Source organism: Chiloscyllium plagiosum, unplaced genomic scaffold (assembly GCF_037043375.1).
Source record: "Chiloscyllium plagiosum isolate Xiang-an unplaced genomic scaffold, Cpla_swu_hap1 HiC_scaffold_2, whole genome shotgun sequence".
Classification (NCBI taxonomy): domain Eukaryota; kingdom Metazoa; phylum Chordata; class Chondrichthyes; order Orectolobiformes; family Hemiscylliidae; genus Chiloscyllium; species Chiloscyllium plagiosum.
In genome coordinates this window covers 78,263,998-78,408,176 of record NW_028270140.1, presented here as the reverse complement: position 1 = coordinate 78,408,176, position 144,179 = coordinate 78,263,998, and the positions used below count along the sequence as shown (strand labels likewise).

At 40.0% G+C, this 144,179-nt stretch overlaps 1 protein-coding gene across 1 annotated transcript; it reads right to left on the bottom strand.

Moving 5' to 3' along the window:
• Nucleotides 1–48,326: 48,326 nt before the first annotated feature.
• On the bottom strand, nucleotides 48,327–132,099 carry kifl (kinesin family-like). Its single transcript, XM_087993963.1, has 24 exons — nucleotides 131,997–132,099; nucleotides 125,431–125,556; nucleotides 116,157–116,357; nucleotides 114,200–114,319; nucleotides 110,887–110,987; nucleotides 110,597–110,718; nucleotides 109,414–109,534; nucleotides 108,111–108,203; nucleotides 106,916–106,976; nucleotides 100,727–100,914; nucleotides 97,810–97,923; nucleotides 94,603–94,857; nucleotides 79,308–79,474; nucleotides 78,348–78,481; nucleotides 75,051–75,148; nucleotides 71,701–71,802; nucleotides 67,597–67,798; nucleotides 66,428–66,620; nucleotides 62,941–63,121; nucleotides 60,118–60,328; nucleotides 56,841–57,001; nucleotides 54,001–54,203; nucleotides 51,220–51,298; nucleotides 48,327–48,779 (listed from the first exon to the last, which is right to left on the bottom strand). The coding sequence occupies exons 1-23, from the start codon at nucleotides 132,097–132,099 to the stop codon at nucleotides 51,241–51,243; spliced, it is 3,315 nt and encodes a 1,104-aa protein (XP_087850089.1). The 3' UTR covers nucleotides 48,327–48,779; nucleotides 51,220–51,240.
• Between the last annotated feature and the right edge of the window lie 12,080 nt (nucleotides 132,100–144,179).

Sequence of the window (144,179 nt, the reverse complement as noted above, 5' to 3'; positions counted from 1 at the left end):
TTCTCTCTATTTTTTACACAAAGATTTCAAAAAAAATTTTCATTATTAGCAAGATAAAGGACAGCCATTAGATGATCATTAAAGGTTCTTCTTGATATGATCGTGTCCTAAATGTTACCAACCTCACTTCTGCTCCTTGAAACTTGTTTGCATTTGTTTCCCAATTATTAATTATCACCTTTCCTTTCTGCACTATAATAGCATCAAAAGTTCGAGATATTTGCTCTCTTAAACGTTAATATAATGTTCACTTTAACCACGTGTTTGTCTTTTGCACATATCTACACAGTTGCATGCACATTAATATATTTCTATAGATAGTTGTGACCTATGGGGGGGGTGTGTGTGGTAAGATTAGCTCATGTTATTTTACTTTTGGAAATTCTTACCATTGTGCTAAAATTATGAGTTGTGTATAGTTCTGATATTGCCTATCGTGTGTATTTCTATAGTGAACACCCTTGTTAGATGTAAAACTCCAGTATTCTTTCTTATACGCAAATTTTCCTGCATTTATACATTTATCTATGCATTTCTCACTGTCATTTTTATTGCTGTTACTGTTACAGTTGAGGTGCCGCTAAAACATTAAGTAATTTAGCTACAACGTCTTTTCAAATTCAGCTCCAAAACCAACCAGACAGAAAAGTGTACATATATCTTGTACGAATACCATCGGAATTGTGTGGATGATCTTTATTGAAGTATTTAGTTGTGAGCAAGTAAAAGTGAACAAAGCAGGCTGCAACTATAGAGCGCTTAGACTTCACGCCGATTTAACAAAACTATTGAAACTGTAGCCTAACAACAAACACATATCTTCCCGAGGAAATCGGCATTACCTCTCCAGGACCGAGTAAGCCTAATGTTAATTAATGTGCATTAGGCGCGGATATTTTCGCTGATTTATATCAACCTGTTCTGATATATTGCATTGACTTAGAGACTAGGACGAAACAAATAGACTAAACCTTTCACTTCTATCTGTTGCAAATTATTCATAAAACAAAGTTGAGTTTTACGAGTCGCCTTCTTACGTCGGCTATGGGAAAAAGACAGAATTTTGCCTGTTAGTGATTATTAACGGCAGAAGCACATTATCAGGTAGCTTTGATCGTCCTTTCTGATCTCTACATCTCTAACATTGTGTTCTATTCATAGACTTAATACAAAACAATGCTACTTGAGTTCCTAGTATAGTTCATTAACCTGAATAGCTAAAGCTCCTAAGTGGATGAAAAAGAAGCAAAAATGACTAAATCTGTTGTGAATCCGCTGTAGGGTTCAGTAGAATTTGCTGGTAATGCCGCTGGCACCTCTCCCTTTCTGTCACTGAGATAAAAAAAGGGAGTAACCACGGAGTGTTTGACTTCACGTTCTGTGTCAATTGTACAAAACTTTAAGAAAATCGGTTCGATCCAGCGGAACATCGCCAGTGACTGCAGCGTCCAGATTGTAGACACAGAAACAACTACTTCACTCGCACATAAATACACCTGCATACTTCACAGATAATTTCCTATATTTATGCTTTATCACGTAGAAACGAAAATGTACCTCTTTGAAATGTGCATGGCTTTTTAAAAATAGAACTGATTGATAACCCAACGCTTACTTAGCTATGAATATCTTAAGCTTAATTAATCTGTTCTCCAACTGACTGGAGTTCAACAACTCACCAGTATCACCCGTACTCGAGTTTGTCCGACCACTTTCTGCCCCTCTGCAGAAATATTTCTCGGGTAGATTTTGACTTGAGAAATGTAAGCTAAAAAAGGTAGTCCCTTACTGACAAGGCTGTCATCCAGTTAGAAATATCGACCGTTTGTTGCGGGACGAGATTAATTTGCTCTTCCGTACTTTTCATTTAATAATAACAAATATTGAATAAGCACATCTAACCAATAAGGAATGTCATTGCTCTCCTAACAATGTTCAGTGTTTAGAAACAAAAAAAAAGCAGCACTAAACTTAGATTGACCCTTGAGTGCTGTTGGTGATGGGGAAGTTTATAACATGAATTCTTGGCTGGATATCTGAAAACGAGAAGTTGCGGAAGAAATTCCGTGAAGTCCAAACCGCCTACCGCAATGAAAAGCGGGGAAGTGTTGAAATTACAATACGTCAGGGTGGTCAATTTCTCGAGTAACATCACGTCCAATGATGTGGAGGTTGCCGGTGTTGGACTGGGGTGGACAATGTCAAAAATCACGTACAATAAATCGTGATGTACCTTCTGGTCTGTAGTGATGCCAAATAAGTCAGCCAGCAGGGGAGTACATTAGCACTTTATATTTTAGTTTCAAGTCATGTTTTTTATTTTAAAAGTCCAGTTGCTTTAAAGGACGGCAATAATAAAGACTTTATGCATTTATATATGAAAACCCATCAGTAAAATTTAAATCTTCAGATAATCCTTTGCAAATATAAAAGCACATATTTAAATTATGTTGGTAGACTAGCACCATAATGGCCCGTGAGGAATTTGGCTAGAGAAACGCGCAGACGCAACTGAAAACATTATTCTGTCTTTAAAACCTTTCAGATCGCTGAAAACAAGAGTAGACTGTTGTGTATAGAACCCCACACAGGCGGCGTTAAATTGTTCATTTGATCGAACACTTCCAGATCGTAGTTAAACATTTAAAGCAGCAAATGCGACTCCAATTTGCTAAAAAAAATGCAGATGTTTGATTAATGTTAACCTCTACTAAGGCAAATTTCATCTGCAAAGACAGAGGAAAAAGTCTTCTGATCGCATTTCTAGAAAATCTCGTGTGACTTATGTTTTGAGACAAGTAACATACACAGAAGGGAATAACTTATTGCACGAAAAAATAAATCAAGAACCGGATTTCTTTACCGCTGCAAACAGGCATGACATTTCCAGATCCGTTCGTTTCAACCTCTATAGCTGACATTGGATTCCCTTTCTGTCTGAAGCTTTATATATATATACTTATATATATATATATATATATATGTTGCTCTCCTTGTAGACCAATGCACAAACCGTATTGCGCAAGCAACGAGATGCTTCGAGCCAATTCATTGGAGTCAATTCTCGAGATTGGTTTTAAAAAAATGCGTTCTAGATAGCCATTGAAATCACCCGCAGCCATCGCACGTATCAGTTAATCTTTAAACCATGTAATATGCTTTGTCATTTTGACATGCTTACCATTTCATTTCTGATAGCACCTCCACATTACTCCAACTCACTCATCTTTGCCCTGCGGTAATTGCAGAGACGAGAGGTTGGCGGTAAGATCAATGTTTGACTTCCCAGTGAAGCTGGCGCAAGTTGTAATTGTAAAGATGTTGTCTTTGATAAGGAGACCCCACTGGCTCCCAGTCTCTCCCTCAGAAAAACAATGCAATTTAGCCACGTCTGGGACTTAGCTTGTCTCTAATTGTTAAACGTTTTTTTCCATAAGTCATGACAAAATTGTTATTTTTTCCAATTTCGCTTTCCATTAATGGGTTCTGTAATACATCTTGGCAAAGCCCTTTGTGGTTAATGAAGTTGACATAATTTTTTTCCAATTCATTATGTGCATGTCTTTGAAGAAGGACTTTCTTCAAAGCTGCAGTTAAAAGAACCAGATAAAAAAAGTGCACGTTTTTTTTAAGCAGCTAATCGAAGATCGTTTTTAAATGTTCACCTCCTTCCATTATTTGGCACGTTCTATCATGGGCATTCAGATCAATAAACGATTTAGCTGCAAGAAAAATAAATATGCAATGCGAATGTAATGGCATTTACTCCGGTCCCCTTCAACAGTCGCCAGCTCCCACAAACTAAACCAAGATAGTGCCTGACGAATGTGTCAGTGCTCCACAAGTTACTAGGACAGAAACCAGTGTTGTATTCTGAAGTGGTGTCATGGAACACTTTCGTAAAATCAAACACATATTTGTGGCTTGAATCCGTGTGAAGGCGATCCAAAAGTGCAAAAGGAGCAAACAGCTGGAATGAAGAGCCTTTGGGGGATTTGTATTAGAAATTAACCACATCGCCTGCTCAGTATTTGGTTCAAATGCGCCTCTACTTCCAACAAGCAGGAAGGTTTCAGGACAGAGGACAGCTCTTGTACATTACAAATCGTCCTCGGCGAGAGAGTTTCAGTTTACACATTCTTTCAAGAACATCCTTTATTTTTGGAAATTATGATGCATCGAATCCTCAACAAAATGATCGAAACCAGTTAACACGATCTTTATATTTGTTCCATTGGGATCATGAATTTTACTCTGTGTAAATTACGAGTCTCTTTATGGGGAAAAATATCTGGAATTTATGCTAAAATTAGAAATTAGTAATGTATCCGGATTCTGAAAGTTTAAAGCGTCCTGAGTTGTGATTGTAAACATTGATACCTTGGAATCTTCTTTGGCAACTAACTTTTCATAACACAATAAAGTTGCAACAAGGCGGAAATTATGTTTTTTTTCAAGTAAATAGAGTTTTTTTTGCAATAAACAATAATATTGTCCACCAGCAGGTAAATTCCACAGCTTTCTGTTTAGTGAACTAATAGTGGTGTGACAATAACTTCTTATTTTCCTGTCCATTTTGCTACACTTAATTTGTGAAAAAAAGTTTATTAACAAAAATGTAAACTTCAAGTTTATTTAATTTGACCAGTTTTAGCTGATTACTTTTGATAGTTATACGAATTTGACAACTTATAACTCGAATGAAAGGGAGACTTTGGTTGTCATCCCAGCCAATTTTGCATTCAGCCTGAAACATTGTTTGGAATGTTGAGCTAGATGGACACTTGATTTCCTTGTACTTTGCTTTCTAGGAGTGAAGTAAATTCCACTTGCTATTTTGCCCAGTGTACCTGGAGCCCATGTATCTATCTGCTGCAAACAAAACTGGGTTCTAATGAAACACTGGTTGGTACTTTGGTATGGATCACTTCTCTCTGATCTCTACCAATTCCTGAAATTGTTTGATGAATTTTCCACTGACCATTGCGATAGATGCTGGAATCTCCCATTTTAAATAGTTAGAGAATGAAGAAACTCACCCATTGAAAAGAGGAGTCTTCCTGGAGCTTTATATAATTTCAGCTTGGACTTTCAAGGTTGCAGATGACATCTACAAACCTTTTGCATTTACACAGGAAAGTATCAAGCAGGAGATATTGGAACAGTCTGCAGCTCCTACCAGATATTTTCTAAGATGGGAGAGGATAAGTTTCTTGATTTTATGATCCAAAACTTACTTTCTAAAATGTTGATATTCTGCTGTGAAAATTTTAAAAAGTTTTTAAACCCTTTGCATATGATCTCACTTTTGGAATTCAATTTTATTTGGCAGGATCGAACAAAAATGATGCAGAGAAGCAGATAAATGTACTGCACATGATAGGAGAGCAGTTTCTGGTCATCTACCAATCACTAGAGCTATCCATTAGGAGTTACTAAATTAGTTCTTTTACATGATGGTACCCTTTTATTAATGTTACTCCTAAATATATTTAGCATGTCATAGTGTTCTCCCCACAATAATGAACCATCAACCAGACAATGTAGAACAACTTCAGTTTCTAGGAGAAAGTGAGGACTGCAGATGCTGAAGATCAGAGCTGAAAATGTGTTGCTGGAAAAGCGCAGCATGTCAGGCAGCATCCAAGGAGCAGGAAAATCGATGTTTCGGGCATGAGCCCTTCTTCAGGAAAATCAGCCCTTTCCTGAAGAAGGGCTCATGCCCGAAACATCGATTCTCCTGCTCCTTGGATGCTGCCTGACGTGCTGCGCTTTTCCAGCAACACATTTTCAGCACCTTCAGTTTCTATCCATGTTTACTGGAAATAAGGAGAATCAAGTGCCACAATTTTAAAAAAATGTCATTATATTTCAACTTGACCACAAATAGCTTCCATCATTTGCTGCAATGAAGCCGTCTCCAGTGATTGCACATGTGGGTGGTTAGCTATTATGTTTCAGTTAATGGTTCCTGAGATGATAGCTGTTATTGACTTCTGTAAGTTGAGCTGTTTGCTCTGTTTCCCTGAACACTGCAGAGACAACTTGACCTTTCAGGCATCTTGATACCAACGCCATTGCTCAAATGAGGAGTAACACGAGGCTACAGAAGTATTACTATCCAGGAAGCAGGAACATCATTTATATCCAATCTATGTTTACCCTTGTTTACACAATTCCATGATCTGTATGAGAAAAAATTCAGTCAACATCAAGATTACTGAAGATCCTGTTAATATAAACTCCAGCAAGTATAAAGATGGGAAAATAAAAGATCTGACATAATAACACTTTAAGCTCGCTCATCGGGATCTCTCGTCAAAACAGCTCTACAGAGATCATATGTTTCATTTATGCATTGCAGTTCCCTGTTGGTACTAGCCTGAGTTGCAGAATTTTCCATGAGAACCATTATGCAAGGTATAATGTCCGGTGACTGAACAAACTATTTCCACAGTTCATCTCCTATCCATGCCTTTGTTATCAGTAGGTACAAATATTCCATTATTCTTTTGGATGGTCTTCCAACTTCAGCCTTTCATGACTTTGAGCTCATACAAAATTCTGCTGGATGGATCTTAGATTGCACTAAGTCTTATGTATGTAGTTTCTTGCTAATATCAAGATTATGCAGTGTGAAATCTGGTCTTTTAAACTCAGAGATATTTAAGTGTGCTTGATCCTTCATGACAATCTGCAGTGCCCCTCACTGAAAAGCAGCAGACTTGCCCCTGCTTCATTGCAACTTTGGGAAGCCCTATGTAAGATCAGACATGGAACTGGAAAATGATAGTTATGAAGTGGGAGATGGCACAGGGGCAGGGTGACACTAGGCACATGAACAAACAAGATGACTGCTGACCCATAAGTTTGCCACTTGACACACAAGATGGCTACTGGACCACAATATGGAGAGAGACAGCAGAGGAAACAGATCCTGCCTGGGGCCACCAGGGTGCCACACAATGCACTCACAACCTGGTTGATTAGTTTAAGGCAGGCAGGGGAGAGAATGCATCTGAGTAGTATATACTGCCCGCCGAAGTGTCTGGTTCCAGCCAACAACTTTGATAGAAATGCTAACTGCTTGATATGGACTCAATACAAAGTATTAATAGCCAGGCTGCAGTAAGCGTCCTTCTCAGGAAGCGCGATTAGCACCCATTACTATAATAATGCAGATGCTGAAATTGACAGTGTCTGTGCTGAAACTGACAACGACTGCACTGAAATTAATAAAGGCTGCACTGGAACTGACAATGACTGCACCGAAACTATTAATGATTTTGGAATGTTTACAATAAACAAACTATGTCACAAAGACAAAACCTTATCACTGACCGATTATACCACAAAATGTATACAAGTATCTTGACATGGGCTCTGGGGTAAAAGAGGACTCGCAACTGACCACTGTGCTGTTGGTGTCTTTATCTCCCCGGAGCTCCGATATTTCCTTGTACAATAAACTCTGTTGTTGAACCTCGATTTTGACTCTGAGACTGGTGATTTTCCCCTCAGTGGTGAGTTGAGTTTTGTTTGCTTTTTTAGATGTTGAGTTGAATAAAGATGATATAAAATGGGGTTGCTTTATCATGACTTTGGTTTAAGGACTGTGGCCAAAAGGATGTAATGATAGCTAGTAACAAGGGATGATAAAATACCATACTGTTTGCCATCGAAGATTAGGTGTTGTATTCATGGAAACTCAAGTCAAATGAGTTGCTTACAAACATTTTATCCAGAACATTAAATTCCAACAGGAAGGCACCTTGAATAGAAGTTAGGCTACCTGATTGGAATAGCAGTTCTCCAACTCACGCAACCTTCAGATGTTGCTACCCTCTGAGTATTGACCATGATGGCAAAGTTAATCATATCTTCATGTAAATTCATAGATTTCTTTTACATACTTATACATTTTTATAATAATTTATCTGATATTATAAAAGGCACCCTTCTCTGATGTATCAACAACTATAGCTCTGTGCATTTTTATTTCAGACAGACAAGCCACTGAGGGAGTAAAACAATAACTTTAAACATTACAAAATATTTCAATCCATGACATGTTGGTGTAAATGAAGCAATTATTTTATTCCATATGAATAACACTGCCAAATGGTACATTAAAGCTGGTACATTATGATGCAGGTGAAAGTGTCAAGCTCTGTAACTGAGTTTCAGTACTGACTGATGGGCAACATGTCATATTTTGACAGTAGTTCAGAGATGCTCGGATGTCCTGTGTTTTCTATCTAACATGATCATGGCCAAGGCTAGTTTGCCGGATGAATGAAGAAACATACTCTGGTGGGATTTTCAAAAGAAGTATTCAGAATGCAGAAACTATACCATGTGTCAAAATGTATGGTTGCTTCTCACTTAAGAATGATGAGAGACTAGTGATGGTTAGTTTGGCTTTGCACCAGGAAGAAGCATCACTGACCCAATTTTCATCAGACCAATTTCACCAATTGATTGAGAGATATGAGGAAGAAAAGGATTTACATCTGGCCTTCCTTGACCTGGAAGAATTGCAAAAACATGCAAACAGGTTATTGAGGAGAAAGATCTGGAAATATGAGACAGAAGGGAAACCAGAGAAGCATGTCAGGATCACTGAAGACATGTAAAAGAACAACAAGGTATCAGTAAGGAGCAGCACCGGTGATTCAAGAAAATCAAAGGTAAAATTAAAGTCCAGCAAGGTTCATTCCTCAGCCCACTCTTGTTCATCTTCATCCCCAAATCAGTGTTGAACAGTAGATCCACACTGGAACATGCTATATGAGATGATGTGGCAATTATGATCGCAAGTATGAAAGAACTACAGGAGAGTGCAAGAAGATACTAAAAAACCCTCAAAAATACAATACCGAAGATGTGTGGCAAAAAGTCTATAGATCTGTACTTTTGTGAACCAGCTTGGAGGCAGTGGCATTGTATCAATTGTTGGAATAGAAGAGTGACTAAACTTAAGTACCTGTACTTAATTGTCCACAAAGAAAGTGGGCTGGAGATGGATGTCACACACTGATAGGCATTGCACAGAGCTAGTAGAGTCTAGCATCCATTCCAATCAAAAATTGTGACCCCAGCTAAAGGAGTAAGTCCTTAAGACCTGTATTTAGTAAACACTGTTGGATAGGTTTGATATCTGGCCCTTGAAAAGTGGGAAGTTAGATATAGCAAAGTTAAGAATGTTGAAGTAAGTCTGACACAGCTAAAGAAGAAACCAGGTCCATAACCACAGTATCTGGACCAAAATCAAAGTTACTGCAGTGTCTAAAAAGGCTCAAAAGAGGAGCCTGGGATGGTATGGGCAAAGAAAGCCAGAAGACCAAGTCATGAAAAAGATGTTGGATTGGAGTGTATCAGGGATGAGGAAAAGAGCAAGTCCAAGATGACGATGGATGGACACAATCCAAGACAATATGGAGGAGAAAGATGCCTGGAGTTGGGATATCTAGAAAGGAAAGTGGATTAAGGCTATTATGCGCTGTGATTTCACCTAATGGGAAAAGTGAGAACAAAAGAAAGAATGAAGAATCCAGATTTGCTAAAGGAAACAATAACATTCAAGTGTGTTTTTACAGGAATTTTCAGGAATTTGTTTGGTTTGATTCCAAATTACTTGCCACCTTCCACCATTTCTATCAAAATATTAAAACTGATCCCTTTTTCTTCCAGTAAAGGAGCCTTATTCCTGGCAGAGATGTTGATGTTGCCCTGATTCAGTAAGATGATGAGTTATTCTTCACATTTGACAAGCATTGACATAGTTTTCATTCACACAAAGATACTATCCTGCCCCCTCATCTCTCACAGAAACATTGTTGCAATTCATCCCTTAGCAGAGACATCTACTGTTCCTTTCTCACAAAACACAAAGATTTTCCCTTGCTTTTTCTCTGTCACACGCACACACATCAAACATTCTTTCCCTCTTGCACGCAGGGAAACTAAAGTAATTACCTTTCCCACAGACTGTCTTCCTTTTGTCACAGAAGAAAATTGGTTTCAAACATTGTCTATGGAAGTTGATATTTATAATTGTTTGTATATAGTGTTTGGAAAAACTAAATATGGTGTAAAGTGAGCAAAAAATCTACAGTAATTGTTTATAATTTTAATATTATATATAATGATTATACAACTATATCTACATACCTGTTTATACTCATAAATATACACAATTGTATGTACAGAGAAAGAAATTGAGAAAGTCTACTTGTTTCCAAAGTTAACATCACTTCAATGGACCAGCAATGCTGAAAAAAAGACAACTAAACAAGATATATGTTATTAATGCACAAATTGACCAGTAACTTGTAGAAGGAAGAGAAGGATAACTATGAATCACTGCACGTTATTGACCAACTTGAATTTCTGTTGTTAGTTTCCTGATTCAGCATCTTAACTTCCATTAGCAACAATTTGCTGCTTTTGTACATTTTGTCCAATAAACTAGGAAATTAAGTCTAGTAATTGATAGCACCTCTTAATGATGAAATTATTATCAATGACTGCTAATGAACTTTATTTTTCCAAAGGTGAACTCTAAGTGCAGGGTTGAATTGATTTAACAAATTATTAAACTGTAGAATATTTTGTTTACTGGTTCTTTCTTAGTTTTCAGTTCTTCACTTCTCTCTCTTAATCCATTCTTTATTTTTTTCTCTATTGTTGTTTCCATTTTGGACTTTGTATTTAATTCACTCACTCTAATTCATAATTTTCTTTGCTATGCATATTACAATATAAAAGGAAACTGTTAGACATGGTGAAATCTAAAACAAAATAAATTATAGTAAACCAGTCAGACCACATTTGTGGGGAGATTAACAGAGTGAATGAGTTATTTCAAGCCCCACCTGAGTTTGGGAATGGAGGCAGCTGGATCCAAAAGTAGTGGCATCAGCAGGCACACTGGTCTCCCAATTCCATTACCAAGTTGTTCGTTTTGGCTGACGCGGTTTTGAGATCCAGTGGGGCTACCAATTAGGCTCATGAAAAGCCTTTTTAGGAGCATTAAAGGAGGGTGATTGGGATTTTCAAGTTGGTCTCTGGATTCCAAATGTGATTGGAAGATTTGCATCTCAACTGCATTCTTATGAACATCAGCAACAGACCAAGGTGCCAACAGTCCAGGAAGGCTTTTAAGCTCTATTTCCCTGTCGAGCTGTGGTTGCAGCAAACACAGAACAAGGAATAAGTATTGCAATGTGCATTAAGGTGAGTGTGTGGATGATGGGTGGGAGGAATAACATGCACCACGGAACCCAGTCAGTGGTATACGTCTTTGGTCAATGTGTGACAGTTCCTCCTGCAATTATTTCATTACTCCTTAGAAACAGGCTTTGATTATTTCAATGTTAAAATAAATTCCATTCTGTAAAATAAAAAACTCCTCTAAATCTTTATAATTTATTCTGAACTTGAAATTAACTTCCTATACTCTTCTGATTGAGCCAGTGTTGGAATGGGGATGCAATTAAGTCTAAAACAAAATATAAAATGAGAAAAGGCCTGTTATTTTGATTACATTATTTATTGAATGATGGCAATTATTTTATACTTTCCATTACAACACATATACAATACAAACATTACATGTTTGCGGATGTATGTGCAACTTGTTTTAATTCATATGTGATTTTTGAAAACACTCAGATCTTTTTGGAACTATTATCTGCTTGAATTAGGACATCTTAGTACAATTCTATTTTAATAGCAGATATGATTCATTAACAAAGTTGTGCTATCTCTATGTTTTATCAAAGCAATCTTCTTTTAGGAATGTATAATTAGAAAAGCCTTTTGTTCTCATTGTGATATTGAACACAATGTTTCACAACATTGTTACAGGAGTTTTGTATTGGGCTATGATAGCTCAAGGCGTATTCATATAATTTAGCCCTATCAAAAAATCCTGGAACCCCCTACACACACACACACACACACACACACACACACACACACACACACACACACACACACACACACACACACACACCTCAAGGGCAGTTAGGGTTGGGCAGCAAATGGTAGCCTTATGGTAGCCTTAGCAATAAGTTCATTAGATATAGGAGCAGAATTACACCATTCAGCCCTTGGAGTCTGCTCCGCCGTTCGGTCATGGCTGATATGCCTTTCACCCCCATTTTCCTGCCTTCTCTCCATTTCCCTTCAACCTACTACCAATTAAAAATCTGTCTTACTTCTCCCTACATTTATTGGTTATCCACATTAAACTTCATCTGCCACATTTTGGTCTACTCTCCTAACCTATCCATATCCATTGGTAAGGTTCTTATTTCCTCATTGCAACTTACTATCCTGCAAATTTGGCTATAGAGCCTTCAATCCTAGCACCCAAGCCATTAATGTAGTTGGCAAATTGCTGGGGTCCAAGAACTGAACCCTGTGGCACTCCACTAGCTACATTTTGCCACCTGCCACTCTCTGTCTTCTGTCCATTAGCCAGTCATCTATCCAGGCTAATAAATTACCCTAATCCCATATGATCCAACTTTGTGAATTAACCTTTTGTGTGGCATCTTATCAAACACCTTCCAGAAGTCCAGATAAATTACATCTACAGCATTCCCATTATCCACTTTTCTTGTTACATATTTGAAGAACCCTAACAGATTAGTCAAACATGATTTTCCCCTCATAAAACCATGCTGACTCTGATGGATAGCGTTTTGATTTTCCAAATGTCCCTATATTGCTACCTTGATAATTGATTCTAAAATTTTCCCAACAACAGATGTTAAACTAACTGGTCTGTAATTTCCCAGAATTTGCCGCCCTCCCTTTTTGAATAAGGGTGTTATATTGTCCATCTTCCAATTCATGTCACTCACCTTTCATAACTTCACGTTTTCTGTTAATTTGGAGGGAAAATCAAAATTTCACAAAATTTGAATACCTCAATGCAATGTTTCTTACTGACGAAACATATGCTGCCATATAGATGTCATTGCACACCTCAACTGTCACTTCTGCAAAACATTCAGTCATTCATAAGAAGAATGTTCAGTAAGAATTGTTCACAAGCTATATTTAAATGCACTCCCAGATTAAAGAAGAAGCCCACATTGACTATCCTAAAAGCATCCCACACATACAGACTCACCTCTCCATTTTATATGCTGGATGTCCCATGGCTAATCCATCTAACCTACATATCCCTGGACACTATGGGCGATTTAGCATGGTCAATCCAGCTAACCTGCACATCTCTGGACTGTGGGAGGAAACCAGAGCACGTGAGGAAACCCATGCAGACACAGGGAGAATGTGTAAACTCTATACAGTCACTCAAGGCTGGAATTGACCCTGGGCCCTGGCACTGTGAGACAGCAGTGCTAACCACTGAGCTACAAGGAAGAGCCATGCTTAATCATCATTCAAACATAGAAACAGGAGTAAGCAATTCAGGCCTTTGATCATATTCTGTGATTCAAATGCATCAAAGCTACGGGCCAAGTGCTAGAAAATGGCCTTAGAATAATTAGGTGGTTATTTCATAGAACATAGAACACTACAGCACAGTACAGGCCCTTCAGCACTCCATGTTGAACCAATTTGAAGCCCATCTGTCCTACACTATTCTGTTTTCATCCATATGTCTATCCAATGACCATTTAAATGCCCTTAAAGTTGGTGAATCTACTACTGTTGCAGGCAGTGAGCTGCATGCCCCTACTCCTCTCTGAGTAAAGAAACTACCTCTGACATCTGTCCTATCTCGCACTCTGATTACCTTGTATATCTCAATTAAGTCAGCTCTCAACCTTCTTTTCTCTAACAAAAACAGCTTCAAGTCCCTCAGCCTTTCCTCATAAGAGCTTTCAACCCTACCAGGCAACATCCTAGTAAATCTCCTGTGAACCCTTTCCAAAGCTTTCACATCCTTCTTATAATGCGGTGACCAGAACTGTATGCAATACTCCAAGTGTGGCCGCACCAAGATTTGTACAGCTGCAGCATGACCTTGTGGCTCCGAAACTCAATCCCTCTACCAATAAAAGCTAACACACCATATGCCTTCTTAACAATCCTATCAACCTGGGTGGCAACTTTCAGGGATCTATGTACATGGACACCAAGATCTCTCTACTCATCTACACTACCAAGAATCTTACCATTAGCCCAGTACTCCTTATTCCTGTTGCTTCTTCCAAAATGAATCACCTCACTCTTTTCCACATTAATCTCCATTTACCACCTCTCAGCCAAGCTCTGCAGCTTCTCTATGTCGCTCTGTAACCTACAATATCCTTCTGCACTATTCACAACTCCACCGACCTTAGTGTCATTCGGAAATTTACTAACCCATCCTTCTACACCCACACCTAGGTAATTTATAAAAATGACCAACAACAGTGGACCCAAAACAAATCCTTGTGGCACACCATTAGTAACTGAACTCCAGGATGAACATTTCCCATCAACCACCACTCTTTGTCTTCTGTCAGCTCGCCAACTTCTGAAACAAACTGCTAAATCACTCCCAATCCCATGCCGCCATATTTTGTGCAATAGCTTACCATGGAGAACTTTATCAAACACCTTACTGTAATCTATACAAACCACATCAACTGCTTTACCCTCATCCACCTGTTTGGTCACCATCTTCAAAAAACTCAATAAGGCTGGGAGGCATGACCTACCCTTCACAAAACCTTGTTGACTAATCAACTTATTCCTCTCTCGGTAATTATAAATTCTATCTCTTCTGACCTTTTCTAATACTTTACTCACAACTGAACTAAGGCTTACTGGTCTATAATTACCAGGGTTGTCTCTACTCCTTTTCTTCAACAAGGGGACAACATTTGCTATCCTCCAGTCTTCTGGCACTATTCCTGTAAACAATGACGACATAAAGATCAAAGCCAAAGACTCTGCAATCTTTTCCCTGGTCTCCACAAGAATCCTAGGATAAATCCCATCTGGCGCAGTAGACTTATCTATTTTCACACTTTCCAGAATTGCTAACACCTCCTCCTTGCGAACGTCAATCCTCTCTAGTCTAATAGCCTGTATCTCAGTATTCTTCTAGAAAATATTGTCTTTTTCCAGTTTGAATATTGATGACAAATATTCATTTAGTGCTTCCCCTATCTCCTCGGACTCCACTACTATTCTTGATGGCCCTATTTTTTCTCTAGTCATTCTTTTATTCCTGATATAGCTATAGAAAGCTTTAGGGTTTTCCTTGATCCTACCTGCCAATGACTTCTCATGTCCTCTCCTGGCTCTTCTTAACTCTCTCTTTAGGTCTTTCCTGGATAACTTGTAACTCTCAAGCCCCTAAACTGAGCTTCATGTCTCACCCTAACATAAGCCTTCTTCTTCCTCTTGACAAAAGATTCAATTTCTTTAGTAAACCACAGCTCCCTCCTTTGACCACTGCCTCCCTGCCTGACAGGTACATACCTATCAAGGACACACAGTAGCTCTTACTTGAATAAGCTCTACATTTCAATTGTGCCCATCTCCTGCAGTTTCCTTTCCCATCCTATACATCATAAATCTTCCCTAATTGCATCTTAAATGCCTTTCCCCCCAGCAATAACTCTTGCCCTGCGCTATGCATCTATCCCTTTCCATCGCTAAAATGAACATAACCAAATTGTGGTCACTATCACCTACCTTACCCACCTCCAAATCTAAAATCTGCCAGGTTCATTACCCAGTACCAAATCCAATGTGGCCTCGCCTTGTTGGCTTGTCTACATACTGTGTCAAGACACCATCCCACACACATTGGACAAAAACTGACCCATCTAAAGTAATCAAAATATAGCATTTCCAGTCTATTTTTGGAAAGTTAAAGCCCCCCATAACAACTACCCTGTTACTCTCACTCCTGTCCAGAATTGTCTTTGCTATCCTTTCCTCTACGTCTCTGGAACTATTTGGAGACCTGTAAAAAACTCCCAACAGGGTGACCTCTCCTTTCCTGTTTCTAACCTCAGCCTATACTACCTCAGTAGACAAGACCTCAAACGTCCTTTCTGCTACCGTAATACTGTCCTTGACAAACAATGCCACACCTCCCCCTCTTTTACCATCTTCTCTGTTCTTACTGAAACATCTAAATCCCAGAACCTGCAACAACCATTCTTGTCCCTGCTGTATCCATGTTTCCAAAATGGCCACAACCTCAAAGTCCCAGGTACCGACCCATGCTGCAAGTTCATCCACCTAATTCCTAAACCTCCTGATATTGAAGTAGACACATTTCAAACCACCTTCCTGCTTGCCGGTGATCTCTTGCGACCTTGAAACCATATTTCTGACCTACTACTCTCAACCTCCTGGACTCCTTTACTGTGTTTGCTGTGTTTATTTGGTCATCAAGTTCTGGAGTGGGACTTGAACCCATTGCTTCTGGCTTAGAAGTAGGGACATTACCAATACCCTACACATTCTCCTGATTGAGCTATGCTTCCATAAATATGGCACTAAATAGGATTTCAAGATTACTTTCTCAACTGTGGAAGAGTCATTTAAACATCTGCATCCCTTAAGCATTGTTTAAAACTATTAGCAATTAGTTTATATTTAACTATTCAGTCTTCATGGATTTATTCAGCACTAATTCACCCATGTGAAAAAGTTGGTTTTGCAATAAACTTAAAACTGCATAACAACCTAATCACCTTTATGTTGCCACTCTAGTTAGTTTCTATTCAGGCTTATTGGATCCACATGAAGATTTCTGCTTTAGCTCGGTCTCAACCTTTGGACAAGCTAGACTGTTCTATGGCTAACAAGTCATTATTGAATCCATTCAAACTATAACCACTATTTAGAATTTTACATCCGGCATGCCTATTGCTAAAAGATCTCCATCATTTTAAATATGATAATTCTTTTGTCCTTACTGAGTATCACTGTAGAAAGACTAAATATGGTCACCTTGTAGAATGAAAATATTTCTGTTTGTCCTATATCATTAGATCTATGGCAACTACCTTTTAAAGCCACTTTTCAATGGAAGACTTGCAAAAGAGAATGGAGGCATTGTCCAATAGTTGTTACAGATCTTCTTGCTCTTTGCTCCTATTGGCTGCAAATCTTCCTTCTTTATCATACCTGTCACCTTAGTAGAATTTTTAACTTTCGACATTGAAGGAGAGCAAATTAACAATGTAGCTTTAAAACTTTTTTTGCTCTGATTTTTATAACTAAGTATAGTGAATGTATCAGTCTAATGCTCAGATTAGAGATACCGAACTAAGTTTAATGGCAGCAATACTGACTCCATCAGTGGGCTGAAGAGTCAGAGTGAACCCCATGTTGCCATTTCTGGGAGCCCTGGTGTGATTTGGAGTCAATAAGCAATTCACTGGCTGGAGGTGGAGTTTCTAGCTCTTGAATGATGGTAATCTGCCTATTAGAGTGAATCAGAGGGCTTGTAGCTCTTCAGTTTCAGTCAAGTAGGCTCAGTTAATGTGGTATGCTTTTGAGACAAATGATGTTTTTTTCTAAGATTTGTTCCTTGCCATGGGAACCACAAAGTGCCTGATCAGAAGAAAATCCCATCCCTGGGCGTATGGAGAGTTTTTACTGGATAATCTCCCTTCTTGGCATAGGCTTTCCACACCCTGCTGCTAATAGAATGCCAGCTATAGTGGGATGAAGGCATTGTCACACCAACTGAATTCCAGGGGGTTGGGAATATGACAGACACTCGATCCCTGGCCTTATTTCCCTACACTGATTGCCATAAACCCCACCAAACCTTGCCTCTTCCCACCTACACACCCCCATCCCCAACCTTCTGCACCTCTGCAACTTGCAGCCTGCTCCTGAGGATTGCTTTAAGGTTCACCCATCATGATTTGATTGGGAGTACCTGGCTGGGTAATCTGTAGGTCCACGAGTTCAAAATAATTGGCTTACCATACTCCATGTGAAGATTCAACTGTGCGCTTTTCTTTGAAGTTCACTCAATTGCATAGGTATGTCATTAGAGACTGTGGGTTGGATTGTGTCCTAGAATCCATTGGCTGCAGGAACGTTTGCAATTTGCAAGGGACCTCATGAAGGAGTGAAGAGGAAACTTGCTCGCTACCAATCAACAGTTTCTTAACCTCTATAAGGATGTTATCAAGGATTGATTTGGATAACAATGATATGAAGCAAAAACATCTGATACACTTCATGGCACAGCTGTTTGGATAACTGTGAGGCAAAATGAATTTTGTTTCCAGCTATGATTTTTAAGTGAAAGGTGGGTGTAGCTAACGAGCACTACCTCTATCCTCATGGCCCCGTCCTGTTCTTGGCAAGGCTAGGTTGCCTCCAAATTGGTTGCTTCCTACCTTTTCATTGGTACCAGACAGATTGCTCACACCTCTTGGGAGTGCTAAGCTTGTCACTTGTCTGATCAGTCCTGTCTGTTTACAAATAGTGCTGTGAGAGCATATTGTTCAGATACAAAATAGAGATTGAGATTTTATCTGATTGTCATGTTCCTGAATATACTTTGAAATCCACCTCTACATCTTGACTTATAACATAATTTATTACAGTTATTTTAGCTTTCTTTAGAGACCCAATGTTTTATGACAAAAGAAAAAGAAATTAGTACATCAATATTCCTTAACATTTTGGTAATGTTCATTAGATTGTGAATCAAGGTAATATTTTAACTAATCTTTTCATATTATCTCAAAGTGAATGTCTTTTCTAGAATTGCAGAGTCAAAGAAATCTGCAATGAATCTATGCACCACAGAACTTAAACTCCTTATAACCAATATAATTTGTTCTTCCTATATTCATCTCTTCATTCTCTTCCTCTGATTTATCTTTGATATCTAATATTTTGAGCACCTTACCTTTGTGTTTGGTGATCAATCATATAAATATACTTTGAAATCAAATCCAAAGAATCTATTAGCTTTTCCTTCCATGTTCCTGTGATTCATTGATTCACTATTGCTGAACAATCCTGGTTTCAATTGTATCGCTCGATCTACTAAAGATTTCTTTCATCTTCCTTCTCTCTGTTTTTAATTCTGCCGTTGTTTTGAAGCCCACATCCAGTATCTGGGTTATATCAAAATTTGGAAATCATTGGTCTCTGATTCATGTGTGGGACAAACGTATGTTCTACAAATGTTGGAAGAAATGACTGTTTCAATTAACATTTTTCAGACATCTGATCCAACAGAGTCTCCTTCTTTGGGAACAAAGTACCTGTCAGAATCAATAACCTGTCCACGTCAGATATGTTAGCATCATCTAGTAATTTAAGTGCCAGTATCATTGCAGAAATACCCAAATTGATCAAAGACAGAACCACAACAATATCCAAATTGAATTTCATCAATCTTTTGTGCAATCTGTTCAAAATAGTGATACCTGGTCACCTGCTTTTCAAATATCTGTCAAATTTTGATCAGGCAGCCTTCACAGATGTTTGAAGGATCATTGTTTTTGTAAGTTTAGTTAATATTTAGTTCTCATAGTAGTACATGTCAGTAAAGTTACTCTGAGATGAATTTTACCATAGTTTGGCAAAGTGGCACTTTCATCCAATTTCATGGATGGTTTCTCTCTACAAAGCCAAATGGGCTTTGTCCTACTAACATTGTAAACTCACTTCATTAACTACCCTCAACTCCCCTATGGTGCTCCTGTCATCCAACGCTAGCTGCATTCTTCCACTCACTATAGCCGGAAGTAATCACAACTGTCAGGATATTTAGGGATCACTGATGCCTGTGGCATCTTTAAAAGGCCATTGTGCATCTAGTTATATTGTTGATCCAGAGTTGTTCTGCTTGCTTTGTAACTTTGCCTTGGACGTGACTGAAAAGGGAAATGAAAACCTTGTTCTGCGAACAAGGACTTGGAGGTCCTGCTGGACTTGATGGTGCAATGGAGAGTTATCTTCTTCCCACAGGACTAGCAGAAGAAGCCACAACATCAGGTGTACCCTAGAACTCTGTGGAAAGCTAGTGAAGTGATTGCTGGGCCTCTTGCTGAGATATTTGTGTCATCAATAGTCACAGGTGAGGTGCCAGAAGACTGGAGGTTGGCTAATGTGGTGCCACTGTTTGAGAAAGGTGGTAAGGACAAGTCAGGAAATTATAAACCAGTGAGCCTGACATCGGTGGTGGGCAAGTTGTTGGACGGAATCCTGAGGGACAGGATGTACATGTATTTGGAAACACAAGGACTGATTAGGGATAGTCAACATGGCTTTGTGCATGGGAAATCATGTCTCACAAACCTGACTGAGTTTTTTGAAGAAGTAACAAAGAGGATTGATGAGGGCACAGCGGTGGATGTGATCTATATGGACTTCAGTAAGGCATTCAACACGGTTCCCCACTGGAGACCGGTTAACAAGGTTAGATCTCCTGGAATACAAGGGGGACTAGCCATTTGGATGCAGAACTGGCTCGAAGGTAGAAGACAGAGGGTGGTGGTAGAGGATCATTTTTCAGACTGGAGGCCTGTGACCAGTGGAGTGCCACAAGGATCGGTGCTGGGTTCACTACTTTTCATCATTGATATAAATGATTTGGATGTAAGCATCAGAGGTATAGTTAATAAGTTTGCAGGTGACACCACAATTGGAGGTGTAGAGGACAGTGAAGAAGGTTACCTTAGATTACAATGGGATCTTGACCAGATGGGCCAATGAGCTGAGAAGTGGCAGATAGAGTTTAATTTAGATAAATGCGAGGTGCTGAATTTTGGGAAGGCAAATCTTAGTAGGATTTATACACTTAAATTACTGGGGAGTGTCCCTGAACAAAGAAACCTTGGACTGCAGATTCATAGCTCCTTGAAAGTGGAGTCGCAGGTAGATAGGATAGTGAAGAATGCATTTGGTATGCTTTCCTTTATTGGTCAGAGTACTGAGTACAGGAGTTGGGAGGTCATGTTGTGGCTGTACAGGACATTGGTTATGTCACTGTTGGAACATTGTGTGCAATTCTGGTCTCCTTCCTGTCGGAAAGATGTTGTGAAACTTGAAAGGATTCAGAAAAGATTTACAAGGATGTTGCCAGAGTTGGAGGATTTGAGCTATAGGGAGAGGTTGAATAGGCTAGATCTGTTTTCTCTGGAGTGATGGAGACTGAGGGGTGACCTTATAGGGGTTTATAAAATCATGAGGGGCATGGATAGGATAAATAGACAAAGTCTTTTCCCTGGGGTGGGGAGTCCAGAAACAGAAGGTTTAGGGTGAGAGGGGAAAGATATAAAAGAGACCTAAGGGGCAACGCTTTCATACAGAGGGTGGTACGTGTATGGAATGAGCTGCCAGAGGAAGTGATGGAGGCTAGTACAATTGCAACATTTAAAAAGTATTTGGATGGCTATATGAACAGGAAGGGTTTGGATGGATATGGGCCAGGTACTGGCAAGTGGGACTAGATTGGGTTGGGATATCTGGTTGGCATGGACGAAGGGTCTGATTCCATGCTGTACATCTCAATGACTCTAAGACTCTATCAGATCGCACCAATCTGGTCTGAGGTTGTCACCCATGTCAGTATTATATCAGCCATTTGGAGGAATACACAGGACTGGAGGAAGAAAGTCAATGACCCTCTACATTCACTCAGGATATATGATCTCTACTAGCAGATGGAAAAAGCATGATGCTGTAATACACTATGTCCACCCCTTTGATGCATGAGTGCTGACAATCAAGACAAGCTTCCTTGCTTTGCCTTTGTGGTAAAGGGCAAGTCACGATATAAGTGCTGTTTGCCTGTTAGTTCTAACTGAGAGGACAAGGTTCTAAAAGGTAAATCTACGCAGGGATGCTGTGAGCAGCTGGGTAAATGGTAAATGTGTGAGAAATAAGAAAGCAAGTGAGCAGCCCTGAGATACAGCTTGGTCTAATTCATGAGCTGGATACCTACCTGTAGGTGCAATGTCCTTACAATAGCATTGCAAGTGCAGCATGAAAGAGCAGAGCATACAGGAAGTGCATCGGAGATGTGCTATGATGGTGCAGAGAGGCTGGCATATGTGGGATGCCAGTGCACATGGATATGGAATGCAAATATCCACAGCCCATTAAGTGTGCTCTGAGATGTTAGTGCCTGGACTCCAAGGTGGAGACCCAGTGAAGCAAGCAGTGAGCTGGAGTGGCCAGGAATCTGACATACTTTCATGTGGAGATATCTTGGTGCCTAGTTTCTATCAGGAGGTAGTAGAGTAGGAAAGTGGATTTAATGAAGTAAGAATGAGGCTAATAATGATTGATAATCCTTGTCAGTAGGTCTTTGCATTCACTAACGAGTACTTCATTTTGATTTCAGTTGAAAAATGCAACTAATTGCTCCCAACATTGAGACAGACTTCATTCGGGTTTTCAGGCAAATCTCCCAAATAATTCATTGGAGCTGACATCATTCAGAAGTTAGAATGGGAACCAAGGTATATCAACGAGCAGAGGATCAATAATTCATTGTCACGTGCTGACAATAAGGACGTGGGCATCAAGAGTTTGGATGACCACAAGGTTATGTAGAGTGGTAGATAGGCGACCAGCTGGGACAGCAGTAGATTAGTGAAGTCTAGAGGTAAAGACAAACATGGATGAGACTTGAGCAACAGAAGAGCTGAGATTCAGTTGATATTCTGAAGGTGGAAGTAAATGTTCATCATGATGAGTTGAAGATGCAGTCAGCAAAACAAATTGAGGCCTATTACAACATCAATGCTATGACCAATGTTTGTAGGTTGTTACCTAGCAGAGGGATGTAGCCAATGGCTATGGAACAGAATTTGTGACAGGTTAAGAAAACAAGGCTTCCATCTTCCCAATATTAAATTGGAGCAAATTTTTGTTCCTGCATTACTGAATTTGGTACATGCAAGCCAACAAATTGGAGTCTGTGAAGCAGTTCAGAGAGATGGTGTTGACATAGTGAAAGTATCATTAGGAAGCACATTTGGAAGCTGAATTTGTGCTTTCAGAGAGTATCATCCTGGGGTGGGTATGTGTATGAGAAATGGGAAGCAGCAAAGAATCCAACTCCAGTAGAAGCAAGAAGAGAAATCATTGAAGGTGATTCTCCAACAGTGAATGGATAGTTAAGAATGGAACCAGGCAAAGACACTTCTACTTAACCGGGAGAAAGGGCGCCGAAGGAGGATGACGTTGTCAAAGATGGTGCTCAGCTTGTGAGGATCTTAGGGGAGGGTCATTCCCCATGGTCACATGTGACTTGTGATTTGACTATGAGGATTATGAGCAAAGAACCTGATGAAATAGATTCAAACATGGAGTTCTAGGAAAATTGCTTATGCATTTGGATGGGACAGCATTTTCAAGTACTTTGAGAGATAAAGGATATTAGACATGGAATAGTGATTTGCAAAGACAGTGTAGCCCTGAAAGGTTTTTTTTAAGGATGAGTGATGATAGGGAGGGAAGAAATCAGGTTACTTACAGATGGAGGACAAGATTTAGACTAATTTAAAATGCTTATTTTTGGAATAAACCCATTTTTACTATATCAATAAAGCTGAAAATGTCACTACTCTTCAATATATCGATGAATATGCTTAATGCAAAGTGAAAGCAACAAAATAACTATTTATCATTATGCTGACCTATTTCTATGGTTCATAAAAAAAAATAATGTTTGCGATTATCTAAAACAATTTATGGAGAAAATTAAGCTAGAACTTCAATTTTAAGTGAAGCACATTTTTGTCATGGTTCCTAGGATGTGGGCAGTGTTGGTAGGCCAGCACTTGTTGCCTATCCTTAGCTGCCCTTCAGAAGGTGGTGGAGATCTGTGTTCTTGAGCTTCTGCAGTCCATGTGCAGTTGGTAGATACACAATGCTGTTAGGGAGGGAGATCCCAGGATTTGGACTCAGCAACAGTGAAGGGTTAGCACTCTAGTTACAAATTAGGATGGTGTGAGTGTGTGTTGGAGGAGAACTTGTGAGTGTTGGTGTTCCCAGCCATCTACTTTGCTTGGTTGATAGGTGTCATAGGATTGATTAGTAGGTCCTGGCAAAGGAGCCTTGGTGAGCTATGCACTCAATTTGCCAATTATTCCCAAATATATGGTTACTGTACTCAATAAATGGATAAAGATTGCTTGAGTCATGTCGTTGAGGACCTTTACTTATAATAAATGAATAAGTCTTCCCTTCTATCAGTCCGCCCTAGTATGCACCCAGCACTCTGAAATCAAGCACAAATATTCTAATCCATTGTCCTCAGTTAGATTTATTCCATTCAACCAAAAGTTGAAGACATCATGACTTGAATTTTTCATTCATAATCAATTATATAAAATTGCCATCTCAATTGCTTTAAAATTTTAGCTAATGGAAACAATTGTGTACGATGTGTGAAATCTAAATTGAAACAGATTAATGTTGCAAACTATTCACAAATCTGTGAGGCAGTACATTTTGTATCATGTGTGAAATATGATGATGAGCTCCAATTTCTCGAATTGGCTGTGGAATCTGTCTACAAAATGGGTATCAGTAAATACAGTATTGCCTGAGAGCGTGTCCATGGATCAACTGAGACTGCTTCCTTTCCTAAGGATTAGTGATATAGAATTATCAAATCATTGTTTGGTTACAGCACACAAGGAAGCCATTCAACCTGTCGTGCCTGTGGTGGCTGTCAAAAGCTGTCAATCATTTCCCAGCTGTCTCCTTGTAGGCCTAAACACCCCTCCTTCTCTAATAATAATCCTCATTTGAATCTGCAATGCATTCCAGATCCTAATCACTCAAGGTACACAAATATTTTTCCTTATGCTTCTTTTGCTTTTCTCTTAAACCTGTGTGCACTGGTTCTTATTTCTTCTATCACTGGGAATGACTTCTCCCCAACCACTCTTATCTAGATCGCTGTTATTTTTGAGTATGTCTGTCAATTCTCCTCTAAACTTCTTTTCTTGAAGGAAAACAGTCCCAACTTCTCCAGTCTTTCTGAATTTCTGAAGTTCCTGATCTCTGAAACCACTCTTGCAAATCTTTTCTGCATCTGCTTTAATGCCAAAACATCCTTCATCAAGTGTGGTGCCCAGTATTGGACTGTAGCTTTAAGCAGGTGTGGTTATGTTTTCTATATACACTAGCGCCTTGACTTACGAACTTAATCCGTTCCGGGACCCGGTTCGCGAACCGAAATGTTTGCGAACTGAATCAATTTTTCCCATTGTTCGGATAACGTAAGAATGCTTGGACGTAGCGATGAACGCTGTTCACAGTGCACGCGCCAAAGACGAACTGAATGAGATCACGCGGGGCCCGAGAGCTTTTGTGTTCAACAAGTGCATAGCAGAGCAGAACAATGAAGCCACGGGTCGCACACGGGCTTTTTGCGTTCCTACCTTCGTTGGTACCTTGAATTTCGTACATATGTTGAAGCAAAATTTTACATACAATCCTGTTCGTAAACCGATTTGTTCATGAACGGGGTCGTTCGTATGTCGAGGCGCTACTGTATATTACAAAAGAGGCAATGTATCATGAGATTTAGACAATTTTGTTCATAGGAAGCAACCAATTCTGACAAATGCTATAACTATGTAGTGATGTTAACACTGCTACCTACTTCTCAAATCTTTAATAACCTAATCTATGTATTTTTGTTTAAGAAATCCTGGATGCATTGTTTGTGCTTTAATGCTTGTCTACTAAATAAGCACATACAGAAGGAAAAAAACAGCACCCAGAACTGGATGAAATATTTCAGATAATGTGGAACCAATATTCTATACAGGTTTAACGTAACAATCTTACTTCTACATTCTATATATCGATTATTAATCCAGGATGCCAGGTACTTTATTAAACACTCTCTCAACCTGTCCTGGTATTTTCTCTGATTTATGCAGATATAAAACCATGCCCCTCTTTTCCTGCATCCCCTTAGAACTGTATACTCTATTTCATGGTGTCTCTCTGTCCTCATCCAACCAAAATGAATCACATAACATGCACTTTTCTGCATTAAATTTCATGTATCACTTATTTACTCATTCCTGTAACTTGTCTATGTCCTTATGAAGTTATACTATCCTCCTTATGGTATTCAAACATTGCAAGTTTCATATTATTCACAGATGGTGCCAAATATATCAAAGTTTAAGTCATTATATTTGTTCAGAATAACAATACCAAATCTGATGGAACTCCAGTCAATGTAGAAACATTAATCCAGTATAAAAGTAATCATTTGTCACTACACCTTCTTTCCTGTCACTCAGTGTCAAAGCATTGCTTTTACTTCATGAGCCCTAACTTTGCTCACGGGTCTGTGGAGCAGCCCTTAGTTAACTGCGTTTTGGGAGTTCGTATAGACCACATCAATGATAATACAATCATCAAACATCTGTTACCTCATCAAAAACATTTCAGTAAGTTAGTTAAACATGATTTGCCCTTAATAAAACCAGGGGAAGTGGCAGAACAGTGATGATGTATTTGGACTGGTACTCCATAACCCGAGGCCAAAGTTCTGGAGTCATGGGTTAAAATCCCACCATAGCAGGTGGTTAGATTTGAGTTCAATAAAATCTGGAATAGAGAACTGGTCTAATTGCAACCTTTTAGCCACTGCTGATTATCATACAAATGCTTCTGGTTTACTAACATTCTTTGGAGAAAGAAATCTGCCATCCTGACCTACATGTGACCCCAGACCACAGCAATGTAGTTGATTCTCTGAGCGATAAGGCCATAAATGTTGGCCTAATTAGAACAAATGAAAAAAATAAATTTTATTCTGACTTTTCTAAATTACATTTGTCAAAATGATTCCTAATTTTTTGAAAATTATTATTTCTAAGAGCTTCTTCCCTGCCAAGTTTAAACTGGCCTATCATTACTGCACTCACACCTATATTTTCAAAAAATAAATTGCACCACCTGTGAATTTAAGAAACAACTGGAAAATTATGACCACTGCCTTTCCAGTTTCACTTCCTTCAGTATCCTTGAGGGCTTCTCATACAGCGCTGACGCATTATTAAGTAATCCAATATGTCCTCCTTATCAATTTTAAATCATTCAAGTGCCTGAAATAGCTCTTCTTATATCATAACCTGAACAGCATGTTCTTCATTGGTAAAAGCAGATGCAAAATATTTAATACTTCAGCCAAGCACCCTGTCACAATATATCAATCCCCATTTTGGTCACTATTTGACACCACCCTTCCAATTATTACTCTTTTACTACTTGTACCACTGTAGAATTTTAGATTCCCTTTTATGATGACTGCCACGCTCCTCATGAACTCTCCATTTTTTTCTGTTATTTGTCTTTTAATTTTGCTTTGTACCTACAATATTCAGCCTGGTTCTCAATTGTATTATTCATCTGACATTTCATAAGCACATATATCTTTTGTCAACCAACTCTGGATTTGCTACCTTATTTTTGTCCTATATAGGAATATATCTTGTTTTTTTTTGTTCATTGGACATACGTATCTCTGAGTAGGCAGCATTCATTGCATATTCCTACCTGTCTTGGAGAAGGTGGTGATGAGCTGTCTTCTTGAACCACTGAGATCCTTGGTGTAGGAACACTCCAATGCAGTTAGGAATGAAGCTCCAGGATTTTGACCCATTATACTGAAATAGTAATGATATATTTCCAAGTCGAGATGGTGTTTGCCCTGAAGGTAAACTTTCTGATAGTTGTATTTTCATGCACCTGCTGCCCTTGTCTTTCTAGGAGATAGAGGTTGTGGGTTTGGAAGATGTTGATATAGGAACCTTGGTGAGTTACAGAAAAACATCTTGTACATAGTGCACACTACAGACAACTGTTCCTTGGTGCTGAAGCAAGTGAATGTTGAAAGAGCGGGTGGGGAGTTAATCAAGTGGCATACTTTGTCCTGGATGATGTTGATTGTCTTGGGGTATTGTTGGAATTACACCCATCCATCACTGCACTTGAATAATTTATGATTTAAAGATGGCCCATTGTTCAGTTACAGTTCGTCTGTAAATCTTTGATTCTGACTTAAGCTCCAGTCTTATTTCACAACCACCTGATGAAAGATCGGCGCTCCCAAAGCTAGTGCTCCCAAATAAACCTGTTGGACTATAACCTGGTGTTGGGTGATTTTTAACCTAAATTATTAAAGGTGGCTTTCTCCAGTAAAACTTTCTTACTCTTGACTGTTTCTTGTTATTTTCTAATGCTACCTTAAAACTTACAGTACAATGAGCACTGCCCTCCAAGTGCTCCTCCACTGACATTTCATCCATTTGTCAAAAGTGTGGTGCTGGAAAAGCACAGCAGGTCAGGCAGTATCCGAGGAGCAGGAGAATTGATGTTTTGGGCAAGATCCCTTCATCAGAAACAAGCCTCATTCCCATGTAGGGTTCTTGCCCGAAATGTTGATTCTCCTGCTCCTCGGATGCTGCCTAATCTGCTGCGCTTTTCCAGCACCACACTCTCAACTCTGATCTCCAGCACCTGCAGTCCTCACTTTCTCCTAGTTGATTTCATCCATTTGGTCCACCCCATCCCCCAAGACTAGATTTAGCAATGCCTCCTTTTCTCATTAGGCTTGAAATATACCATTGTTGAAAATTTTCCTGAACATATTCTACATCCTCGTTCTGATGATCTCCTCTACACTACGACTATTTGCGTCTATATTGGATATTTATATCTCAACTTCATTATACTTCTCCTTCTCTGAAATTCCTTTGCAAATTTGTTGTTCGACATCTTTCCTGCTGGTTAGTGGTCTTTTGATTGCACCACGTAATGTATGGCAATTTTTTGTTCTTTAGATCTGGTGAAATAGATTCTGTCCTTGATCTCTGCTGGACATTCTATCTCACCAGCAGTGCAATGTTCTTCTTCACCAGTATTGCCTTCCCTCCTCTTTTTCTAACTTCCCTCAACATCTTATTTCCATTTAAATACCTAGGGATATTTAAATTCAGTCTTGTCCTCCTTTGCGCCCTAACTCTATTATCAAAATGTTACATTTCCACAAGGCTACCTACATCTTCAATTCACCAATCTTAATTACCACACTGTATACATTTACATGCTATAACTGTAACTTGGGCTTTACTACTTCTCCTTTTACAATGAAACCAAATAATATTGCTATTATTATTTTCTATTGTCTGTACTATATGACCTTGATATCTGTCCCGAGAATAATTGTTCCTAGTTTTCACATCCCTGCCAAATTAAGTTAAATCTTTTCTAATTGCACAAGCAAATCACCTTTCAAGAAAGTTTTCTTGGATCTGTTTACTTGTTGCATTTGGCAGCTTTAGGACTCACCTCACCTTGAACTGACTGTTGTGATAAGTGAGGTGAAAGGGAAGTTGAGTCTCACATCAGCAGTAGGGAAGCTATTGGAGGAAGTTCTGAAGGAGAGAATTAATCGTCATTTAGAGAGGCAGGGTTTGTTGAGGGTAGGGGAGACCTGATAGAGGTGGGTAAGATTATAAAGAACATGGGCAGGGTGGATGGAAAGCAGCTGTGCTCTTAGTTGAAGGGTCAATATAAGAAGCATTATTCTCAAGTGAAAGGCAGAATATTTGGAGGGGATTTGAGGAAAAGAAAATTCACTCAGAAGCTGGTAGGACTCTGGATTGCTCTGTCTGTTGAAAATAGATGATATTCCATCCACAGTCTCAGGACAAAGAGCTGGCTATATAGGACCAAACAGGGGAAAATAGTTTTCACTCAGATGGTAGAATCTTTGGAATGCTCAAGTTGAGGTGGGAAACCTCACAAGTTTTAAAAAAGTACTTATGAGCCTCATACTGGAAGGTCAGATTAATCTAGATTTAGTCTAGTTTTGGCAGTACTGACTTAATGGGCTGAAGATCCTTTTCTGTGCTGCATGATGCTATAAAAGGATTACTGTCACAATTGTAAGATCACTCTCACCTTCCCTTATCATTTATTTCCAATGCTAAACATAATATTAACTTTACATCAAAAGTTGCATGTTAATATTCAAAGAAAAATTCCAAAACAATGTAACACAATGGCAAAGTTTACTGTTTTAACCTGATTACCATTTCTAAAGTGCACTTTACATCAAAGTTCAAGTAATTTTTGGCACAAAATTATAAATTATTCCGCAAAATGGATTTGCTTTGAAAACCGTCACTTTCAAGAGGTCGCTGTTCTCTGATTCAGTTGCTATTTAGTCTCACTCAGTTTCTTCGATGAGGTCAATTTTATTTCTGCATCTCAAATTTTACCCAGAAACCACGTTGAAAACAATGATTTCCTGCTTTGTAATCATAATCTCTTGCATTTTCTTAGAAAATTGTTTCATAAAGTCCTTATGAATGTGGCTAAATTCCCTTTTACAATATGTCTGCATTCAATGTTTTCACTGACTTCTGTACATTACACATCATATAACAATGGAAGGAATGAAATATGAGCTGGAGTATGAAATATGTGCTGATCTCTTGAATCTGTACTGCCATACAAAAAGATTGTGGCCAATCTTCAACTTCAACTCCATTTTTTTTCGTCAGGCTCCATATCCCTGGATCTTTTAAAACCAAAATATCTATCTATTCCAAACTTGAACATGACAAGATTCAACAATCTGAGTGAAGAGTATTCTCCTCTGCTCGGTCCTGTATAGCCAACTCTGTGGCCTGAGACTATGGATGGGATTTCATCCATTTTCAAATAGATATCTTCGGTACAATTTCAACCATGTTTGCCAAGCATGCAAACTTATGGAATACAGCCTGCTAATTGGCTGCCTCAATGTTCACCACTGAATTGAAGATAGTTATTGGGTTCCTGAGCTACAAAGCCAAGTAGGCTGGGTGCTGCCAATACAGGGTAGGAAGTTCTGAAGAGGTTTCAACTTTTGGTACATTTATTTTAATTATAATTGCCAGTCCATCCATGTAGAGGGGAAACTTTTTCACAGGCTGCTCTTTTGGCAGCATAGTGATTCACCAGAAGAAAAATCCAATAAAAATGGCAAATGTGACGTACACCTCCGACTCATCGTTTGTAGTTCAAAACCGGTACCATCAATGTGCATATTTCCAATTATTACTGATTATTAGCTGTGTTTTCCCCTCTGGGCCCAGAATTCCTGCAACTGTAGTGAAAGTGTAGCTACAGGGGGCCTCACAAACTTGTGGTTAGTTGTCAGCAAGCTATCTCCAGACACCTGCTGAACTTTGGCCTCAGTGGGATAGCTGTCCAGGGTTGCTGCACATGTACTAGTTTTGTAAACCTCATTAGCATGATTTGGAGAAGCTGCTGAAACTGCACAAGCAGCTCAAGTGGTCAAAAGTTAGGGCTTGAGACAGCAAACATTTTTGGGTGTGGTTAATGAAAAGTCCTCGGTCACAATAGTAGCAATGGTGAGGAATGGGCTCACTTGAAGTATTACACAGGTAGGAGGATTCTGGGAAATCCAAGATGGAGGACGGGAAAAATTGTGGCTGTAAGAGCTGTTCCTTTTTTGAGGTATTTTCAGTGTTGGTGCTGATTTCTCAAATTCTAGGAGCTGTACTTTGCAAGCTATTGCATTGTTTTTGAACTTTGGAAAAAGAAGATCAAACAATGATCCTTTAAAAAGGAGGAAGAGAGACAAAACAGTGACCACATGGGAAGTGACACAAATGGAGCAGTAAGCTTATATGGCTCTCTGACCTAGCAGTGAACCAGCACAGCTGACTGCCTCTGCTGTTTAGTTTCAAGTATTCTGGATATTGGAATTCATCTCAGAAAAATAAACAACCAGTGAAATTTAGGGCTGACCTTAGAGAAACCTGTGTAGGGGAGAACACAGCAGGGGAGCAGCTAAGTGGCTAGTTTTTAAAGTATAACTTTATTGTTCTATTTTGCAAATCTACAATGGTGAGTAGAGTGTTTTACTTTCGATTATATGTTTTTATTGAGATCTGTCTCTTGATTAAATGTTAAAAATATAAAACATTGGTACTAAGTTAGCCCGGAGCAGTGTTTTAGAGCAGTAAGACTGTGTTGTTTTCTGCATCTGTAGCAAAAATGGCCTTTAGTAGAGTGATGTCCTCTTCCTGTAGTATATGAGAGATTAGCAGGAGTTTCCATGTTTCTGATGATTATGTTCGCAAGAAGTATTTTTGATTGTGAATCCTATTGGATCACATGGATCGGTTAAAGCTGCAGTTAGAGGCAATAAGGAATTTGCAGGAGCTAGGAGTATGACAGATGGCAGTTGCAGGAAGGGAGATAAACCACAGATACAGTCAGGTAGATGGGTTACCTCCAGAAATGGCAGGAGATGGAGGCAGATAGTGCAGGACTCTCCTGTGGTTATCCCTATCTCAAACAATAATGTTGTTTCGGAAAATTTTGGGGGCGATGCACTCTGATTTATTTATTGTCACTTATACCAAAGTACATTGAAAATCTTTGTTTATGAGCAGTGCAGACAGATCGTAGTAAGCAAGGGTGTACAGATAAAAATGATTTAGACAGAAGCTTCCAAGTAACATTGCTTGGGTGTGCAAGAGAGATGAACGTTAGCTAGATCAGCATCATTTGAGGCTAGAGAGACCATTTTAGGAGTCAGGGGAATGTAGCACTGACAACTAGGTTTCTGGTACCAAGACTGGCTCTAATGTAATGAGGCATTGGTTAGGTTCCAAGCGATCGATTGTGATAGGGGACTCTCTAGTCAGAGGCACAGACAGATGTTTCTTTGGCCAACAAAGAGACATCAGAATTTTATGTTGCCTCCCTGATGCCAGGATCAGGAATATCTTAGCCAGGGTGCAGAATATTCTCAAAGTGGAGCGGGACCAGTAGGAGTCATTCTACATATTGGAACTAATGACATGGGAAAAAAAATATAGAGATGCTGAGGAGAAAATATAGGAAGTTAGGCAGGAATTTAGAAAGTAGTCCTTGAGAATACTCTTGATTACTCCTGGTGCCACAAGCTAGTGAGGGTAGAAAAAGAATGATAAAGCAGATGAGTGCATGGCTGAGGAGCTAGGACAGGGGAGAAGGATTGACATTTTTGGATCATTGGAATCTCTTCTGGGGTAGACGTGACCTGTATAAGAAGGATGAACTGCACCTGAATTGGAAAGGGACTAACATACTGGTGGGGAGATTTGCTAGAGCTGCTTGGAAAGATTTAAACTAGTTTGAGGGTTGGCGAGGTGGGGGTGGGGTGATTCCCAGGGAGGCAGTGAGAAAACAAGAAAGGAGATCAGTTTGAGAGTGGTACAGTGGGAAAAGGAGTGACTCAAACAATCAGGGCAAGCAGGAACAAAACAGAGAATGAAGTAGGACTGATGAACTAAAGTGCATTCATTTCAATATATGAGGCCTAACAGGTAAGGCAGATGAGCTCAGGACATGGTTAGGAAAATGAGACTGGGATATCATAGCGATTACAGAAATGTGGCTCAGGGCTGGACATGATTGGCAGCTTAATGTTCCAGTATACAAATTTTATACGAAGGATAGAAAGGGAGGCAAGAGAGGAGCATGAGTGACATTTTTGCTAAGGGATAGCATTATGGCTGTACTTAAGGAGGATATTGCTGGAAGTACATGTAGGGAAATTCTTTGGGTGAAAGTGAGAAATAAGAAAGGGATGATCATCTTATTGGGATTGTACTACAGGCCCCCCCCACCACCCCCATCACACCCCCAACAGTCAACGGGAAATTGAGAAGCAAACCTTTAAGGAGATCTTAGTCATCAAAGAAAAATAGGGTGGTTATGGTAGGGGATTTTAACTTTTCAAACATAGACTGGGCTTGGCTGGAGAGGATTTTACTAAGGATATACAAGGAAGTTTTCTAATTCACTATGTGGATATATCTACTAGAGAAGTTTGAAACTTGACCTACTCTTAGGAAATAAGGCAGGGCAGGTGACTGAGGTGTCAATGGGGGAGCACTTTGGGGCCAGTAACCATAATTCTATTAGTTTGAAAATAGTGATGGAAAAAGATAGACTGGATCTAAAAGTTGAAGTTCTAAATTGGAGGAAGGCCAAGTTAGATGATATTAGGCAAGAATTTTCAAAAGCTAACTGGAGGCAGATATCCACAGGTAAAGTGATGGTTGGAAAATGGGAAGCTTTTAAAAATGACATAACAAGTGTCTGGAGACAGCATGTTCCTGTTAGCATGAAGGGCAATGCTGGATGACTAGAGAAACTGAGGTTTTGGTCAAGAATAAAAAGGAAGCATATGTCAGGTATAGACAGCAGAGATCGAGAGAATCCCTAGAAGTGTAGGACTGTACTTTACAGGAAAATCAGGAGGGCAAAAAGGGACATAAGATAGCTTTGGCATATAAAATGAAGGAGAATCCAAAGGGATTCTATAAATACATTCAGGACAAAAGAGTAACAAGGGAGAGGATAAGGCCCTTTAAAGATCAGCAAGGCCACCTATGTATAGAACTGCAGGAGATGGGAGACATACTAAACAAATATTTTGCATCAGTAATTACTGTGGAGAAGACCATGGAAGATAGAGAAAGTGGGAAAAAAATCATGGCATCTTGAAAATTGTCCATATTGAAGAGGCTGAGGTGCTGGATATCCTAAAACGCATAAAGGTAGATAAATCCCTGGGATCTGATCAGGTGTACCCTAGAACTCTGTGAGGAAACCAGGGAAGTAATTACTAGGCTCCTTGCTGAGATGCCTTTATAATTGATAGTCGCAGGTGAGGTCCCAGAAGACTGGAGTTTGGCTAACATGGTGCCTGTATTTAAGAAAGGTGGTAAGGAAAAGCCAGAAAACTATAGACCGGTGAGCCTGACATCAACGGTAGGCAAGTTGTTGGAGGGAATCCTGACGGACAGGATTTACATGTATTTGGGGAGGCAAGGACTGATTAGGGATAGTCACATGATTTATGTGTGGAAAATCATGCTTCACTAACTTGACTGAGTTTTTTGAAAAAAGCAGGCAACATGGTGGCTCAGTAGTTAGCACAGTTACTTCACAGTGCCAGGGATGTCAATTCCAGCCTTGGGCGACTGTGTGGAGTTTGCACATTCTCCCCATGTCTGTGTGGGTTTCCTCCTGGTGCTCTGGTTTTCTCTGGGTACTCTGGTTTCCCCCCAGAATCCAAAGATGTGCAGCCTAGGTGATTAACATGGAAAATGCAGGATTACAGGGATAGGGTAGGGGGCTGACTCTGGGTGGGATGCTCTTCAGAGTCGGTGTAGACTTGTTGGGCCAAAAGGCCTGTTTCCACACTGTAGGGATTCTATCTAAAGTAACAAAGAAAATTGATGAAGACAGAGTGCTGGAGATGATCTATAAGGAATGCAGCAAGGCGTTTGACAAGGTTTCTCATGGTAGACTGCTTAGCAAAGTTAGATCACGGAGAACTAACCATCTGGATACAGAATTGGCTTGAAGATAGAATACAGAGGATGGTGGTGGAAGGTTGCTTTTCAGACTGGAGGCCTGTGACCAGTGATGTGCCACAATGATTGGTGCTGGGTCCACTGCTTTTTGTCATTTATATCAACGATTTAGATGCGAATATAGGTGATATGGTTAGGAAGATTGTGGATGACATCAAAATTGGATGTGTAGAGGAGAACGAAGAAGGTTACCTCTGAGTACAATGGGATCTTGATCAGATGGGCCAGTGGGCTGAGGATTGATAGATGGAGTTTAATTTAGATAAATGTGAGATGCTGCATTTTGGAAAGGCAAACCAGGGCATGACTTATACGTGTAATAGTAAGGTGCCAAACAAAGAGACCTCAGAATGCAGGTTCATAGTTTATTGACTAGGAGCACCAGGTAGTTAGAATAATGAAGAAGACATTTGGTATGCTTATCTTTATTGGTCAGTGTATTGAGTATAGGAATTGGGAGGTCATGTGTGGCTGTACAGGAGATTGGTTAGGTCACCTTTGGAATATTGCTTGCAATTCTTGTCTCCCTGTTATAGGAAAGATGTTGTGAAACTTGAAAGGGTTTAGGAATGATTTACAAGGATGTTGCCAGGGGTTGGAGAGTTTCAGCTATAGGGAGAGGCTGAATAGGCTAGAGCTATTTTCCCTGGAACATTGGAGGCTAAGGGGTGATATTATAGAAATTTATAACATTGTGAGAGGCATGGGTAGGGTGAATAGGGGTGGACAGTCCAAAACTAGACAGCAGAGGTTTAAGGTGAGAAGTTAGAGATTAAAAGAGATCTAAGGGGTAGCTTTTTCATGCAGAGGGTGGTGCTTGCATGAAATAAGCTGCCAGAAGAAATGGTGGAGGCTGGTACAATTACAACATTTAAAAGGCATCTGGATGGGTCTCTGAATAGGAAGGGTTTAGAGGCAAATGGGACGAGATTAATTTACGATGTCTAGTTGGCATGGATGAGTTGGACCAAAGGGTCTGTTTCTGTACTCAACAGCTCTATGACTCTCTAATCCTCTTGGATCCACAGAAACGTTTTTAAACAATGACTAGCATTTATCTTACATCCTTTGTTGTCCATGAAAAGTTGGTGATGAGCTATCTGTTGAACTGCGTGTGACATCGATGCATTAACAAGAGACTTTAACCCAGTGACAGGGGAGGAACAGTAATTTTGTACTGTCAGCATGGTGATTTTGAGGGGAAATTGTCGGTGTATCTATGGTCTTTCTCCTTCAACTTGTTAGGGGTTGCATATTTGGAAGGTATTGTCAAATGAAACTTGATAAGTTGTTGCAGTGCATATGGTAAGTGGTGCACTCGTGCTGCCACCATGCCTCAGTGATGAAAGGAGGTGCTAGATGGGGTTGTAATTTGGTGGGCTTCTTTCCCCTCTCTCAAGCTTCTTGCGTATTGTTGGAGTCACAGACGTTCTGACAACTGGAGAGGGTTCCACACAGTCCTGACTTGTAGATGGAGGACAGGCTTTGAGGAATCAGGATGTGAATTATTTGCTGCAGAATTCCCAGCCTCCCACCTGCGCTTGTAGCCACATCTATTTCAGTTTAGTTTCTTGTCACTGATGACTTCCAAAATGTTGTCAGTGGGGATTTCAACAGTAGTAATGCCATTGAATGTCAAGGAAGAATGGCTGAAGACTCTTTTATTAGAGATGGCCATTGTCTGGCACTTGTGTAACATGAATGTTACTTGCCGTTCAGCAGTATAATCCTAAATTTTGTTTGGATCTTGCTGCATTTGGACGTGAACTATTTTAATATATGAGGAATTATGAATGGTACTAATGCATTGTACAATTAGCAATGAACATTTCCACATTCTTCAAGCTAGTTAGGACTACAACCAGGCAAATGATTTGCCCCTGATTTCTATTGACTCCAATATTTCTAAGGTCCCATGATGCCACATTTGGTTAAATTGTGCCTTGACATCAAGATCAGTCGCCTTCACATTTTATGAGCTCAGCTGATTTTTTTTCCATGTTTCTACCGAAGCTGTAATGAGGTCAGCAGTTGAATGGATCAAGCAGAACCCAAACTGAGTGCCAGTAAGCAGATTATTCCTTTACAAGTTGTTCTTAATTTCAAGGAGGCTGATAAGGTGGCAACTGGATGTGCTGAATTTGTTCTGATTTTTGTGGTCTGGACCTACCTGGGCAAATTGTATATCATTGGATCGATGTCGGTTAAATGACCTTAATTGTGGACATTTTATGTCTGTACAATGTGTGCAAAAGTTCAATTTCCACTTCATGGTGTGACATACTCTGTATTTACTCAATTTTCTCTGGAATTATAAAGATTTTGAAGGAATATTTTAATGGTATGGTATAGGTTTGTTAATGGTATACCCATCTGAAACCTTGAAAAGCAGTTAAAATCAGTAGGCAAAGCTAATTAAAATACACTCAGTATAAAAAGAAAATTATGATAAGATTTGAAATTAGTTTATCTTTTGAATGTACAAATTTCCTCAACTAAAGAACGAAGGGCATTTGACTCCAAAGCAAAATTGATTGCCTTAACTAAATGGTAATAAGAGTACAAAATAACATATCAATAAACTACTCAGAACTAAAAATAAATTGAAAAGCTTGCTTAAATCCAGCTGGTTAAAATCTTATAAAGAAATAGTAATTCCAACAATGTTGCGTATTTTAAGAAATGCCTTATAAATGTGAAAGACAGGACAAAATTCACCATTCCACCTGAATTACTTTTGTTTATATGACTAAGCATTTAGTCTTACATCCTTTCTGACATTTATCAAGCAATTCTTTGCTGCCAACTGTTTTTGAAAAGAAATGAAGCGATCTGGCATAACAGGTCAAAGGAGGTGTTGTGTTCTGTCAGGGAAACGTGTTTTGTGATTGAATTTTAATATATCTGACATTTCTTTGAAAAATAAAACCCAGAGTAATCTGTTCAGTCTTGCTAAGTCTGTGTATGTAATGCACCAATTAAGGAGAAATCTTTATGCAAGCTCACTTATTTAAATATGAATTAATTCTGGTCAGAATCACATTTCTGTTCCTATTCTTCTCAATTTTCACTTGCAACAACTCAAGTACTTGTTCTACACAATTTCCTCTTTTCTTTTAAAATTGCCATTCTCTCTAATACTTATCATAAAGACAGTATTATCCTGGCTCCGATTTTTATGTTCACTACGCTTTCTTGTTAGCTCTTTCATCACAACTGCTGGCCACAAATACTACTTGTGCTGTTGGTGTAGATGAGGACAAACAGACAGAAACCTCTGATCTGGGAGGAAACTGTCATGGACAGTTAGACCTCAGCACAATGATAATGGCAAAGATCATGCAATGATAATCAGCTTTATATTCAAGCACAACCTGCTGTCTTTGAACCATCCATGCTCCACTTATCCAGCATCCAGATTATCTATTTATCTTTATTTATATGGTTGCACATAGTTATATAGATCTCTATCATTCATTTATTATGTTCTCAATTTCATTTTACTGTCTTAGTTTCATAACATTATTTTTTCCATAATCTGAGACTATTCCCATGATTCAGGATCTTAGGATGTGAAAAAAAAGATATTTTAGATAAATACCGTTGTTTTGTATTAGATGCCGATGTTGATTGACCTATTGTGCATTTCAATTATTTTCTGTTTTTATAAATCAATAATTCAAGCAGATGTCATGTCTATGTTTTCTTTTTGATTTGCTCACCCGCTGCAAAGAAAAATGACAGTGAGATCGTAACCATAAGAAATAGGAACAGGCTGTTCAGTCCCTCGAGCCATTCAATAGGATCATGCCTGGTACCACATTTCTCACATCCATGTTCCTGCATTTGCCCTGTAACCGTTGATTTCCCTACTGATCAAGAATATAACTATCTTAGCCTTAAATGTACACAAGGACTCTGCCACCACAGATCTCTGTGGTAAGGAGTTCCAAGACTCTCAAACCTCTCAGAGAAGAAATTCCTCCTCATCTCAGTCTTAAGATGGTGCCCCTTCATTCTGAGACTATGCCCTCTGGTCCTAGACACTACCATGAGGGGAAACGTCCTCTCAGCATTTACTCTGTCAAGCTCCTTATAGAATCCTATATCTTTCAATGAGATGACCTCTCATTCTTCTAGAATCCAGTAAATAGCCCAACCTATTTCAGCCTTTGCTCATAACACAATCCCTCAATACTTGGGATCATCCCAATGAACTTTTCTCAACTGCTTAGATTGAAATAACATTGATTTTTAAATAAAGGTACCAAAACTGCTCACAGTACTCTAGATGTGGCCTCATCAGCACCTTATGCAGTTGCAGTAACACTTCCCTACTCTTATACTCCAACCTCCTTGAAATGAGGGCCAACATTTCATTTGCCTTCCTGATTATCGACTGTACTGGGTGCTTGCTTTCTGTGTTGTGCAAAGGAGCACCCCCATGTTCCTCTGTAGCTCTCTGCAGTATTCCTCCATTTAAATAACATTCTGTTCTTTTGTTCTTCCTTCCAAAATGAAGAACTTTACATTTTCCCACAGTATACTTCACTTGCCAACTTCTTTGTCAATTACTTAACAAATCAATATCTCTGTAAACTGTTTGCATCCCTCTTGCAACTTGCCTTTCCACAACAATAGTTTTGACTTCATCACTATTACCAACTGATACGTTTTCTGGTATGGAAAAGATCATGAATGGATAATCAGTTTTATATTCGAGCACAGTTTGTTGCCTTTGAACTATCCATGCTCCAATTATCCAGGATCCATATTATCTGTTTGTCTTCATATGTTTGGATGTACATAGCTACATAGCTCAGCAGGGCCCTGAGCAGGAATTTTCTCTGCAGGAGACATCTAAATGTAAATGGGTAATTTTGAATCTGACCAGGGTCACTGATCCTGCTCAAACATCAGAGCTGAGAATATACATGTTGCCAAACATTAGAAAGTGGGTCTATGGAATCTCTTCTACTTGCCCACAGATACTGGTCTTTGTCTCTGCATTGCACTGAAGGGACTATTACATTGGACAGTTCCTGAAAATGGAAGTTAGACTCATGTTACCTCTTCCCATTGATTGAAATAGGCAGCATACTGACTTTGTTCCACTGGTGTATTGGAATGCAGTCTATGTGGACTGTACTGTTCATGGACTGCATCCACCAGCAGGGAGACCAAAATTAAAATTTCCCAATGCCAAATGAATGGAAGGAATTGAATTGAATTAGCTTTATTGTGAAAAGTTTATAAGTTGCCACTTACAGAGCCATCCTTCATTACAGAATAGAGAAATGAAGAAAAAAATAAGTTACATTACAGCTATACACAACTAACCACAATTCAGAAAAACAAGAGGCAAAGTTAAAAAGACAAACATTACAATATCTCTCCAAAGGCTTTCCACAGCAGGGGGCCTCCACGGAGTCGGACTGCTGGCTGCCACCACGCTCCACACTGGGACTACTGGCATCCCCACTCCGGCTAGTGTCTGCTGGCATTCCCGTTTCAGTCACTGTGTACTGGGATCCCCGCTCCAGCCACTGTCTATTGGTATCCCTGCTCCAGTTGCTTTTCACTGGCATCTGCACTCTGGCCGCTGTCTGTTGTTTATCATTTAAAGTGAGCTTACGTTCTCAAAGGGAATGTGTTGCTGTTGCAGGAAGTATTGGAAGTCAAATACAGGAGACATTGAGCTCCAAGGCTTTCAGATACTTTACCAGAAACGTTGTTAGAGGAGGTAGCAAGCAAGAAGGATGTTCTGTGCTCGACAGATCCAAAAGGTTCTTCTAGCACATAAACAACAAACACTAGGAGCAGCTGGTAATGGAGGTTAAAGCCATGATCCAAGCCCTGAGATTTGTAGAGCCACTAAAACTGCAATGATCTCACATGAGAGGGGTCAAAGTCAATGGATGCATCTTCGTATTCCATACCCTACAAACTGGATGACTATCCCTAGTTACAGCTCAATATTCCAGTCACTCACAACTCCTTCAATCAAGATCTATAAAGGAACAGAGAACCTCTGAGACTGCATTGCTGTTTTGACAATGGCTGGTCATCTGCTATATTCCTGTGGTCCCCTATGTCTTTTGATGTCATTATTAAATGAAAATCTATCAATCTCTATCTTGAAATTACTTAATGAATTCAACTTCCTTGACTGTCTGGGTAGAGAACTTCAAATATTCACCAAGCTCCAGATTGTTTGGCAGCAAACCAGAACAATCTGAAAAAATGAAACTATAAACTTTTTCTGCCCCTTCTTAGCACACAAAATGCAAACTATAATTTCACCTTAAAGCTATACATTGTTTGGAACATTCTATCTCATTCTCGGGAAGAGACTCTACCAAGGTGTTGAACCAATGAAGTCCTCTTTTTAACTTGCACACTTTGTTGAAATAGTTACAGACACTTTTCTCCCTTGAGTTGGAAATACCATTGTGAATTGATGAACACTTCCACACTTTAAGGGTTTGAAGGAATTTGACCACAATAGTGTACTTGTAGACGAGGCTGCTAACATCGCTATCTCCATAATCATATGAACTGGTTGGGCAAGTGGTGCCTGTGACTCGAATCTGAGGGAACATACTGACTAATGTGGTGGACTTGAATTGCTAATATCATAACTAATGTAATCAAAATGATAAGGACAAGATTTCCTTCTCACTGAACAGGGGGAACTAGATCTGTATCAATTTTGTTGGAATGAGCCAACATTCTTGCAGTGCAATAGTACCTTTGCATTTGAATTGTGAATTTATGCCTCTAATAAATTAATGTGATCCATCTATTTGTGGGTGAAGAGCATTAGTCTCTCTTTCGTTTTTGTGTTTGTTTGCTTTTCATTCTTAGCCCACATCAGTGGCTCACAGTAATACGAAGAGAAAGAGCCCTGTCTGCAAATCCTTCCCTATCAGCACACAGCCTCCCGATCATCACCTCCTTGACTGTGACTCCTTGTGGTAACTGGTTCTTCGAGGTCCCAGACTAAAGCTGCAGAGGAACGTCCGAGGAGCTTTGTCTCCCATACATGTGGTGTGCTGGTCCACAAGTGTGTGGTCATATCCTGGTACTCATGATCCACATGCAAGATTAGCTTCACTGCCCTTTGGTTACCTCAGGACAGTAGAAGGTCAATGGACCAAGGCCTGACAAAACAAAACTGGGGCTCAATTTTACGCTCCCATTCCAGTAGGAGTGGACCTCACTGGGGGGATGGTGGGGAGTGGGCTAGGACATATCTCTAATTGTGACCCTTAGGAAGCCAATGAACGACCCACCAAACTTCAATTTTATGGCTGGCCGTAGGAACAGGAGCAGGGAGATTATTTGCAAAATGGCCCCATTCAGGCTTCAGTTTGGAAGCCTTACTTTAATGTCCTTCTTCCAATATTGAGTGTCCCCTCAACCCCTCAAGGTCTACCTCCTACAGGAACCCCCTTTCTCCACACATACCCTTACACCCCTCTCCACCCAGTATCTCACCTCTGCCAAATAGACATCACCTCCCTAACTCAACCTGAAACCTCTGGAGCATTTGCTCTAGGTACCACTTACAATCACAGTCCTGCCCCCTGCAGTTTTTTGGAGGGTGAGGGGCAGAAAACCACTTTCATGCAATTGATGCTCTTTGGAACAGCAGTGAGTAGCTGGGAAACATGGTATTCTGAAAATCTTAGCCCTGGTGTGGGGACAAAGGTGGACTGACATGTAAACGCATTTCTTTTCCAGCATCTCCAGCAACCAGGATCATGTTAATCACAGTGATTTGTTTCCTTTGGATTCAACCAGGGAAGCTGAGAAGAGACCCCAATATTTGGGTGGTCCAGGGTCTCCATAAATTTTGCTCAGGACTGTGTCCTAGAGAGATTTTATTAATAAGATATTCCTTATTAACAAGACAATGTGAACATTTTCACACATTATTTACTCTTTATATGACACTATCCAAATAAGAGAGGATATTACTCACAACGTTCCATGAGTTTGAGCTGGGCAGCTGGAATCCCCTTCCTCTCTGACATGGGTCTTGGTCTCTTCCACGACAGTGGGTCTCGCAGGTCAGGCTGGACCTTGTCCTGGATCTTATAAGGTTGCTGCACAGTGTTTTTCCACGACGCTTCCCTGCAGCTCTTCCCTGACAGAGTGACTTCCAGGTGTGTGTTCTTATCTCCCCTCACTAGGACCTCTAGTGCCTCAGCCTCATTCTGAGGGTGTGCTGCATTATCAAAGGTACTGTGTTGCAGATGCAACATTAAAATAATGTGTCCTGTCAGGCAAATGTAAAAGATTGAAGTCCATAATGTGGAAAAAAAGAGTGAATAGGCCCCATTATGTTAATGAAAATTTATCCCTCAACCACACCACTAGAAGCAAAGAATGATCTGATGTGATAATAACTACATAGGTTACATCATGAACAAAGTATGGGAGATATCATGAGGGGGGCAGTTCAGCCCAGCCAGAAATGGGCATTGGGGCCTGCATCCAATTATGGGAGGAATCCCCATGATCTACTGAGGTACTCACTGCCCATCTCAAACCCCCTGATCAATAAGGCCTATTTACTTCACTATGCGGCTAGAGCTCAGAGCCTCTGATCAACAGGCAACTGGAATCCATCATACCAGGCAAACAAACAAACAGAAAGAAGGTGATATGTCATGGAAGGATAAGCTGGAATGCCAGGATCATGTGCATGGGATTGACAAATTCTGTGCAGCTCATCGATAACATACACAAGATGGCCGTGATCGACATGAATTGTGATAGGCTGATAATCAACATGACTCCCTGACTCTCGCTGAGAGAAGAAAACTGAAAGAAAAACATCACACATTCATCCTGCAGTTTAAAGGAAATATGCCACAGGGGAAAGAATGTATAGACCAGTGTAAAACCAGTATGAAACCAGTTTAGGATATACTGGCACCTGGGTTTTGATCTGATCCAATTTGGATTTGTATTGGAAGTGACCAGGTCATTGTGAAGAGAGGTAGCATCAGTTGCTATCACAACTTTTCAGCACAAACTTGCAGAGATGTCCTGCTCAAAACCCAAACTGTCTCTTTTAGTGGTTGTCTCAAGACTATTTCATTCTGCACATCGGTATTCTTCTTCTCTAACGCTCCGTGCTCTCAGATCCTGGTCCCTATATTAGATGCTCATTTTCACTCACCCTGGCCCCTTGACTCCCTATCCATATAGATCATGGCCTCTGGCCAACGAGCTTCCTTCACTAATCCCAGATCCCGGTGATTCCTTGTTCTAACAGATGCTGGATCCCCAGCATCTGGCAGAAACCATTTGCAGAAACCATTTGCAGAACAGACCAGCTGAAGGACACAATTGTCATCACCATGCACTACAAAGTGTGTGCGATTTCATTTCCAACATTGCTGCTTGGATTCCTTAGTTCAGATCAGGATACAGTACCCAATGCTCTTCTTTTTGTTTCTTGTTGCAGCATGACTTGCATAGACCATGGCTGCAATAAGTGATGCCCTGCCCAGCTTGGTGCAGGTGGCCAATCACCTTATGGCCAAGTGACTGGCATTGAAAGGGAGCCCAGTGCCCAATCATAAACCTTTTATACTCTTATCAGTAGAGTGTTAAATATACTCACATTGCACCAGGTCATGTTTCATACAGCACGTCTAGTATTATGTAGGTGAGCAAGAATACAATCATTGCTCATACAGCTCCAAACTGTTTCATCTATGTCCACATAATCAAGACAAGATCAGTCATCATTGTTCTCTGATTTTCAAAGTTGAAATCTTATGTTTTTCTCCCCCAGTACATGCAATGGTGGGTGGTTTGCAGATGACAAAGCAACAATGGGAGAATGTCCATGGTGCAAAGACAAACTTAATGTTTGTGAAGGTCCTGGCTGCTGTCATTTGGAGTTCAGACATATTACAGAACAGACCCATCCATGGCAGCAATGCTCCCAGTTCACCAATATGGACAATCCTTAAGAGCCAAAGTTGCACTGTTCCCAGTAAAGCTGAAGACACTTAAATATGAGCTTCTCTTGGACACTAATCTAAATACGTTCAGATCTGAAATCAATATCCCAGCTCTTAATGCTCCACTTGCCTTATGACGTTGCTATGTACATAGTCACTAATTATTTTTCTCTCTTTTCTCCCATCTGCAGCTTACTTTGGCTCCCATCTACACTTCAAAGAAATGCCGACTGATAGGGTCGACAAGGAGCAAGCTTGGGTACACATTTATATCTTATACAAGATAATGGACTTGAATCAACTCAGAAAAAACAACCCAAGAAACCCTGTCTGAGGGAGATTAATGGTGAAGTTCCTTTTCACAGTATGAATTGTTCTCCTGGTGCTGCTCCTGGTTTGCTCCTACACCATTCAGTAAACCAGGATTGAGTTACTGACTTGATGGTATTGGTACAGTAGTGATACTTTAGCCAGACCATCAGGCTACAGATTGAAGCTGAATACAATTCTGCTGCTGCTGATGGCTCACAGAACCTCATATCTGCTCAGCATTGACTTGCTAGAACTGTCCATGTCTGCCCCATTTAAACTGGTGCCAGCCAACATGATATAAAGATCTACAAACTCTTTTCAACTTTTTGATCCCATCTCAGCTTACAGTACGTACCAATTCATGCTTTTTCATCTTAGAACCTCCATAACCATCTCATTAATTAAAAAAAAAACAAATAAGATTATGTTGCGCAGGAGTCGGTGTTGGACTGGGGTGGACAAAGTTAAAAATCACACAACACCAGGTTGTCATCAACAGGTTTATTTGGAAGCACTAGCTTTCGGTGTGCTGCTCCTTCACCTACCTCACAACTACCTGATGAAGGAGCAGCACTCTGAAAGCTAGTGCCCCAAATAAACTTGTTGGTCTATAACCTGGTGTTGTGTAGTTTTTAACTGTATAAAATTAGACAGAAGAAATTTATTAAATGGTCACCAGATGGCACTGCAGGCTGTGAGTATTAATTTAAGCAACCATTCCAACACAATACTTGCTTACAAACAAAAGAGTATTCTTGGATATCCAATCTTTCTATTAATGTTTATTTACAATACCAAACAAGTGTTAACAATAAGCATTGAATTAAATTAAGATGCTTTGTCCATATTTTGCCTCAACTCCAAACAGCAAATGTCAGTTAAAGAAGAAAAACATTGAGCTATATAATATCTTTAATTACCTCAAAACACCCCAACACGTTTTTGAGATCTTATAACAAAGGGAACACAGTGATCCTATGTAGTTATATCACATCAGATCATTCTTTGCTTCTAGTGGTGTGGTTGAGGGATAAATATTTGTTGACATAATGGGGCCTATTTCTCTGTTTTTTTACCACGTCATGGACTTCAATCTTTTACATTTGCCTGACAGGACACATTATTTAAATATTGCATCTGCAACACAGTACCTTTGATAATGCGGCACACCCTCAGAATGAGGCTGAGGCACTAGAGGTCCTGGTGAGGGGAGATAAGAACACAGATCTGGAAGTCATTCTGTCAGGGAAGAGCTGCAGGGAAGAGTCATGAAAAAACATTATGCAGCACCTTATAAGATCCAGGACAAGGTCCAGCCTGACCTGCGAGACCCACTGTCGTGGAAGAGACCAAGACCCATGTCAGAGAGGAAGGGGATTCCAGCTGCCCAGCTCAAACTCATGAATTGTTGTGTGTAACATCCTCTCTTATTTGGATAGAGTCGTATAAAGAGTAAATAATGTGTGAAAAAGTTCACATTGTGTTGTTAATAAGGAATATCTTACTAATAAAATCGAGGAATCACAAACCGAATTCTATGCCCCATCTCACTAACAAGAACACGTGGGTCAAGTGTTTTAGTATGTAAACTTGTCAAAGAGTCCAAAGGACAGACTGCAACAATTCAAGAAATTTGCTCATCCCCAGATGCATAAGGACAGTTAGGAATAGACAATAAATGCTGACCCCACCTGTGAAACCTACATCTCATAAATGCGTGAAAAAGTGCTGACTTTGCCAGAGATCGTCATACCCTAAAAATTAATCTTGAGAAAAATTACATCAAACCTGGATTTTAATTACATTTATTTCTTCTTTCGTAAAATATCCAGCAAGATTTTAAGTGCTATTACACTTCTAAGGACTTTATCACTGGCTGGCAAAAGAAATTTGTTTAGTTATTGTTGTTATTGAAAACCCATACAGTTTATCAATGTTGTCCACAACATGTCAATGTTCTCAGCAACATCACAATCCTGCCGATCAGCAAAACTCTTCCCATTGTAAATGTACCATGTTCTGCTTTGCTATTAAGCAGCTCAACTTGCAGCAGAACCTAGATTAAATCAAGGCTTGGAGTGACAAATGACTAACATGAAAAGACTCATCCACCCCTTCCTGTTGACCTTCAATAGCATTTCCAGGATGATGTATACATCCTCAACCTCCTCAGAAACATCACAGGCTAGAGGTTTAACTGCATTAGCTATATCAATAACCGGGCTATAAGAGATGGGCACAGGCTGGGTATACAGTATCAACTGGTTCACCTCATGATACTTTAACACTGCTCAACAAGAAGATCGGGGTAATGTGATTGGTCAGTTGGCAAGTGCTGGGCATTTGTAGACTCGAATGCCCCATTGGCCCCATTCCTGATGTCACACCACCCTCCCGCCACAATTTTACCGAAGGCATGGGGATGTTTGCCCATGCTTTCATCATCTGCAAATTTATTTACTTTGACAAAACGTCCCAACTCTATGATTTTGACCAAGAAATTGGACAAGAGCAACAAGGTCAGGTGCATGCCATCACATTTTCTCCTCTCAGACACACACTGTTCTCATTTGGACTTCATCACTACTGGGTTAAAATGCCGCAATGTCTCCTACCCAATACCATCAACCAAGGAAAAATGTCCAATACCACTCTCACAGGGAAAGCACAGATGGGCATTACAAATGAACATTGTAAATACTGGCTTTATTCCTAGCGTGTCAGAAATTTCTCCAATAACTGAGAAAACCATTCTAAACATGTATTTGTAAGAGGACAGTCTGCAGATATTGAAGTTCAAAAACAATACGAGAGGTGCAGTGCAAAAACTGGCAGTGAATTTAAAAAACAGTAAATAAATAAAACCTAAAAACAACCGGGGACAAAGGATGTTGCAAAAGGCACATTTTATCTGTCTTTCAATAGAGTGAAAAGCTGTTCTCATAATGGCAATCAAAACATTTCATTATGTTTGCTTAATTTATCAATTTGTTGTTTCAAGTCAAAGCCGGAACACCACTCAATACACTTCTTCCAGCCATTCTTCAGGTTTCAATTTTGCAAAAATCTAAAAAGAAAGTGAACAATGTGTTCATTTTTTAAAATAAGTGACTTCAAAATATGCTGAAATATTGAGAACAATTTTGAGATGAACCAGTAAAATTTAATTCTAACTCTCTTCTGAAAGATCCACTAACTAATTTCAATTTTTTTCTACTTTGGTGAAGTTTAGTATACTTGCTGTATCGGGATTCTTGGCTTGTGACTGTATTTTGGACACTCAACAACTCTCCCAGATTCACCTGTTCAAAGTAGGAGTTGGGTCGAAATGGTGATGGTGGTTATGAGGTGAAGGAGATATGAAATAAACTAAAGGCTACAAACAAATAGCTTACATGTCACTCATCTCCGAGAAGCTTCTTGTGTTAACTTATTTCAGGTTATAACATTATATGTATACGAAGTTTACATTGTGTACATTATCTTTCAGTTGGGTTCACTGATAAATGACACCACTGCAGGGGTGGCATGGTGGCTCAGTGATTAACACTGCTGCATCACAGCACCAGGCACCTGGGTTCGATTCCAGCCTCAGGTGACTGTCTGTATGGAGTTTGCACATTCTCCCTATGTCTACGTCGATTTCCTCCCACAATCCAAACCTGTGTAGGTTAGGTGAATTGGCTATGCTAAATTGCCCATGGTGTTTGTAGAGGTTAGGTACATTAGTCAGGGATAAATGTAGGGGAATGGGCTTGGGAGAGTTGGTGTGGACTTTTTGGGTCAAAGGGCCTGTTTCCATACTGTAGGGATTCTTGTGCCATCCAGTCTCTTGCAAACAAATGTTCTTCTTTTGTTTTGCTTCAAATTAGAAATCCCACCTGGTAGCCAGAATATGAACCAACATTCATATGGCAGGAAATATTCTGGATTTTCATCATCCTGTACTTACATGCCAGCAGTGAGATTTCATTGTTTTTTTACACAGCTCTTGTATCTTTTTCCCACTATTTCCCAGTCTATATTTACTCCTGCCAGCACAATAGCTCCTCTACTGTTCTTTAATTCCATCCAAATATACATTATGCTTTGGTCACTGATCATCATCTTTACACTCTTGTTATTATAATAGCTTTGTTGAATAATACTACCACCAATCCTTTCCTATCTATCCTGAATGCGTTTTAGTCAAGAACATTAAATTGCCAATCCTCTCCATCTTTGAACTAGGTTGCTGGTAATGTTGCTATATCATAGTGTCTGTAGCACAGAAAACTCATTTATATACATGCACTTCAAAGCCATCTTAGAATGCTTCAAATTGGCTTCAATCACTGATCTTTCCTATGTCAGAATTGAGTTTAATTTGCTACTTCCAGGCAGCAGTGCATCCTGCAGTTTTTGATGTTACACCCTGGTGCTGAATCCTCTGTCAAATCAGTTTATAATTCTCCCCAGTACTAGATAACACACATCCATAACATTGGACTGAGCTCCATGGAGGTGCAACACATCTACCTTTGGCAGATTCCTACAGGTTCAGAACTGATCCCAATACCCCCTGAAATCTGTTGTCCTACCTCCTGCCCAACTCCTCTGGCCATGCATGAACCAGTTTCATCTTACTAGTCTTGTACTCACTAGTGTGTTGTACAAAAAATAATCCAGGTACTAAGTTTGAGGTTTGTTATTCTGTGAATTTTATAGCCCTGTGGACAGAATTAGCAAGTGCTGGGCATTTGTAGAATTGAGCACCCCATTGGCCCCATTCCTGATGCCACACGACACTGCTGCCACAATTTTACCAAAGGCATTGGGATGCTCACCCACTTGTGGGTCAACTAAAGCCCTGAAGTGGCTAATTAATGACCAGTGACATACCTCCTCCTGACTCTTGTGGGTTTCTATATATGGCAAGGGAAGCTGATGTTAAATTCCTCGACTGGAAGGTCTCACTGTTTACACCAGAGGCCAGTGATTAGCCAAGGGTGGTACCTCCTTTATAGAATCATAGAATCCCTACTGTGCAGATAGATGCTTTTCGGCCCATTGAGTCTGCACCCACCCTCCGAAAAGCATCCAACCAAATTCATGCCTCTACCCTATCCCCACAGCTAATTCACCTAGCCTACACATTCCTGAACACTTTGGGCAATTTAGCATAGCCAATCCATCTAACCTGCATATCTTTGGACTGTGGGAGGAACTCAGAGCATCCAGAAGAAACCCACACAGACACAAGGAGAATGTACAAACTCCACACAGACAGTTGCCTGAGGCTAGTATTGAACTCGGGTCCCTTGCGCTGTGAGGCAACAATACCGACTACTGTGCCACTCATCTGCTACATCCATCAGAACACCCTCCTCCTCAACATGGTCATATTATCCCTCACTTGATGAAGCACTGAACTTGAGAATTGCTGAGAAAAGAGACATGCTGTTGAAGCTTTTTGTCTTGCACTTACCTGCTTTTGTGTGTTTAAAATGGCTGACTTTCTTTCTTACCTGCTTGAGTTGAGCTACCTCTTAGATCTCAGAATTCTTCTGTGCATTGTTTGTTATCAATTTAACACGAGATGCATAACTGTTTCAAAAGCAAAATAGAAATATTATTTAAATTTCAGCATTTTATGGAAGAATATTTGCTTTTCTTACCCAGTTTGACCACTCTGTGACTTAAGTTCTGTGCCAGCATAATTGATTCATAACCTGCCTTGAAATGGCCCAGCAAGCTCTTCGATTGTATCAAAATGGCCAAAATGAACTATAGTGATTCAAGATCCCCATCACCTTTTAATGGACAGTTAGTAATGTAGAAAAACTGCTGGATTTGCACATCAAATTAACAACTACATGTTAAGAATTAGTAAGTCAAATCAGTACTTCAGAAAAGCAGAAAAAGTTCTCATGTTTAAAAATAAATCATGAAAATATTTATTTGCAGTCACATCCGCATGTCAATTAAATACTATAATAAAATGAAACATTTTATAGTAGTTAACAATGTTTACTGGTAATATCCAACTCACCTACAGATTATTGAACACATTAGAATAATAATAAATAGTGAATAAGGACATACAGAATGATACAATTTGCTTGCTCTGCTTAAAATAATTAGGAAATCTGTTCACAGGTTTGAACAACAATTTAAGTTAGTGCCATCTGTTCATTCTAACACAGGACTAAATGCATGGCAAATATATAATCCAGGTTGTTACATCTCTCGCCATCCTGTGGTGGTACAGGAGGTGGTGCACTGATAGTCTTTGTAAAGTTTTCCTGACCTCATCTCATTGATAATGGTGACTGCAACTTTTAGTTAAAACAGAGTGTGTGTTCCAAATGCACAATACCGTTAATGATGGCCACCAGGAATCAATTGCATAAGTATAGATAGGCCCAGATGTTGTTAGCATTGTGTGCCAGGAATCTCTGTTGTTGTCTCAAGAATGAGCTGAGATTCTAATTTTGCCATTTTTAGTTGAAGGTTTTGGTTGTGTGAGATTCATTCTGCCTATCCTGCTATGGCTTGAGTGAATTTACTCATACAATCTTCCACTCTTAATGTTATCAATTACTCAGCATAGTCAATAAGACCATAAGAAATAGGAACAGGAATAGGCTGTTGGCCCTTCAGCCTGCTCCCGCCATTCAGTACAATCATAGCTGATCAAACATTCCTCCCATCTACTTTCCTGCATTTCCCATAACCCTTGGTTTCAGTGCTGATCCAGAATCAAACTATATCAGCATTAAATTAAGATGACAACTCTGCCTCCATGGTTCGATTGTGACAAGGAGTTCCCAAGACTGACAACCCTTTGAGAAAAGAGATTCCTCTTGTCCCAGTCTTAAACTGGAGTCTCTTTATTCTGAGACTATGCCCTCTGGTCCTAGACTCTCCATTGAGTGGAACCGTCCTCTCAACATTTATCGTGTCAAGTCAATTAGAGATCCTACATTTTTCAATGAGATCACCTCTCATTTTTCTAAATTTAGATATTTAACTTTTGCTCATAAGATAATCCCTCTACACCAGAGATCATGCAACCAGAGTTGCAGTAAGAGTTCCCTACTCGTACTCCAACCCTTTGAAATAACAGCCAACCTTCCATTAGCTTTCCTGATTATCTGCTGCACTTGTGTGTGAGCCTTCATGCACAAATATGCCCAAGTCCCTTTGTATTACAGCTTTCTACAGTTCTTCTCCATTTAAATAAGACTCGGTTCTCCCTTGGAGAAAGTGAGGACTGTAGATGCTGGAGATCAGAGCTTAAAAATATGCCCAAAACGTCGATTCTCCTGTTCCTTTGATGCTGCCTGACCTGCTGCACTTTTCCAGCAACACATTTTTAAGCTCGGTTCTCCCTCCCAAAGTTAACAACCTTTCACTTTCCTAAATTATAGTCAAAATGCCAACTTTTTGCAAACGTACTTAATTTATAAATATCTCTCTGCAAACAGTTTGTAGTCCTCTTGCAACTTTCTTTCCACCTATTTTTGTGCCATTTGCAAATTTGGCTCACTTCCTGCAGTTGATTAATATACATTGTACTTGTTGAACACTTTCTGGAAGTCCAAAAACAATACATTTACTGGTTCCCATCTATCCACTCTGGTTGAGACTTCTTCAAAAAAACTCATAAATTAGTCAGACAGGATTTCCCTTTCATGAAGCCATGCTGGTTCTGCTTGATTAGTTTACAGCTTTCCAAATGTTCTGCTATTACTTCCTTAATTTGGGACCTTTCTTGGGGAATTGTGTGGCCAGAGAAGTGGAAGTGTTCACCAGTGCCAACATTTTATGGCTTTCATTGTCCGTGGCACTATTTGCAACACACCACCATTATAGGGCCAATGTGAAATTCGGTCAGTTCACTCAATTTAATGAGTCAAACAATCAAATAGCAGTAGTCACTCTGCTTATTATCTGCATGCCTGTTTACATATATGAAAAATCAGGTTTCAAAGGTATCACTTAAAACAAACATTACTAAATTTGTTAGTTCCCAAAGTATATGTGATCATAGTTTTGTATAGATTAGGCAGATATCTCTAAACTATCACACAGGCCAGAATTTTGATCCTTGTTTTGGGGCCAGAACAGCTTACCCCTTGGTGTGAAATATGATATTACCATTCCTCTTAGTCTATAAAAAATATTATAGAATCCTAAGCATCAGTTTGGAATGGTGGATAGCTTTTTGTTTGCCAGTGTGTCAAACCACAACAACACACTTCTTCTGCTTTACTCTACTCTTTTGTTTGAAGTTGAATACTCACGTCAATGAGCTGATGCTTTCCTCAGCATTGTAATCTGCTGGGGAAATGTTCACAAACATGAGTGTCTTTGAATTCCCACCCAATGAGTCCTGCATCAGCAATGTGAGTTTGTTACTGTGGTATGGAATGAAGGATTGTTCCCCTGAGAGAGCAGAGATGACATCGCCCAATGATCTCACAGACTCGTTGATGGAATTAGCTTCCTGTGATCCTCAGAAGATAAAAGTACACAGGTAAACTTTTAATTAATGATTTCTGCATGCTATTGAAAAATTATTTTTTAAAAATCATTTTCTTTTCATTAGTAGTGTTTCAATTTTTAATTTTGTTGCAGATAGTGTTTCCTCCGCATACCACAAAGAGACATATGATCTGGTCACAAACCAATTATGTAGCTTAGACAGTAGTGAAACCTTGGATGCAAGAGAGTTAATGGTGTAATTATACAATCTGTCTAACTCTCCTCTGTCTTTCACATTCATCCATCCAACCTTTCATCAGAATAAATCACCACCCCAACACATATTTGGGTCAGGTGTTCCTCAATATTACATCCAGATTGTAAGTATGGGAAGGAAATAATTTATCCTGCAGTCCCTTAATTACAATTTTTGACCACTGTATATAAATGTATACTCATTGTGGTCTGCTCTGTATTTGTTTTGTTTTAACATTTTCACAGTAAACTCAAAGTTCTACTAAAAATGGAAAAACTCACCAACGAAGTGCAGATTCTTAAACATGCTGTACCTGATGTGCAATACTAAAGATTAAGTGAGTTGATACTTTCAAGTTTAAGACTCAAAGAAAAAACCCACAGCTAGTAGGATTGGCACCTTCGGCTGAGATGAAATCGATACAATGTCTGTCACTTCTGTTGGGTTGTGCTCATTCAAAAAATTGCAGGTTCTTGTTTATTAGCAGGCCAGTTCTTGCACTAATAATGACGGTGTATTGTCAACATTATTGTTGCGATGAAATTGGCAGCAAATTTGGTGCTCAAGCACAGAATAAGGTGGAAATCCAAAAAATTGGTATCTATGATTCTATACACTGCAGAGGGAATGCAGTATTGCAAAAGGATATAATGAGTTGGAGATTTGTGTAAATCTGTCAGTGACGTCCCCAAGATGCCATGAAGCAAGGATGGAATAGTCTGTACAGGTGAGTGATGTACTGACAGAAAACCATATTAAGTACAAGGTGTAACCCAAATGCCTATCAGGGGCAGTAGGTAGACACCCTTCAGTAAGAAGAAGCTATGGGCCATGTATCATAGATATAGTACTAGGTGATCAGCAGGACAGCCAAATCTACAATCTGTAGATTAGAGCTTCAAGTGACAAGCCTCATGGCAACACAAACTAAGTTTATAGTTGAGATGTGGTATTTACATTAATGAGTAGGAGGAGCTTGTTAGCAATCATTCAAACTGTTGACAATTCACCCATCAAGCTTTGAGTCCAAATGCCTCAGTGTTAGCAGCGGCAGAAGTGGAGAAGGAAAGAAGAAGAAACAAGTCCTAAACTCCATCCTCCTTATCACATCTCAAGTGCTCAAAGATCTGCGGGGAGTCAGCCCGTTCAGTCACATGAAAATCCATTGGAGAAATTTGTGACTCTTAGGTGATGTCATCCATAAACAAAAGATCAATCAGCAATAGCAACATTACCCCAGTTTACAATCACAGAAGTCAATGAGATTTGCAAGACCTTATCCATTACACTGTTCTTAATGTAGGAACTCTTGGAAAAATTATACCTGTTTTGTTTTAATGCCAACCAATCCTTCTTAAAATCATTTTATTTTGCTGTCAGCTAACAGCTGTCAGTAAGTATCATCGATTAGGTTTACCTTAAGCAGCAGAACTCCCAGGTGTACACCAAATAAGCATTTGCTAATATATGGCATCTTATTATATCATGCTAATGTAAAAAAATGTTTTCTTCCTTTGAAATGATGACTATTGTGCACAGCAAATACCCGATTAAATAGCAATGTGAGAAAAGAAGAGATAATGTCTTGGTGGTGATTGAGAAAGAAAATTTGGCTGGCAGACTTGGAAAATTCCCTGCTCTTCTTCAAATTGTGTCACAAAATATTCAATCCCTGAGTGAAACTATATTTTAATGCCTTATCCAGAGAATGACATCTTGAACGATGCAACACTTCCTCTTCAGTAAAGATTAGCTTATGAATTTGCAGAGGGATATGGACAGGGTTTAATTCCATGACCTTTTGATTTAGACGTGACAATGCTGTGGGCTTAACTAAGTTGACATGACAGAACTACCCACAATTAAAATGTTCAGTCTGTGCAATACTGTGGGAAGTACACTATATCTGTAAGTTGTAGTTTTCTAATTGTGCAGTTAATGAGTGATTGTCACATTGAAAAGTCAGGTACCACCCCATGCACTATTTAAATTAATGACAAATGTGACAAAGTCCATTCCTCAATTCCTAACATATATTTCCATTGTTGGCACAAAGTTGGAAATCATAGAAATTCAAGGCATAGAAGGACAGGCATGTCTATGAGAGAATCTGAATAGTTTACGACAGCATGAAGCTTATCATCATATGTGATGGATCCATGGCAGACTGGGCAGAGAAACAGAGCAAGAAGTTCAATAGACCAGTATACTATCTATTCAGTAACAATAAATTTAGTACAACAAAATGATATTTAAAAGGAAGGACAAACCATTTTCAATTCTCAATTTTCTAGTGACTCAATAATGTTTTGGAAGGATCAGTCAGTTAGATACCTTGCTATCATAAATAACAAGTAGCGATTTGAAAGAGAGAAAACTAATGAAAACGTGGAAGAGAATGACCTTCAGCTGATCATCTGTTGCTCCTGTTTTGAATGCTCTCTCACTTCCTGCTAAATCAATCATACTGAGCTTTCCATAAGTTACAGCTCCATCACTGAGACTGGTACTTTTTATTGTCACTCCAACAATCAGATGGGATCGTGAATTTTCATTGTTCGTTTCTGGAAAAAAATGAGAAAATGAATGAACTGACATACAACAGGCTGCATGTGACTACAAAGTTGGCATTACACATTTTGGGATTACTTGTTATATCTAGGAAAATCAATTTATACCATATAAAAAATGAGAATTAGTAAAGTGAGAGGGGAGTAGCCCCCTGATTTGGGTCAAGACCCATTTATGCTAAGTTTCTGTTCCATTCTGACTCTGAGGCAAATAGCGATAGGGCTTCTTATCCTGGTATTTTCTCTGTACTAACATCATGATGTTAAGAGACAGGATTGTCAGAAACATTCTGCCTCTGAGAGGAAGTCATGTTAAAATCTTCCTGAGTCCATGAGCTGGAGCCTAAATGGCACTGGATTGGGGTGAGTACCTATGTTATTTTTTAAATGGCCCTCGCCCTAGAATTTGGAGCAGAGCAAAGGTGAGGGTAAACTCCAGCAACAAAGCACTAACACAGTACTATTTAGGTTTTGATCACCTGTTACTAACTATTGGTTAAATAGCTCAGTTTGGGTTCCAGTAATCTAACAACTATTTCCACTGTTGCATATTTTGAAGTTAGAAGATTCCCTACAGTATGGAAACAGGCCCTTCAGCACAACAAGTCCACACCAACCCTCTGAAGAGTAACCTACCCAGACCCCTTCCTCTACCCTATATTTACCCCTGACTAGTGCACCTAACATTATGGGTAATTCAGCATGACCAATTCACCTGACCTGCACATCTTTGGAGTGTGGAAGGAAACCAGAGCACCCAGAGGGAACTCACTCAGACATGGGGTGAATGCGCAAACTCCACACAGACAGATGCCCAAGGCGGGAATCAAACCTGGGTCCCTGGTGCTGTGAGGCAGCAGTGCTAACCACTGAGCCTTCATGCCACCCAAAACTTTGTACACAGGAATGCACAAATGAGGAGCAGGAATCGGCCTTTCAGCCCCTCAAGCCTGATCTGCCTTTCAACAAATTCATATTTATGTTTCAAATTCCACATTCACACATGCTCCTTGATAACCTTTGATTCTGTTGCCTAACAAGAATCTGTCCATTTCCACCTTAACAATGTCCAAAGAAATTACCTCTACTGCCTTCTGAGGCAGAGAGTTTGAAAGTTGTACAACGCTCATAATTTTTTTCCCTTTATTTCTGTCCTAAAGGAGAAGCCCCTCATTTTTTAACTGTGCTCCTACTTCTGGACTCACTCACAAGGGGAAACATCACCTCTACATCCACCTTGTCAAGAATGTTCAGGCGTCTTATCTATTCAGTTAAGTAACTTTTCTAAATTCTAGTGGACATGTATCCAGTCTACCCAACCTATCAACATAAGAGAACACACTCTTCCCAGGTTTAAGTCTAGCAAGCTTCCTCCAAAATATCTCAGTAGCATCAACATCTTTTAAATAAGAAGAGCAAAGCTGCGTGCATTATTCTACGTTTGGTCTCACCAATGTCATGTCTCACTAAATCAAACTTTTAGTTTCAATTCCTTTCATAGTAAAGGATAGCATTCCATTAGCTTTCTTGATTACATACTGTACCTGTATGCTAACATCTTCTGATTCATGTACTAGAAAACCTAGATCCCACTTTGGAATTCTGCAGTCACTTTCTATTTAATAGGGTGGCATGGTGACTCTGTGGTTAGAACTGATGTCTTATAGCACCAGGGACCCAGGTTCAATTTCACTCTCAGATGACTGCCCGTGTGGAATTTGAACATTCTCCCTGAGTCTGTATTGTTTTCTTTTGGGTGCTCCAGTTTGTTTCCACAAACAAAGATTTGCAGATTAGGTAGACTGGCCATACTATATTGCCCATAATGTCCAGGGATGTGGATTAGACATGGGAAATGTTGGGATACGGGGACAGGGTGAAATGCTCTTCAGAGGATCAGTGGGCCAAATGCTCTGCTTTAACACAGTATGGCTACCATGCTTTATTATTCTCCCTGCCAGTGTGAACAAATTCACATTTTTCCACATTATCATCAGTCAGATTTTTACCCAATGTATATTATGGTCTGCAACTTCCTTGTGTCCTTTGCACAACTTTCATTCTTAGCTATTTTTAGATCATCTGGAAGTTTAGTTAACATACTTTCACTCCTCTAATCTAAGTTATTGATATCAATTGTAAAATGTTGATGGTCTGGCACAGACGTCTTTCTATCAGACTACCGTCCTACCAAGCATATTCCCACTGTTTTCCTTCAAATAATTCCCTGATTTTTCACTCTAATTCAGATCCTGAAAAGAAAAATGAGAAAGACTGTGAAACAACCTGACAATATGTTTTTTCTCATGCCATGCTGGATGAACTTGACCCCGATACATTCCCTAGCTTTGCCAGTACTTTTAAAAAATATTTTTGGAAATGGATCTGTTTGTAGATCTATCTGGATTTATGTTAAATTCCTGCAAAGCTCTTAGAACTGATCAGGAGAGTGCTAGAGGGCATCTTGGTTATCTACACAAGTACGTTATGACCTAAATGACATGTATGCATTTTGTCTATCAGTCTGAGATATTTAAATAGGAATCATCAACAAAGAAAAACTCATTAGCTGCTGGCAAGTAGTTTTGCATTCGGGAATTCTAGAAACTAATTCTGCAAATCCATTTCCTGGACCTAAGAATGAAATTATTTTTCTGTTTAAAAAAAAGATCTTTGTAATAACAGAAGGTAAGGTTAAGAGATTAGAACTCTGCACTTAGATTTGTATGCTTTTTTTTTGCATGTAGAAGAAAGAATCACAATAAAAAGGTGAATGTCCAAGATATTGAGAAAAAAGATGGGATGAGGATACACTTCTAACTATTCAGGATCTTTTAATGCACATACAACCATGTGGCATATTTAATTTAATGCATGCTTTATATGTCTGATAGATTTTTAATGAACATATAACTCACCCATCTCCCCTTCTTCAATACAAGTACAATGCATAATTACCAAATAGGTGTCAACCTTAGATAATATGATGAAATAAACAAGACACTTGCAATCCCCTCCATTAAAATCATATGATGCATTAAACTAACAGTTACACAAACTTTGGCCTTATTTGATAAATAGATGGTTTTCTGTGACATGTCCCATCTTACTTGTGGCTGCTGTGTGGCGATTTGTACAACCCTGCTCAAACAATGCATAGAGCATTTCTGCACTGGTGACCTCCTTTATTTCTGCTCCTTGGATGTATACAAATCCTTTTCTATCCCTCCTTACTTCAAGCTTTGTAGTGGAACCTTCACAAGGGTTGATGAAAAGGTCCAAAAGTTGATCATTATGTAACTCCAACATGTAAGTCAAGACCTAAGTTAAACAATGATACAGAAGCCAGTCAACAAAATGCCAAAATAATGGACTGAGACGAATGTACCTTCCATTTAAAACAGAATCGCTATTGAAACAATATGGAAGACCCCAGGCCTGGCAATCAGGTAGGACGTTCTTGTACTATGAGTGGGAAATAACAGACGTACATATTAAATGAACTAATTTAATGTTACTATAATCAACGATACACCCACCAGAAGAACCAAGCTCTACATCTGGCACTACAGGCTGAATTTTCTCAGCCCCTGAATGAAACAGGCAATCATAAGTCAGAACGGAGAATGTTACAAGATTGGCAAAAAGAGCATTCACTGATAGAAAATGTCCGACTCTGAAAGTAGGTTTTGAATGGGGAATCAAGAATCTTGCTAATGAGCATCAAGTGGCCTATTTGCATGAACTTACGTGAGTGCCTAATCTCTCCTCATTCAGTTACCTATTCTCCCATGTGCTAGAGAAAAACTTGATTGTGACAATTCTCAACATGAAAGTCACAGTGGGTCCATGGCAACTCCTTGGCACCACTTGCTCCACCGGACTTCCATCTTGGACAGCAGTCCAGCAGTCCCAACCTCACAACTAAGTTCCATGGACAGGGGTCTAACAGTTCACTCCAAACACAGTCTACTGTATTGTCCTTGCATTCTATGTTCTACACAGCTGGAGCAGGCAAAGAGATGGTGTGCTGGACACAGAATTGCTGGAAGAATGACTTCAGTCTTCCAAAGAGGAAGATGAGGACTTTGAGCTGGAGGTACATCATTTTCAGTAGGATAGAGCTGTGCAACATCAGGCACAACAAGCCAGTCAGGACATAATTGACATCAGGTTCCAGCAATTGAGAGCTGGGTGCATTAATCACTCATTGACTGGAAATTTGTTGTTTATCAAAAGACATGCTGTCCCTAATAAGCTAAGCATTTCACTACCTCAGATATTGAGGGGGTGAGGGGGTGAGGGGGCGAGGGGGCGAGCGGGCGGGGGGGGGGGTAGCACACCCTTAGACAGGTTTTTTTACATGCTATGGCACTATGGCAGCATAATTTTTGTAGCTGAAGCACTATGCACACACTGAAGGGCAGCTCCTGGCTGGCAGTGCTTGATCTGAACATGGCTGGACTGTAAGCATGGTTTCAGGAATCCTGAGGTATTGACAATGCCAAATACTTCCACTGTTGGGACTGAATGCTAGTGGGCACTGTAGTGGAATGAGGTAAACTGTGAAGAATTGAATAAGATAACTTGCTAGAGTTTACAGAGAGAAACCCTCCATGAAACACCCTGAAACTGACAGTTTTCTGGTATGATCCAGCCCTTTGTTGGGAAAATCCAAAAATCATCCCATAATAATAGGGTTTACTGAAGAAATAGACTAAATGCTCTGAAATGAATCACATCCAATTATTTTGTGTACTACTTTCTCTACTAGCTCCTCAGACTATTTGAATCAGTGTGTTATGGTGGACATTAAACTCCAGGAGCATGGGGTTTCTTTTAGTTTAATATGCATCCATTTCTTCTTGGTGAAGGAAAGAAACAAAACTGTAGATGTTGGAAAACTGCAACAGAAACAGAAAATCCTGGGAACACTCAGCAGTTCAAGAGGCTTTCATAGAAAACAACTAGCACTTAATCAATTCTGCTAAAGAAGTCGGGTTTGTGTGGCTCCATGCATTTGTAAAAACATTAGTGTGACAGACAGTGAGATCTACTTAGTAATCGTTCATGAAGCAGATATGTTGTTTTCTCTATGTTAGAATATTTTTCCCTTTCCAGGTTTTGCCTTTAACAATGCACTTTCAAAAATTTTAATGGAACTTTTGCACAACTTCCATTTTTTTTGCTGTACTGTACTTCAAAATAAGGTGTCAATACTCAATATGTCAATGGTCACTGCAAATGCATGCCCTTCATGTTATCTCCTTTTTATTTGATTTGTTTCTTTGGTGAGAAGTGGAATGGAAGGCTTGTATTGCAGCAACCATTGAGCTGGCAATAAGGATTGAGCCCTAAGGTAAAGTAAAAGCAAAAATACTGCAGATACTGGAAATCTGAAATAAAACCTGTAAGTGCTGGAAATAATCAGAAGGTCTGGGAGGATCTATGGTGAAAGAAACCAAGTTGAAAGCAATGAAGGTGAACAAGATAAAACAGTGTAAAAGAATTCCAGTTGGACAGTTGGACTGGAAGAGAATTGGCAATGAATTAGACACTAAAATAAATGTAAGTTATAGTAAGAAACTGGAAATTCCCAGCACGTTCGGCAGACTCTGTGGTGAGAGAAGCAGAGATAAGTGCACGTGCTCTGAAGAAATCTTATTCTTTGTTTCTCTCGACACAGATGCCACCAAACCTGCAGAGTATTCCCAGTGCTTCCTGTTTTTATTTCAACTTTAAGGGGCTGTGAATCAGATGATCCTAGAGTTGTCATTCACTCCAAAGATATCTTCATGCTTTCAATACCATACATCAGAACCTCAGACATACAGAATTTGTTACACAGAATATTTGAAATTAGAGACAAGGATTAAAACATTCAAGGTTTATGAGTAAGTTTAAAAAAAAATTATATTGTTTTACCATCTCACCTTAAATGTAAAGTTTGCTTGGTTTTCATGTATAATTTGAAATATTCTCTTGAATGCTCTGGGTATTATTCCTAGATTTGCTGGTTCCTTCTCTCCAATCATTGTGAATGTTTTCCCAGAGCCTGTCTGACCATAAGCAAAGATGCACACATTGTAGCCATCGACAGCTGACTCAATTAGCCTGTAGGCGCACAATGCATTAATTACTGATTCAACGGTTAACCAGAATAATTACCTTCCAATAGTATAGGACAGTCCTACATTAATACAATACATACACAAAACATTGGTTCACGTATAGATGATTTTTATGCACTGACTTCCTATTATGCCCCGAAGAGAACATTTAACGTTTCCATGTATATGCATCAAACAAAATCAGCAACAGCACAGATAGGGTCAATGGTGAATGAAATATAGGACTTTTTAAGAAATGGACTATGACAAAAGTCTTCCAACTTGTTCCAAATTCCATCAGCGATACTATTGAGACACCAAGGTGTGATGACATGTTATACGTTTCTTGAACTTGGTGATAACTTGGTTGCAAATAATCTTTATTGAATTTGACCTTCTCTTGAAATACTTAATATCTTAAGCAATGGTCACACAGAAAAAATAAATAACAACAAAACATGACAGATGGGTAAACTTTGAAATGAAAGAAAAGATGCTGGAAATACACAGTAACTCTGGCAGCATCTGTGGCAAGAGAAAGAGAGTTTAGGGATTGAATTTAATGTCCCCTCCCACTTCCCTGCAAAACAGTTAGAAGCCAGGGGACCTATTTAATAAGGTGTGAGGTGGAAGGCCTTCTCCAGTTTCACACAAACATCCCAAATTAAGTCAGGGTAATATCCCTGCCTCTGAATCTGCAGGCCCAGGTTTAAGTCCCAATGTCTTCAGAAATAACATCTCTGAACAGGTTGATTAGAAAGTATCTAAACATCTATTGTATCAGCGACAAGAGTGAGACCATGCTCACGGGCAGACTTGCTAGAATAATACAAGGAATGGCACATCCCCCTGCGTTGTATAGGCATTCTAATCAAACTCCATGAAGAAGCCACAGATATTGCATCTCCCCAGCCAGGTTTGTTTTGAGAGGAAACCATTGAAACTCTCTGCAATATCGATAATAGCCCCCATAGGTATCTTCTATAGCACACAAAGGCTTTGACCAGATGCAAAGGCAATCCTTTCATACAGTGACTCATCCAGGAACCCCAGTCATGTGACTGAAACCTGAACGTGGAACCTGATAGTGCCTTGAGAGACATGAGCTACAGAGCAAAATTTAGGAGAATTGTTTGAGAAATCCAGTGAAGTCTTTCGTGACATCAGGGCAATCAGTTACATTTTCCCAAAGAGGTCCAGACATCAGGATGAGATTCTCACTAGGGTGTGGTGAGAGATCCACTAATGGCGATTATAATGGGGGTTAACATTCTCATTAACTGCAAACCTCTCCTTATTAATAACACCCTCCTATTGTATCACGGAATGGTTAGAAACTGGAAGCCAAGATGTCCTGACGTGAAAATCCAAGCGGGAACCTAATAATTCCAGCTTGCTACTTGCACCTCTGGACAATTATCTTGGACACCTAGCACTAATGTTTATGGGTACGCTTCCAGGTAGCAGTTGCACATACCTGTTGTTCACAGCAGTGGTGTCTATAACATTCCACTGTCTTTGTCCCATCATAGTACATCTCCAACGCACTTGCCTAAAATGCTATGTTTTAATGCTGCAATGGGAGCTACCATTGAAATGCTTCAGCAACGACACATTGCACACAAGAGCAGACGCCCAGCTGATAGACTGGACTGGGTTGCACCTGAGGGCTGCTAGCTTGTTCTCTTAGGATTCACCTAGCATCTAGTTGGATTCTCAAAGCCTTGTCCTGCATTGCTTTTTAGTATGTTGGTTTATTAGCCAGAGTCTGAATTGCTGTTTAGCACAGACACTGAGCCAGACTGCATGTTAACTGTAATCAGTCCAGTGTGTGTTACACTGTGCTATACCAATCGCACACCTACATCATGCGCCTGTGTGCTAAACACTGCCTGTGCTGCAACCAAATAGCCATGTTCAATTGTCTGTGGGGAGTTGGCCTCAGTCAAGTCAAGGGAGCTGTTGTCAGGCGGGGGTCCTGGTCTGGTTACTCAGTGTGAGTGTCTGCCCACATTCCAGGGTCAGTCATCCACTAAGGACAGTCATGGTGAAGGGTCCCGCCTCACTGCAGAGTAGGAAGTGGGCCATATTCAGCTATGCAGGTCCAGTGCAAGCAGTCAGGAGAATAGTGAATCATCAATTGGGACCTGGAAGCAGAGTGGACACGGTTCTTGTCAGTTATTACTCAGGGCTGTCCGTTGATGGGAGGTGGAGACCAGACAGTGCTAGGGTCCATGAATAGCTGAGTACGGAATGCTGTGGGAGGGAATGTTATAGGTAGTCACCACCAACAGACAGTGGCACATAACATTAGGCATTACTGAACTGCAGTGGCTGAGCCTAGTACTGATGCGTATATTCCATATTGCATTCCCTGCCATCACTTTCCGATGCCTAGAAGTGATGTGCAACTGGAAAATACTTGGGAAAATGCCTAGGATTGTGGAGTCAGTGTCAGTTTGATGGGTACCTTTGCTCGCTGGGAGGACAATGAAAGGGCAAAGGTATAAATAATCCACTTGCAGAATGCAGGCACACATCATTTGCAATCATATCACCATTCATGCACGTAGTGTACAAGTATGTGGGGTGAAAATGCTAGTCATAAGCAATGGACACTATGTTATTAGTGCTTGCAAATCACATGTAGATTTCCATGAAGCAGAAGTAATCACGGCAACATTTAGAGAAGTCTAGAGACAACAATGAACTCAATTCTTGTGAGACATCAAAGGGTGCAGTGGGGGAATGGACCTGAATCCCTCGCCACCTCGCCTGTAAGTATTATTGCAGGATTCTCGAATATGCAATGATAACACTCCTGGGAAGCAAAAGGTTCAGTACGCATGACACACTTTCACTGTCTAGTATGCGTTTGTCATATGATCAGTGGAGCAACTCTTCCAAATAAATGCCAATCGCAAAAGTGCCATGACATAATCTGAGGCTTCACTGGCTTTCTCCTCAGGAGGTGAAAGTAGAGCCTGATGTCTTTTGTGTTGGTGGTTTTCTGCGTTCGGCTCGTACCTGCATGAAAAGGATAAGGTGAAGCAGTTTTTGTAAAAGTGAGGAATGTGTTAAAATGTGTGATAATGGGAGAACAGTTCAGCATAGACAATAGAACTTACTTAGTTGGTTGCCTATTGTCCAACATCCGTGGAGAGACAGCAAGCTAAAGTTTTGAGTCTAGATTACTCTTCATCAGAGCAGATTCCAGCATCCACAGTATTTTGCTCCTATGTTATGTTTAATAGACTGCAATCTCTCTGAGGACAACTTTCTGAAATTTTGATTAATAATTAAAACCAACCTATTTATATCTCTGAAGGATTCTTCCTGTGATGTGGAACCGTCAAATACTTGATCAAATTGGAACTCCTTCACTCCATGGCTACTTTTGATGGTCACCGTATACTCATCAGCAGATTGGACAATACACTGGCTTCCGTGAGTTAGCTCAGATTTACTCAAAGGCCGTATACGACAGAAGACGTGGATTTTTCCTGTATAATGGAAAGTGGTACGTGCAAGCACAGTTTCACCATTTTCAACTCTAGTGTAATCCTTTTACTGCATAAAATGACTTGCTACATTTATCACCAATAATGATCTCTGTGAATTTATTCTGGGATCTGTGGTAACTCTGAGTGCTGCTACAATAGCATTCCCATAGATCGAGCAAGCAATTGCCAGATTTCATTCAGCAATTAGGAAATAAAGAATAGAACCCATGTAAAGCCCTTACATTGTGCAAAATCCGCACTATGATCTTGCCTGTTTGGTTTTTGGCCAGGGTATTCTGGAGAAGAGCGGAAGGTATGTCTGTTCACAAGACCGTCATTATTATCAACAGTGGTTCTTGGTCAGCTATGAATAGGGGGCATAAATAATCCATAAGCTGAAAATTGAATAGAAGTGAACAAGAAGTTAATGGATGTCAAGAGATGAGAAAATGTTTGCAATTGTTGCCTAAATAACTAAAATGTTATTGATATAATTTTTTATGACATTCTGATTTCATTCAGTTTGTTTGCTGACCTTTTATTTAAAAAAATCCTTTGAGGAATGCGGATGTCACTGACAAGCCTGGCATTTGTTGCCCAGCCCAAAATACCCTTGAACTGAGAAGCTTGCTTGACAAGTGCAGAGGGCAGCATAGAGTCAACAACATTGCTGTGTCACATATAGGCCAGACTGGGTAAGGATTCTAGATTTCCTTCATTAGTGAAGCAGCCCTCAGAATGAATAGCAATGGTATTGTGCTGTTATGCAATGATGTCTACACTGATGAATTAATAGTTATGACGTTATGACCAAATCACTGAAAATATTTTAAGTATTGGGACTTTGGTAACAAATGAAAAACGGTCAATGAGTACATATTTATTACATCTCATTCAGGTGATGTACCTCAGATATGAGATCACAGATAAGTCACACTTGACCTAATGAATCAATGGTGATGTTTATTTTGCCTGCTCTTCCTTTGTATTTTGCAGAAAGCAATATTAATTCTGAACAAATTGATGAGAGTTGTCAAATCTGACATGAATTTCATCCACGCATAATGCTCAGCCGCACCTTTCAAATCCTCCACCATATTGCAGTATTTCTTTCTCAGAGTCTTCTCAGTATTCAAATTCTTCACCAGATTTTTATTTTCCAACTTCAGCTGTTCCAACTGCACAGAAAATAAAAATGGATGATGGTGAAAAGATCTTCATTGTTTACAACAAAAAGAATATTTTTAAAAATTAAATCTATATACCAGTGATGAATTGATCACCTTTTGGTGATGATAATAAAGGATTCAGTTTACCAGAATTTTGACGAGAGAACATAATTTATTAAATTTATTCATTTGCAGGATGTGAGCATTGCTGGGTGGGTCAGCGTTTACTTTCCCATCTCCATTTGTATTTGAGAAAATGGTGGTGAACTGATTTCTGCAAACCAGGTGGCATCGGTACAACATGTTGCTGTTAGGAAGGAAGTTTCAGAAATTGTCATCCTGCAACATTGAAGAAACAGTAATATAGTTCCAAGTCAGACTAGCATGAGGAACTTGCAGGTGGTTGTGTTGCTGTGAATCAGCTGTCCTTATCTTTGTAATTAGTAGAGGTCATGGTTTTAGAGGATGCTATTGAGGGGGGGGCATGATGGTTAGTACAGCTGCCTCACAGTACCAGGGACCCGGGTTTGATTGTCCCCTCAGTCAACTGTCTGTGAGACTTCGTGAGTTTCTGCATCATACATATGATACACGCTGCTGCTTGGTGGAGGGAGTGCATGTTTAATGTGGTATATGAGTTGCCAAACTGAGATACTTTATCCTGACTGGTATCAAGCTCTCGAATATTCTGGAGCTGAAAAGTGGAAAGCATTCCATCACACTCCTGGCTTGTGCCTTGTAGATAGGTGGTAAGTTACATGCTGCAGAATTCCCTGTTTGATCTAGTAATCAGCAGTCATTTCTATAGCTGGTGCAGTTCTTTTCTGGTCAATGGTAACTCCCCAGAATGATCATCGTGGGAGATTCAGTGATGGCAATTCTGTTGAATATTGTAGGGAAATTATTAGATTCTCTCTTGGCATTGTGATGTGAATTTACTTACACTTATCAGCACAATCTGAACATTGTCCAGCTCTTACAACAAATGCACATAGTCTACTTCACCAGTGTACTAAACCTAAAAGCCTTCATGTGAACAAAAAAGAACAATTCCAGATCCTTCTAACAGAACAGGGTAATGTTCTTCAGTGTTTAATCCCTCTATTTGTAAAACTTTTCCAATGCAAAGAAATTCCCATTAGGTCTCTCGGAACTCACTCTCTTACCCATACATAAGTTTTAAGAATCTAGGGCTCCAGAAATACTGACAAGTCACTTTGCATTACAAATCATATCTGTGGAATGAGTCGAGTTGGCTGAAATCTGGCATCAATGATGATTGGACCTCAGGAGAAGACAATATGGTTCAGCCACTTGGCACGTCTGGCTGAAAATGGTTGCAACGACATTAGCCTTGTCTTTTGCAATGATGTACTGGGCTCCCTCATGATTGAGTAGGGAGATATTTATGGATTCTCTTCCTCCACACCATTGCATAAACATTCACCATTTTACTGGACCGGATGTGACTAGACTGCAGAGCTTGGATCTGATTTGCTGGTTGTGGGATTGCCTATGTCAGTTTATTGCATGTTGTTTCTGCATGCAAACAGTCCTTTTTTTTAGGTTTTTCAGATTTACATCTAATTTTTAGGCTTAATAAAAACAGAAAGAACTGCAGATGCAGTGAATCAGAAGCAAAAATAGAAATTGCTAGAAAAGCTCAACAGGTCTGGCAGCATCTGTGGAGACAGTTCAGAGATAATGTTTCGGGTCAACTGACCCTTCATCAGAATGGCTCTGTGGGAGAGTCACTCAACCTGAAACATAATCTCTGATTTGTCTTCACAGATGCTGCCAGACGTGCTGAGCTTGTCCAGCAATTTTCATTTTTGTCTTGAATATGTCTGGTGCTGTTCTTCACATATCTTCCTGTACGTTTCATTGAACTAAAGTTGATCACCCGGCACAATGACAGTTTTAGAACAGTGGTCATGCTAAACCATCAGGTTGCAGATTGTAGTTGAATCCAATTCTGCTGCTGCTAAAGGCCCAAAGTTCCTCATAGATGCCCTGTTTTGAGATACTAGATTTGATTTGCACTTAATCCATTTAGCGCAGAGTGAAATGTATCCTCAATGTGAAAACATTTCTCATATGTGCAAGTCAGTAAGCAGTGGACACCTCTAACATTGGATGTCTGACTTCTTCCACAAGAACTGAAATTTCGACAGATGTCTCCAAGAGACAGATCTTGGATTGTACATTTAACGCCGAGTATTTGCATGTTATTGATACAGGAAAGGCCACTTTCCTATGAAAATGTCAACTTTCTCTCTTTGCAGACTAGTGATGCTAAAAACATTTCTCCTGTTTACATTTTTTTATTTAAAGTTATTCATTAAAATAACTTACTTCCGCTCACATACCCTTTTTAATCTCTTCATAAAACAAATTGCCTTCATTATGTTGAAATTGTGGTATGAAACATGTCACCCTATAGCCAGAATTTCTTGTGGGAGATGGACCTAATCTCACATCATGTTCCTGCTACCTTTCTCCATCTCTGTCTAGAGACTGCTGGAATTTTGTTTGGCAATTCAGGCCCTAAGTGATTTGGTGATGGACCTACATCCCTGAAGTAGGAATGGAAGTAAGTGATAGGTTCATAGGGCCACATTCATTTCCAAAAGCACTCTTGGCTGTATTTTTCTGATGTAGTCAGCAGCTCCTCTATTCAGAGTTAAACTTTCTGACCAATTGAAACCCTAAATTACCCTTCAGACAGTCCCCACATCCTCATCCACTATACACATTATGAACACACTACATTATTACAGTCAGCAGCTGATAAAAAGCTCATAAAACTCCCCAATGAACCAACAGATATTCAGGCCAAATACAAAAACAGAAAGTGCGAATTTGAAACAATTAGACATTGTTATTATTCCAGGCTACATTTTCACACATTAAAATTCTACCATTTTATTCTGAACAATTTTAATTCATCAGAAGACTTTCCCACATTTGCAGTGCTAATTATTTTATTTGACAGCTGTATGTTTGTATAAGTAACAATCTGGCAAACATTTTTTTTAAGGGTTAGTTAGTTACATCTTTCAATCACAGCACTGTCATGATCCACCTTAAAAAAATAGAGATTCAATTCATGTTACAGCATTAAATGTTGAATGGTAAAAAAATCAAAAGCATTTCACTTACTTTTTAAACACTTCCCATCTCCAATGCATGGTTTCCACTTCCACACAACTGGTATAAAAACCAACAGGTCATCTCCATGAACATTAAAAGAACTATCATATTAAAGCTTCCAATGAATCCACAATGCAAATAATTGCTTCACCAGTTGGGGTGAGTAGGTTTGGGGGATTTGCTTTCATTGGCACTTTGGAAAATATTCAAGGGCAGAACACAAAGTGGGGCATCTGGGTGCTCCATTGAGCAGCCAAACCTTTCAGGTCCTGATATCATTTGGTCCCAAATGAGAAATTAATGAAAACTCATACTCTGGCATTAGGCTTTCTTAGGCTTACATCATAAAATTACTAACCAAAGCATTTAAATGTGAAAAGGAACTTTACACCCTGTACTACTTTAGCAATTATGCACCAGAAGTATGTGTCCATTAGACAATTCTGCTTTTAATATTGTACATTGGGCATTAAAAGTACTTGTTGGAAATGTGGTGCAACTGGAAGGAAACTCTGCATTCTAACCCATGGATTAAGTCACAGTTAGTCAATTTAAAAGATTATTTAGATTCAGTCCCACTTCTAACATTGACTGAATGATATAAAATTGTCAACACATTGCAATCTGCTCAATCTCTGTTGTATTATGAGTGCTTTCATAAAACATCACTGAAAAATATGCATTGAGAATTCTGTTATGCATCAAAGGTTAAAGTACAGATATCATCATTAAGCTCAAGTGAGAGAATGCTTACCAACCTCATCTTGTAGAGTCTGCAGCTTATTAGCACTGCTCATCCATCCTGCTGATGTTGAATTTTGTTCCCCTAATGTCCTTCCATCCAAGTTATCTTTCAACCTCTTAAGTTCAGTTAGAGAAAAGGAAAGAAATGGTGTTAATTTTTTATTATTTATGTTCCGATAGAAAATCTATGGGACTCCCTTTTATTTTAGTAGCCAGTCTTTTCTCATTTTTTATCTTTGTTTTTCTCATTTCCATTTTCATTTCCTACTGGATTCTTCTATACTCAGCCTGTTCTTGGTTGTATTGCTCCCCTGACACAAGTTTTCTTCTTCATCTTCATTTCGAATCTGTTCGCGCATGCAGAGTTCTATATTTGTTTTCCATCCATTTCCACTTCTTGGGAATATACTTTGTGCATGCCCACATTATTCAGACACCATTTTGCCCGTCAACTCCAATTCAGCTAGGCCAGATTCTTTCTCAGCTACTGACATTTACCTTTCCTCTGCTAAATTACTCTTGATTTATTGTAATTATGTTTCACTTTTGGGTGTTGATTCACCACATGACCCCTTTCTCTGCTTCAATAATCTATGTTTCAAACATAGATCGATCCCTCAAAAATTAGAAAATATAGTAGAAAATGTTACTGTGGTCAGAGTTTTGCCAAGAGTTATTTTGCTTACTTTGATGAGGACATAAGTGAATAGCCAGGAGAGACAAGACAGTGAATTGCAACCAGTGAAATAAAGCAAAATTGAATTTTAATTATCAAAACATTTTGAATTATGAACTTTATTCAATTGAACTGCTGGTTCCTATTACATTAAGCACTTACATAGTAGCATTCAAAATATATATATATTGTTTCTGTGTCAGGCAACAATAAGTTTTTGAGCAATGGAACACAAGTTGACACATTCATTTCCATGTTCAGTATAAGTAGTTTAGTACTACTATGAAGATATTCCATGATCTAATTTTTGTTTTCCAATGCCCTAAACTTTCTTTGCTTTAAATGTTCTATTTAGAGTCATAGAGTCAGAGATGTACAGCATGGAAACAGACCCTTTGGTCCAACTTGTCCATGCCAACCAGATATCATAACAAAATCTAGTCCCATTTATCCAGCACTTGGCCCATATCCCTCTAAACCCTTCCTATTCATATACCCATCCAGCCACCTTCCTCTGGCAGCTTATTCCATACACGTACCACCCTCTGCGTGAAAAGGTTGCCCCTTAGGTCCCTTTTAAATTTTTCCCCTCTCACCCTAAACCTATGCATTTTAGTTCTGGACTCCCCTACCCCAGGGAAAAGACCTTGTCTATTTACCTTATACCCCTCATCCCTCCATGCTCCAGGGAAAACAGCTCCAGCCTATTCAACCTCTCCCTATAGCTCAAATCCTCCAACCCTGGCAATATCCTTGTAAACCTTTTATGAACCCTTTCAAGTTTCACAACATCCTTCCGATATGAGGAAGACCAGAACTGAACACAATAATACTCCAAACGTGGTCTAACCAATGTCCTATATAGCTGCAACATGACCTCCTAATTCCTATACTCAAGCACTGATCAATAAAGGAAAGCATACCAAATGCTTTCTTCACTATCCTATCTACCTGCGACTCCACTTTTAAGGAACTATGAACCTGCACTTCAAGGTCTCTTTTTTTCAGCAACACTCCTCAGGACTTTGCCAGTAAGTGTATAAGTCCTCACATTCATCTAAATTAAACTCCAAGTGCCACACCTCAGTCCATTGGCCAATTGCGCCTTCCTGATAAAAGTCACCAAAGTCTTACCAGACCACAGGGATGTTCTCTCATTAGAGAGAGATGACTGATGGTGGTTTATTCTGAGGGTCAGTTGATAGGAAAGGATGAGAAGGAGAGTCCTTCAAGGTAACTTCAGCCAGAGTGGGAATAGAACTCACTCTGTTGGGATCACTCTGCATCGCAAAGGGAGCAACTCTCCTCTTAATATGACCTCTATGATATAGCTGTAGCATCCACATGAACTATATTACAGCAATGCTTTAATGTTTGTGTAACTGTAGCCAGAATGTAGTATCATCATCCAATCTTATGCCTGAGTGAATGACTGGAGAGACGTTTGGAGGTTGGAGTCTTGCTTTCAAGTTGGTCCTCAGATTTCGCATTCAAGTCATCTTCCAACTTTCGTTATTTCTTGTGAAATACGAATGCTGTGTCAATGAACTAAAAAAGGTCTATCTGAAGCCAATAAGTCAGTGCTTGTGAATTGTAGAAATAAAGATATAAGCTTTGTGCATGTGTTAGGAGGAATATACACAAATTGGAAACACCCTTGGACTGGTTACAAAAATAATTGGTGAGTCAACTTTCAGATGATATAGCTGGTAGTAAGCTCTGATTTGAGGAATGCAGTACACTTCTGTAGTTGCATACACACATTAGACAATTAAACATAGGACCTTGGGTAGTGCTGTGGAACACAGATCGAGGGGCTCAGGTGCATAATTCTTTGATGTTTGTGTCACATAAACTCAGGGTGGTTAAGGCAGCATTTAGCAAGCTTGCCTTTATTGCTCAAATCTTTCAGTATACGAATTGAAACGGTATGTTGAGGTTGTACAAGATGTTGGTGAGGCATCTCCTGGAGTATTCTGCCCAGTTCTGATTATCCTATCATAGGAAGGATATTATTAAGATGGAGAGGGCTCAGAAGAGATTTATCAGGATGTTGCTGGGAATGGACGCTTTGAATTATGGGGAGACGCTGGATAGCTGCGACATTTTTTTTACTGGAGTGTAGGAGATAGAGAAGTGACCTTATAGAGGTTTATAAAATCATGATAAGGTGGATGGCAGGTATCTTTTCCCTAACGTGGGAGATTTCAAGACTAGAGGGCATATTTTTAAAGAGAGAAAAAGATTTTAAAAAGGTGCAATTTTTTATGTAGAGAGTGGTTCGGGCGTGGAATGAGCTGACAGAGGAAGTGATGAATGCAGAGGTACAGTTACAATGTTGAAAAGATGTTTCGATAAGTACATGAACAAATAATGTTTGGAGGGATTTGACCAAGTGCAGGGAGGTGGGATTAGTTTAGTTTGGGATTATGTTTGGCATGGATTAGTTGGACTGAAGGGTCTGTTTCTGTGCTGTATGACTCTCTGATTCTATGACTCTAAGATGAAGTGATGAAGTGAAACTTAGGCTGTACTTAAATATTTTGTTTATGAGGGGTACTTGGCACTGAGGTAAGTTGAAATGTTCCATTTTCAAACCTAACCAATTTCACAAGAATCGACACAAACAAAAATCACTTTTCTAATAAAATGCTGCTTTCTTTAAGCAATAGTGTATTTTTTACTCACCTGTCCATGACTAATGTTGATATCAGCAGCAAACGGATGTTTAATTTTCTCTCGACCCAGATCAAGCCCGAACTTTGGCTCTTGTATTTTTTGAGAACCTTTTAAACATATCATTTAAAAAAGAATTATTGAAATTGCTGTAACTTATGAACATTACTTAATGTAATTAATAAAGATGGAGGGCTTCTATTGAGTTGAATGAAAAAATAGAAGTAACACTTCAGCATGAATTATCCAAGCTGAAAGCAAAAACCACCATTTTAAATGAATTCAAGCAAAGAAAACATGCTTTTTCTCTGCATTGAAAGCCTGATTAGAGTTTCTGCCAGAAAAATATGCATGTTAGGCACAGAGCAAAAGAAAGGCAACTAAAAGCCAATAGATATTGTACGTTATATTCAACACATGTTTGTTCTGCATTCTTACCATTCCAAAGCTTAGCTTTTGTTTTAAAATGTCAGGTCTCATTATTCACTGTTAGCCAACACAATGAGCTATATTTTCCTGTTCAAGTCATTAGCTTGGCTTTGGGCTGAGTTCAAGCTAATGAAGCTAGATGTAAGAGTTATGGGGCATCAAAGATATTTCTGGAGGAGGTCAAGTAAGAAATTGCCTCTGTGAGCATCATTTACAAAAGGACAGCTCACAGCTTGAGGACATGGGAATGCCAGACTGCTTGAAGTGAAAGATAATCCCACTGTGGATTCTATGTGATCATAAGGTGAATGGAAAAAGAGACTATGGTATAAGATGGAAGTACCATCTGCTCATGTGCCCTGCTGCCAGTTTCTCATCTCCAACACTGCCTGTGCTAAGCAAACAATTTCATTCATATTGAGTTCACTGGCTAGGCCAGCATTTATTGCCTAAATTGACTGACTCTTAAGAAGGTATTGGTGAACTGTTAACTTGAAATTCTGCAGTCTGTTTGGGATAGGTACATTCAGTGTATGGTTCAGAAGGGAGCTCCAGGCTTTTGGCCTTGAGATAGTTAAGAAATAGTGATATCGTTCCAAGTCTGGATGGTGTAGGACTCTGAGGGGAACCTGGAAGTGGCAGTGTTCCAGTGAATCTGCTTCCCTTGACCTGAGAGGTAGTAGAGGTTTGGGGTTTGGAAGGTACTATTGAGTGAGGCTTAGAAAATTGCTGCAGTGCACCTTATATGTGGTACATGGCCACTGTGAACTGGTGTTGTGGGAATGAATTTGAAGATGGTGCAAGTAAGTTGCTGATCAAGGAGGCGAGGTTGACCCTCAGCTTTTTCAGTGCTATTGGAGGTACACTCATCCAGACAATACAGTGTAATCCATCACTTTCCTGAAATGAGCCTTGCAAATAGTGGACTAACTTTGGGAAGTAAGGAGTAAGCTACTCACTACAGAATTCCATGCATTTGCCTTGCTCTTGTAACCAGAATACCTCTATGGCTACTGACATTTCATTTTTGGTCAAAGGCAGCTCCTAGGATATTGCAGTGAGGTATTCAGTGATAGGGAGATGGTTAGATTATCTCTTGTTCAAGAAGACCATTGGGCAAGATAAACAAAGCAAGTGAACACATTTTGATGATCAGAGGATCATTGACATGCATTTTCATTGGTTCCTTAATGGGGCAGGACAGGTAGGTAAAATGGCTAAGTAGGCATATGGGATATTTGTCTTTATCGGCTAAGGCATAGATTATAAGAGCAGGGAGGTTACCCTGGAGCTGCATAAAAAGAATTGGTTAGACAAAGGCTAGAGAGCATTGTGTACAGTACTGGAATCCACATGATAGGAAGGATGTGATTCAGCTGGAGACGGTGCAGAGGAGATTAACCAGAATGTTTCCTGGACTGGAGAGTTTTAGTTATGAAGAGAGTTTGGACAGACTGGGGTTGATTTCCTTGGAGCAGAGGAGACTGAAGGAACTGTGACAGAGATGTATACAATTATGAGGGGCATAGAGAGGGTAGACAGGAAGACTTAGTGAAAGGATTGATGTCAGGAGCTACAGATTATCGTGAAAGAATGAGTCATAGTCATAGAGGCACTGAATATGGCCTGATACCAGCTCATCTAGTTTGAACCAGTCAAAAGCAGCCACCTATTTATTCTAATCTCATTTTCCAGAACTTGGCCAATAGCCTTGAATACCTTGACAATGTAAGTGCACATTTAAATAATTCTTAAATGTTATGGGGGTTCCTGCCTCTAATACCATTCTGGGCAGCGAGTTTCAGATTCCCCACCATCCTCTGTGTGAAAATACATGCCCTCACATCCCTACCAAACTTCCTGTCCCTTCCCTTCAGAAGTGATCTTGTTGAAACATACAAACTACTTAAAGGGATAGATGGGTTGGATATATGTAAGATGGTTCACTTGCTTGGTAAGTCTGGAACCAGGGGGGCAATTTAAAAATAAAGGAAGACCATTGATTTCCGATATGAGAAGAATTTGCACTCTCAGAGGGTTGTGAACCTTTCAAATTCTCTATCACAGGGGCTGATAGAAGCTCAGTCTTTGAGTATGTTTAAGGTAGAGATTGACAGATTTCTGATTATCAATGGAAAATGGGGTTATGGGGATGGGGTGGGTAAATGGCATTGATCAATCATGCTCGTTTTGAATGGTGGAGCATTTCCAAAAGGCTACATGGTCTGCTGACACTCCTAGGAAACAAATTTGCTGCTGCCAGGGGTGAACTCATTACAGAGTTCAGACTATCTAGTGGTCACTCCTTCCCAGTAACATCACGACAGATCTATCTACATCATCGATTAGTGAGCATGAAGTCATGCAGGTTACTTCTTCAGGTTAGTTCACTCCCTCTCAGTTTCAGTCTATTTCTAATCTTCAGAATTCAAATCAGCTTGGTCAATGTTGTATCTTTGAGTCACTTTTGGAGAGAACAGATTCATAGAAGGCTTTATCACAGATAAGAATGCTAGGATGCATCGATCCAGTAAATTTAGGAATAGTTTCTTTGGCAGACGTAATGGAGGCTATTGCAGGGAAATCAGAAAGGAAAAGTTGGATGCTGTCATAAAGGGACAGTGGAATCTGTCTGGGTGGATGAAATAACAGAGCTGTACCTCTAGTTTTGAAAGAACACAAAAGAAACAATAGGAGGCATAAATGATTTGGACCAAATGGTCTGTTTCTGTGCCATACATCTCTATGACTCTAAGTGTAGAAAAAAATCTAAAGGAAGTTCAACAGTTTTAAAGTAATTATTTCAGAGGGATTTAAAATTAATAGTACAATAGGTAATCTTGTTAAATAATTCTATTCATTCAAATGTAAGTATCCTACCTGCGATAATAAAGTTCAGTTGATCATTAATACATCCAGACCTGATTGTACTTAATACTTCCAGCAGAATTTCTGCTTCCCAAAGATCAACTTGGACTTCTTCCAAACTCAGGAATTCCTCTGGAATCTGATCCCTGCAAAATATGTCAATTAGCTCTGAATCATTGACATCAACCGAATATGATCATAGAATTTAAGTGCATGGGGAAAAGCTAGTGAGAAATATTACATTTAACATGTTACTAAAGAAAAGAGATAGCAAAGAGAACACTGACAGTCTAGAAAGTGGAGTCTTAATAATAGAAAATAAGGAAATGAAGATTAATTAAGTTGGTAGTTGGCATAAGCTATAATGGTAAGTGAGGGAGAAACTCAGGAAAATCATTCTCATGAATAAAAAGACTTGCAGTGTGGTTCTTGGAGATCTTCTTAAAAAGTGGATAGTGAGATAATTGATGCATTAATTTCAAATTTCCAAAACTCCTTTGATTCAGCAAGGGGCTGAGGAATGGTCACCAGACATGAAACGTTAACGCTGATTACTCTTCACAAATGCTGCCAGACCTGCTGAGCTTTTCCAGCAAGTTCTGTTTTTGTTTCTGACTTACAGCATCCACAGTCCTTTCGGCTTCTATAGGTGAGTTACTTAACTTAGGTCAGAGTGAAAACGTAAGAAATTATATTAGAGATATTATGGCAGAGCATCTGGCTAAGTTGAAGGAGATCAGACAAGAGTCAACATGCATTTTGTGAACGGAACAGACATAAAATTGGGAATCCTGGAAGGAATCCCAGACTTGGTGAACATCCAGGCCAATGTCTAACTGTCATCCCCTGTGCAATGTGAAAATGAAAAGGGTAAAATGAGCAGAAACTCCCTGAGCGATGGTATAACTTACAAGGTAGATAGAATGAACTAGATTTCATCTGAAGTACTTATTTTGTTAAAATATGTTGTACCTAGTAAAATCTGTGGATTTTCCATCAGTTACCCTTTCAGCATTTTTCATATCTTGTTGTACTTTGTCCAAAGATTCCTTGGCTTCTATTGTCTTTCGAAGACTGTCATTCAAAAGGTTGTCAATGAGTTGCTGTGCTTCTGGAACTTCATTGTAAATGAAATGAAGCTGGTGGAAAATAGAAATAAATTACTGGTTTTAAAGATAGAGTAACTGTGTTAAACAGAAAGGTGGATTTTTAACATAATATGCAAAATGCATATCTTTCGTTCTCTACATTGTTTTTTTTTTCTAGAACCATCCTTGAATACATTGCACTTGTACAGATCTGTGGGAGATGTCATTGTATCCAGGTTACCCATCACTTTCTATTAACTTATCATACTTTATAATACTACATCACTTAATTCAGCCATGAACTCTAACCCCAACAGCAGTCTCAGTAATAGTGAACTGAAATGTTATTGAGTACATGGGTGTGACAGTTCTGTATTATACAAACATTTCATACAATAGTAAGATGAGTGACTTCAGGGGAAACCGGAGGGATCACTTGTCATTCTGTTGTGTTCACTCAGTTGTGGACTTGACTGAGACAGGTATCTGCTTCCTGCTCGCAAATAAAAAAGGTACACATTCATCGCAATGTATTACTTTGATTTTTTTTATCTCAGCAGGCTGAGCCTTCCCATCTCAATTTAGTGGATGTTCTTGTGTATGTATTCTGTTTCTCAAAAGCAGAGTCAGCTCTGAGTACATTAATGTAGCTGTTGCTAATATGTTATATGAAGTCAAATCGCTGGAAGGAAAAGTGGCCTCAAACATTTGAGAAACATTTGAAGCTTGCCATTTCATGCTCCTACGTTGCAGTAAATGCATGAGTGATATTCTCCATTTACAGGATAATGACATTCAAGCCAAAAGCATGTTCTGTTTACCACACAAATGAGAAATGTGGTTTTTGAGTTTTACGACTAATAGGATGTGAGGTATGGAGGCAATATGCACTAATGACTGTCAGACCATATCAAATAACAGTTCACAGCAGACGGCAGGCTGGTTGTGGGCAACCATCCCATCATTGTAAAACAGAGAACATAGTGTCCAACATTAGATGTGATTCTGCCATTGAACAAATTCTACTAAGTAATCCCAGAATCTAAGAATTACACAGGAAATCAATTTAAGATTGTCATTCGGCCCAACAGTGTGGTTCATTTGCATGTGCAAGAAGCCAAATATATACTGTTATGAAGTTGAAGGTGTTTACTGTACCTTTAAGAGAGAGTAAATGCTGTTCTGCACTGAGAGCTTATAAGCACTTGTCATATGAGTAGCTAGCAATCTCAAGAGTGTACTGGAAAATTGAAAATACGTAAGATTTGGCTGTGAAATGAATACCTGAGGTGGTTGCTGTTTTGACAACACTTTCAGAGTTAAAGAACAAATTAATATTATTTTCTTTAAGTAGTGGAATTTAGGAGTTCTACCAGGAGAGGTGAGCATTTCTGGGTGTTTAGTTTAATTAACATAAGGGCTCACCTCAATGTTGCAACAGTTTGGGGGCTCGGATCTGTGGTTTGGACAGAATCCAGTCTGAGGTGTGGACAGATTTGAACAGATTTGGAGTATGAAAGATCCCAGCAGATTTAAAACTTGCTGATTAGTGTCCTAGATCTTTAAATAAAACGTGGGTGAGATAAGTTGTTTAATTTTGGTTACTTGTGGTTGGTTAAATTAAAAGTGTGAGAAATAGCTCTTAAGATTGCTAAAGAGGTTCTGGGGTTTGAAGATGATTCCCAAGATTGCCAAGAAAGGTTGGAATGACAGCGAAAGGCCATACTTTTAGAATTAGTAGCTAGGTTAGAATTGGATCTCACCATAGGCAAAAGGAAAGCTGAAATTGTAATGGAGTTAGTCAAACATTTAGATGTATCAGAAAAACAGATAAGTGCAGTAGAGTTAAATAAACTTAAATTTCAGTTGAGGCAAATGGAGTAAGAAGATAAAGAAAGGGAAAGAAGAGCCATGAGAGAAGAGAAAGAGAAAGAGAGAGAGAGAGAGAGAAAGAGATAGATACAGAGAGAGAGAGAGAAGCGAAAGAGAGAGAAGATAAGGAATGAGAGAGAAGGTTCTTAGTTGAGCAAAGGGAGAGCGATAGATACAAAGAGAGACCACACAGAGAGAGAGAGACAGAGACACAGAGAGAGAGAGATAGATTCACAGAGAGAGAGATACAGAAAGAGATAGATACAGAAAGAGAGAGCGATAGATACAGAGAGAGAGAGATAGATACAGAGAGAGAGATATAGATACAGAGAGAGCGAGATAAATACAGAGATATAGATAGATAGAGAGAGAGATACAGAGAGAGAGATAGATAGAGAGAGGTACAGAGAGAGATACAGAGAGAGAGATACAGAGAGAGATAGATAGAGAGAGAGATAGATAGATAGATACATACATACAAAGAGAGAGATAGATAGATACAGAGAGAGATAGATACAGAGAGAGATAGATACAGAGAGATATAGATAGATACAGAGAGAGAGATAGATAGATAGATACAGAGAGAGAGATAGATAGATACAGAGAGAGAGATAGATAGATAGATACAGAGAGAGAGATAGATAGATACAGAGAGAGAGGGAGAGATAGATACAGAGAGAGAGGGAGAGATAGATACAGAGAGAGAGCGATAGATAGATACAGAGAGAGACAGATAGATACACAGAGAGAGAAAGATCGATACACAGAGAGAGAGATAGATACAGAGATAGATACAGAGAGAGATACAGAGAGAGAGAGATACAGAGACAGAGACAGAGATACAGAGAGAGAGAGATACAGAGAGATAGAGATGCAGAGAGAGAGATACAGAGAGAGATAGATACACAGTGAGCGAGATAGATACAGAGAGAGAGAGAAATAGATACAGAGGGAGGGATACAGAGAGAGAAAGAGAGAGAGAGATAGATACAGAGAGAGAGAGATACAGAGAGAGAAAGAGAGATACAGATACAGAGAGATAGATATTCAGAGAGAGAAATAGATACAGAGAGAGAGATAGATACAGAGAGAGAGCGATAGATACAGAAATAGAGATACAGAGAGAGAGAGATACAGAGAGAGAGATACAGAGAGAGAGAGCGAGATTGATACAGAGAGAGAAATAGATACAGAGAGAGAGAGATAGATACAGAGAGAGAGAGACAGAGAGAGAGAGACAGACAGACAGATAGAGAGAGAGATACAAAGAGATAGAGAGAGCCAGAGAGAGAGAGATACAGAGAGAGATACACAGAGAGAGAGATGGATACACAGAGAGAGAGATAGAGAGAGATACAGAGAGAGAGATAGGTAGAGAGATACAGAGAGATAGATAGAGAGATACAGAGAGATACAGAGAGATAGATAGAGAGATACAGAGAGATAGATAGAGAGATACAGAGAGAGATGGATACAGAGAGAGAGACAGAGAGAGATACAGAGAGAGAGATAGGTAGAGAGATACAGAGAGATAGATAGAGAGATACAGGGAGATAGATAGAGAGATACAGAGAGAGAGATAGATAGATACAGAGAGAGAGATACAGAGAGAGAGAAATACATACACAGTGAGAGAGAGATACAGAGAGAGAGAAATACATACACAGTGAGAGATAGATAAAGAGAGAGAGTGATAGAGAGAGAGAGACATAGATACAGAGAGAGAGAGATACAGAGAGAGAGAGACATAGATACAGAGAGAGAGGGAGAGATAGATACAGAGAGAGAGATATACAGAGAGAGAGAGATACAGAGAGAGAGGGAGAGATAGATACAGAGAGAGAGATATACAGAGAGAGAGAGATACAGAGAGGGAGCGATAGATACAGAGAGAGAGATATAGATACAGAGAGACAGATAGACAGAGAGAGAGAGATACACAGAGAGAGAGAAAGATAGAGAGAGAGATACAGAGAGAGAGATAGATACACACAGAGAGAGAAAGATAGAGAGAGAGATACAGAGAGAGAGAGATTGATAGATACAGAGACAGAGATAGATACAGAGAGAGATAGATACAGAGAGAGAGAGATAGATAGATAGATACAGAGAGAGGTAGATACAGAGAGAGAGAGAGATACAGAGTGAGAGAGAGAGATACAGAGAGAGAGAGAGAGATAGATACAGAGATAGATACAGAGAGAGAGCGATAGATACAGAGAGAGAGATAGATACACAGAGAGAGATACACAGAGAGAGATACACAGAGAGAGAGATTGATAGATACAGAGAGAGAGAGATAGATACAGAGAGAGATAGATACAGAGAGAGATAGATACAGAGAGAGAGATAGATACAGAGTGAGAGAGAGATACAAAGTGAGAGAGAGAGATACAAAGTGAGAGAGAGAGATACAAAGTGAGAGAGAGAGATACAGAGAGAGAGATACAGAGAGAGAGATAGATACAGAGAGAGATACAGAGAGAGAATACAGAGAGAGCGATAGATACAGAGAGAGCGATAGATACAGAGAGAGAGATAGATACAGAGAGAGAGATAGATACAGAGAGAGATAAAGACAGAGAGTGATACAGAGAGAGAAAGATAGATACAGAGAGAGATAGATAGAGAGAGAGACAGAGAGAGAGAGAGAGACAGAGTCCACACACCCACACAGAATTTGAACTTCAGAACTTGCGACTTAGTCAGCAAAGTCAAGTTAACAGGATGTAGATCAAGACAGAAGGTAGTGATGTATACAAATATGTTAAAATATTGCCACATTTTGATGAGAAAGATGTGAAGCTTTCTTTATTTCATTTGAAAAATTGGCTAGGCAGATGGAGTGGTCAGAGAACTTGTGGGTAATTCTTAGTTCAGACTAAGCTGGTAGGCAGAGCTAGTGAGGTATTTGCAGCACTGTCATATGAGGGGTCAAGATACTATGCAAAGGTTAAACAGGCTATTTTAAGTGCTTATGAATTGTTAACAGAAGAATATAGACAACAGTTCAGAAACAAAGGAGGAATTAGATCAGACTTATGTTGAGTTCTAAAGAATTAAACATTGTAATTTTGATAGATGGGTGTGGACTTTAAAAATAGAAAAGATCTTTGAGGCTCTATGAGAGATTATTCTGCTGGAGGAATTTAAAAACTCACTTCCAGAGATGATAAGAATGCATGTGGATGAACAGAATGTTCAAGAAGTGAGAAGAATGGCAGAGATGGCAGATGAATATGCATTGGTGCATAAGACAAAATTTAGTTTCCAGGAAGAATTTCATCCTGTGAAGGATAGACATTGGGAGAAGGGGAGATCCTACACTACAAAACAAAGATTACAGCACAGTGGTAATAGTTCACCACAGGTTAAAAAAGAAACCCAAGAAGATGGAAAGGAGGTGAAAGGTCTCAGGTGTTCCACTGTGGTAAAGTGGGATGCATAAAGTCACAGTGCAGGTCATTAAAAAAAGGGCTGTAGGAAAAGATGTGGTAAAAGCAGCTAAGCCAATAGCATTAGTGAAGATAGTAAAGGAGACCCCAAGAAAAGTTGAGGAGCTGCAGGAGAGTGCACAACCTAGGCAGGGACTGGGTATGGAGTTAGTGCCTGATCGCTATCAAGAGTTTGCCTCTGTGGGTAAAGTTTACTTTAGAAGAACAGGGGTACAAAGGAAAGTTATAATTTTGAGAGATACAGGATTTAATTAGTCTCCAACAGTAAGAGATAAATGTATTTGCACTCTTTCTGACATGTTACCCGAGAGAGTGGTAATTTGTGGAATAGATGGATAGAAATTTAAAGTTCCCATATGTAAGATCAGGGTGGAGTGGCAACAGTAACAGTGGGAGTAGCAGGATCCAAGGTGGGAGTGACACCCCTTGTTGTGGAGAAGCCAAAGGAAGAGTAAGGGAACTGAAGAGTTAAAAGAAAAATACCCTGGAATTTTTCCAGATTTGTAGTAACAAGATTCAACTATCATAAGTCACAGCATGAAGCAAAAACTAAAGAGAAAGATGAAGGAGTTGAGGTTCAATTAGCGGATGCCCTGTTTGATGTAATGATGCAGGAAAAACCTGAACAGACAGGATGATCAGGCAGAAGTGTTTAGTCCTGATAGGCTAATGGACTTAAAACAGAAAGATGAGACAATGAAAGATATATAGATAGATGCATACTCAGAAAAGGAATCAGAATGTATTCCTGAGGGTTATTATCTTAAAGATAGAATGCTAGGATGAAAATGGAGACCACAGCAGATTAGTGCAGAGGAGAAATGGGCAGAAGTGCACCAGATTGTGTTGCTGGTAGCACATGAATTACCAGTAGGAGGTCACCTCGGTGTGAGGAAGACTCAGGCTAAGATCCAAAAGCATTTCTATTGGCCTGGACTGCACAAAGATGTGGTTAACTCTTGCTGTATGTGTTATACATGTCAAATGGTAGGTATGCCACGGCTGGTAATAAAACTAACACCAGGCAGCATGGTGGCTCAATGGTTAGCACTGCTGCCTCACAGCACCAGGGACCTGGGTTCCATTCCAGCCTCGGGTGACTGTCTGTGTGGAGTTTGCACATTCTCCCCGTGTCTGCGTGGGTTTCCTCCGGTTTCCTCCTACAGTCCAAAGATGTGCAGGTCAGGTGAATTGACCATTCTAAATTATTCATAGTGTTATGTGCATGAGTCAGAGGGAAGTAGGTCTAGGTAGGTTACTCTTCAGAGGGTCGGTGGTACTTGTTGGGCTGAAGGGTCTGTTTCCACACTGTAGGAAATCTAATCAAAAAAACCTTTGTTGCCAATTCCCGCATTCGAAGAACCTTTGATGTGGGTTATGATTGATTGTGTAGGTCGCCTCCCGAAAACTAAAAGTGGGAAGCAGTACTTTTTAACCAAAATGGATGTGTCGACCAGATTTCTCAAGGCAATTCCATTACGGAGTATTTAGGCTAAAAGGGTGGTAGAAGAGTAAGTAGCTGTCTTCACGCAGTATGCGCTACCAAGAGAGATTCAGTCAGACCAAGGTTCAAATTTTACTGCTAGGCTGTTTTAAGGAAGTCATGGATAGCTTACACATACAGCACTTTAAATCAAATGCATACCATTTGGAATTCCAGGGAGCTTTGGAAAGGTGGCATCAGACACTGAAGACCATGTTAAGAGTGTACTGTCAGGATTACCCGAATGATTAGGATAAAGGTACCACATTCGTATTGTTTGTCATTAGAGATGCCCAAAATGAATCAACTCAGTTTACTCCCTTTGAGTTAATATTCAGACATGAAGTTAGAGGGTTTTTGAAATTGATTAAAGAGAAATTGATAGGGCCAAAGTTGGCAATCTCACACTTGGATTATGTATCTGAGGTGAGGGAGAGATTAAATTTGGTAGGTGAGTTAGCTAAACAGCACCTGAAGAGGGCACAGCATAGAATGAAGCAGGTGGCAGATAAAAACTCAGATGAAATATCTGGTAAAGATGCCAGATAAAAAATCTATATGGAGCATGCCACGCGAATATGTTGTAACTATTATAATAAAGATAACCAGGTGTTAGTTACTGCCCCGCAGAGTGAGGAATCAAATCTAGATGTCATGGAGTTTGATGTGCCTCAAAATATGTTAAATAATGAGGAAGTCCTTGAGGAGTGGGATAGGTTAGTGACTTATCTGTCTCAGGAGCAAAGAATACAGTTGAAAGGTTTGTTGCAGAAGTGAGAGGGCAGATATAGGAATAAGATGGGGATAAAACTATTAATACTAATACTATTGTGCATGAAGTAGAAATATGGAGTGCTGTTCTGATAAAACAACACACTTACAGACGTAATCCTTTCCAAGCCACAGATGTCCAGAAGGAAGTGGATGCAATGCTCAATGAAGACATCATTGAACAGAGTCAAAATGAGTGGAATTCGCCAATCGTGTTTTTAAACCAAACCTGACGGGACTCAACGATTTTGTGTGGGCTATCGGAAGGTCAACACTATAACAAAATCGAACTCATACCCAATACCAAGATTGGAGGACTGTATAGAGAAAGTTGGACAAACCAGTTACATCAAAGTTGGACTTACTGTGTGGTTATTGGAAGGTACCTTTATCAGAGAAAACAAAAGAAGTTTCTGTGTTTGTAATCCCGCATGGGTTATATCAATTCAAAGTGATGCCTTTTGGAATGAAGAACATAACAGCCACAATCCAAAGACTCATGAACAGAGTTGTGGCTGGATTAACAAATTGTGCAGTTTATCTGGACGATGAAATTGTTACGACATGGGGTAAACCCTCCTGCATAATTTAAAACCAGCAACACAGAAGAGATTCATCCTGTGCAGTAATCTGTAAAAATTCGAGTGGCCAAGAACTATTTCAAGTAAAAATGAACTACTTTATTTCTTAAAGTATAACAGAGAATAATTAACTAACAACTATTTACAATTCCTTCATCTAACCTATCTTTTACCTTCCCTTCTATATACTAGTCCAATAAAACTCCCAATTAAGATTTAATGAAAATTTACATTTTAAAACTAGCCAGTGGTCGAATCTTCTCTTTAACTTTGGTAGATTTGCTCCCCAGGTCAGTGTTGAGGTTTTTTTCTGGGCAAACTACTTCTCTAGACAGGTATCTCTCAGAGAATTCTGATGAGCAGTCTACATCTGTTGGTCTGGTGGCAGTTCTCCTCCCAACTGTTCAATTTCCCTGCTCTTGTACCCCAAAGCATCGGATTGTGTCATTGGCTTTTAAGATTGTCAATATACTCAATTCAAACTTGATTGGAATTTGGTATTTTTTGGGGTATAATATAAACTGATTGGCCTAATTCAAATCTGTTTTGTTGTTTCCAGGCAACAAACGACCGCAGTAGCTGGGGCACATGTTACATTATGTCTTATTGCGAACAGTTGCCTGTCACTGCTAGTTTTTACACTCTTAAAGGTACAGTACACACATCTTCATAACATAGCGATCTTTAGAGAGTCATGGAAAGATCACATGGTACCATTGGCAGAACTATTAACAATTATGAGAAGCAAAACTGGTAATAAACATAAAGAAAACAGAATTCGTTCTTAGGACATAACATCGGTCATGGAAGATTGACCCCAAGGAATGCCCCAATGAAGGCCATCGAGGAATTTCCATGACCAACCTTGATGAAACAGATGCTTGGAGTTTTGGGATTAAATGGATTCTACCGGAACTTTGGTCCAACCTTCTGCAGTGTGGTGGCACCGCTAACAGATTTCCTAAAGAAGAACACAAAATTTCGGTGGACAGAACAACAGCAGGAGGCATTTGAGAATTTAAAAGCAGTTTTAACCTCCGCACAGTTTTAGCTCCACCAATTGTTTTTGAAACACTTCAAAGTTGTAATCGATGCTAGCGATAATGGAGTCGGAGCTGTACTGCTACAGGAAGATGATAATTGAATTGAATGGCCAAGTGGATACATTTCAAAGAAACTCAACACCATTGAAAAAGAATTTTTGAGTTTGGCACTGACCTTACAACATTTTAATGCTTATGTGATAAACAATGTGTCAGAGACAGTTGTGTACAAGGACCACAATCCTCTTACATTCTTGAAACGATTTAAAGAGAAAAATATGAGACTATATCATTGGAGTCTTATGTTACAGACTTTTCATTTTCAAATTGTACATGTTGCGGGTTGTAAGAATGTGATAGCAGATGTATTATCGAGGATTTAAAGGAAAAAGTATAGATAAGTTTGGACAGTTTCCAATATGGAAACATATATGGTTGTGCAGAAATTAATATGAATTAGATTAATGACTTCTGTATTTCATTGTAATGGGATTAAGAATTAGAAATGAAAATGAAGCCATCTTTTCATTATGATGTTTCATTTTTTTCTTCGGGGGAGGTGTTGTGAAGTTGAAGGTGAGTACTGTACCTTTAAGAAAGTGAGCGCTGTTCTGCATTGAAAGCTTACAAGTACTTGTCATGTGACTATCTAGCAGTCTGGAAAATTGAAAACACGTAACATTTAGTTGTGAAATGGATACCTGAGGGGGGTTGCTGTTTTGACAATAATTCAAATTTAATCAATCAGTTTAATTTATACCTCAGGATACTAAAACCCAATCGAGTTTGAATTAGTTGTCTTGCCAAACTCTAACCAATGAGACAATCTGATGTTGGCGTGTAAAAAAGGCAAGCATTTTGAAAGTCAGACAGAGTAACTGCCATCGAGAAAGACCAAAGACATTGATACACTCTCGATTAAAGGTACCTTCTCATATGAAACATATTCACAGTAAAAGAAAGTCGATGACCCAGGGAGATCTTCAGATGATAGAAGAAAGACACTGAAGATGACAGCAGCTGTATGGTTTTGAAATTAAATTGATGTGATTTTAATAACTATTTTGTTGGAATAGTATGTTGTTATAGATTTGGAGGCAGATAATTTTCAGTTAAGAGAAAGGGGGCTTAGAGTTGTAAATAGTTGTTTTGTTTAATATTCAGTTTTAGAATTAAAGAATAAATTGATATTATTTTCTTTAGTGGAATATGGGAGTTCTCTGTCACTCATATTTTAACAGATTATGAGGCGAGGTGAGCTTTTCCGGTGAGCGTTTAGCTTAATTAACATAAGAGTTCACCGCCATGTCATAACAATACACTGACAATGTCCTGTTCTTTGTGGGTAAAAAGAATATGTCCACACATTGCACCTCTAAAAAATGAAGGGAATATGGAGAGACCCAATCCCTACTGCACTTGCATGGCAATGCTCTGATCAGTCAGAGGTGACTTGTTTGCTTTCAATCTAATTAGTCACTTAACACTGACACTTACAGTTCCTGCTGCACCATCATTGCTAATCATAGTCCAACCAATCAGTGCTCTCTTCTCAGGATTGTACAAATTGTTTTCACTCTGAATTTTTAGTTTGTGTTTCAGTCCTGATGAGAGTAAGATGGAAAGCTTTGAATTTGTGTCATTTTTAAAAGTTTTCTATGTTTTCAAGGCAGCTATAAGAAACTGTTTTCTAAAGGTGTCCAGTTTTAAAGACTCAGATAATGTTCAAATAATAAGGAAACTAATATAATTCCATTTTACTCTGGTAACGACTTCTGGGGAAGCTGCAAAACAATGAAACATATATACTGTTCATTCATGCATCATTTTTTAAGTGGTTTAAATCTGTGAATGCATTAATAGAGTGTTTTTCAGTGCATTAACCGTAATGACAGACAGCCACGGCTGTCTCAAAAAGACAATCTACTGTGGAATCTACTGATGGCCAAATCACAGACATTCAAATGGAACTTAGGAAATGCACCAGAATTGGCCAGAGCCAAAGACACTAGTATTGGGAAATGCAGGATATGATGTAAAAACAGTTTTGCTTTGATTATATTGCAAAACATGAACGGAATTCTGATTTGTTTGGTTAGATTGCAAATTATCTAATAGAGCTATGTCTTTTGGCAGTGATTTCTCATATGTTGATATATTCAATTATAAATGGTGCTCTCTGGGAAAAAAAAATCAATGGGAGTGATGGTGGGACATAAGCTGAGAGAAATAATAGATTAGTTAAGAGAAAAGATGGAGGAGATTGCTACTTATCTCCTCCCTTTCTCTTCACTGAATATTATCTGCCACCAACTCTATAACAACATACTGTTCCAATAAAATGGTTATTAAAATCACATCAACTTAATTTCAAAAACCATACAGCAGCTGTCATCTTCGGTGTCTTTCTTCTTCCAGCTGAAGATTTCCCTGGGTCATCGTCTTTCTTTTACTGCGAATATGTTTCATATGAAATTAATAATTTCAGAGCAGTTGATATTTTTATGTGCTGCTCAATTCCACTTTCCATTAACTTCAATGAGGTGAAAGCCAAGCAGTCAAACTGATTCTATTGGTTTCTACTGTCAGGAGCATAGGTTACCTGCAGAGCCTAAAGTAAAACTCATCTCAGTTTTTTTGCAACGTGCTTTTGCCTGTAAACCCACTGCATTCTCCTTTAGAATGGATCTTCAATATTTACAATATAATTTGCTATTGTTGCATTCTCCATCAGAATTATTACCTCCAATACTTCATATCACTTATTAGCAACATGTCCATTTCTGTACTTTAACAACTCTGGTTTTGAGAATCAGAATATAAACTTAAGAACATCCACTAACCTGTGTGATGAGAGGGATCAGCCTGCTAAGTTTAAAAAATCAAACTAACTACACTGCAATGAGTGTTTACCTTTTTATTTGTGAGCAAGAAGCAGGTACGTGTCTCAGTTGAGTCCACAATTGAGTGAACACAGTGGAATGATAAGTGATCCCTCAGGCGTTCCCTCTGTTTTGGAGAATGAAATTGTGGAGACTACAATGGGCGAAAATCTATGGAGCATCTGCTATCCTATTTAGGCAGCTAAGCCACCTCAGGATATACAATAAACCATGGATGTGGCTTAGTGCTTGCTGTTTGTTATGAAAATTAATGAGGTACATGTGAATGAGGAAGCTATCATTAGTAAGTTTGCAGATGCATGAAAGTTGATAGTGTTGTTGACCCCAAGGGAAATGGTCCCAGGCTACAGTCTGATATTGATCAGCTGGTAAACTGAGCAGAGCAATGATAGATGGAATTTAATCCTGATAACTGTGAGATGATACATTTTGGAAGATCTAATAAGGGAAGAATTGACAATGAATGACAGGTCCCTGAAGTGTACTGAGGAACGAAAGAACCATAGATATACAAATCCATAGATTCATGAAGGTGTCAGCACAAGTAGACAGGGTGGTGAAGAAAGCAACGGATGTTTGTAGTCATTAGCTAAAGTGTAGAACATTGGAGCAAGGAACTCTTTTTATAACTTTATAAAACATCAATTAGGCCACAGATATGAAACCTTGAGCTGTACTGATCTATTGGACGGATGTGATTGCACTAGAGAGAGTGTAAAGGAGATTCACCAAGATGTTGTCTGGGTTGAAAATTCCCAGTTATGGGAGACACTGATTAGGCTGGGTTAGTATTCCTTGGAGCAGATGAGGTTGGCAGGGGGTGAGGGGATGTGATCTGTTTGAGGGAGACAAAATTATGGTAAATTGAGAGAATCTTTTCCCCATGGCTGACAAATCTAATGAGAAATTTCTAGCTGGGCATTAGCAAGGAAACCCTTATTTTATCATCTCCAGAACTGTTAACACAAAGCTGCATGGGAGGGTGAGCTGTGAGGGGAATGCTGAGATACTTCATTGTGATTTGGATGAATTAAGTGAGCTCTTGCTAGGCAAGGCTTCCACCTCCATCTTGATTCCAATAGCAGGCACCTCCCTGTGCTGGCCTGTAGCTTGGGAAGCTTTACTGAAAGGAGGCCTCTGCCCAATTCTCCACCTGGCAGATGAGACTTCCAATGACTCAACAACATACCACTCATAGGCTGAGAAGCTAGAATTATTAAATTGAATGATCGATGGACCTGAAGATCCAGTTGCTGTGGATTGGGCAGGAATACCATTGAAGAGAGGCAAAAAAAAAATGAAACCTGCGTACCGTATACTGAATTCCATCCCAAATTCCTAATTTGTTCACATACTTGCCTGGGGTGGAAATTCCATAAGACCTAATCCATGATAGGACTAACATGGCTGTGGAAATAAATGCCAAAGTAAAGTGGATCCCCAGAACCAAAAGAGAATGTGCTAGCATTTTCATTTTGCCAAGTGACAGGAGATATACCAAACTGCTGACTAGCCATTATTAATCCACTAAAGACAGTGATACCATAGCAAGTCATTCAGGTACGTAGCATTTACTCAAGAGTGTGAATTTGTTTCCAACACTCACCCCCACATCAAACTTCAATAATCACAGTGAAATTCACCCATTATAGCATGATCTTCCACCAAGAATATATAGAAAAGAGAAAAAAGAAGATACCAGGCACATGAGACTGCTGCACAGAAGAGCTCAGCTTCATAATGTGTCTGCTATGCTATAGATATAGCAAAAGGTGAACATACTTGGGCTTGTCTGGTATCTTCTAGGAGAAAGTGAGGACTGCAGGTGCTGGAGATCAGAGCTGAAAATGTGTTGCTGGAAAAGCGCAGCAGGTCAGGCAGCATCAAAGGAGCAGGAGAATCAACATTTCGGGCATGAGCCCTTCTTCAGGATTCCTGAAGAAGGGCTCATGCCCGAAACGTCGATTCTCCTGCTCCTTGGATGCTGCCTGACCTGCTGCGCTTTTCCAGCAACACATTTTCAGCTTGTCTGGTATCTGTTAAGATCAACTCAGGATGCTGAGACATAATGCAATGTTATCTACAGCAGAACTCCAAGACACCTATAGCAATGTCAAAGGATATTTCAGTCTAAAACGTTGATGGTCCAGTCATGAGACTGAGGCATAGTAATATCAGTTAATTCAAACTAAACAATTATACCGTGTAGGTGGCTGATTTATTGCTTACCAGATCTAACAACTTAAAATTTAACCAGGAACAAACGGTGAAAGCAAGAGACAAAACTGTTTTTTTTCAAACAGTAGGATTGTGTAAAGTCCACAGATTATATGCATTTGGACCCTTCAGTACAATGTTGCAATTTTTCTGTGGTCATTTGTACTGAATGCAAGGAATAGTAATTCAGCTAAGAAAGGAGTTTCTGTACAGAAGTAGGTTTTCAACAATAGTCTCACGAATGGGACACTTCAGTTATGATAATAGATTGAAAACGTTCAGTCTGTTTTTGCTGGAGAAGAGCAGGTTAATTAAATTTGATAGGGGCTTTTGGTATGATGAGGAGTTTATCTGAGAAGATGAGGAGAAATTGTACTACTCAAGAAAGAGTCAAGTTCCAGAGGGCATATGCAAAATGAGAAAAAAACATTTTCACACAGCGAGTAGTTAAGGTCTAGAATGCACTGCTCAGAAACACAGTGGCAAAAGGTTCAATCAAAGCATTGGAGTGGGCTTGGATGTTTATTTAATTAGAAACAAAATGCACGGATATCGGGAAAACACAAGAGATTGAGACTAAATTAAAATGATTAGAGATCCAGTGCATATATGATGGGCTGAACAGCCCCTTTCTGCACGGTAACACGTCAACATGTCTTTGGAGTATCAATTGAATTAGTTACTGAATTGAAAATGAAATTTTCTAAATTTCTGACTTAAACACAACAATGATAACAAGCAATTGAGTCAAGCTGGCAGAGCCATTAGGAATTGGTAGAACTGAACAATCAGTGCACAAAAAAATCATCTCTATTACATAGTACAGTCAAATTTTTATGGTATTAAAAACTCACCTTTTCTAGAATTCGTTTTAGTAGAACTACTCTTGATGTGTCAAACTGGGCAACTTGTGATTTGCTCCATGTTCCAAAATCATTTTCTAGTTCATTATTGTTTTTTAAAAGCTCAATGATTTCAGCTTCTCTTTTGCTCAATGTCTGTTTTAGTTTTTCCAATCTTATCCGAGCTGCTTCGATTTTGGTCTCATTAGTCCCTTCTAGATTGGTCGATGTCATATGAACGTTTTGCTGGACATTTTCCTCAGCAGACTGTAATACATTATCAAATAGCATTTCAAGTTTATAGCATCATATATACAGATAGATGACAGCTTTATTTAAAAATCTAATATTAACTTTTTAAAAAAAATGAAGAATTATAAAGGCAAATGAAGGGCAAAAGGTAATGGAGTGGGACTTAACTGAATTGGTCTTGGATATGGATTTAATAGATTCAGTGGTCTCCTTTGTTCGATAACCATTCTTTCATTTTGATAGTTAGAACACATTGACCAATACAAGGGCATTTGTTGCAGTTGAAAGGAATGGGTGGAAGCTGAGAAATGCAATATTGATGGAAATATTGATGAAAAGACAATTCACATTATGCCACATATTCAACAGCCTCTGTCAGTTCCTTTATGTGTAAAAGGCTGAATTTTTAACTCTAGTGGGGATGAATTGTGTTTCTAAGGGTTTAGGGAATCAAGCATTTTGATGGTTTCACTGATTTCTGACTTCTTGATGAAATTAGCAGAATGTCAAATGTGGGAGCAAGAAGAACCAGCAACCCTCAGAGCCCCTTGTTGAGTAGTTTAGATCTCATTCTGAGTATGGGGAATAACCGTCAGCAAATTCCAATGATGAGCACGGAGGATCTGGGACTTGCTGCAGGATAGATATTGAGCATGGGGAAGCTTTACTGTTGGTGACTGACTTGTGAAAGAGTTGTATGAAGGAGCAGATTTATTCATGCACCAACACAGACGTTATTGCTAGAGCGAAGAGGCTTGATTTTGAGAGTATTCTGAGCTTGGTATCTATGGCCACTTCTCGCCATGCCCGCATGATCTCATTCACTGGAAGTCTACTTCTAAATAAAAGGAAGAGCACAACTCTCCTCTCCATCCTCCATTTTAGCCTTGAAGGAGGCATCAGCCAAATATGAGGCAGTCTGGAGGACCACAGCTAACTCTCTGCTTTCCCTGCTCATCTATTTCAATGTTAACAGCAAGCCTCGTCATGACTGCCTTTTGCCTTTTAAGTTTTCCCACTGTTTCCAATTTCCACCTCTTGCCTATGTCCATACATGGAATTGAACCCAACTCTGGACCAACTAATCGCTGACACTTTGAAAATTTCATTATGACACTAGCACCAATATAGCACAAGGTTATGACCCAAAAATATTCCAGATTCTTTGCCCAAGAATGAAACTTTAGCCCAAGGAGTCTGTCAATAAATTCTTAGGACAAGTTACCTCTTCTCATGGTGAGCAATATTATTGGAAACAGTTCAAAAGAAAATCAAAAGGTTAATTTCAAGGGTGAAAGGGCTGACTAATCAAGAACAATAAAACAGGTTAGGCCTTTATTCATTACAGATTAGGAGAATGAGGGGTGATCTTATTAAAATATATAGGATTCTGAGAATACTTGAAAGGCTAGATGTTGAAAAGATGTTTCCACTAGTGCAAAGCTAAAAATCACACAATACCAGGTTATATCCACTAGGTTTATTTGGAAGCACTAGTTTTTGGAGCGCTGCTCCTTCATCAGGGTAACCAGTGCTTCCAAATAAACTTGGACTATAACCTGGTGTTGTGTGATTTTTGACTTTGTCCACCGGTCCAACACTGATACCTCTACATCATATCCACTAGTGCAGGAATCTTAAACCGAGGAACATAGTTACAGAATAGGGGACATTCATTTAAAACCGAAATGGAAAGGAATTTCTTCTGTCAGTAGACAATGAATGTCTGGAATTCTCTACCTCAGGCAGTCATGGAGGCTAGATTACTGAAATTCTTTAATGAGGAGATGGATAGATATTTGAAATATCGAGGAGTGTAGATGAGCTATAATCATATAGAATGGCAGGCTTGAGGCGCGAAATGGTGTATTCCTCTTTTTTTTATTTCTTGTGCTCTTATTTTTTTAACAAGAACAACAAATTTGGCTTTAAACATTTTGAAACGGTATATTACAAATCTAATATTCTGTTAGCAGTTATGGAAAAGTACCTGTTACCACACTGGCAAGTTTTGATCAAAGGTGTCCGTTCAATGCACAATAATTGCTTTTACTGGAGGACAATGACACTCCAATGAAGAAGGATGGCTCAATTCAAGATAGACCCATCCTGGAGGCAAAAATTAGTCAGAGTTTCAAGGTTCTGCAAAGAGCCTTATATAGAGAAATGGAATCTGTGTACAGACAGAGAGAATGTGAAACAGTCCAACCTGCTAAACTTCATCCTAAACATCCCCTCACTTTTAGCTTGATGGTTGACAGAAGGCTCTGATGAAATAACTAAAGATATTTAGGTCTAGGACACTATCCTAAGGAACTCCTGCAATTATATCCTGGAGCCGAGGTGATTCGTCTCCAACAACTACAACCACATTGCTTTGTGTTTGGTATAGCTCCAAAGAGTGGATGTGTTTTCCCTGATTTCCACTGACTTCAATTTTGCTTGGAATCTTTGATTTCACATTCAGTCAAATGCCAGCTTGATATAAATGCATCACTCTTGCCTCACCTTATGAATTAAGCTCTTTGAGATAGTGAGGAGCACAGATGTTGTAAAGTCCGAGTCGATAAAAGTGGAGTTGGAAAAAGGTGAAGCAGCATTAAAGAAGCAGGAGAGTCAATCTTTTGGGCAGGACCCTTCATCAAGACTGGGAAGGAAGAAGTGGGCGGAGAAATAAATAAGGGTAGGATCTTTGATCCACGTTTGGATCAAGGCTGCTATGCCTCAGAGTTTGACTGACCATGGTGGAATCCAGATGTTCTCGACCACAAATCTTCAGTGGTTAGGTTGTTGCTCGGCCTATAACTTTTTCTTTTTTAAATAACTTCAGTTGTTGCTTGATATCAAATGAAGTGAATGAAATTGGTACTAAAAGATTTTGTTTTGAGCGGATTATTACTTTTGCACAGTTTCAATTCAACTTTCCATATATTTCTGAACAGTTATGATTCAGTGATAAAATCCTACCTCTAGCGTGTTAATATACAAATCATTTTCTTGATTTTCTTCTGGTGCTCCAATGACAGTAGCCCATTTTCCCATTACAGCATTTTCTGTTTCTTCCAATTTATTTAAACCATTCTGCAGATGGAAATAACCATAGAAATAGTGAAAGGAATAAGGCATGATTATGCTTTTCAGGTCTTACTGTTGAAGTCCTCAATTGCAAGAAAATTTTACACCAGATCAATTTCAGAAATCTCAAGTTTTGTTTGAACTTAAACAGTCTCCACAAACATTGCATTAGCAAAAGGCTAATTTTTTTCTGTCATTTTAATATTACTGGTTGCTCTAAAATCATTCAATTCCCAATCAACACCACTGGTCAATTTTCCAGGTCCTATAAAAATATCCCAAACCTCTGCCACTCCCAATTCAGTTCCCTGAGTAATGTAGTGATTCTCACCAGTCTGCATAAATGACTGGCCCACAAGAAGCCTTTTAGTGTCTGTTTGATCCTTGCAATATATCAACTGCCTGCTAATGAGACCTGACCAACAAGGCAGTTTTAGTGCCATTAGGCAGATTGTGTAATTGCAAAACAATCCACCTGCCCAATTACTGCAGCTGAGTAAAATTAGCCAATTAAAAGTAGGGTCATCTTGTGGTATAGAGAAAGCATTACGTTAGAGCCCGGGTGTCCTTGGAGAAGGAGCACGCGGTGTCCACCAACACCCTGGAGTTGTTAAGGGAGAGGTGGGCGCCGCAGGGAGTGGAGTGTATTATTTCTCCCTCCAACTCTATTTTGATTTAGTCCCTACCCTCCCCTTCACTGTTTTGATCACACAGCATTGCCCTTTGATGTGAAGGGCAGTGTTTGTCACTGGCCACCCGGGTGTTTTCCTATCTTCCTGGTGGTGGAAATTGAATAAAGATTTGTGCACCTTGTGTCTCTCACTGTGTCTCACACCTACACACACACACCATGGATGCTGGGGAAAAATAAGCACTACCGCAGTTAGGCGGTAGTGTGGGGGTTAAATTAAAAAAAAGAAAAAAGAAAAAAGAAGAAAAAAAACAAAAAATAAAAAAAAACAAGAGATTTTAAAAAATATATAAATAGGAGATTTGGGTGCTGGGAAAAAAATAAGCACTACCACAGTTAGGCGGTAGTGTGGGGGTTTAATGAAAGAAAGAAAGAAAAAGAAAAAAATATAGAGAAAGCATCTTTGCCCCTAATCTAAGATGCCAGGGTTCAAGTCCAACCCTGCTCCAGAGGTATGTAATAATAGCTCTGAACAGGTTGATTCAAAAAATAGGTTAAATTATAAAATATAAACAGATTGATTTATGAACATCTGACTTATAAAAACCCAACATAGAAACATTCCTGTTCTTATGAATGGCTCCTTTCTATTATCCTACTCTCTACTCTGATTTGTGAGCAAGTTGACTTGCAAACTTCCAGACAAAACCTCTTTATTCAATTTTTATAACATTTAATGTAATTTTGAGTTTTTATTTTTTGAGTTAGTAACATATTGTTACTTAAATATTCCTGTAGCTATGGTGATTTCTTAAAACAGGTTTTGTAACTCAGCTTTAGAATTAATGGGGTTAACCCTTTTAAATCTTTCTCCTCTCACCCTAATTCTATGCCCTCTCATTCTGGATCAAACAAGTTAATCAAGCTCCAGTTTAGAAGACTGACAGAGGCTTTTTTTTTTAAACGAAAAGACACAAAGCTTACAGTGAGAGAGATTAATTTTTCAGGTTTATTTTGAGTTTTGAGCAGTCCTATAAAATACTTTGAAGGTGGCTGAATAGATCACTCCTCCTATGAACAAAAGGATAAAGTTAAACTAGACCCTAGACCAGAATTTTTGGGATTAAACCCTGAAGAAGTTACTTGAAGCAGTGTATGTTTAAGATCCGTATCATGAATAGCTCCAAGAAGAACCTACCTACAGTTCTAGTCTATAAACTAAAGTCACAAGTGATTTAACTCCATTGAGGTTTTAGAGTCATGGACTCCAATGTGAATACTGTATGAATGGTGTTTTTGGGTACTGTACTGGGGCTTGTTTTGGGTTCTATAAAACAGCTTTTCTTTTCAATTTCTAAAGGGTTGTTTTGGGATTAATGGGATTATACTTGTATTTCAAAACTTTAAATTTACGTTATAAGTAGATGATCTGATTGGTTCTACTTCATTTCTTTGTTAGTAAACTGCAAACTTATTGCAAAATAAACTTTTGCAGCATTATGTGCTAATGTTTCAGTGTGAGACCACTTTGTTGAAACTAAATCAGCTTAAATTAGGCCAGCGTGGTGGCCCAGTAGTTAGTACATCTGCCTCACAGCACCAGGGACCTAGGTTCGATACCAGCTTCAGGGGGTTTTCCTCTGGGTGCTTATTGGGACTGTTGTGTATATTTGGAACAGCATAAATAAGTCTAGCGTGGATAGACTGAGTTCTGTAGGGTTTCATTGTGTAACTTTGTGAATAAATCCTTGTCTGTTTTAAAACTGGTAGTCAACCTAGCTAACTTACTCTGGGTAATTTTCACTGTACACTTGCTGAAATAAATTGCAAAGTTATGGTCTGGGCTGCCTGCTTAAGAATGTTTTGAGTGGTCTGGCCTAGTCTATAACACTCCTGACTTTAATTTCTAGACTGGAGCGTAGATAGCTTCTTCCTGGAGCTATTCATGCACCTGAGCTTAAACATACTCAGCTTTAAGTAACCTCTTCAGGATTCTAATATCAGAGTTCCAACTTTTATGTATTCATGAGACTATTCTGTGGACAAAGGCAACTTGAATATGCATGCAAATTCCATGGAATTCCAGGGCTATGATTTACCACCAAGATTAAAAGCATTCGCCACTTCTGTAATTTGGCAAAATGTCAACTAAAACATGAAGGCTTCAGTTGGATTTACCTTTGCATTTTTCTTCAGGTCTTGCATCTTCTGTGAGTCATTCTGCTGTTGCTCATCTGATAGCTTTAATTCTGAGGTTGACTGCAGAAGGTGTTTATCCAGTTTTTCTCTGATAATTTCTTGCTGGGGTTTTAACATTTCTTGTATTCTTTCTATCTCTAGTCTACTCATTTGAAGTTCTTTGAGGGCTAGGATAACAGATGTAAATTAAATTCGGGTGCCATATCATTAAAAATCTTTAAAAAATCCTTATGGGGTTAGTTTTAGCCTGGGTCGCTTTCTTCATCTTAACATATTTTCGATCTATTAGTCTTTTCTGCAGAGAAATTCCCAATATGGTCAGATCTTTGTTCGCAAGACTTGATTTTGCCTGTCCTCGGATGCTGCCTGAATTACTGTGCTCTTCCAGCACCACTGATCCAGAATCTGGTTTCCAGCATCTGCAGTCATTGTTTTTACCTCGTTGATTTTAACCCTACTGCGAATCCTCTTGCAAGGATGCCTGCCTTGAAGAAGTTTTCCTCCTCTCTCTACAAGAATCTCAGGGAGTCTCTCTCTCATTGCAACTCCCAGGTCATTTCCTCAGCCCTGAAGCTCTTCAACCATGTCCTGAAACAAACTCGGTATCACAGCCACATTTGCTTCCTCAGTGCCTGTCTCCGTAACCAACTCACCCCACACGGACTCCGGACCACCTTTAAACCAGCAGAGTTCGGACCCGAACAGGACAAACAGTACAGATTACAGATTCAAAAACACCAGCAACGGTTCTCCATCAAGATCCTCCGCTCCACGCTCGCAGCAATGCGCCGGTACCTAACCTCTCTACAGTCTGCCCTGCCTCAGCTGAGGGCCACACTCTCTCAGAATTGCAAAGGACCCACTCTGTACTACATCCTCAGGAGAATTCATACTCTCAACAAACAGTATTTCAATTCCATCTCAAACATCAAAAACTGTAAGTACAACAAATTTTTATCCACCCACCTCCATAACCAGCGCTCCTTGAACATTCCAGAAGATTCCCCTGGCCTCGGAAACGCCATTAGCCATGCGGCTGATGCAGCTACCACCACCACGCTGATTGATGATGTCACTTCTGCCCCCATCATGGCCACTCCCACAACCACTTCCGCCCCTCACATCATCGCCGATGCCACACGCTCAGTGACTTCCGCCACCCCTACTGCCGTGTCTGCCACCACTTCCGCCCCCACCAGCGCCACTCACCTGCATTCTGCTGACACGCCCCCCACAGACCCCACTGTCACTATCCCCACCACCCAGAACCCCGAGGGGAACACTACCCCTGCTCATGACTCTACCCCCATTCCCCCCACCATCACACCCACTCCAGGTACTGGCTCCGACCCCACTCCCAGCTCTACACCCACACCAGCTCCCAGCTCCCAGCCCTGCCGAGTTTTCACCATCCCCCCAGACCTCCCCCTCACTGAGGACGAACGATCAGTCCTCAGCAAAGGACTCACCTTCGTCCCCGTCCGTCCACGCATCAATGAATTTAATACACGCCGTGACATCGAACAATTCTTCCATCGCCTCCGCCTCCGAGCTTACTTTCACAATCAGGACTCCCGCCCACCTTCTGAGGACCCCTTCGCCCACCTCCAACACACTGCATCCACCTGGACACCCCGCGCTGGCCTATTACCTGCCCTCGACCTCTTCATTTCCAACTGCCGCCGGGACATTAACCGCCTCAACCTGTCGACCCCCCTCCCCCACTCCAACCTCTCACCCTCACAACGCGCAGCCCTCCAATCCCTCTGCTCCAATCCTGACCTCACCATCAAGCCAGCGGACAAAGGGGGCGCAGTGGTAGTCTGGCGCACTGACCTCTACATCGCTGAAGCCAAACGCCAACTCGAGGACACTTCTTCCTACCGCCCCCTTGACCATGACCCCACCCCCCCATCACCAAACCATCATCTCCCAGACCATACAGAACCTCATCACCTCAGGAGATCTCCCACCCACAGCTTCCAACCTCATAGTCCGGGAACCCCGCACTGCCCGGTTCTACCTCCTTCCCAAGATCCACAAGCCTGACCACCCTGGCCGACCCATTGTCTCAGCATGCTCCTGCCCCACTGAACTCATCTCTACCTACCTCGACACTGTCCTATCCCCCCTAGTCCAGGAACTCCCCACATACGTTCGAGACACCACCCACGCCCTCCACCTCCTCCAAGACTTCCGTTTCCCCGTCCCCCAACACCTCATCTTCACCATGGATATCCAATCCCTCTACACCTCCATCCGCCATGACCAGGGCCTCCAAGCCCTCCGTTTTTTCCTCTCCAGACGTTCCCAATAGTACCCCTCCACCGACACTCTCATTCGTTTGGCCGAACTGGTCCTCACCCTTAACAATTTCTCCTTTGAATCCTCCCACTTCCTCCAGACCAAAGGGGTAGCCATGGGCACACGTATGGGCCCCAGCTATGCCTGTCTCTTTGTTGGCTACGTAGAGCAGTTGATCTTCCGTAATTACACCGGCACCACTCCCCACCTCTTCCTCCGCTACATTGATGACTGCATTGGCGCCACCTCGTGCTCCCGCGAGGAGGTTGAGCAATTCATCAACTTCACCAACACATTCCACCCTGACCTTAAATTTACCTGGACCATCTCTGACACCTCCCTCCCCTTCCTGGACCTCTCCATCTCCATCAGTGACGACCGACTTGACACTGACATCTTCTACAAACCCACCGACTCCCACAGCTACCTGGATTACACCTCTTCCCACCCTACCTCTTGCAAAAATGCCATCCCGTATTCCCAATTCCTCCGCCTCCGCCGTATCTGCTCCCAGGAGGAGCAGTTCCACCATAGAACACACCAGATGGCCTCCTTCTTTAGAGACCGCAATTTCCCTTCCCACGTGGTTAAAGATGCCCTCCAACGCATCTCATCCACATCCCGCACCTCCGCCCTCAGACCCAACCCCTCCAACCGCAACAAGGACAGAACGCCCCTGGTGCTCACCTTCCACCCTACCAACCTTCGCATAAACCAAATCATCCGCCGACATTTCCGCCACCTCCAAACAGACCCCACCACCAGGGATATATTTCCCTCCCCACCCCTCTCCGCCTTCCGCAAAGACCGTTCCCTCTGTGACTACCTGGTCAGGTCCACGCCCCCCTACGACCCACCCTCCCATCCTAGCACTTTCCCCTGCCACCGCAGGAACTGTAAAACCTGCGCCCACACCTCCTCCCTCACCTCCATCCAAGGCCCCAAAGGAGCTTTCCACATCCATCAAAGTTTTACCTGCACATCCACTAATATCATCTATTGTATCCGTTGCTCCCGATGCGGTCTCCTCTACATTGGGGAGACTGGACGCCTCCTAGCAGAGCGCTTTAGGGAACATCTCCGAGACACCCGCACCAATCAACCACATCGCCCAGTGGCTCAACATTTCAACTCCCCCTCCCACTCTGCCGAGGATATGGAGGTGCTGGGCCTCCTCCACCGCCGCTCCCTCACCACCAGACGCCTGGAGGAAGAACGCCTCATCTTCCGCCTCGGAACACTTCAACCCCAGGGCATCAATGTGGATTTTAACAGTTTCCTCATTTCCCCTTCCCCCACCTCATCCTAGCTTCTAACCTCCAGAAACTCGATCCCCTGACCTGTCCGGACTTGTCCGACCTGCCCAGCTCCTTTTCCACCTATCCACTCCACCCTCTCCTCCCTGACCTATCACCTTCATCTCCTTCCCCACTGACCTATTGTACTCTATGCCACTCTCTCCCACCCCCACCCTCCTCTAGCTTATCTCTCCACGCTTCAGGCTCTCTGCCTTTATTCCTGATGAAGGGCTTTTGCCCGAAACGTCGATTTTGCCTGTCCTCGGATGCTGCCTGAATTGCTGTGCTCTTCCAGCACCACTGATCCAGAATCTAGTTTTATTAAAGACAAGGAGCAGGAATGGGCAGCTCAGCCCCTTAAGATTGCTCCTCCATTTAATATAATCATGACTGATGATCTTAGCTTGACCTCAACTCCACTCTTCTGCCTGCTCCCTACAACCCATAAACGTGCTAATAAGCAAAAATTTCAATCTCCTCCTAAATGTATTTAGTGTACCAGCATCTACTGCACTCCTGGGCAGTGAATTCCATGGATTCACAATCATTTGAGAAAAGTAATGTTTCCTCATCTTTGTTTTAGCTCTGCCAACCATTAGCCTAAATCTCTGACCTCTTGTTTTAGATTGTCCCACTAGGAGAAATCTTCCCTACGTTTACTTTGTCAATCCCCTTTAGCATCTTTAAAAATCACACAACACCAGGTTATAGTCCAACAAGTTTAATTGGAAGCACTAGCTTTCGGAGCGCCGCTCCTTCATCAGGTGGTTGAAGGAGTGGCGCTCCGAAAGCTAGTGTGCATCCAATTAAACCTGTTGGACTATAATCTGGTGTTGTGATTTTTAACTTTGTACACCCCAGTCCAACGCTGGCATCTCCAAATCATGACTACTTTAGCCTCTTAAATACTTCAACTTGATCTTTCCTCATTCTTTGAAACTCCAGAGATCACAGGCCCCTAAACTGCTCAATCTTTCTTCAAAAAGACAAGCCTTTCATCTCTGGAATCAATCTAGTGAAGGTTTTCTGAACCACCTCCATTGTAATCACATCCGTATTGTACCAAACTTGCTTTTTTTTTCACCAATTTTGAATTGTACTTGAAAGCCGTAAGAGACAACTCCTTATTTTCCATTGTATTATATGGACTCTGTCCATTTCAGCTGCAGAGCGAAAACAATGGTTTCATTGGAGTTGAGGAAGACGACATTGTTCATTGTGAACTTCAACTGAAGAAAGTTCTGGCCTATCTATATTTAATACAGGTAGTCCGTCAAAATCAAAGTGGTTGTGGAATCACAGTAACAGGGCCTGGAACATGAGAGGCCTGGGCTGTAAGGGGCCTACAGTGCTTTGGCTGGGGCTGTTGTGTTCAGGTTGAGGGTGTAGCAACATTGTGCTTAGGTTGGGGCATTGGGGATGGTCTTGGAGCGACACTGAGATCTAGCCCTGTATAGTTAATGTAACCCATGGCAGGGTGAAAGGGTGGGGTGTGTGGTGCAAGATTAAATATTATGGTACAATGAAAACAGTTACATAGTTGCAGATGGAAAAAAACAAGTATTGCTGCAAATGTTCTGGTTTGGCTATAATCAGAATGATTGGAACTAGCTATGGGTGCCACTCAGGGCTCAGAGTATAGTGGGATAGAATAAATAATTGTGCTGAATGCCTAAGAGACAGCTCTCAAAGGAGAAAGAGGGATAATGAGAAGGTTATGATGATGAGAGTGTTAAAGGGGAGGGAGATGGTCATGCATAAGATGTCAGTTAACATTGTGTCAGGAGAGATAGATGATCAATTCAGAGCTGGGTGCGGATGGAATCAAAGTTGTGGGAAGTTATTCTATAAAGGTTTTTTGGCTGAGGTAAATATAGGAAGGGGCAGATATTTAAAAATGGATGGCTCAATAGATTAATAACTTGAAATTGTTCCCATAATGTATTAGTTTTGACAATACATCACAAAGCATTTTAATCCATTTTAAATTCTGTTGCTGATTTTATGTGTAACAGAAGTAATTGATAGCCAGACCAGACTAATAATTGATTTAGACTCATAGAGATGAACAGCACGGAAACAAACCCTTTGGTCCAACCTGTCCATGCCGATCAGATATCCTAACCCAATCTAGTCCCACTTGCCAGCACTCGATCCATATCCCTCCAAACCTTTCCTATTCATATACCCATCCAAATGTCTTTTAACAAACATTAATAATTACTAACTATGAGGACATAGAAATTACTGTACATTGTATATGAACAATCACAAAATATTTTTCTTAACCATATTAACTGCAGCTTATTAAAGTTAAATTGTTATAACTACAGAATCTAAAACAAAAAATGTTAAAAACAAATTCAAATAATACTTTCTTCATAATTCATTATGCCAAATACAGTATTCCTTTTTGAAAATCCAACAAAGTGTCTTTAAAAGGTTGTGGAGGATTTTAAAATGTATCTTTCTGGACAAATGTCAGATTAGGTGCTTTTGAGAATAGATTTGTACATTTAAAATCAACTTATTGTCATGGTATTTTTTTATGCCACTTAAGACTTACTTGAAATCTGATGCGAGTATAACTGGCCCAGCTTCTGAGAAAATCTTTCCAGAATTTCAGTCTATAAATTTAAAAAGCATACATTGTTCATGTAATACTATACACTGGCATTAACTGTTTTTGCTGTTACATTCATTCCAGATGTTGATAAAATCTCAAGTTATTTTTGATATGATTACTTCAAATTGCTCTGAGTTAAACAAAACCATAACAATGAGCCATAAGCAGAGCATGATTACATAATGTATGCATATAGTTTGTAATAATTATGATTCATTATTGTGCACTATAATGCAACAGTACAAAACTTTCTAAAAGTGTATTATTCATTACTATCCATTGTTCACTGTCTAAAGTGCTTTCTATTGCACTGAATAATTAAAAGACATGTGACCTAAGACTCAAGAACCATAGAAAAATCTCAAATAACCATGGACTCATGTTTACAAAGATGCTTGATGAAAACACTTTAGAGGACTTTGGATAAAGCACAAGCACAATACCAGCTAGTAGGTTATTATTAATTAAGGTTGTAAACTCTGAATACAACCTGATGAAAGCATGATAAATTGGAAAACAAAGTTGAAGGGAGTGGGGAAATTGAAATAGTTGTGTTTGGGACTGACAGACAGGAAAACAGAATCACTTTTTCTACATTCATATATTCTTGTGAATAACATTACAGAAGGATTTTGTTTTAAAGCCATCCATTAGGTGGCGTAAGAGTTCAACTGCCGCTTCTCTCAATGTTGCTCAAAAGAAAATCCAGAAACAATTCATTTTTGAGATCTCAGTGCCAAGATCCCTCTGTGGAAAGTTGAAGTCTATTGGAGACAGCAGATTGAGGATGGTGCCATTTTGTTTAGCTAATTACACGTTAGCCAGAGTCGTCTTCGTTCATTGCCAATGGGTAAAAAAGTTAGTTTTGAGTTAGATCAATGTGTTTAAATGTGACAGAAATAAAAGCACTTTTTACTGTCAGATGTAAACAAAAAAATTCTAGTTCCCAGTAACTGTCTCCTTGATAAAAGCAAACAAAAATCACAAAAATAGGAATATAAAGCAGAAATTGGAGAAGATTACTTTTTGAGAATGTGATTTTATGTTTTAATGTTACAGAAGCTTTGTACAACAAAAGTGAAACAATCTAATAAATCAGGCATGCATTGTGCTGTAGTTAACAATTATATTTTACCTTCTCATTCTCCCACTTCTCATATTCTTGTTTGTTTTGAATATGGATACCAGTGTTTTCTTGAATCAGTTGGTTGTTTTCATCCTTTAAACGCTAGAATTAGTGAATGAAATTGAGTAATAAATTCATAGTTATTTCGTAAATGACAAAAAAATTACTTTGGGAATGTGGTTTGGCCAGTTACTCTTACTGATCCTACTGAAGTGTGCAGGGTCACTGGGAGGTCACTTGTTTTCCTTATTGCTGCAAGCTTTCTCCGTCGTTACAGTACATTTTTGGAACTATCCTAATCCAGGATTTCCCTAAACATAACATTAGGTGAAGTATAATCTGCAATTAGAGCATAGATAACCTGCCTTTGGCAAACTTTACTTTTGAATTTTCTGTCTGCTGAGGTAGATTTGGACTTCACAAGATTTTGTAAAATAGGCAATTTAAATGCAAACATACTATGAGAGAGCTATAAAACAGATAGCATTTTACATGATGACCCAAAAACAAAATTACCCCATAACATTTTATTCTGGTAACAATAACAGGAAGGGGAATAGGCCAAACGTCACCATAGTATTAAACGAAATGCTGTGAATTGATTGAAAAAACATTCTGCACAAAAGGCCTAGTTTTCAAATGCTTGTTGAGTTGGGACCCAAAATATGCATATTTTGAAAATTCCACAAATTATCGACACAATCACAGTTAACTAAAAAATGTAAAATTCAAACTGAAATTTTTAATGCTTATTTTTCAGCAAAGGCCAAATAAAACATTTTGTTTGATTGGTGAAAGGATTTGGGTTGTCAACAAATTTGTGAGCAAACACGTGCATTGCCTTTATTCTGCCAAGTTTCCCTCATTCTGAAACTAGGAGTAAGTGTTGACGTAGTGGTACTACTCCCTGCAGCAGTAATCCTGCAAACCAGGCTAATAGTCTATGAACGTGACCTTGATTGGTGAAATTAGACTTCAATCAATAAATGTGGATTTAAAAGGTAACCTAACGGTGACCATGAAATAATTGTCATGAAAACAACCCATCTGGCTCAGGGATAGAAATCTTTCATTCACAAATGAGCTGGCCAACATCTGATTCCAGATTAACAGCAATGTGAAGACATGCAACATGTACCAAAGTTTGGAGAACTGCCCCACGGACTAGTCATTCTTGACAAATCTACCTTACAGATGGTGTCCCAGACATTGGGAACTCTCCAGCAAGTAACACTCGCTTTCTGACTATTCAAAACATTCCCACCATATACAAGGCACAAGTCAGGAGTACAATGGAAGATTCACCACTTGCCTGGATGAGGACAGCTCCAAATATGTTCAAAAAGCTCACACCTTCCAATGACATGCATAGCATCCCATTTAACACCTCCATTACTTCCACCATTAAAGCACAGTGGCAAAGTGAGTACCATCTACAAGATGCATTGCAACTACTCATCAAAGCTACTGAGATACCACCTTTCAACCCCTCTATCATTTTGAAGGACAAAGCAGTAGTTGCATGGGAAGACTGCCACTTGCAAAACTGCCTCCAAGTCACTCACCATGCTGTCTTGGAATAATATTCCTATTCTTTCACTGTCATTGGATCAAAATCATGGAATTCTCTCTCTAACAACACTGTGGGTATACTCATACCTGTTCAAGAAAGCCGCGCACAAGCACCTTCTTCTAGGAACATAGGGACAGACTATAAATGCTGGCATAGCTAGGAATTCCCACAGTCTATGAATAATTTTGAATAAATATATCCTCTTGACCATCTGATTCATTTCCTGCTCTCCCAGGCAAGATGGCAATAGATACACACAGGTGGTAACTGCTTTCACTACTGGCCCTTCGTAGGCAGCTCCTGCATCCTGGAGGCACTCTTGGTTTAATTAATTGGGGTCTGAGATTATTGCCCATCCAATTAGGACAACGGCATTTAAAAGTAATGAGAGCAATGTGGTAACAGTACAAGGTGGAAACCCACATTTTATTCTAACCCTGCTATGAAAATCCACCCCAATGGGAGTCCTTGGAACTTTGGACTAAATTCAGTAAGATATATGTCCCTCAAAATTAGAACATATGGTACTGTAGTTTTGACCATATTAGTTAAAATTTATACATGCACATTTGTGCTTGACTCTACCTGGATCATTTCTGCCCAGTATATGTTGTTCTTCCTTATGTGATCTTGGTATGTTTTCAGTGCTTCCTTAAAAAATGTTATTTTGTCACTATGCTGTTTTTTCAACATTTGTATGGACCATCCCTATGACCAAAATAAAACAAGTTATACATTTCATCATTTTGTAAACCCATAAATCTTTATTTTTAATACAAATATTAAATCTTTGCCCATAGCAGTTAGCAATGATGCACATGATCATGTATTTAACATACTTAGGTTGCTGCTGGAATGGAAACTTGTGTAATTCTATTTGGCAAAACCTAAACTAAGTGCAAGGTTCATGAATGAATCCCACTGAAAAATCAGCAATGATATAAATGCTACCTGATTTTCCTTTCCCACTGCCTGTAAATTCTCTTCAATCTCACAGAAGAGCTGCCTGTGTTTATTCTTCATTTGATGCATATCTTCTACTACCTAAGATAGGCAAATAGAAAGACTGTTATTGCTTAACCACAAAATAATCTGCATTTATCAAATAAATTATTTTTGAGCTTCATTTTAAAATTAAAAGCAACATGTGACATGTTATCAAGTCTAATTAAAACGTAATACATGTTAATGATGACTATAGGTTTCTTCTACCTTGGCAATATGAAATCTGGCATATTCATAAGGAATATAAGCTTTTGCGTTCAACTTGGGTTCTTCAGAAGTTGTTTCATTTCTTCTGTGGGTTTTCTTCCCTGGTGACAAATAGTTGAAGGAGACTTTGAAAACTGGTACAAATGCCGTTGGAAAAAATAAGCAAGACAATGTTCATCCTTTACTTAAACCTCCCCCTATTCCCATCCCCATCCAGATTCTTCCATCCATCAAGGTTGTCTTATGTGTAAGAAATGTTGTTGATTAGTTTATGGTAATCATGTTGTGGAAGTCAGACTGGGGCGGACAAAGTTGAAAATCATGCAACATGAGGTTATAGTCCAACAGGTTTATTAGGAAATGCTAGCTTTTGGAGCGCTGCTCCTTCGTCAGGTAGCTAATGGAGCAGGATCATAGGATACAGATTATATAGCAAAAGATCATAGAGTCATAGTGAGGCTATGATTTTTTGCGATAATTCTGTGTCCTATGATCCTACTCCATTAGCTACCTGACAAAGGAGCAACACTCCAAAAACTATAATAATCATGTTACTATATAGATCAGTCAAATTATTTTTCTCTTCTTTCTAACTATACATTTTTTCCACCATCTATCTCTACTCATTCCCAGGCCTTGCCTGAGTGATCTAACTCATATTAGTTTCAAGCAGCAGGTCCAGTACAGAATATATGTTTGTAAAGCCTATGTGCATGTGGGTGTGGCAAGTGTGAAAATGTGTACAGAAAAGGAACAGAGTGGTTCACACTCCCAGGCCTATAATATCCTATTTCACCGGGAAAACCACAGTTAAATTGTTTTTAGTACTTTTACTGCTTTAGTTTGATTTATTTTCAAATAATGGAAGAAAATTACATTTCAAAAGCAAGCAATTTGTGGGGAATAGAGAGAAAGGGAAAATAGACACAGCTGCAGGTTGAGACTGATAATCTCCCCAAAGAAAGGTGGCAGGAGATACTAAGTAAAAGTGAGGAGATCGTTATTAGAGAGTTAAACTTAAATATATTAGCAAGGGAAAAAGAAGGAAAGGCTAATGGAAAAATTGAATAAGCAGTTCAAAAAGGAAGAAGTAGAAGTATTAATGAGTGTGTGTGAATAGGAGGAAGAGTGAAAGTAGCTGAAATATGGATATGAGAAAGACTGATAAGTAGAATAAGTAGAAAAATATGTAGATGTGTCAATTATTGGGAAGGGAGCTAGTGAAGATACCATTTGTCTCATACATCCCACTGCAATGAATGGTCAATCCTGTTCTTCACACACTATGCCCTATTAGCCGTTATTTGCCACCTCAAAGCAAACCAAAAAAAAAAGCAGATTATATAGAAAAGAAACCTGAAGAAATACAAAGGAAAAAAAAAAGCAAGAAAGAAAGAGGGGGAAAATAAAAGCAGAAACAGAAGGAATAAGAAAAGTAGAACAGCATACTTGAATTTAAACATGTCTTTGACGTAGAGAAACATCTAGGCCATTGTTAAGTGCTTTCAGTCAAATAAAATTAAGCTTAAATCAAGCAATGAGATATTGCTTAATTCTGGTGTTTTAAATATGTTCAAAGAGGTCATTTTAAAAGGGACCTTAAAGGAGGAGAGAGATTGGGGTGGGTGAAGGGATTTTGTGTAGGAATTGTCGAGATAGAAAATGCATGGTGCTAGGCATAACCATGTGGCTATGGTGAAGAGGAAGATGGGCCTATCAGGAACTAGAATAAGATAATGGAGTGATTGGAGCTGCAATTGTTGTTGTAGGATTCAGATTTCTTCATCTACTCTAACATTCATTATCAAAATAGTTTGTAAATTATATTTTGTAAAGCATGTTGGACACCAGCAATTTCTCTTTCCAACGTAGAGCGAATTCTTGGAAATCAATGCTTTGTTAAAGCAAGTCACTTTGTGAAATAAGTGGAGACACAACAGCAGGGAACATTTCTATGCATTTTTGTAATAGTAAATAATTAATTTAAGTGGCCTAAATCACTTGGATAAAGTGCTTCCATCCATAATCTTAATGGATGTTAAAAAAACAAGTCTTGTCTGTAGATAGCATGCTAAATAGAAATCTGTCAGAACAGATAAAAGAGAGATTTTGAATTGCAACTATGTAAGGGCATCAACGGAACAGTGGGTTATTCTTAATAAAAAAAAACAACAAGGGATTATATAAGCACCTAAAGAATAATTTAAAATACATGGGGAAAGAGCATGCGACTTGGATTGCAGTAGATATTTCCAGGTACAAGTTGACAAATCAGTTCCACAGAGTTGTCTGTAGAGTTGTGGAGTTTGTTATGAAGTTGTAAGCATGTACTGTACTTTTAAGAGAGAATGAAAGCTGGCAAGCCTGTCATGTAACGACATCAAACCAATGAGCCGATCTGAGGTTTTGGGTTATAAAAATCAGGCATTTTGAACAGTTAGCCAGAACAGCAAAGAGCACCAACAGACTGCCTGCGGAGACACTCTCTTTGTCACTCAAAATTTTACAGATTACAAGGTGAGGTGAGCTTTATGTGTCTGGTTTAAATTAGCAGAAGGCTTTACCCCGTGTCATTATAGTTTACCTACAAATAAGTACTTTATTTAAACAGAAAATGAAAAATGCTGGAGATCACAGTTGGTCAGGCAGCATCAATGGCACAGCTCTGATAAAGAGTCATCTAGACTCGATGTTAGCTTGCTCTCTCTCCATGGATGCTGCCTGACCCATGTTTTGTTTTCAGTTCAGCAAATTGCAGTAATTTGCTCCTACCCTCTTAAACAACCCGGTGAATGTTACCGATAGCCAATTAACATTTAATACAAAAATGAGCAATTACCTTTATAGAGTCTCATTTGTTCAGATTTTAATAGTTTTAGAATCTCCCAAAAAGTATCAAATTTATTTCTTGTCATCTCATTTCTTGTCTTTTTTTTTCTTGCTTTAATCTTTCACTCCACCTGTTACTTTTCTTCCTAGATTGAGCTGATATTGAATTTACTCCTTCAATTTACATCCCTTCTTCAATCTCATCGGTTAAAGTGCTACCTATCAAATATACAGTTCACCAAGGTCCCAGAAGCCCTATTTGCATCCTTATTTGTCACATTATCAGTTTACACATTCAATAATTTATCGGTGAATATTTTTGTATTAAAAAGTGAAATGATAAGTTTAATAAACAGCACTGGATGCCCTTACTCTAGAAAATCTGGAACTTTTATTTCAAGAATCTTCAAACCTCTTTAAAGAATGACAACTTGAATGCACTAAATATTAAGATATGTGATTGTCATTTAAGTTACTGAATTACCTTGGTTTAAAGCAGTGTCATTCTGTTCATCCAAAGTGAATTGTTTGAATGGTGACATCTGTTTTATTCTTAAACCAAGCCTCTTCATAAATGATTCTTTTGGAGAAGCAACTTGTGGAACTAAAATAAAAAATGAGTTTTATAGGTGATATAAAAATAATTTCAAAAGGATAATCATTAAATATTGAAACATTAGGCAGCGTTCTCCTCTTTTGGATCAGGGATCCAACAAAATGGAATTTCTGACCACACCTCTGAAATCTCCTCTAATCCCAACACATCTCTATTGGTAGAATTCCATCAGCAATAACAAACTCTCTTGCCAATTGCAAAGGCCAATATTTTAGTTCGTCAGTGCTGCCTGGCAGCAGAAGAAATTAAGATCTTTTCCTCACTCTCTCCTTCAGTTTCCTAACTTCCAGGTTTCTTCACCACCTCCCATTTAAGATTCTCTAATATAGTCTAACATTGACCATTTCCTTGTTATCACTTTCTACTCAGCATCTCCTTTGCACTCCTTGTCTTATTTACTTCTGTTGTCACCCTGGAGATAGGCATCTGCCATTTGGCTTAGAATTGCACTTTCAAAATCCAACTGGTCATCTTTTGTCTCTCCATTCACCAGAACAATTCTGCAGCTATTGATCTGCTCAAGTACACTCTCGATTCCATCTTTGATACTTTAGACTCACTGAAACCATTACTGTCTTTATCCCACTGGCAGTTCTCTGACACCACCATTAGTCCACCTCCAGGCAGTAGCCTTATCTGACATAATTTAGTCATGCTGGCAATGATTGTATTAAATGGTGGAGCAGGCTCCAAGGGCTGAATTATCTACTCTTGATTCTGTTTCTTATGTTCTTATAAATATCTTGCAGGATTCTGCAGTAAAATATTTGGGTAATCCTTTGGCTTCACTGCCTTTGCATAAGTCTGATAGAGAACGTTTATGCCTTTTGCAGACCATTCGTATTATCCAATGCTCCAACGAAACCAGTGGAGACAGGGTATTTGCTCTTCCACAACATTGCTTAGCATGATAATTTACCTTGATTGTGATAGACTTCTCATTGTGTGTGCTTCTCCAAGCTGTAAATCATTCCTTCTTTGAAGGGTTCTCTGATAACTAAAGAGATCAATTTGGGATAGGCATGGATATCCACGGAAATGGCAATTTGTGCTGATATCCTGGGTGTTTGTTAAATGGGCCAGATGTATTCACAGACAATATGGAGTTGAAAAGAAACCCTCAAATGGAACTACTCTTCTGACATTGGATACAAATTACCTTTCCATTACTGATCCCGTGTTCTGTGTGAGAGGAAAATACAAGATATTCTGGAAAACCCAATGATCTAAGCATGGGCATTTATTTGACAATGTGCTTGTGACATAAAGAAAATTGCAGACATCAAGATGACTTATGTCACATGAGAAACTGAATACTAGAGATTGCTGAGTGATTGTCATCAAGTTGAGTAAGATTGAACTAAACTACAAATTAGCAGGTATGTCACAGCTAGATTTCAAACATCTCAAGAACCTTACTACTGCTTTTGACCTTGCGACACAATTTCACACACATCGTAGTTTGACCCTCCTCCTCCTCTAGGTGATGAATAAGATTTAATGGAAACAACTCCATGATCAGATCTTCAAATCTTTGGACATCCTGCGATACTGCAAGTGTAAGCACCAGTACTGATTTGATAAAAACTCCATCTTTTCAAACAGAAACAACTCCGGAATGATTTTCTTTTGTTGCAGTGTCCGACTAGTTTATTGTTTATTTATTAAAATCTTGAAACAACTATTGCATGCAAAATTTCCAGCAGCCCCACAATCAATAATTGAATTTGTAATTCTGAAATTTATTTTTTGTCATTTACTTTCTGCCTCATTGTTTCTAACAATCTTTCAAAAGCAGTTGCGCAATTCAATAAAGTGAACTTACTCTGATTAGATTTTTCATCAATGTTAGTGTTTCTTACTGCACACGTTGAGCAATTGTCACTTTTTTCCTTCACGTCTGGCACACTTCCAGGTAGGTCAATGCTTTCAGTCATACAATCCTCCAACTCAGAAATACTTTTAGGTCTTAGAACATTCACAGTTACTGGGCAATCCAGCACTGGAGCATTTCCTACTCCAGCTTCTGAAAATAGAGAACATTGAATTAGTATCCTTTCCATTATGCTTATGAATATTTTGTTTGAACTATTCTGATAAATGTTTCTATTCTTGTATTAGCTCTTTTAGATAATTGATAAAATACCTTCTGGGACATCACAGAATTGTGGTACATGTGAAGGCCATTTATCCTAATTTCTCTGCACTGGTTCTGTAAACATGTTCACTTAGTTCCCATCTCCTGCACTTTTCACTTAAAGTTGCAAATGGTTTCTATTTAAATAATCATCTAAGGCCTCACGAATGCCTTAACTGAACCTCGGACATAATGGAGTAGAAATATCTGTTTTGCTAAATACAGTGCTAATGATGCTCAGTTGGCAGATGTGTGCAGGAGCAAAATGAAACCGAAGGAAATTCAGAGGAATCGATTTTCAGGCAGAAATCTGATGTCAACAGTTTCTTCACCAATGTTCTATCAATAAAAATTCCCCTGAAGGTGCTCCAATAACAGCATAGATATCTTAGACTAAAATGGATTAGTTTGCAGTGTAGTGAAATTATTGTGCTATTTGCATAGGAGAGAAACAAGCACAACAGTGAACTGCCATTGAGGGAGGATTGTATTAGACACTCGGTAGGAATGAGGAAGGAACTGGCAGATAAATCAGGGAGGTGGTGAGGGGCAAAGAGATGGGTCGTAAGCTTTCAAACATGAAATTTGTCTTATTTTATGTTCAATTTCTGGATAGAATGGGTGCCATTCATGGATCAAAATGGCATGAGATGCACAGCTACACATTCAAGCCATTGATCATTTCCACCAAACACTCTGTGTGGGCTTTAACATGTTTTGCTTTCTCTGCAAACTTTCAATGTAGCTAACATCTTCTGCAAGTATGCGGAACAGACAGATCATGATTGGAACCAGCCTACAGTGCCAAGTGAATGCCAATTATACTATTTTGGAGCTCAGCGATCAAGACATTACATCAGCCTCATGAAAGTGAAGGTGCCAGAAGCATCAGGAAGCAAACCTGAATATTTAAAGGAATCATGAAATACTTGCAGATTATTGCAGTTGATTTCTTTCAATTGTTGATACAGAGGATTCTGGGTAATCCAAGATGGAGGACGGGAAACATTTCTGGCTGTAACAGGCTTCTTCTTTTTTGAGGTACTTTAGGTGTTGGAAGTTATTTCCTCGAATTCCAGGAGCAGCGATTATTGTTTTATATACTGTTGCATTGTTTTGGAACTTTAGAGAAAAAAAAATCAAAACAATGGCACATTTAAAAGGAAGATGAACAAACAAAGGCAGCACTTGGTCAGGTCAGAGCAGGAGAGAGAGAAAGAACCCCACACTGCTAACTGACACAGCAATGAACCTGTGCAGTTCCTGCATTTGCTGTTGAATTCATGTATTGTTGGACATCAGAGTGCATCCAGGAGAATTAACGAACAGTGAAATTCACAACTGATCTTGGAGGAACCTGTTTGGGAAAGGTCACAGCACAGACACAGCTAAGTAAATAGTTTTAAGTGTGCCCTTGCTGTAAGTATGCGATAGTGAGTAAAGTGGGTTCTTTCTTGATTATATGTTTTATTGAGATATGTCTCTTGTTTAAACTTAAAAATATAAGCCATAAGTATTAGTTAGCCTGGAGTAGTGTTTTGTAGAGGAATAAAATGGTGCTATTTTCTGGGTCTGCAGATTGGAAGAAGCAAAAATGACCCTGAGAAGAGTGATATGATTTTCTTTCAGATGTGGGCGTTTAAGAGAGTTTACAGGTTACTGAGGATTATATCTGCAATAAATGCCATTGGTTGCAAATTCTATCATATCGAATGGATTGGTTGGAGAGACAGTTAGAGGCAATAAGGAAGTTACAAGAACAAGGGGGTGTGATGGATAGCAGTTATAGGAAGGGAGAAAAGTCCAGTTACAATCACGTGGATGGGTTAACACCAGGGAAGGTAAAAAAGTAGACAAGTTGTGCAGGAGTCTTCTGTGGATATCCCCAATTCAAACATGTATGCTGTTTTGGAAAATGTGGGAGGGTGATGGACTCCCAGGGGAATGTAACACAAACAACCAAGTTTCTGGTATCAAGGCAGGTTCTAATGCAATGAGGGATACGTCTGGTTCCAAGCGATCGATTGTGTTAGGGGACTCTCTAGTCTGAGGCACAGACAGACGTTTCTGTGGCCAGCAGCAAAAAATCAGTGTGGTGTGTTGTCTCCCTGGTTCCAGGATCAAGGATGTCTCAGACAGGGTGCAGAATATTCTCAAGGGGGAGAGGGACCAGCACATTCGAACTAACGACATAGGAAGGGAAAAGGATGAAATTCTGAAGGGAGAATACAGAGAGTTAGGCAGGACTTTAAAAAGGAGGTCTTTGACACTAGTAATATCTAGATTACTCCTGGTGCTGCGAGCTACTGAGGGTAGGAATAGCAGGCTAAAGCAGATGAATGCATGGCTGAGGAGTTGATGTATAGGAGAAGGATTCACATTTTTGGATCAATGGAATCTCTTCTGGGATAGAAGTGACCTGTACAAGAAGGGCAGATTACACCTGAATTGAAAGGGGACTAATATACTGACAGGGAGGCCTGCTCAAGCTGCTCACGAGGATTTAAACTAGTAAGGTGGGGCGGAGGGTTGGTGGTGGTTGGGGGAATGCACCCAGGGAGATAGTGAGGAAAGCGATCAATCTGAGACTTGTACAGTTGAGAAAATAAGCAAGTCAAATATTCAAGGCAGGCAGGGACAAAGCAGAGAACAAGGTAGGGCTGATAAATTAAACTACACTTATTTCAATGCAAGAGGCCTAACAGGAAAGGCAGATGACCTCAGGGCATGGTTAGGAACTTGGGACTGGGGTATCATAACAATTACAGAAATGTGGTTCATGGATGGACAGGACTGGCAGCTTAATGTTCCAGGATACAAATGCTACAGGAAGGATATAAAGGGTGGCAAGAGAGGAGGGCGAGTGGCGATTTTGATAAGGGATAGCATTACAGCTGTACTGAGGGGGGTGGGGGGGGATATTCCTGGAAATACATCCAGGGAAGATACTTTGGTGGAACTGAGAAATAAGAAAGGGATGATCACCTTATTGGGATTGTATCATACACCCCCCAATAGTCAATGGGAAATTGAGAAACAAATTTGTAAGAACATTTCAATTACCTGGAAGACTAATAGGGTGATTTTGGTAGGAGATTTTAATTTTCCAAACATGGACTGGACTGCCATAGAGGGATTTGTGAAGTGTGTACAAGAAAGTTTTCTGATTCAGTGTGTGGATGTACCTACTAGAGAAGGTGCGAAACTTGACCTACTCTTGGGAAATAAGGCAGGGCAGGTGACTGAGGTGTCAGTGGGGGAGCACTTTGGTGCCAGCAACCATAATTCTATTAGTTTTAAAATAGTGATGGCAAAGGACAGACCAGATCTAAAAGTTGAAGTTCTAAATTGGAGGAAGGCTAATTTTGATGGTAGTAGGCAAGAATTTTCAAAGCTGATTGGGGGCAGATGTTTGCAGGTAAAGGGATGGCTGGAAAATGGGAAGCCTTCAGAAATGAGATAATGAAAATCCAGAGAAAGTATATTCCTGTTAAAGTGAAAGCAAAGGCTGGTAGGTATAGGAAATGCTGGATGACTAAATAAATTAAGGATTTGGTTAAGAATAAAGAAGGAAGCACATGTTAGGTATAGACAGGATAGATCGAGTGAGTCCTAAGAGTATAAAGGCAGTAGGAGTATACTTAAGAGGGAAATCAAGAGGGCAAAAAGGGGACATGGGATAGCTTTAGCACATAGAGTTAAGGATAATCCAAAGGAGAAATACAAAAGGGTGACGAGGGAGAGAATAGGGCCCCTCAAAGATCAGCTAGGCGGCCTTTGTGTGGAGCTGCACGAGATGGGAGAGTTATGTAACAAGTATTTTGCATCAGTTTTTACTGTGGAAAAGGACATGGAAGATATAGAATGTAGGGAAGTAGATGGTGATATCTTGAAAAATGTCCATATTACAGAGGAGGAAGTGCTGGATGTCTTGAAACGCATAAAAGTGGATAAAATCTCAGGACCTGATCAAGTGTAACATAGAACTCTGTGGGAAGCTAGGGAAGTGATTGCTGAGGCTCTTGCTGAGAAATTTGTATCATCGATAGTCACAGGGGAGGTGACGGAAGACTGCAGGTTGGCTAACATGATGCCACTATTTTAAAAAGATGGTAAGGACAAGCCAGGGAACTATAGACTAGTGAGTCTGATGTCGGTGGTGGGGAAGATGGAGGAGGGAACCCTGAGGAACAGGATGTTCATGTATTTGGAAAGGCAAGGACTGATTAGGGATAGTCAACATGGCTTTGTGCAGGGGAAATCATGTCTCTCAAACTTGATTGAGTTTTTTGAAGAAGTAACAAAGAGGATTGATGAGGGCAGAGCAGTAGACATGATCTGTATGGACTTCAGTAAGGCATTGGACAAGCTTCCCCATGGGAGGCTGGTTAGCAAGGTTAGATCTCATGGAATACAGGGAGAATTAGCCATTTGGATACAGAACTGGCACGAAGTTTGAAGACAGAGGGTGGTGGTTAAGGGTTGTTTTTCAGACTGGCGGCCTGTGACCAGTGGAGTGCCACATAAATCGGTGCTGGGTCCAGTACTTTTCGTCATTAATATAAATGATTTGGATGTGAGTGTAAGAGGTATAACTAGTAAGTTTGCAGATGACACCAGAATTGGAGGTGTAGTGGACAGCGAAGAAGGTTACCTCAGATTGCAACGGGATCTTGATTAGATGGGCCAATGGGCTGAGAAGTGGCAGATGGAATTTAATTTAGATAAATGTGGGGTGTTGCATTTTGAGAAAGCAAATTTTAGCAGGACTTATACACTTAATGGTAAGGTACTCGGGAGTGTTGCTGAACAAAGAGTGCAGATTCATAGCTTCCTGAAAGTAGAATCGCAGGTAGATAGGATAGTGAAGAAGGCGTTTAGTATGCTTTCCTTTATTGGTCAGAGTATTGAATACAGGAGTTGGGAGGTCATGTTGCAGCTGTACAGGACATTGGTTAGGCCACTATTGGACTATTGCATGCACTTCTGGTCTCCTTCCTGTCGGAAGGATGTTGTGATATTTGAAAGGGTTAAAAATTAAGATTTACAAGGATGTTGCCAAGTTTGGAGGATTTAAGCTAGAGGGAGAGGTTGAATAAGCTGGGGCTGTTTTCCCTGGAGCGCCAAGGCTGAGGGACGACCTTATGGAGGTTTATAAGATCAAGGGATACGGATAAGATAAATAGCCAAAGTCTTTTCCCTGGAGTTCAGAACTAGAGGGCATAGGTTTAGGTTGAGGGAAAAGAGACCTAAGGGGCAACATTTTCACACAGAGGGTGGTATGTGTATGGAATGAGCTGTCAGAGGAAGGGATGAAGGCTGGTACAATTGCAACATTTAAAAGACATCTGGATGGATATATGAATAGGGATGTTTTGGAGGGATCTGGGCTGAGTGCTGGCAGGTGGGATTAGATTGGGTTGGGATATCTGGTTGGTATGGATGAGTTGGACAGAAGGATCTGTTTCCATGCTGTACATCTCTGACTCCGTGACTGTAATCATACAAGTTCGATAACATCAGGAAAGGTCCAGAAAAGCATGGTGTGATAGCATTGAAGGACTTTTTATCTGAATTCAAGGCTTCTGTATAAAACAATTATTCCTAGATATGCATATAGTAGTGGGCATCCCTGGAAGTTGGCATATCTATGAGAATAAGCAAAGCAGAACAAGCTGCTAGAAGCTGGAGAGGGAGAAAGGAGTTCTCATCAGTAGTACTAATCACCAAAAATATTCAGAGAGCAATTCTCTCTGTAGTGTACAATGTGCATGATATTTATACTTTAGGGGAAGATATCCCATTGAAATTGATCATATGTTGCAACCACCATTGTAACTGCTGAATTCAGGACAAGAACATCATTCTGAATCATTGTGAAATGAATAATAGTGATGAGCCTTTGTGTGTCTTCCAGGGTGGATCTGGAGATATTTGCAATATGCTACAATCTGCTATCCATTGTGGTGCAAGCTTTGTGCTTCATAGATTTACTGCCAATCCCATAGAATGGCAAGCCAGTAATCCTAATAATCAAATGAAAACAATTTGATGATCTGCTGTGATGTTGTACAAGCCCCCTTGAACATTACTTTACACATTGATGGCAGCAAACTGACTAGGTATGTCAGATATATGAGCTTTCACTGTGGCACTCATGTTAGGTAGTCACTTGTTTGGCTACAATAGAATCTGTTACATCAGCAAGCAGAGTCTGCAGCATGGTTTGGGTCCACAGAGATGGGAATACAATTTGTCATCACTTCCAACCTAGACAGGATAGACTCCAAGCTCCATTCTATCCTGGAATTAAATGTGCAGTTTACAGTAGAATCATTTCCAAAATGATATCTTTGATACCTCCCTGGGGAACTTATGGTTTGTCCACAGTTATCACAGCAGCCTGTGCATTACAAGCATCTGAAATAGCTCCAGAAACAGGCCACTTAGCCCCTCGAACCTTCTGTGTCATTCAATTTGATCAGTTGATCTGATTTTGTTTTGAACTCTACATTCTCACTTACCCAAATAACCTTTAATTCCCTTGCTTAAAAAAGCATTATCCACTGCAGTCCTGAAGAAGAGGGGTCATATTGTATGCAAAATGTTCACTTTGTTTGATTCTCCACAAATACTGCCAAACCTGTTGAGGTTGTCCAATGGATGTTGTGAGATTTGAAAGGGTTAAAAAATAAGATTTACAAGGATGTTGCCAGTTTGGAGGATTTGAGCTAGAGGGAGAGGTTGAATAGGCTGGGGCTGTTTTCCCTGGAGCGCCAAGGCTGAGGGATGACCTTATAGAGGTTTATAAAATCATGATGGATAAGGATAAGATAAATAGACAAAGTCTTTTCCCTGGGGTGTGGGAGTTCAGAACTAGAGAGCATAGGTTTAGGTTAAGAGGGAAAAGAGACCTAAGGGACAACATTTTCACGCAGAGGGTGGTATGTGTATGGAATGAGCTGTCAGAGGAAGTGGTGAAGGCTGGTACAATTGCAACAGTTAAAAGACATCTGGATGGGTATATGAATAGGGATGTTTTGGAGGGATTCTGCTTTCTGTTTTTCTTCAAAAATCTATCTCTGACTTCAAATTTTCAATGACCCCAGCCTTCCAATGCTTTGTGAGGCAAAGTCTCGAATTCATATTACCCTCAGAGGAAACTGCTCCTCATCTCTGTCCAAAAAGGAGGACCCTATATTTAAAATAGTGCTCCTTAGTTCTGGATTGACCAAGAATAGGAAGCATTCTTTCCACATCTACCTTGACAAAACCATTAGGGATGTTATACACTTCAACCAATTCACCCTTCACTCTTCTCATCTCCAATGGAAACAAGCCCGGTCTCTCCAAATGATCCTCATCGGATAATAAATTTATTCTAGTTATCAATCTAATAAACCTCCTCTGAACTACCCACAATGCATTTACATTTTTCCTTCATTAAGGAAACCAAACTGCAGACATTAATCATGATGTGGTCTCATACAATGCTTGTATAATTGAAGCATAACATTGTTTCTTTAATGTTCTGTTTATCTCATAATAAAGGATACAGAATCTCCTGAGTCTTCTTGATTACATGCTGTACCTGCCTCGTAACGTTTTGGTGATTCAAGAACAAGACCATTGAAATCCATCTGCATATCAGCATTCTGTAGTTGTTCTCCATTTAAATAATACACTTTTTTTTCATTCTTCCTAGCAAAGTGAACAACTTTACATTTCTCCACATGATACTCTGCCAGGTTTTTGCTCTTTCACTCAAACTATGTATAGATGTCTGCAACTTTCTTGTGTCTTCTTCATAACATACTTTCTTACTTTTCTTTTGTTATCTGCAAATTTAGCTACCATGCCTCTGCCACCCTCATCAAAGTCATTGATGTAAATTGTAAAAGTTGAGGCCCCAGTATGTACCCCATGTGAGACTCCATTTATTACACCTTTATTCCAAGATGGACTTTGGGATACACAACAACACAGAGTCACCAAGCAGAGGCTGATAGCCAAATTTAGCATGCCAGAACTTTCCAGACTTTGGAGTACAGCAGCTAAATTCTTCCAACTCTGCCCCTATTGCAGCTGCAAGCAGAAAATGATGCATCTTGTAGAAGTGTATGAAGAAAAACACTTAGCTGCATTCTGGAGTATTTAATGCTAAGAATTGGACATGTTGATTCAATACATGCATGTCATAGTTTCTGATGTGGATGTATTTTGGATTGATTTCTGCCTTGTTAGATGTCACCTCAACCCTTGCTCTCCCAAAGCCCTGATACTGTGGAGTAAAGATGAGTTGGTCAACTACTCAGCAGCATACTGTACAGTGCGGCTAGTAAAGCTGAGCAATGGTGAACATTATGAGGGGGGTGATATCATGGTACTTTAAGGGTGATTTTTCTTATTACCTAAGCATCAAAAAGACATTATAGTTAGAGGAAATAGGTGGGAATGGGATTAACTCCAGTTTACCTGGAGAAAAGGCCAGAACTGTCCCCATCTACCACTTAATCCCATGTGCTTCATTTAATTCTGGGGGACACAATTCTAATGTACAAATCAGACTCATTGTAGGATCAGGAGAGGAAAGTTACAGCCCCGATTTTTATATGCAGTTTACTTTCACTTGTCAAACAGCCAGAACACTGCCTGAGAAAAGGGATTTGTTTTAGGAAAATTCAGGCCAAGATCTCTTTTTAAGATTAGAAGTGAATTTTGCATTGTCTCAGTTACCTGGTGTTTGTTATCATTTTAATGCTGTGAAGATATGATGTCCTATCCCTCTCTTCACATCTCTCAAAATCTTCAGGGGGAATATTACCAACAAAGACATTAAAAATTCAATCCAATTGCTATACAAAAGTTTCTTTCTTTCACAAACTGACAAAGCTTTTAACTGTCGGTTCAAACTCTTCCAATGTACAACAAAATAAATTAAAATGTCTTATAAATCTTTTACCTATTTGTATCGTGCTTTCAGATGTAGCAAACACAGGGGTTCTCTTCCACAGCCACGATCTTGAAGCCAATGGCATATGCTCACCAGACGATGTGCTCGGATAAGCATCTGTGTATGAAGCACAAGCTAAAATAAAACATTTGATTCATTGTCACTCTTTAAGCTTGGATTGGTTTGAGACCTTCTCAGATTATCATGCAATCAGAACTCTGGCAGACTTGCTAAAATAATTTGGCCTATAGGTCAACATAATTGACATTTTGCCCAGTTTACTGTACTCCCTTCTTGAAGGTATCAAGATGTGTTGGGGTGTCATGACATCAGAAACAGTTTTTGGGTGTCTTGTCCATACACTTATTCTTTACATGAGTTTGGACGGTCAATGACTGCAGCCTTTTTTTCCTCCCACTCATCAAAAGACACAGCTTTTGCTTCTTCAATTTGAACATGGATAGTTTCAAAATAATATTGTTAAAATACTGTTAGATATTATTTAACACAATTTGGAATAGTATATCTATTTATTTTGTGAAAGTTTATTGATTCTTTTTAAATATTTGTATGTGGCTTATTCAAGAAAGGAATTAATGAACTTGAATTAAATTTGATTAATATAAATTAATTGAAAGTGAAAATGCAAGGTAAATGACAGAGAACTGCCAGCAGTGTTAAATTAAAATTTAACACATATGTTCTTGCACTTCTTTCAGACATAATGAGGCTAATTACACAGAGGCAGCAAAGTAACATAAACTCTAGCCACTCTTGATTGCATATCAGGAAGTCACAAAACATTCTGAGCCATTGGATTTTTAAAGTTCCAATGTCCTTGTCTTGATCTGTGATCAGTCCATTCTTGACTGAAATGCACACCTGAATGCCAGAAAGGAGATAATCCATTTGACAAAAAAAAGGGCACAATATTTTGTTGCAAATGTTTTAAAACACTGAACCTGCACAGCCTGTTCAGGTTCAGAAAATACATTGCAGAGATTCTTTTTTAAGAATTTAATTAATGTTGTGAAATATAAGGTATGTTGGGTTAGAAACAACCATCTCCAGCTTGGTTTGGGGGGCACCAATTGAGTGAAGGATTTTGCATGACCTCACTCAGCACATATCCTGAACAGAGGGACCCTAGGTCAGTCCACAGCAAAACCCCAAAGCAAAGCCAAGCCACAGTCAAATGATTAACATTTTCTTCAGGATCCAGGTTGGCAAGTCATTGTAGTTTTTACCAGTATGAGGACTCAAAACAGCAAAAGAGGCCTGAATTGAGTAAGAGAACTGATTTTTCCAGAGCGGCGAGGAGAGGAGGAGTGGTGAAGCGAGGGATGCTGGGAAGGGTGAGTTTTCCCACATTAAAAGGGATTTACCTCGGGAATCGGGCCTCCATTTGCTGAGAAGTGCGAGGGAGGAGCGAAGGACTTCTGGGAAGTCATATATTTGTGTGGTTGCGTTACCCGAAACGCTACTCGGGTAGTGTCTCCCACCCATCCTCCTCCTCCTCTAACCAAAAAAAAGGTTCTGTGTGCCAGATTGGTAAGGTAACGTGTTTATTTTTTATTCCTTATTTTATCAACAGTCTCTTTGGGAATTTAAAATTGTGGGAATGGAGGTGAGGGCAGTTGAATGTTCCTCCTGCAGAATGTGGGAGATAAGGGTCACCACTAGTATCCCTGCTGACTACATCTGAGGGAAGTGCACCCAACTCCAGCTCCTCGAAAACCATGTTAGGGAACTGGAGCTTGAGCTGAATGAACTTCGGATCATTCGGGAGGCAGAGGGGGTTATTGAGAGGAGTTACAGGGAGGTAGTCACTCCTCAGGTACAAGAAAAAGGCAGGTGGGTTACAGTCAGGGGACAGAAAAGGAACCGACAGGCAGTGCAGGGATCCCCTGTGGCCATTCCCCTCAACAATAAGTATACCGTTTTGGATACTGTTGGGGGGGGGCACAGGGCTCTGACGCAGAGTCTGGCTGCTCAGAAGGGAAGGGGAAAGAGGAGCAGAGCAGTAGTCATTGGGGACTCCATAGTTAGAGGGACAGAAAGGAGGTTCTGTGGGGACGAGACAGACTCACGGTTAATGTGTTGCTCCCAGGTACCAGGGTTTGTGATGTCTCTGATCGTGTTTTTGGAATCCATAAGGGGGAGGGGGAGCAGCCCCAAGTCATGGTACACATAGGCACCAACGACATAGGTAGGAAGAAAGATGAAGAAAGACAGAAAGTCAGGAAGCTAGGATGGAAACTTAGAGCTAGGACGAACAGAGTTGTTGTTTCTGGTTTGTTGCCCGTGCTACATGCTAGTGAGGCAAGGAATAGGGAGAGAGAGGAGTTACATACTTGGCTACAGGGATGGTGCAGGAGGGATGGTTTTGGATTCTTGGATAATTGGGGCTCTTTCTGGGGTAGGTGGTACCTCGACAAGTAGAGTGGTCTTCATCTGAACCAGAGGGGTACCAATATCCTGGGGGGTCATTCGCTAAGGCTGTTGGGGTGGGTTTAAACTAATCCAGCAGGGGGATGGGAACCAAAATTGTAGGTAGAGTATAGAAAAGGTTGAGAGTAGGGAGGTCCGAAATCAAGTTTCAGGGACGCAAGATGGCACCGGCAAGCAAGAAGTGTGTCTACTTCAACGCCAGGAGCATCCGGAATAAGGTGGGTGAACTTGCAGCATGGGTTGGTACCTGGGACTTCGATGTTGTGGCCATTTCAGAGACACGGATAGAGCAGGGACAGGAATGGTTGTTGCAGGTTCCAGGGTTTAGATGTTTCAGTAAGTACAGAGAAGATGGTAAAAGAGGGGGAGGTGTGGCATTATTGGTCAAGGACAGTATTGCAGTTGCAGAAAGGATGTTTGGGGACTCGTCAAATGAGGTAGTTTGGGCTGAGGTTAGAAACAGGAAAGGAGAGGTCACCCTGTTGGGAGTTTTCTATAGGTCTCCAAATAGTTCCAGAGATGTAGAGGAAAGATAGCAAAGATGATTCTCAATAGGAGTGAGAGAGACAGGGTAGTTGTCATGTGGGACTTCAACTTTTCAAATATTGACTGGGAACACTAAAGTATGAGTCCTATAGTTGGGTCAGTTTTTGTCCAGTGTGTGCAGGAGGGCTTCCTGACACAGTATGTAGACAGGCCAACAAGGGGCGAAGCCACATTAGATTTGGTACTGGGTAATGAGCCCAGCCAGGTGTTGGACTTGGAAGTAGGTGAGCACTTTGGTGATAGCGATCACAATTCTGTTATGTTTACTTTAGTGATAGAAAGGGATAGGTGTATACCACTGGGCAAGAGTTACAGCTGGGGGAAAGGCAATTACGAAGCGATTAGGCAAGATTTAGGAAGCACAGGATGAGGAAGGAAACTGCAGGGAATGGGCATATTAGAAATGTGGAGCTTATTCAAGGAAATGCTCCTGAGTGTCCTAGATAAGTATGTACCTGTCAGGCAGGGAGGAAGCTGTAGAGCGTGGGAGCCGTGGTTTACGAAGGAAGTGGAATCTCTGGTCAAGAGGAAGAAGAAAGCTTATGTTAGGATGAGATGTGAAGGCTCAGTTAGGGCGCTTGAGAGTTACAAGGTAGCCAGGAAAGACCTAAAGAGAGAGCTCAGAAGAGCCAGGAGGAGATATGAGAAGTTGTTGGCGGATAGGATCAGGGTAAACCCAAAGGCTTTCTATAGGTATTTAAGGAATAAAAGAATGACGAGAGTAAGATTAGGGCCAATCAAGGATAGTAGTGGGAAGTTGTGTGTGGAGTCAGAGGAGATGGGGAAGCACTAAATGAATATTTTTCGACAGTATTCACTTTAAAAAACGACAATGTTGTCGAGGAGAATACTGAGATACAGGCTACTAGACTAGGTAGGATTGAGGTTCACAAGGAAGAGGTATTAGAAATCCTGCAGAGGGTGAAAATAGATAAGTCCCCTGGGCCAGATGGGATTTATCCTAGGATCCTCTGGGAAGCCAGGGAGGAGATTGCCAAGCCTTTGACATTGATCTTTAAATCATCATTGTCTACAAGAAAAGTGCTAGAAGACTGGAGGATAGCAAATGTGGTTCCCCTGTTCAAGAAAGGGAGTAGAGACAACCCTGGTAATTATAGACTAGTGAGCCCTACTTCAGTTGTTGGTAAAGTGTTGGAAAAGGTTATAAGAGATAGGATTTATAATCATCTAGAAAAGAATAATTTGATTAGGGATAGTCAGCACGGTTTTGTGAAGGGTAGGTCGTGCCTCACAAACCTTATTGCATTCTTTGAGAAGGTGACCAAACAGGTAGATGAGACTAAACCAGTTGATGTGGTGTATATGGATTTCAGCAAGGCGTTCGGTAAGGTTTCCCACAGTAAGCTATTGTACAAAATGTGGAGGAATGGGATTGTGGGAGATATAGCAGTTTGGATCAGTAATTGGCTTGCTGAAAGAAGAGAGGGTGGTGGTTGATGGGAAATGTTCATCCTGGAGTCCAGTTACTAGTGGTGTACCGCAAGGGTCAGTTGTGTCCACTGCTGTTTGTCATTTTTATAAATGATCTGGATGAGGGCGTAGAAGGGTGGGTTAGTAAATTTGCAGATGACACTAAGGTCGGTGGAGTCGTGGATAGTGAGGAAGGATGTTGTAGGTTACAGAAAAACATAGATAAGCTGCAGAGATGGGCTGAGAGGTGGCAAATGGAGTTTAATGCGGACAAGTGTGAGGTGATTCACGTTGGTCGGAGTAACCGCAATGCAAAGTACTGGGCTAATGGTAAGATTCTTGGTAGTGTAGATGAGCAGAGAGATCTCGGTGTCCATGTACACAGATCCTTGAAAGTTGCAACCCAGGTTGACAGGGTTGTTGAGAAGGCATACAGTGTTTTAGCTTTTATTAATAGAGGGATCAAGTTCCGGAACCATGAGGTTATGCTACAGCTGTACAACACTCTGGTACAGCCGCACTTGGAGTATTGTGTACACTTCTGGTCACCACAAAATAAGAAGGATGTGGAAGCTTTGGAAAGGGTGCAGAGGAGATTTACTAGGATGTTGCCTGGTATGGAGGCAAGGTCTTACGAGGAAAGGCTGAGGGACTTGAGGCTATTTTCGTTGGAGAGAAGAAGGTTGAGAGGTGACTTAATAGAGACATATAAGATAACCAGGGTGGACAGGGAGAGCCTTTTTCCAAGTATGGGGACGGTGAGCACAAGGGGGCATAGCTTTAAATTGAGGGGTGGTAGATATAAGACAGATGTCAGAGGTAGTCTCTTTACTCAGAGAGAAGCAAGGGTATGGAATGCTTTGCCTGCAACGGTAGTAGATTCGCCAACTTTAAGTGCATTTAAGTCGTCATTGGACAAGCATATGGACATACATGGAATAATGTAGGTTAGATGGGCTTCAGATTGGTATGACAGGTCGGCGCAACATCGAGGGCTGAAGGGCCTGTACTGCGCTGTTATGTTCTATGTTCTAACTCATAGGACAATATCCAGGAGAGTGAACACCCTAGAAAGCCCACCTACATATTTCTTGGAATAGGTAAATTGCTTAACAATATTCATACCAGAGCCAATCAAAATAAACTTCTGGTTAAATGGTTTCCCACTTATAATGGAGGTTGACACTGACATAGCTGTATCAGTGATTGCAGAACCAGTCTTTAACAAAACTTACCCTGGACTCCAACCCATAAGTTTGTGTAAGACTGTGGCCAGACTGAGAAACTGTATCAGAGAACCTTTACAAATTAAGGGTACAACTTTAGTTCCAGTCTCATTTCGGAAGCAGCTGGTTCAGTTACCACTAATTGTCGTAAAAAGCATGGGTCGAGAGTGTGGTGCTGGAAAAGGAGCAGGAAAATTGACGTGTTGGGCAAGAGCCCTTCATTCCTGATGTAGAACTTACGTCTGAGATGCCAATTCTCCTGCTCCTTGGATGCTGCCTGACCTGCTGTGCTTTTCCAGCACCACACTCTCGACTCTGATCTCCAGCAGTCCTCACTTTCTCCTAGTAAAAGGCATGGGCCAAAGCCTGATGGGTGAAATTGGTTGATTCTCTTTGATTGGCTAAATATTTCTTCATTAGAAATGGCTACCTGAGTGGAGTACTAACTAAATACCTGGAGGTTTTTCAGGAAGTCTAGGAAGTATCAAATGAACCAAGGCTACCTTGCATGTTGACCTGGGGTAGGGGTGTATCCTTCATGAAGCTAGACATGAGCCATGCATACATGCAATTGCAGTTATGTGAGGATTCCCAGAAGTATGCAGGACACATACAAAAAGATCCAGCCCCAGCAAAAATAAACCAACAAGTAGTGATGGGAGAAACAAAAGAGCCATCACAATTGAAATTGAAAGCTTCCCGGACCCGGCAAGACCAGACCACCATAGAGACAACATTTTATTATGGGAAGCATTAATGATTGTCCCAAATAAAGGTCACTGCCAGATACTGGCCAAACTCCTCCAGGGGTGTCCAAAATGAAAATGTTGGCAAGAGGTTATGTCTGATAGCTCGGATTGAATGCAGACATAACCGCATTTGGGGGGCAGTGCCCAGAGTTCCAATAAGGACAAAACTTACTGCCAGCAGCTCCCCCACATTTGTGGGAATGACCAATTAAATTCTGGACCTGGTCACATGTTGACTGTGTCAGCCCTTTCATTGGCTCAATGCTCTTAGTCATTGTGAACACTGACTCAAAGTGGTTGGATGTGCATTGAGTCCATTCAACCATAATGGGGATGATGAAAGAAGAGCTGCAAACATCTTTTGCAATATACAGGCTCCTGGAAGTGTTGGTCACAGACAATAAGCCATCACTTGCCACAGAGAATTTGAGTATTTCCTCTAGTCAAATGGCATTCAGCATAGAAGAGTAGCTCCATACCATCCATCATCTGTTAGTCTGCCAGAAAGAGCAATCCAAACTTTAAAAGCAGCCTTAAACAAACAACTTACAGCTTCTCTAGATACCAAACTGCCCCAGTTCCCATTTGACTATTGGCTCATCCCTCATGCAACTACAAGGATAGCTCCTGCAGAGTTCCTAATAGGAAGAAGACTCCACACCAGGTTAAATCTGATCTTTCTGTACCTGGAGGATGAGGGTGAAATGACATTAAGAAAGCCAATGCCACATGCCAGACCCCACCAAGCAAGTTTCCATCAGAGGACAAAGTTTGGTGTGGGAACCACAAAAATGGCCCAGCATGGGTAAGAGGCTTGGTTGATGCAAGGTCAGGGCCAGTGATGTATAAGGTTCGGGTAGGTGCGATGGTCCTTTTTCATTGCAGGTTGCAGGTTACCATGTATACAAGAACCAGCTCCCTGGTTAGTTCCTGAATGCTTACCACAGGACATAGATTTTGACTTTGGCAAGAGCTGATTTAGTGCCATGACAAGGAAAAAACTTGATCTAAACGATTCAGAGATACACTTCTGGGAAAGTTGGGAATAACCTTGGGAAATAAATACATTCATGGATGTTGCAGAAAAAAAAAGTTGAAAATGTGGTAGTGGTTTGCAAAGATGTTGGAGACAAGGGTTATATTTGAAATGTGATGACATCAGTTTTAAAAGAGAGATGATCAACACCTGAAGAGAAAATGAGGACTGCAGATGCTGGAGATTAGAGTCGAGAGTGTGGAGCTGGAAAAGCTCAGCAGGTTAGGCAGTATCCGAGGAGCAGAAGAATCGACGTTTCAGGCAGAAGCCCTTCATCAGGAATGAGACTTGTGGGCCAAGGGGGTGGAGAGATAAATGGGAGTGGGAGAAAAGTATTAGCCAAGCGGGGAAGCTGCGTGGTTAGCAGTTTTGTAAACATCGACATGAGGAAATAGGAGATGGATCTCATGCATATTATGATCTCAGAGAGAGCACTGGGGGAGAGAAGAGAAACAGCAGATAAAGATGAGAGTTCGGGACTATGGTGGCAGGAATGTAAAAGGAAGATCAGCTCAGTGGGCTAGGAGACGTAAGGCAGCTGGTTCGATTGTCTTAATCTTTGTGAAAAGAAAACACCTGAGGTCCTCAATTATTCTTGAAATTGAGAGTGCAGCACACAGAGGAGGAAATTTAAGAAGAGGTTTTTAAGAGAGAAAAGATTAATTTTACAATCCAGGATGCTCTTGAAATACTGACCAGTTTAAACAGATGATATCAGAACCAAGGAATCCTGTTTACATGGTAGTGAATGACTAAATTCAATTCTGACATATCCAGCTGGATTTAAGGGAGCAGAAATGACAACCATACCATGAATATGGCCAAGGTGGTGTTGCCTGGTTGCCTCTCTTGACTATAGCTATTGACTCGGCATAAAGATGATAAGAGTCAAATCTAGATCAAATAACCATTACCTTAATTAGTTTAGTTAAAGTAGACATACAATTCACACCATTTGGTTAGAAAAAAGTTAACGGCAAGCATGCAATTCATCACTACATCACTACAAGCTTGCTGTTCCTAGAACAGTCAACAAAACAAAAGTGAATATCTGAGAATAGAAGATTATGCTGGTCAGGCATTTCTTCCCGTGTGGGTAGTGGTACACCCAAGTATGGGGTTGCATGAAGGTTGCTGTTTGGAGTTTTCACTAGTGGCACACTGAAATCCTTCATTTTTATCCTTTTACCTTAACTTCCCAAACTGTGGTATCTTGTTCTTGGTAGCTCTTCTTGTCAGCTCACCCAAGCACTGGCACCTTTCCACTATATGCTCACTCGAAGGACAACTTTTAGAATTACCTCATTGCTCTTCCACTAAATAAGGACTTCCCCCTTACATCATCACTCGGAACTGAACCAGCTCAAGCCAGCCCGAGCCAGCAACTAGGGCTCAAGTAACTTCAGTTCACAGCTACTGTCTTTATGTGTGAGCAACCCCTGGCCAACAGTGAAATACTTTTTTTTATTGAGGCCAGGGCAACAACAATGGAATTAAAAGGAACAATTGAGCAAATCAGTACCTGCTGAATTTTTCTGGTGAAGGGAGGGTCAGGTCGGGACTTTGAAACAGTACTTGGAATGAAGCAGAGGACCAAAACTTGTTAAATATATTAAAAGATCAGCCAGTGATACAGACAAGAACTAACATCACAAAAGAAAAGACAGAATGTGCCAGCAGCAAATGTAGTGAGATACTTACACAAGGAAAAGGAAAAGGCAGAAAGCCTTCAAATCAAGTCTAAAATTAGAACTGCATGTTATTTTAATGAGGTATTCATTTTGCTGAGTTTCAGAGAGGATTTCATTCCATTAAGCTGAGCAAGGTATCGAGCCACATCTTATCAAACTCACTTCATTAATTATCTATACCATCCTGATGGCACTCCTTTTATATGATTCTAACTCCATTTGCCATTCCTTGCAAACTTGTCAACTTATAAATCACTGGATATTCACAAAAGACAACAATGCCATACTTAAAGGATGTTGAGCACCCAGATGAGCACTGTTGACAGTGGCAGATGGAGTTTAATTTAGATAAATGTGAGGTACTATATTTTGGAAAGGCAAATCAGGGCAGGACTAATACACTTAATGGTAAGGTCCTGGAGAGAGTTGCTGAACAAAGAGACCTTGCAGTGCAGGTTCATAGTTCCTTGAAAGTGGATCCGCAGGTGGACAGGGTAGTGAAGAAGGTGTTTGGCATGCTTTCATTTATTGGTCATTGCATTGAGTATAGGCATTGGGAGTCATGCTGTGGCTTAACAGAACAGTGGTTAGGCCACTTTTGGAATACTGTGTTCAATTCTGGTCTCCCTGCTATAGGAAACATGTTGTTGAACTTGAAAGGGTTCAGAAAAAAATTACAAGAATGTTGACAGGGTTAGAGGAGTGAACTATAGGGAGAGGTTGAATAGGCTGGGCTATTTTCCCTCGGAGACTGAGGGGTGACCTTAGAGAGGTTTATAAAATAATGAGGGGAATGGATAGGGTGACTAGTCAAGGTCTTTTCCCCAGGGTGGGGAAGTCCAAAACTGGAGGGTCAACCATTTTTATGCAGAGGGTGGTGCGTCTATGGAATGAGCTGCTAGATGAAGTGATGGAGGCTGGTACAATTACATAATTTAAAAGGCATTTAGATAGGTATATGAATCGGAAGGTTTTACAGTGAGAAAAGCCAAATGCTGAAAAATGGGACTAGATTAATTTAGGATACCTGGTCGGCATGGATGAATTGGACCAAAGGATCTGTTTCTCCATTGTTCATCTCCAAGACTCTATCTTGGCGATGTGCAATCATTCTAAGAGATGAAAGGACACTGTGATTCCTCAGTGAGCATCTGGAGGTCTTGATAAACACAACGGTCCAGAGGTAGACCATTCTCTTTCTGGAGGGCCAACACAGGTGGTCACACCATCTGAACCTAGCAGCCTGGTCCACAATCACCACCCAGGTCAGCTGTGTTTCTACAGTCTGGAGGAATGACCAGCAATGTAGGAAGAAGGTCAATGTCTTCCTCCATTTTGCCATGGTAAATGCAATACACGTCTCTTGCTAACCCACATTATCTACTCTCAATCTATCTTGGACACTATGCCCATCTCTCAGCAAGAGTCATGCACTGGCACTCTCACAACTGCAAGCAGCATCTTCCCTCACTCACTCTCATTACCTCCCGATGCTATACGATGAGGACATTAATTAATCCTCTTTCATTACACATTACCAGATATACAACAGCGCTGCTTAGTTCCAGAATATTTACCTTGGATGTGTTGCTCTGCCCTGCCTATTCACTCACTCGTCAGGGACAACTCATCACCTTTCAATCACCTGTACCAGCACTAACAATGGTGCAGAGTTGAGAGTGTGTTGCTGGGAAAGCACAGCAAGTCAGGCAGCGTCTGTGGAGCAGGAGAATTGATGTTTCGGGCATAAGCCCTTCATCAGGAATGAGGCTTGTGGGCCAGGGGGCTGAGAGATAAATGGGAGGGGGTTGGGGTTGGGGCAAGGTAGCTGAGAAAGCAATAGGTGGATGAAGGTGAGGGAGAAGGTGATCATCTGCAGTCCTCACTTTCCCCTAACAATGGGGCAACTTACTTTCTCCTCACCCAATCCCATTTTTTCTCTCTCATTGCAAGAGGGAATGTAACTCCTAACAGGACAGAAAACACCAGGACAGGTGCTTGACATTAGGCTCCTCACCCCAGACAGGAGAAGACTTGGGTATGCTCCTGCAGAAATGCCGAGACAACCATGTCCCGCCATCCAAATAAGCATCACTCTTTACTTCACGGCACCTCTCAATTAACTCTGCTATCAGTGTCATTCATCACACAGCATTTTAAACCATTGTCCCTGACGCCATTTCTATTATGTTCTACGGTAACAGGTGGATAGCGGTAGCCTTGTTAGAGAAATGGGTTGGTCTGCCAGAAGGGAATTCCTCAATCACTAAGAAAAAAGTAGGAAAGTTTGGGAGTATGAGCTGGTTAGCACATCATGGTGATGTCTTCATAACTGGCTGTGGGAGTAATGTCCCAGATCGCTGGCACTCGGACGACTCCTGGAGACCTGGCATGTATTCATGCCCAGGCAAGAGACAACCCTATGGTGGCGGTCATCAGAGACTTGATCCACAAGCACAGGGAGGAAAGGAGCAGCAGACAGGTTTTTGGGACAAATCAGGAGCTATAGTGATGCAGCAAATCATGCCATTGTCTGGCTGTATCCATGCATAGATTGGAGGCTGCTGTGGAGAACCAGGTCCATCAACCTCATGGTCTCCTGCAGATGTACACTCCATCGCCCCAGCCACTGATTGTCTGGACCAAAGACATGGCAACAGTGGCACGGAGAACCTGGCATGATCACTGCCAGTGCGCCTTCCTCTCAAGGAGACAGGTCAGTTCCAGGAGGTACCCAGCCAGGAGAATCCCCTCAAGGGACCTTTTTCTAGACACTCTAAACATGGCTGGATCCTCCACCATTCCTACCCCCTCCGACCCTTGCATGTTCACACTGAGAAGTGTCTACTTGCAGGAAGATCCTCAGAATGTCTGGGCCATCCAGACACGAATGTGCCCAGGGTTTATTGACCAAGCCAATGGGCTCTGCTGCCAATCAGGCTCTGTCCACTACAAATGCGGAACCAGGGGGTACACTGAGTTAGAGAGGGAGGGGGAGGAAGAAGAAAACCTATTGAGGATACTTTGGTGACCCAGGTTACAATGCACTTCACATTATCTGATATATTTTTATAACTCTCACACCATTTTAATCTTGTATATGGGTATTTGTCTTTCTGTGCATCGCCAAATGTAATTGTTCTAAAACAATATGAACCGTTATGGCCGAATAGGATACAACATCGATCGATGTCTGACTTAGGAATCTGCTGCATTAGCTGGAAGCAACAGGAACAGGGCAATGTGTCCTGCTAACCCCATTAGAGCTCATCCTGCAGCGTCCCTATTATTTCTCTGGCCCATGTATCCAAAAGTGTTGATGTGAATGAGTTGGTCAGTGAAGTCTGGAGCAGAGAGGTGCACAGCAAACTGAGGGGCATTGCATTATGGTGGCCAGCGATTAGGGACTCCACACATTCTCATACTAATATGCCTCACGGCCTGCTTCCTCACCAGTTGAGTCACTAATCCTGCCACTCCTAGTGTAGTCGTAGCCATTTTCATTCCTGTTATGGACTAGACCAAGCCACCTCAAAATTTATTAAGAGGAAAGTCCAGACCTTAAATGTTTCTTATTTTAGAAGTAAGTGTAATGCATTGTGTCCCCAGTTGCAATTCAATTGGTCAAAATACTAGATGTTAAGTAAAACACGCTTTATTTTATATTACAGTTAAAATACAGACAAAATAGAAATGAAACAAAAGAATTGGCTTATCTGTATCTCTACCAAAATGCCTAACAAAATAACATCTATTTCTATAACTACTCTTAATTAACTATTCCAATATAGTACTCCCATAAATACACCCCTGGCAAAAGCAAATTCAGTCAACCAGATTGTCTCACACACAATTCGAGCAGCAGTCTGGTTCTCTTGGAGCTTCATCCCATTCATTCAGACTGCTTCTGTTGTACCAACTTTTAAAAAAAAAAGGCCTCACAAGCTGTTTACTATTTGGCTTTGAACAGATTCTTCATTAAGAAAATGACAAAGTACACGTCTTAAAGCCATAGTATTGTTACATTCCCCATTGTGTATTTCTGAATTCCAGCATAATCAAATATAATTGCGATTACTCTTGGTCTTGTAGCTTTCAACCTCTGCTCTATGTGTTGGTGAGAACCCCAACATCCAGATCCCCTTCCTAGTTGCCCTTCCCTTAGGATTTGACACCTCCTCAGGTCCCCACCCAACCTGTCTGCATTAGCCATCACCTGCCCAACTTTTGCCCACAACCCTGGTATATGAAGTTACCATGCCAGGTCTGGTCACTATTATGCCTCACTGGGGTAGCATGTTAGAAAAAGCCACACTACTCCGAGAGTCATGGCAAAAGTTGAAGATTTTAAAATGTATGCAGAATTTCCCAATTTATCTGACTTTCAGGCCAAGCTTGACAGGGAAATTGGATGCACTGCATCATGCTGACACAATTTCTTTCAAGGCTACACAGAGAGATAAGCAAACAGGTTAATGTATGTAGCTAGAATTACTATTTATTTCAACTGAATAGATTCTAACTACAGATAAATAATTATGGACCATTGGCATGTAACTCTACTAATTGAAACTCTAACCACTGTATAAACTGCCCTTTGTGCATACATACAGATTAAAAAAAAAATTGGTGTTAAAGATGATGGGGAAGACTGGGAAAGCAGTTCAGTAGTTCCTGATCACAGGATCTACTGAGATAATTCACGGATTTGTAGTAAGCACAAGGTGGCTGGTTCATACACATAAAAGACCTCTTGATTAAAAGTCATAGCTTACAGCAACTGCTGAAGATAAAATAATATGTTTTTCTTCAGGCTTAAAGTGGCTTTTACTGCAGAGAGAGCTTCTGAGCTGGTCAAGATCAGGTGGCTTCTCTCAAACTTGTTCACAGTGCTAAGCTAGAAGGTTTTTGTCTTCGAAATTTGCCACGATCCACAGACCAATCAGCTACTTGTTGCTGGCTGAATCTTCATTTGTACACATCCTTGGCTCCAGCTCATCTGTACCTACTACTTTTATTGCTTCAACCAACCCTTTGGTACTCGTGTGAGAGCTACATTGTTCTGCTCTATGTGTTGGATATCATCCCATTGACTAAGAACTGATATCATCCCATTGACTAAGAACTGATGACCAGCTGTGTGACTGCAAGGCAAAGTGTAGATAGTGTGAACAGGCAGGTGTGGAAGAAATTAATAAGATCTAAGAGGGCTAGTGGGAATCCCTGAGAGACAGCCTGTCAATTAGTGAGCTAGATGCCTGTTCTTGCATGCATTATGTCCTTGCAATGGCCTTTCATCACTAGTTGTTGGTGCTGCCTGTAATGCAAATCTGTGTTTCCTGAGTGACCTGCAAGTCAATCAGAGAAATGTATGAGGGGTGGCTGCCATTGGTTCCTGTGGTGCGTGACCTGAGATGGTTCTTGGTTATAAGCAACATGGAGGTCCTTCAGTGTAGGTAGCAGGCTGAAGCTGCCAGGTAACTGACTTACATGTTGAGATTTCTCAACATCAAGCTTGTTTGAGGTGTTTGGTAAGATTAGAAGCTGAACGCTAATAAGTCAAGTTGGGCCATTAACAAGGTGTTTAACAATTAGTTTTAGCCCTTAACTGGCAATGTTCCACTGCCTCGCAAAACAATCCAACACCACTTGATGAAAGTATAAAAAATGGAGCAAGATACTCCTAATATCAAGATAAGGCTTATTGGAGGTCTTGTCTGATTCTGTCACAAATCTTGCCAGAGCCCAGACCACTCAGACCCCTATAAGATTCCACGCTCTGTCTTACATTAGTTAGCCAATTCTCTATCTGTTCTAATATGTGCACCCAACACCATATGCCTACATGATGTAGCCTTATGTGTGGTTCTATATCAAATGCTTTTTGTAAATCCAAGTATAATACATCTGATTTCCCTTTATCAGAAAGTATCATAGATTCAAAGTGGATGATTTCACAATTTATCATACTGAACTCCACTTGCCACTGTTTTGCCATCTCATTTAAACTGACTCTTTGTACCAACCTGCTTCTGCAGCAGAAGTTATGATGCCTCGTTTCTTAATGTCACCTGTAAACCTGAAGAGAATTACTTATATTGAAGCAATCATTCAATAGTCCTTTAATCCCAATGCACCGTCTCCTACCTCCCAAGTAATTTCCAGCCCTTATGCATGAATTTTAATTGTCTCTAGTGTGAAACATCACCAAATATCATCCGAAGACCATAGACAATCCCTTTTCACACCGTAACAGAAATGTCCTCCAAAAATATATGTCTCGCTTAATCAGATATGATGTACTCTTTACAAATCATGTTAACTTTCTGATCAGTCCAGACATGTTCCAGTGCTCAGTCAGCCTGTGTCTGATGTCATATGCCAGCACCGCCCTCACAATGAATGGAAATCTGTAGTCATCTTTTAAAGAATTAAATGACTTGCACAATTTTCCAAGCCAATGGTGCAATTCACATATCAAGAGAGCTTTAGAAATCTGTGACTAACGCATTTGCAATTGTCTCGCCTAAATCTTTTGATACTCAGAAAATACTTACAAAGACTTTGCTTTTTTAAAGAATATTGCCCTTTGACATTTCTTATCTTCTTGGCATTTCTTTATTGACTTTTATAGTCAATTGGATTTTCCTTTTCTTGGATGCTGGATAACCCTTCTCCTGGAGTTTGAAATTGTAAACTATTCATTCACTAATCATAGTACTTCCACCACACAATGGAGTTTTGAAATGGAAACAAGTCTGTATCTGCTTTTGGGAATGGGGTTACGATTCACGATCTACCCATGCCCATGATAAGACAGGAAACATTTTGTGCAGCCTTTGTAGTTTCACGATTTCTGCATGTTTCCCAGTGTTGCTGGTTGGCTGCATACTTGACAGAGCACCTTACTGCTTCGTGTGGCAAGCATTTACATTAGATAAAGTAATCTGTCTGTCTTAGTCACTGAATCACAACAGGCTGCTGCTGAATGATTTTGTTACAATTGTACACCAGGGCATGAGATACAGTGCTGGAGGCAATAGTCATAGGCCTTAAAGACCATGCTTCTGAAAGGACTAGGAGACACTCAAGGCAAATCCTTCAATGGGAAGAGAAGCAGATTTTGAAGGTGGTAAATGTCCTGACTGTTTCTGAAGACGTGACAATAGTGCCAAAGGAATTCTAATGATATTATGAGGATGTTCAAAGGCAACAAATGTATTTTCACATCATAGCTGCAAAGGACCACTTAGTATCCGGTGTTATTAAGACTGTCCAGGATGACAACATGCTACTGCCATATCCATCTTATCAACTCCTTCCTTACCTTTATCCTGGTATCTAACATAATGTGCAAGTTGCAGATGATGTGACCACGAACCTTTTGCAGGTAGTTCTTCTATAGTCTGATGGTTGTACCCCACATTATAGAAAAGTGGCACTTTAGAAACAGCAATTAAAGTATTGGCAATGCAATTGCATTACAGCCAACACACATTTTAAAAGTTTGCACTTTAGAAACACTATCCTCAATTCGTCAGTCATGTTATAGCAAATTTGCATTAATGAAATGCATGTTAAAGTAGAACAGCCTGTGCTTTGAAATCTATGTCCCTTTCTGATTGTACTCTTTCAGATACCCAAGCACTGGCACCTGGCCAGTAACAGTCAGGTGGAAAACAGAGAGTGTTCCTCACCAGTGAAGGAAAACAATCCTTGTTGGATTTGGCACTCATAACCACCAACTCCAATACTGACACTGTGCACACTTTCAACATTAGTACAGAGCCTGGATTTGTGTGCAATATGTTGTAGGATATGTGATCTTTCCTTGCTGATTCCAAGTCATCTCAGGCATTACTCCTGGGTCAGATGAAGGGTTGGAAATGAATAGGGCCTCTTGAAGAAATGCTTCCTCTTTTTTCCTGCCACAGATTTTGCCCTCCCTATATCTTCTGCTCCATTTGTTGGTCAAGAAGAATTGCAACCACAGCCTCAGACACTATTCAGTTAATCCCACATCCTCTCTGATTGGAAGCCCCCACTCTCCAAATATACAGCACAGTATTTCCACAAACTCGACTTAAACAGAAGCAAGTCAAAAGGACCTCAGCAGAAAGTTAATATCTGTTTATGTAAATAACATCTTTCTGTGGCTAAATGCCTGTTACCTGTTGGAATGATCAGAACATATATTCAGCAGACTGTTGTAAACAGTGGGCTGGACCTTCCCAGCCCCATGAATGGGGAGGGATTAGGAAATGAGAGAAGATGTAAATTGGGCTGGCTCCTCAACATATTTCCAGCAGAGCATTTAAAATTGAGAGTTGTGGAATGTCGCTTCATCACTGGTATGCATGGCCTATCATAGCTGGTTAAAAATCACACAACACTAGGTTATAGTCCAGCAGGTTTAGCTGGAAGTACTAGGTTTCGGAGCTAGACATCCTGGCGTTTGGGAGACTTAGTAGCAGAATGGAGACAGAGTTGCTGGATCAAGCAGCAAGAAGTTTGTTTTCTTTCTCGCAGCATTGTTTGTAATCTAGGAGGAATGAGAGTGGTTCAATCAGTCCCTTAAGTAAACTTTCTGCAAGTAGTGGCCCCTGTTCACTACCCAGATCAGCAGATCCTGTCACCAAAACATACTTCTCTGGCCTATTTCAAACTCTAATGTTTACTTTCCTCAAAAATGTCATGCTCGAGACTCCATTCAAGCCCCTGTGATCTGTCTAAAGACAATCACCAGCTAAAGCTTTCAATTGCTGACCTTGACCTGGTGGTGGCTGGGAAACAATTGTGAGAAAATATTAATGAGATTCTACCAACATATTTGCTGGTTTTTCAGATACCTCCATTCTCCTGCAACTGTCCTCCCTGTGATGTCATTAATACTTGAAGAAAAAGATATAAAGCTAATACCTTTTTCTATTCACTTGAGGCATTACTAGCTGGCCAGCATTTATTGCTCGTCCCTATTTGCCCTTCAGAATCTGGTGGTGAGCTGCCTTCTTGAACCACTGCAGTCCATGTGCTGTAAGTAGACCTCCAAGGTCATCAGGGAGAGAATTGCATTGGGAGTGTAAGGAAAGATTGGGAACACTTCAACTTTTCAAATTAGAAAGGAATTAACTAAGGAATTATCTTACTAGAAGTTTATAAGAGAATAAATGACATAGAAAACGTTCATTCAGAACACTGCTTCAAAATTAACAATAAGAATCACAAGGGGCGAAGGTTTAAACAAGTAGTGGTAATGGTTAAAATAACCAGGAAGCTCTTCATTAGCAAAAACTGAGGTACTATTTGGAATGTACTTGCAAACAGCTCTATACAAAGAAAATACTTCCTCACAATGTTAGGTATAGCAAAGGGAGAGCAAAGGGTAGTTGTGAATGGATAAATAAAGGTGGACTAAATGGCAATTATATATTGATAAGACAGAAAACTGGATTTTAATGTGATTGTTTCTGATTTGGAAAAGTTAATCAGTGGTAGGAGTATGTCCAGTGAGTGATCAAATTTTGCGACAATCTGAATGACTAGGCTGTATCATGACACCTCAAAATATAGTAATGATTTACTTCCATGATAATCTACATCAATTTATACAAAGAATAACTTTATATTC

Excerpts from the sequence above, each read along its gene's own strand:
- kifl (XM_087993963.1), bottom strand. The coding sequence starts at position 132,099 with ATGACTAAGAGCATTGAGCCAATGAAAGGGCTGACACAGTCAACATGT. Across the intron at positions 110,719-110,886 it reads CCAGATTTCATATTGCCAAG|GTAGTAGAAGATATGCATCA; the intron begins GTAGAAGAAACC and ends TGCCTATCTTAG. Across the intron at positions 71,803-75,050 it reads TCAACATTAGTCATGGACAG|AGGTTGAAAGATAACTTGGA; the intron begins GTGAGTAAAAAA and ends ACTGAACTTAAG.